This window comes from Dromaius novaehollandiae, chromosome 4, assembly GCF_036370855.1.
Source record: "Dromaius novaehollandiae isolate bDroNov1 chromosome 4, bDroNov1.hap1, whole genome shotgun sequence".
NCBI lineage: Eukaryota > Metazoa > Chordata > Aves > Casuariiformes > Dromaiidae > Dromaius > Dromaius novaehollandiae.
In genome coordinates, this window is record NC_088101.1 from 63544752 (window position 1) to 63654711 (window position 109960).

General features: G+C 39.7%; 2 protein-coding genes and 1 long non-coding RNA gene across 20 annotated transcripts; 2 read left to right on the forward strand and 1 right to left on the reverse strand.

The window, feature by feature from the left end:
• The first annotated feature begins 22306 nt into the window (after nt 1-22306).
• Nucleotides 22307-49544, forward strand: RELL1 (RELT like 1). 2 transcript variants are annotated; one of them, XM_064511322.1, is made up of 7 exons: nt 22307-22531; nt 34498-34737; nt 36541-36612; nt 37855-37912; nt 40849-41088; nt 44052-44228; nt 47029-49544. In XM_064511322.1, the coding sequence occupies exons 1-7, from the start codon at nt 22444-22446 to the stop codon at nt 47039-47041; spliced, it is 888 nt and encodes a 295-aa protein (XP_064367392.1). In that variant the 5' UTR covers nt 22307-22443; the 3' UTR covers nt 47042-49544. The 2 variants fall into 2 exon arrangements, with proteins under 2 accessions (XP_064367392.1, XP_064367393.1); XM_064511323.1 differs by having other exon boundaries at nt 22309-22531; nt 44052-44239.
• A 1428-nt stretch (nt 49545-50972) lies between these two features.
• Nucleotides 50973-66708, forward strand: LOC135328282 (uncharacterized). The gene is made up of 3 exons (XR_010389096.1): nt 50973-53409; nt 58877-58933; nt 62279-66708. It is a non-coding gene; the product is annotated as an uncharacterized LOC135328282 (long non-coding RNA).
• C4H4orf19 (chromosome 4 C4orf19 homolog) lies at nt 60406-105504 on the reverse strand. 17 transcript variants are annotated; one of them, XM_064511315.1, is made up of 8 exons: nt 105355-105497; nt 85778-85827; nt 84994-85036; nt 84387-84469; nt 83165-83255; nt 80253-80392; nt 63707-63754; nt 60406-62677 (listed from the first exon to the last, which is right to left on the reverse strand). In XM_064511315.1, exons 7-8 carry the CDS (start codon nt 63736-63738, stop codon nt 61723-61725), a joined length of 987 nt encoding a protein of 328 aa, XP_064367385.1. In that variant the 5' UTR covers nt 63739-63754; nt 80253-80392; nt 83165-83255; nt 84387-84469; nt 84994-85036; nt 85778-85827; nt 105355-105497; the 3' UTR covers nt 60406-61722. The 17 variants fall into 17 exon arrangements, 14 of the variants coding, with proteins under 14 accessions (XP_064367385.1, XP_025949540.2, XP_064367383.1 ...); XM_026093755.2 differs by lacking the exons at nt 84387-84469; nt 84994-85036 and adding an exon at nt 73487-73597 and having other exon boundaries at nt 80253-80307; XM_064511313.1 differs by lacking the exons at nt 84387-84469; nt 84994-85036 and adding an exon at nt 73487-73597.
• Between the last annotated feature and the right edge of the window lie 4456 nt (nt 105505-109960).

Here is a 109960-nt window from a genome sequence, read left to right on the forward strand (position 1 = left end):
AGACATCTGCATAATAATGGAATATGCATAATAATGCAATATCTGTAAATAATGTTTTAGGTTTTAGATATTAAAATGATAATTTAGAAAATATTGATTCAACTATCTGCTTCTTAATTTTCAGTTATTTTCACTTAAAGATAAGAATAAAATGCAGAGTGTGGAGAATGGGATGGGGAAAAAGGGAAAGCAAAGAAAGGGAAGTAAGTTAAAGTATTTTTCTCAAGCTTTATCCTTTTGAGTCATAAGAAAAATTGATTTATTATTACACGTTCTCTTCAGATCAATAAAGAATTAGGTAAAAATGAATAAGCATTGCCATTCCTCACTTTTTGGAGAAGTGCCTTTCATCCATACACTGGATAGTAAGTGGTGTAATACTGCATACATTTGCACATAGGTGTTTGATGCTGGTGGAGCGTTATTGCAGGAGGAGCAATTTATGTTGTGATAGCTTATCTTTGAGGTGCTGTATGGAAAGCAGGACAACAGTTTAGTGTGACTGGAGGAAAATCGGACAGTCAGTAGTGGCCTGTCAGGTGCGGTTTGGGGTACAAAGTTGAGATTGGCTGTACAGTCTAATCAAGCTGACATTCTCATGTGGGCATTTTGCCAGGCAAGACCAGCTGGCTGCTTCAGCCACTTGGCTGCTGCCTACGTGGGCTGGGGGGGGCACATGTAAGGGAAGTGTCCCCAGGCACCTCCGCATTGCTTTGCAACCCTTAGCTTGGACAAATTCAAGTGGAGGTGCAAGATTTGTATGAAAATCTGGTCTTGAGCTCTCACATGTGCTAACCAGACTGTGAACTCTCCTCTGGCTAGAGCAGCCTGGGACTGAAGCACCACTTTGTTAATCTCCCAGACTAATGACAAGGTTTCTTTCAATAGAAAGTGCTGAGAAGAAGCAGAGAAAATGACCGAGTTCCTATCGTGTTATCTTAAGGTGATTACAGTGGGGAAAGAGCCCGGAGCCTGTCTGAGCCACACAGAAGACGCGAACACACGTGTCCACTCCATAGTGAAAATGAAACAAATCCTGCCTTTTCATGCCCTGGGGGTGTATGTCCACGTACTTGTACTGTGTGGAATAAAGGCTTTAAGCTCAGAAAGTCTTCTCCCTGCCTTTGCCTGAGAAGAAATCAGAGGAGGCTCCCTTTGCACTGCAGAGAGGGACCTCGGGCCCTGGGCTGGGGGGTGGTGGGGCCGGGTGAGGTGGCCCAGGGGGAACGACTGAGCCGAGCTGTGGCAGGCAGCCCATGGGCCGCGCAGAGGGCGAAGGGCAAGGGCTGGGGTGGGCAAAGCTAAGGCGGCTGTGGACGAGCCAGAGTTTGGACCAGACTCTGTGGGCACCACAGAGGGGACAGCAGAAGGGCTGGTGGTGAACCCTGATGTGAGCTTGGGCAGGAGATGGGGCAAATGAGGGGACACTGGGGTTTGGTGGGAGAACGCTGAGGCAGGTCTGAGGGGCCAGCAGAAGTGGGGGGCTTGGAGGTAAATGCTGAGGTACATCCAAGGGGCAGCAGATGATTTCCTGGGGGAAAACACAGAGGTACCTCAGAGGAGCTAGTGCACAGGTTTGGACAGCAAGTGCTGAGGTACCTCTAAGGGGAAGAGCAGTGAAAACAAGAAGGTTTAGCAGGAAACACAGTAGCACCTCAGAGGGGCCAGCAGAGGATGTTTTGGGAAACACCACGGCACCTCAGAGGGTACTGAGAGGTGGGTCCTGCAAGTGCAGGTAGCTGATGGGTGAGCGGCCTGGGCAGGTGATGCCGAGGGACATCGATGGGGACAGTGGGAGAGGCAGGGGACTTGGGCAGGAAATGGTGAGGAACCTCAGAGGAAGTTTTGGTGGGAAACACAGAGATATTTGAGAAGGAACAGTGGGGGAAATTTTCATGGGAAATGCTGACCCACCTCAGAGGGGATAGCAGGAGAGTTTGGCTGGGAAACGCTGGGGTGCCTGAAAGGGGGCAGTGGGAAGGATTTGTCAGGAAGTGCTGAGGTACGCTCAGAGGGGACAGCAGGTGGGTTGGGACAGCAAGAAGTGAGCAAGAGCTGAAGTAACGCACAAGTGTCAGCAGAGGGATTTGGGCAGGAGGCAGTGAGATGCCACAGAGGAGACAGTGGCTGGGAGGGACATGGGTGGGAAACGCTGAGGTAACTGAAGCTCGGGGCGAGCAGGTGGTTTTGGCAGAACGTGCTGAGGCATCTCAGGGCCAACAGCAGGTGCTTCTGGCAGGTGGTGTTGAGGTACCTCAGAGGGGGCAGCTCCAGCATGTAGAAGAAATCACTGAGCTACCTCAGGACAGACCAGTGCCAGCATTTTGGTGGGTAACGCTGAGGTAACACAGAGAAGAGAGCGCTAGGATTTGGGGGGGAAACGCTGAGGTACCTAAAGAAAAATAGCACCAGCGCTTTGAGGGGAATTACTGAGGTTTCAATAAACAGAGATGGCATTTGGGGGCAAAAGGTGAGTTGCTTCAGCATGGACATGCAAGTGCTTTGGTGGTGAACACTGGGATATCTCAGAGCAGGCAGCTCAGATTGCTGAGGAACCTCGGAAAAGGCAAAGCCAGCATTTTGGGGAGAACTGCTGAGGTACCTCGGAGCAGAAACGTTTCGAGAAACCTCAAAACGACAGCATTACGCTGGGAATCACCGAGGTCCTCAGGAAAAGCCAGCATTTGGGGGAAGGGCTAATGCCAGCACTTTCTCACGAATCGCTGAGGTACTTTGGGAAAAACATTGCCAGAATTTTGCCAGGAATTGCAGAGGTACCTCAAGGAAAAGAGTGTCAGATTTTTTCAGGGGAATCTCTGAAGTACCTCAGAAGGATAATGCCAGGTGTGGTTTTCAGCTGAGCAGGAAAGCGCAGGCAAGGAAGTGCCAAAGACTTGTGTCCTGTGTGAGAGAATATGCAGTTGTGTGCGCATCAGAGAAGCACAAGGGTTTTGCAAGAGTTGGGCTGTGCGGTGAAGGACATGGGCAGGAGGAAAGCAAATCTATTTCTCATATCACACCTCTAATCCAGGACTAGTCTTACCCAATTTTCTAGGCTAGCCTCATACTATGTCATGATCTAGAGACATGGCACATCCAGCAAATACGCACAACATTTTACTGAAGACTTTGCTTCAAGATGTGAAATGTACCCGTGAACTCACTGGAAAATAAAATCACAGTTATGCACTGCTGAATTTGGGATTTTTTTTTCTATGCTTACTGGATAATAGATCCAAAACCTTGTAATTGCCAAAAAAAAGTGGCTTCTACATTTTCAAAGTTAAGGAGCTTAGTAATAGCATTCCAGGTTTTGGGGGGATTGGAACGTTGATTAGGCTAGGACAAGCACTGTCCTCACCAGTCTTCTCGTCAGTGTAGGTACACAATACAAGTGCTGCAAAAATGACTGAAGGAAATCCAAATCATCCACCTACTGTTATAAATTTCTCACCACCATTAAAGATATATTGCATCATGGAGGGAAAGAGATAGTGGTGTGCGTGTTCATTAAGAATATAGGTAAGAGTTTTGGTGGCCTTTTGAAACTAAGTGCACTGCGTGCCAAAAGTCAGATTGACTTCAGTGTGACTTGGAGCTTTACAGTATTAAACTAAAGTTAAAAACAAAAACAACCCCCCACTTCAGTCCCTGGAGATAATAAAACAATGCAAAAATGTTCCACTGCTAGAAACACGAAATGTTTCAGTGCTAGAAACAGGAACAACTAAGCAGACAAGAATGCTTCAGCTTAGAAAAGACAGGACTAAGGGAATTGCAGAATTGCCTGCTAAGGATGCTAAAAAGCTACTTGGTTTGTGGGACAATTAGAAGCTCAAGGAAAAGAAATTCAGCAAGGGCTTTTGAATATGGAGAAATCACTTTTAACTCAAAATGTGTATAAGGGTGCAAAGTTTTTGAGGCTGTGAGAGTAGTCAGCAGGAGTACGCTTTCACTTCTCTTATCTTCTACCCTAAGCATCTGCTTGTGGCCACCCATTTTATAGCATCCATTCATTCCAATGGTGCTTTCTTCCTATAACAGGCACAGGTGTCTTCATCTGCATTGTATTTTTTTTATGTGGAATGCTTTCATCTGTGGTTTTATAAAATCAGTTGCTTGATAGCATTTCTAGAAGTACTCAATTTAGTTGGTTTCCCTGAAATCACACCTTCTGCTTTCTTCAACATGTGCTTCAGCTCACAGCTCAAAAATAGTTGAGACAATTAATTGAGATCGGAAATTAAGAGGAAGAACAGGAGAACTCTTACAATCAATTTCTATTAGACCTAGTTTCCCAAATTCCTTTAACTAACTGATACGTAGGACACTGATGCCAGCGGAATAGGTTTCCCCCTGGTTGAATCACGCTTAGCCACTTCACACTGGAAACAAACAAAACAAGGGTATCTAATCCAGCATGTGTGTTGTATGGAAAAACTGCTCAACTTGCATGTTTTAAATCAAATGAGGATCCAAATGGTTATTTGATTTATTAATGCCACATAATTAACCAGCAATCAGTTCCCCTACTTGCACCCACCCTCTGTTGGAGATGTGGATGCTCCAGCTTAATGTGTGCCTGTGCTGCTCCCTACAATCTGCTAATCCACATGGCAGTGAGAAAGCTCCCTACGAGGTCATATATGCACTTCTGAGCTGTGAGCTCCTATGTGTTGTGCCCGTGCAGCCACTCCACCAGCTGGATACAGGCTACTCATGGCATTTCACAGCAGTGCTGCTGTGTCTGGACTGGATGGAGGTTGCGATGCCCCTGGGGTGACTTGGCAGTGTCAAGCCAGGTTTTGACTTCTGCGCTGTTCCTGCTTCTCTCTCCCCTGTTACAAATTTTAAAGCTACTTCTTTTCAAGCTGATTCTTCTGGTTTCAGAAGACTCTTGGTAAATCTCTAATTACTATTTAATCTGGCTGGTGGTCATGTTCCTCCTTAGAGTTAGCATTCCTTCCTTCTTAGTGTTACTCCTTAGTTGCTCCAAAGCTGTTTGGGGCAAACATCCACTCAGGCAGCTTTAGGTGTTTCATAAAATGAATAACTTTTGTAAAATCACATATTGCTATATACACAGAATGTGTTTTCAAGCCTGCTGTGTTCTCTTTATTCTTGTCCACACTATGCTATTCCTTTCACTTGTTCTGCTGTGTTTTAAACTAATTTCTAAGAGGCTTTTAGGCTCATCATGAAAGTGAATACAGGAAGAAGTTCTTTATTCTACCTGCATATACTCATTAGCATGCATAAGACACCACAAGCCAAAAATCTTTATTGTAGAGGAAAAAGTAAATCTATTTGGACCTCATGAGATAGGAACTCCCTTCTTGGAAAAGAGAGGGAGCTAAGGGAGGAGAAGCATCATGGTACAGCAACTTGAAGTAAAACCTGAAACCACCTGCTGTTCACTTGAGCTTGAGACCTGGATAACTATGTTTAGATGATTTGTGGTCTATTAATTTTCTCTTCTGCCATTAATTATCTAGTGTGTTAACCATCAACAATTTTCATTTGAAGTCTGATTTCTAAGCAATATGGCATAATAAAAATAGCACTTTCTACTTGAAAGTGATAAAAACATGATTCTACTGTTTGGGTCCAGGCTGGTTTGGTGGAAGCTGGATACTTCCCTTAACTGCTGAGGAATTTATGCTGCTAGTGCCACATTATTTTTACATATGCAGGTCTCAGTTAGTTAGTGCTTCTAGTTTCTTTTATCCAGTTAAGAGAATTATAGGGACTGCCTGAAACTAGCTTGTCTAAAGCTCTGAATTAAATTTTACTTTAATGAGGAGACAATAAATGACAAAAGATTTCTTATAGAAGGACAACGTTGAGTTGTCCACTGTCCTGAAGACAGAATCCTGTGTACGGGGTCTGTTAAAAGCAGTATTTTGCTTCTGTTGCCAACAGGTTACTCAGGAAAGTAAAACAAAACAAAAACAAACAAACAAAAAACAACTTAAAACTTTTCCTGGCGAAGGACATGATATTACTGTAGGAGATGTCCCATGCACTGCCCTACAGATTTTCACAGTCTTGTCTTTCGGTGTGGTAGAATAGAGAGAAAATGGGCTACAGTCACAGCTAGAGGGAAAAAAAAAAAAGATTAATTTCCTTCCTTGGAAGGAGGGAGAATGGCTTAGATGATTGTTTCTTTAGAAGCAGTACAGTTGGATTAACATGCTTCTTTAAAAAACAGAAAAAGTATTTGCCAGCCACTTAGACAGAAAAGGATGTCTATCTTTTGAGATATATGTGCCTTTCCAAAGAGATGGGAGAGTCCTTGTCCTATAGGCTATTCTGTCTGGTAAATACTTTTGGGCCTCAGTTCTGAATCATCAAGTAGCTAGAAATGTATTTATGGGCAAAAAGTTCCTCAAATTTCTTCAAAAAACCATATTAACAGATAATTACACACTGGATAGTAGAAGCTGTTCTAAATACAGCATGACAAAGCCACAATTTTTATTCTCGTCAGCCACGTCTTCCTTCCTTAGAGATCTGCTTCCTCCAATCTATTCTGCTGCCAGTTATCTCTTGAAGTCAATATATTTAAAAAATAGTTACTATATGAAAAACAGTATCTCAAAGCAGATCCTGATACTGAGGTGAAGCTTTCCCTCTGATTATTCATTTTCATCTAGGAGTCTAAGTATTAGTAGATCTGATGTAGATCTGATGCTGTAGACCTGATTTCTGTTTATTGTGTCTCAGGACGCTTTGCACTGAGGACTTCCTCTATTCTACCCAGCCAAGAGCATATGTTTACATCTGTGCATTCTTTAGGCACAGTTTTAGCATGTCACAAGTTCGGTCACAGGACAAAAGCTTGGGGGGAAATCTATAACCAAAAAGACAGTTTAGAGCCAAAATGCATACCAGACTAGAAGTGGGCTTGGCCTCAGAACTATTTACCTTCGCTGAGTAAAATCCTACTTAATTTCATATTTTAAATGAGTAAATGGAAGAATCTTAGCATCAAGTTTAAACCTTATCATTATGTTTAGAGTTAATTTTTAAAATTATCTCAGGAAAGCATAGATTTCAGTGGAAAAAGTGACTGTAGATAAGAACTATGCAATCTGTTATCCGGAAAACAAAGAAATCTCCTGTCATGACAGGTTCTGAAATTTGAAAAGCCCATGGAAGTTGGTATAATTGTTTTAAAATGTTCCCACAAAAGCATTTTGTAATTAATAGTATTCATATTTCTCCACTTTTTTCAATTTTTCATGTTACTTTATTTAAAAAGCAAATGTATGTATGTTTGCAGCACAGCTAACTTTTTTAATAATAATCTAGACATTACAGAGAGTCATCACTACTTAAGAGTTTAGTCACATCTACAATACTCCACATTATGACTACTTCTGAATTAGTGTGTTGAGTTTCAGGGCTTCTGAGCAATTTTAACTTTTAGTATAATATTGCAGGTTGTCATATCTCTCATTTCATAAAACTTATATCACCACAGGTGTCATAAAATCCTTCCATAACCAATTGTAAAAATAATATCAGTAGCATCACTGCAAAAATATAAATAGGGCAAACAGCATATTTCTGTTGGAAGAAATCTTTATGAAAAATTTGCACAAGTTACTAAAATTCTTAAGAAAGGTAAAGCTCCTCTCTCCTCCCCAAGTATTTCATAAAGAAAGTTCACCTAATTCTGAGCACTTGTTTATGAAAGTGCTACTCTATCACAGCATGACTTAGGAGAGTTTCTTAAATTATTGTCTATTTTATGAAAAATAGCATTTTTTAATGTTATAACTGTAGAGAATAAGGCCAGCAACCATTGAAAAAAAAAATCCATTAAAACTAACACAGTTACTCAGATTTATTTTCTATATCACTGGAAAAAATTGTCTCTCTCCACTCTCAAAAGTGAAAAACATCTTATATAAAAAAAATTAATGGAACACTATGAAGAATATCAGCTGTCCCACATCTCCCATTAACAATTTTGCATACTAAAAAAAGGACCAGTGTAACATTTTTGGATCACCTTTGATTTCTGCCATAAAGATGGAGCCTTTTTCTGGGTTGTTCCCATTTCTCAGTAAGGAAATAATTTATGTTGAAGTCAAAATTCTATCTTGTGTTAACCGACAGCCATCACACTTCTGAAGATACCTGAAATATCTTCATTTTATTGTCTATTCATTACAGTAAAATCGAGTTTATCAGACCCTAGACAAGCTAATTTCATGCAGCCCCTATAATTCTTTTAGTCCAGAAGCTTATGCTTACATGAATCTGATGCCCATGTTGAAGACAGTAAAAACAAGTACCAACATACATATGGCAAATAAGATTGGGCTTACGTACAAACACACATACAAGCATCGTACGTCATGTGTATGCAGAATGCGGTGGGAATCGTAATGGAAATTAACTAAGTTTGAAGGGTGGTGGTGGATAGAAGAGAGTCTTTCAAATACAAAATGTCTCTTTTCCTCTGTGGTTTGGAAGTGACTCAGTAGAGATTAAGTTTTGCCTATGTTGCCTATACTCTGAAGATCTAAAGTTAATCAGCTGAAGTCTAACACAATGACTTCTTTTCAGCTGACAGAAGCTCCCCAGAAAAACAGTAAGCCGTAATTTCCATTTCTCATTTCATGTAGGACTCACAAGCTATTTAGAATCCCCCTGGGCTGCTGACTGCTGGATGGCTCACAGGCTCCTGCCAGGTCAGCCAGCACTGCGGCACCACAATCAGAGGCGTAGACTGCTTGGCTAATGCAATGTCAACATCGCTGTTAAACATGTGGAAAAATTTTAATTGTCAAAGAAAGGAAGATACACTGACCATAGCAAAAACAAACAACCCCCCTCTGCCCCCCACCATCATTATTTGGGGTACTCACAGGCAAATCCATTTGCCCAGACAGACTAGTAGAAACATACCAACACCAGAAAATGGAAGAGGTAGTGGGAAGGAAGACAGAAGGACTGCATGAAACAAAATCCAAGTGTAAACATGGCAGTTGTCTACAGAATTGTCCATCACAGATAGGTTTTCTATTAATTATAGGCTTTTTATTAATTATCCACTGGAAGTGTTACAGCCCTTTGAACACAGAAACCGTCAGCAATATAAGATGTACTTTTCTGGACAATAGGGGGAAACCCAAGAATGCACAAAGGAACAAAAATAATCCACTTCCTGACCACATTCACCACCCTGAATAAAGCCAAAATACTACTATCCAAAGCTTGAAAAGACTTGTAAGCAGATATCTGCGTGGCACACAAGGATCATGTGCCAACATTTCCTCAGCTCATGAAACTGCAAGCTCTTGGCCTGGCTGTAGTGAAACTGGTAACCTTTTTGGCTGCTAAAATAAATCTGTGCTCCTATTTTAAGGTGCAGAGTTCCTTGGTCTGCAATGCTCCGCTCAGCTGATCTTGATACCTAACCTTATTTATGCACTGTTTGCTTTTTGGAAGGAAACAAGTGTGCACTTTTTATCCAGAAGGTGCATTGAAGTCAGATCTCCTCTGCAAGAGTCAGGGCTTTGCAGGGCTCTTTCAAAAGTCACGACCTAAACTTGTTAATGATTTTATGAAAAGACAATCCTGCACCCAGCATTTTTCTTCCAAACTGCTGAAGAAAACCAACCTGACTTCACTCAGCCACTCTCAAGTTTTTTTCTCCTGGTTCTCCTGGATTCCCTCAAACACTGTTGCATTTCCACGTCAGCCATAGCAATGATGACCACTGACACTGTGCAAATTAATCAGCTCTTACTTCCCTTCCTATTATTCTGATTGTGTCTCTAGGCTTTTCTTCCGCTCTGATGCTCAGTGGCACCCCAAGAATCAGCAAAATATATCTGTGTAATTTGTCTCCTACTAGCTAACTGTAATTTGGACTTTTCTATTGTTTATTCTTGGCTAGATTTCAGCTTGCATGATGCCTGCCTATAAATTCTATGGAAGACAGTGAAAAGCTGTGCTGCTTCTAACCACAAATCTGAATCTGTAGCAAATACAAGCTTCAGTAGCCTCTCGTAGACAGTAACTGATATTCCAGTTATTCTGAGCTGCTCAGGTGGCCAGTCTTCCTCCTGCTCCCAAGCCCTCTTACAGCACGTGAGAACCGCTCTCAGAGAAATGCAGGAGGAAGAACTGAGAGGGAAGCAGCATTAAGTAGTAACACTAAGTTTACCATCCTTATTACCACCTGACACTATTTTCTCTCAACAGAACTTATCCCTCTATTTGAGTTTGTTTTTTCTTTAAAAAAGGGATGCTTCATATTTTACAGGAAAAAAACCCCAAACCTCTCCTCAGAATTCCATGAAGTGGAGAATTAAGTGAACGATCTGACCTTACACAGCAATATTGTTTTGATTTGGCTTACACTCTGTTGTTAATGTGGTGTATGCACAAACACCATTGGAAAAAATGCCTTTGCTTTTTTCAGTCAAAATATTTTGAATTAAAAGAATGTGAAGATACTCAGCAGCAGCTTCTTACCTTTACCATATGACCTCAGTAGCTAAGACAAGATTACATTTTATAAACATCAGGTGGAAATGCTGATTATGGGTTCTATTTGTAATATCCTATCACCAGAAGCAAATATTTGGAGATAGAAGACCTTTTGTTGACTTAATATTCTTGAGGGATGCTGTGGAATAATTTAAGTGTTTTCTTTAAGAGGCTGAATAAAGGTCAAATGAATCCTTAGAAAACACTCTCTAGCACCATATACTATTTAGATGTTCCCTAAGAAGAGATTTAAGAATCAGGCAGTTTTACCTAATATAGTTCTAGGCGATGTCTTTCCTGAGGAAGGCTGGGTTAAATACTGTTCTTGGAAGAATGACAGTTAAGGATATGATTATTGCAGATTAGTGTTTTATGTACATGGTGACTCATATAAAAAATGCCTTTATAAGTCTGTCCTCATCTTAATGTTGTAGTATCATGTGCACTATTTCGAAAGAATGCTTTGCAAGCCTGCAAGGGTGGTTATAAAGCAATATTGTTTGTTTGCTTGTCTGTCTGTCTGTTTGTTTGTTTGTTTCCCCCTTTTCAAATGCTCTGACAGGAAGAAATTGGTTTGCTTGATACTAAAATTAGGGTTTCCTTGAAAACGAAAAGCAAAAATACTTCATAAGAAACAGTTTGCTGAACAAAAAGTTAAGTATTTCATTGAAGATACTAGTAAGGAAAAATCAGTATTAGCTATGAGTTCCTTTTTTCTTTCCCAGTAGTCCAGCATTTGGTATATTGTCACAAAATACTGAAACTGTATTATTCTGACAGTGTGCTAAATCATAACACTTTATGATGTTTTGAGGCATGGATACTGTTTTAAGTAAAAAAAATCTTCAAATAATCATTGAGGTAGCAGGAAAGCAAAATAATTACGCTCTAGCTTTGTGGTTAGGACATGAGATACTGGTTTCTAGTTCCTGCTGCTGTGAAGTTTTGGCTGGCTGCATGAAGCAGAAATTTGACTGCATGTACTAAACAGTTTGGAAACATCTGAAATCATATATTCCAGTGAGTTTACAGTTCACCAGAGAAAATTCACCCTAGCCAAAAGGAGATAACTTGCTGAATCTTGACATGTATGGGTATGCCCTGACCAAAATATTCAACTACAAGATGTTTTTCATATTATTTTAATTATCACACACCTTTTTAAACGTTGTAAAAAATATTTACCTCAAATCTTGTGGCAAGGGTAGGTTATATGGCAGAGTAACCAGGACAATTAACAAGACCATGTGCTCCACACAAAATATAGAAGGTGAGCAGTTCCTTTATCTGCTACTGTTTGAGAACACATCCTGCTTGTTTCTTTTAAAGAGAAGCACATTGACTTCTAATAACAGAATTATTGTTTAAGCAGAATTTGTATCAAAGTTAACCACTCTAATTTTTAAAAGTATGTAATTCAAGATAAGTAGTCTTAATTTATGGTCTTAATTTAACCAGGGCAGGCCCAGGTTTATGACATTCAGTCAAAGGCACCAGATTCTTTCTTAATGCCACATCTTCCTCAAAAAACTTGACATCTCAAGCCATTTTGCTTGCTGAGCCTCCTCCTTTGCCCCAGACTGACTCTCTGCACTCCTGCTGGCCTTTGTCACTAGTTGTTTTCTGATTACACTTCTTTCTATCCCTTCATGAAAAAATCCAACTCAAACAGACTAACTAGAAGATTAGTTTATAAATAAAACATTTTGGAAAGAAAGCGGACTTTTCAAAATAACATGTTTTACCTTTCTCAAGTTTTCACAAGCACTGATTGTTAAAGGGTTAAACCAAAGTGTTAAACAAAACAAAAAAAAATCTGACTTAATCATGCTTCAGATACATTTTTGTGCTGATACAAAAGAGAAGAATCTGTCAAAACCTTGAAAGTCCTCACAGTGAGGGGACATTATTTCCTGACCAGCTGTTTCTTCCATAAAGAAGTTCTCTCTCTGGACTCTGAGACACCTGCCTCTTCTTCTCCTATCCAGTTATCCCTTGATTCCCTCTGACTCCTCAAAACCAAATCAACTCCCTCAGTGTTCTCCAGATTCAGATTCCCCGTGCAGCTAGTCCAACAAGGTCCTATTACTACAGTGAAAACTGTATGGGCATGAGGAATCAGCCAGGATTTCACTAGCTGTTCTCATTTCAGTACTCGATGCTGAACTATTTTCTTCTGCCTCCTCCAGAGAAACAGTATTTCTTAGTTGGATAACCTGTGCAAGTGTGCTTGTTTTGGTGGAATAACCTAAAAATTGGAACTTGACATATGAAAAAAGGTTGAAGGAACTGGGTTTGTTCAGCCCAACAGGGGAGATCTAATCATAGTCTTCCACTGTCTAAAAAGCAGTTACAGGGAAGATGGAGGTACTTGCTTCACAAGGATGCAGAGTGGCAGGACGAGAGGCAACAGGCACAAGTTACTTTAGGGGTAAATCCACCTGAGTATAAGAAAAAGATTCTTCACCATTAAAACAATTAACCATTGCCCAGGTTGTCCAGAGAAGTGATGGAACTAACCACACTGGAAATATTCAAGACTCAGCTTGACAGGTCCCTGGACAGCCTCATCTCAGGCCCTGCTTTCAACACAAGGTTGGGCCAGATGATCTCCAGCTGTCCCTTCCAACCTAGACTTTTCTATGATTCTGCGATACTAACTTTCATTCACCCTCAGGCTAATCCTGGCTTTGTGTGTAGGCTGAGCATTACTCACACATCTCCTTGTAAAACAGCATCTGTCTCATTCCTATTTTCAAGAACTGTTTTTCCGTATTGTATTTCTGCACCTTCTCCACCCACCCCTCTCAGAGACTTCCCGTTTCAGCTCCAGTTGCCAGCTATTTAAGTAAATCAGTTAAAGACTTGGGCTTGCTTTTGACACTCCCAGTGAAGTGTCAACAAAGCAGTATAACAGTTACTGCAAGATGCTGACTTGGTCCGAAGGTTATTGTACAGCTGCACTTAGAGAAGGCAAGAGAAGGAGCTGCAGAAATTCCCAGCACTCATATTATTTTAAGAAGCACTAAACATTTTCTAACAGAAAAGAACCAAAATCATATCTATCCTATTATATGTAATAAGCATTCACACCACCATGTCCATTGTATATCTTATTCTAGTCCAGCTTTTATTGGTGTACAACCACTTTTAAGTGTTCCCTGGCTCTAAATGATTGGTCACTGACCAGAGATTATGTATCTAAATTAAAAAAAGAAAAGTAAATATAATGAACTTGAAATCAAATAAATATAATGGACTTCAAATCAATCTCTTCTCTCTGCAGCTTTCCAATTTGTGCGCGGCTTCTTATCTGAAAAGCTTCATATAAAAACCAGTGGAAATAAACAGGTCTAACAAGATTTGCTTTTATCTTGACGGATCTGTTCCTTATTGACTTTCACCCACATTACATAATTATGCATAAGAAGTTTAAGCGTGGTACCTAATAGTTTGGTCAACCATCATGAGAAGTCTAACCATATCAGGTTAACAGATGACTTTCCAGATTTTCATGCAATGAAAACATGTAAGGAATTGTTACTACAGTAGTATAACTTCTTTAATAGATCCAGCCTCAGTATTCTTTTGCAGGAATGTGCTATTCCAACTGTACAGCTAGTGTGCTCAAATGAAAGCTGTGCTTTTTTATGAGGAAGTGAGCCTCTAAGGTAAGAACTGGAGCACTTTTAAGTCCTTTGATGACCACTCTCTTGGAGGTCAAGATCCTATTTTCTTCCAGGAGATTAAATTAGATTCCTAATTAATTCCTCTTAATTCTTAGAATTAAATTCCTAATTTTTCTGAAAAAGATTTCCTCCCAAGTGACTAAATATTGAGGCAGCTGCTTCTAGAAATCCCCAGAAGTGACTAGGGAAGCCATAAAGCTGAGCTTAAATGTTGCTGGCAGGCCAGGACCATAAACCTTGAGTTCAGAATGCCAAATAGATATATTTATGCTCTACTTCCTTACTAGTTTATTGGTTTAATTTATGCTCATAGTCAGCCATATTCTGTGTTTTCCACAGTAAAGCTGCATACTGCATAATCTGTACAAATTACTGCTATTTGGCTACTTCTGTTACTCTTACTTCAGACCACTATTGAAAAAATAATCAAAATACAATTGGTTTCACATTAGCTTTTTATACACTTTACCAAAAAAAAAAAAAAACCAAAAAACCCCACACTTTTTTGAAATCATAAGGGAGCAAACGTAAAACAAAGCTGCTTTTTAAAGAGTCCATGGCAGCATATTTACCATCACTAATCCCTTCTTACTGTGATTTCACTGCCATCTCTCACTGAAATGGCTCTGGAGACATAGGACTGTTTTAGAAGGATTGCTTTATAAATAAGCCAGAAAATGCAGAGCGTGAACCAGTCTATTTCTATTGAAGAACAAATAAATCTCTTTGCTGTATTTAGGCAAGGTCACTCCTGAATTATTTATTACATGAAAACTTGACTAATATTTATACAGAATGCTTTGTTTCTCTCCTTTTCAAATAAGTTTACTACTATCATATTTCGGAAAGTGCAGGTTGCTGTTGATGATCAAATCTCAGAAGTTAAGGTGGCTTAGTTCAAATCTTTGTCTGTAGTTTTTAACATTGAAATGCACATAACTTAAAAGAAAGCCAGCTCTAAGTTATGCTATTTTCATAATAGGAACAGGGGTAGGGAAAATGAGGATAAGAAATATCCTTGAACTGGCTGGATGATGTAATTCAATAGAATTTTGTTAATTAAAATATCCAGGCTTTTCAATTTCTACTGATCTTCCTACTAGTTCTGGAAATTAGAAAACATTGCAATGTGAGAGGCACTATGAATCAGCTCAAGGCAGGGGCTGGCGACGTGCTCTGCTCAGAAGTACTTTCTGATCCTGTTCTGCAGCCAGCAAAAAGTCACCGCAGAACCACGACACAGTCCTAGGTTTCCATGTGAGCCCTCCCATGCAGCCTTCCTGCTCCCCTGCTCACTAGCATGCAAAAGTCACCTTCCTCAGTTACTTTGGGAGTTTCATTTACACATGCTGCCAAAATGATTACAGATGAACACAAATATTAATACATTTTTTTGGGATATTGCTATATGCATGTAGTGGTGTGAATGCAGTACTTGTAAAAAGGCCATTAACACAGCCAATTTTTTCATGCTTAGTGACTTCACATAATGCTACTATGTCTTCGTAGTTTTCCACCCAGCAGTACTATCATTGGGCTCCTCACTGAGGACTTGCCTACTTGACTTAAGACTTGAGTCTTCTTGTCAGACTCAGAAGTTGCTTCCGTGAGATCTCTTTTCTCCATATTCCAAGAGACTGATCTTACAATAACATGCAAGAGTTTATATTCCACTAAGTCCAAAGTTGTTGCTTAACTTAGGAGACACCTGAGCTTCATAAGCACCACAGTATAGCCTTAAAAGTTTCCCAGGCACTTGAAGGCACTTCTGGTTTGATGCTTCAGACATAGCTAATACCAAATCATGCCTAAACCCGATCACAATCCAGAACATCAACATTCCTCTCCTTAAATCCCACTGGGACACTCTATCAGGCATTCCTGGGGAACACCTACTGAATATCAACAGGATCTGGTGTCTCAGGAAATGTAATGGCAATCACAACAGGTTCAAGAATCATAGCTAAAGGTACCATCATAGCACCACTTCCCTTTTTCTTCCCTACTATGCTCTAACGTTAGGGGCTGCAATCTGGAAGGGATGTGCTAGGCTCCAGTTCTTGTTTTCAATGATTTTTTTTAAATCCACATGCAGATGATTGTAAAGTATATGCTCTGATCTTGGGACAGTGTCTACAACCTTACTCTCCTCTTCTCAGGTAAGTAGCTTAACTCTTGGCTATAGAATCAGGTCCAATTTCTTATTCTCTCTGGTCCGAAGAAATAGATTATATCCTCATTAAAAACAAAGGGGAGGCAGTCCTGATCAAAGCAGGTATCTAGTGGTTAAAGCATGTGCTTAAGAGGTGAAAGCCTCAATCCTGATCTTACATAGGCAGAAACAGAATTGAAGCCAAATTCCTACATTCAAAGAAAGCCCTTTAACCTAATTACTTATTGTGTTAAAGAGACACTATCCTTAATCTCTTCCATGTTTTAACAGAGGAGACACAGAAAAACCTTTCCAAAGCTTTCAGATGCCCCCTAGCAAACAAGATACAAACATTTACATTTATAAGGGAGCACTAGACCAGATTTTCTTATTGCCTGAGACCTCCTTTGTTCAGTCCCAACATCCAGAAAAGAAATGAAGGAAGTGCATAGATTTAAGCTCTCTCTAGGCCCTCAAGATTTCCTGTTGGTTAGCTATGGTTCTGATAGTTCACTCAGATCCTACCTTGCAAAACAAGATCTCATTATTATTTCTTAACTAGAATTTTTCTGTCTAGAGCTCCCTCAGCTGAGATTTATTCCGCGGTAGGGACCAACCACTGTCCAGTGAACCACACTTTCTGACTCAGAGCTTTGAAGAACTGTCTGTCTTCCAGAATGATTTCTCCTAAGTGAAAATCTGATTCTTAGGCACAAATTCCTATCACATGATCCATCCTTGATTGCATTCATCTAGAAACCATACCCTAACAGATTAGTTTGTTTACTGACACTTTCTCAACCTGACAGGCCGAAATATTGTAAAAATGGCAGTGGATCAGGTATCAAGTTTAGAATTTTAGAGCAGAACTCCGTTTCTTCATAGCCATGTTGGGCTTTGGCAAATTTCTTTTTCCATGTGACGTTGGTTTCATTTCTGCCTTTTAGAAATCTCTTTACCTTCATCAGTAGAAACAGCCGCATATTGGGCAAAGTGGGAAGTAATAATTAGGATACTAGAAATCCTAATTCTAGATTAGAAATAATCCAAGTAACTACTTCGAGCACCTATAAGAATCTGTTGTTTCTCATAAAACAAAAATGTAATGCATTTCAAAATGAATGCTCATGACTCAGAGTAATACTGGAAACTAGAAAAACATGAACATAACTATGCTATACGTTAAATGTAACCAGGAAGTCAATGTGTTAATAAATCATTTGGTTCTGATGTATTTTTACTTGATAGAGTCACAAGAAGTCTGCCAATATAGTTCAGACATTTTGAAAAGTTGTATTTGTAGAATGAACATTGGTTCCTTGATTGTAATACTACTAGATTTGGGGGGTTTTTTTTGGGGGGGGGGAGTTTAAAAAGTTTCGGCTTATAAACTTCTACGTCACTGCTGGACAAACGAGTGTGTACAAAACTTAAAGATTCAGTGTTGTTGTCTAGAATTTGATGTGCATAAACTTGGGATTGTTTGACAAAGGAAGCATTGCCATGTACTGTCAGAATGCTTATCCACATATCACCGTGTTCTTAACCCACAGAGCATGGCTTGCTCAACATTTTCTCTGCCACCTCCCAAAAAAACAAAATCAATAAACCTGGCAAGAATCACTGAAAATACTAATAGAAGTCATGCTAGACTTGACTGTAGTAAAATCTATACGTAGCACTGGTGATATTAACTGTTTTGTTATCAGGATCTGATTTGGACACTTTGGGGTCCAGGTATTTTAGTGAATATGCTCTTTCATCAAAGCAGAAAGATTTTGTGGAAATGATGTTATTTTGGTGCAGGCTTTCTATTTAGGTCTTCTAAGACCTGAGATGATTCTCCCCTTAGAAGTGAAAGTAACTCATTTGAAAAGCGATGCAGTATCAGGTCCTGAGATCTCTTGCCCCCAAAATGATGCCATGTATGATTCAGGTTCTTTTATTACCAGACACAAAATTACTTCCTGATATTTAAAGTGAGAAAGAATAAATCACAATTTCAGAACTGTCAGTTCTCATAAAATCAAGCTCTTGAGGTCTCCTGGGCAACCTGCTCCAGCTGACCCTGCTTGAGGAGGGGGGTCAAACCAGATGATTTCCAGAGGTTCCTTCCAATCCTAGTTCTTCTGTGACTCTGGTATGAAAAAGCAGCTTTTAGCAGGCCTCACTAACATTGTGTGAAATAAGGCCATAATGGATCACTGCAAAAAAACAAAACAAAAACAAACCTAAAATATAAATTGAACAGCTAAGCAGATGCATTTAGTGCACAGCTGTATAGCAGAAATGTTAGGTAGAATATTTTTGGAATGTATGGAACAGTGTAACAAGTTATTCAGTATGATGATTTGGGGGGATTTTTTTGGTTTTGGAGCATGGAACTACAGTCACACAGTTAGACAATAGCTGCAGAAGCAGTCCATTGATTTACTGCTCTAGGTATCTAAAGTTATAAAGAAAATGACTGGAACTCCAGCTGTACCTGAGCAATTTGATTTTCAGACCTAGCTGGGGAGAAGGATGACTCCCAAGGTTTTTTGGTTCCAGGCCTGCTTATCTTTATCCTACACTAAAGGTTAATGGTACCACTTACAGAAAAGAAATAAACCCTAAAACAAACCCTTAAATACTTGGTTTTGGAAAGTGTCCCAGATCGTGTTACAAGTAATATAAATCCAGAAATGAGTGTGATGTTCTCTCCCATGATAGCTACAACGCTTAAGCCATGGCCTCCAGTAAACTGAGGCTTTTATCAGTACAATGCACTGGCATCTCTTCTGTGCTTTGTTTAGTATGTGGAAACAGCAAGTTGCAGAAATTAAACAGTAGCCTAGCTATTTGAATTTGTTCTTTATTCAAGATAATTATTTAGAAAGCAGGAGAAACAATCAATTATAGTAGCGAGGATTTAAAAGGGAAATGAAGAACTGAGTAATAACACACATGCAAAGGGGCAAAACTTAAACTTTTCGAAATGCATACATAAAATAAGTGCAAAATAAGATAACTAAATTTTTGTTTTCTAGATGAAGCACCAAGAATTACTAGTGGGTAAAGTCAAAGCCTATTCAAATAAGAAAACTCCCTGACTGCTCTGTATTAGAGGAATTAAGTATATATTTCCTAACTCACTGCAATATCTAGTAACAGGAACAAACTGAAGACATGTGTTAGAAATCTTGAGGAAACAACTGGTGTAAATTGGGTTAATTAAACCTTGCTGAAGCTTAGCATTGCGTCTGTTCAGGAAACTTTATGGTTTGTAGTGTTTTGAATAAGGCTTATTATTCTCTGGGAAAGCCAGCAGGAGGTTTCACCTATCTTCTAGTGGCAAAGCTGCTTTAAGAGTTCCCCTGTGCCCAAGGGTGTTTGTTCCAGCGTGCAAAGAAGGGCAGGAAGTGACTGCCTCAGCAGTTGTGCCAATTCACTGCTTGTGGGCTGTGCTGTAAACCTAGATCAGTTCTCTAACCGAGTTAAACAAAAAAAATGCACAAATGATGTTTCTGAAGTCAGCAGGAGTCCCTGAGATAAAGCCCACCCCTGGATAATTTTCTTTGCAGAGGCAGATGTGGTCCACAAATCCTGCTGAATTTTGCCTATTATCCGTGAACTGTGAACCATAATTCTACTCTTCTTCAGCAGAGGAGGGAACTCGCTCCCGTCCTCCTGATCCGGCTGCCCTAGGACACTGAGCGCAGCTGACACCGAACCACACCCTAAAAAAAGAGAAATCACGAGTTCAGAGCCAGCGTGGGAGCCTCCACAAGCAGTAGGAGGAAACCTGAGAGGCACAAAGAGTTGGTTTTGTAAGTGCAAAGAACCCTGTTGCCTGCCCTTTGATTCCCCTTCTGGTGAAAAGGATAGTTTTGTTCATTCTTTGTTAGTTTTGTTTGTTAATAAATATATCTGTTGCCAGTTGTTCAAGTAAGAAGAAATCTGAGATTTGATTCTTTGCTATCTACTTGAATCAAAAGAGATAACAAACCATTTCCAATTATAAACATTACAGTCACTGGATTCTTGAATTCCTTCAGGCTGAACATGTAATTAAACATACAGGTCAAACTTGCTACAAAAATCAGCAATTCTTTATTATATCCTGCTTATGCATTGTATTCAGTAGCTTTTTTATTAGGTTTTAACATTTTATGATCTGTCATAACTGTTTCTGACTGCTTAGATAGAAAAGGCAATAAACTGTAGTCCTGATAACAGATTATGTAGATGCCAAAGATAAACAAGTAACAGTCAAACTCAGCTAAACTTAGAAGCAACTTCTGAAACACAGTATTCAATTTTGAGTTGTGAAAGGATTGTAGAATTAGTTGAATAGATGATAAAAATGGAAATCTAAACAATAAACTAAACAGTCTGTACTGCTCTGTCAGAAAACACTTATTCTCTGGAAAGGACTTTCTCCATTATTCTCTAAGGGGAAAATAGAAAGCTTATTTATTTTTGCTTGTCAGCATGTTTACCTCTGATAATAAATCATCTTGGTATTTTCATACCTGGACCTCTGAAGACTTTTACACACAAATGCTGCCTACAATTTGTACCATGAATAGAGTTGATAGTCAAACACAGAGCAGAACAGTTAAAACTTTGATCATTTCCAGAGCTGAATTTCCACATTGCTTTATCTTTTTCAAGTGCACAGATGCTATCGATCTACTGTTCTTAAGGACATTATGCTCTGCCTATATTCTTTACCAGAAAAGAAAATATGGAAAAGAGATGAGATTGGCTGATTGCCCAAAAAAGGGGGTGGCAGTGTCACGTACTGAATCTGGCTGAGGATAGTTCTAGTCAGTGGTAGACAAACAAATTATTCAAGAATGTATATAGCTTTATAATTATTGCAGTATTGTTTCTTAAATGGTGTTTTCTTCTTAGATATTCAAAATGAGTAAAACAGGTAAATAAAATATTCAGATTAGAATATTTCAGAGTAATGTATTTGGAACTGCTTGGAATCTGTAACGGCCTCTACTTTGATGCAAGAATATGACTTAATTTTATGCCATGTCGGTAGAAAAGTCCAGTCACAGGTGCTTAAATATAAAAAGGCCTATGCATGTGAAATAGTTTTCCAGGATGGAAACCTAAGCTGGAACTTAGTTGTGAAGAATTAAGTAATGAGAGTATGAATTTGAGGCCTTGTGGATGGCAAGAGGTAAAAGGGCAAGAGTGACGTTGCCACGAGATGAGAGCTAATGAAATGCCACATTGAGGCTCTGAACATGTGTAATCCTGCAGTAATTTTATAAGGCAACCTAGACAACACCCAAAGCGAACGCTTCAGAGTTGGTGACACCTTCCGCAAGGCCCAGCACCCCCGGGGGAGGCATACTGACCTACCGCTGCTGTAAGCAGCTTGAGCGCAGCTGTGGTAATAAACATGGTCCCCGGGGGAGTGTGAAAGGCCTGCAGAGCTCGGGAGGGCCGCTGAACCCAGGGCGCCCGGGGAGCCCACGGCCCTGGCACTGCACCCTGGCTGTTTCGAAACTGTGGGAAGCACGTGAAAAATTTGAAACAAGCAGGGTTAGGATCAGCTCTGCAGCTCTGGGGTAGCAACGCCATGCTCAGAAATGTGCCTGTTTCCATCTTGATTCTGCTCCCCAGTGCTACACTCCCAGCGCCGAGGTGGGCCGCTGCCGCCGGGGAGCAGCTCTAACAGCCCCCGGGGCTCAGAAAAACATCCTCTTCCAGGACTTGCAGCGTTTTACAGCTTTCCGTGCCGGGGAGGGGGAGACGGCACCCCCCAAAAACCGTCACTACAGCATGTGAGAAATCCCTTCTCCCCCTTAAAGCCGGGCCGGGGGCCACTGGGGCTGGGCCCCACCGCTGCGGCCTGGCTGCCTCGGTCGCCCCAGCAGCGCCCCGCGGGCCAGACAGGCCGCGCCGCGCCGCGCCGCCCCGCTCCACGCCCCGCCGCCCCGCTCCACGCCGCGCCAGCGGCGCCGCGCACGCGCCGTGCAGGCCAGGCCGGGCCGGGCCGCGCCCCGCGCCCCGCGCCGGGGGCGGGCCGGGCCGGGCCGGGCCGCGGCGCTGCCAGCGCGGAGGCAGCGCGGCGAGGCGCGGGGCATGGCTCCGCCGGGGTCGGGCGGGATCCCGCCGACTGCCCTGTCGCTGGGCTCCACGGCGGCCTGGCGGGAGAGCCGCGCCGCACTCGGTGGGTGGCGGCGGGCTCGGTGCTCGGCTGCGGGGGGGTCGCGGTCCGCGAGGGAGCTTCCCGCCGGGACCCCATACCCCCCGCCCGTCCGCCCACGGGCCCCGCCGGGCGCTGCGTGCGGGCGGCCCCGCGCTCCCGCCGGCCTCTCCCGGGCCGCGGTCCTCGGCCGGCTTGTCGGCCGCCTCCTCGGGGCCCGCAGCGGGGAGCGCGGGGGCTCGCGCTTTCCTCCCCGCGCCCCGGCCGCGGCGGGGTGGCCAGAGCGGGGCCGGTTCCCCTGAGCCCGCGGGCCGGGCGCGGTGCGGGCAGCCCCCCCTCGGCCGGCGGTTGCTGTCCCGCTGCCGCGGGGCGCGGCGCGGTGCGGAGGAAGCGCAGCGCCGCGGTGCTCGGGCGGGTAGCAAGAGACTCCCGGGCCTCGGCGCCCGCTCAGACCCCCCGGGAAACCGTGCTGCCCGTTGTCCTGGCGCGGGTGCCTCGGGGCGAAACCGATGCTAACGTGTGTGTCCTTCCCCCCCCCCTCCCCCCAGTACGTTCGTTTGGTGTGGTGTGGCTGCCGGTGTGTGTTGGGTTAAAACAAAGTAACGAACCGTGCAGCTTAGTGTTTGGTGACTTTTCCATACTTAGTTTTTACTTTCAGTTTAAATAAATTGGCCCACAAAGTAGAGATGAGTCAGATGATGGCTTCTGCTTCAGTGTCCGTTGTGGGCTTAAAGTTTAGCTTTTGAGAAGTGACTTTATTGTAATGTCTGAGATCTCCAAGAAGCACTCGCATATGGGTAAGCTGCAGAGAAGTTAGTTTTAGATGGTGTCTTCCTTGCTTATATTTAGTCAAAATGTTATGGTACTGATAATCTTCCAGGGAAACTGATTTTGTCGCCTGTGTTGTCTGAAGTGTGAAATGCAAGCACTAAACATATGGGAGTACAGTTCTTCGTGCAAATGTCTGCGCTTCTGAAATATTTGCGCTTAGGCTGAGGCTTGCTTTCTTATGGCACGACTTCCACGTTGATTGGCTTTATTGCACCTGAATAGCATGACATTGATAAGGGTGTGTCAGCTTGTCTAAGAGTAAACTTTTAAGTTTAATGGAAAGGCTTAACATAAAGATGCTTATTACTGTCGAATTAGGCACTAAATATTTCTAGTTTTTCTATCCTGTCTTTTGTAAATCTGTAATTATTGGTGCAGGTTGAGTGGATTCGGAAAGGACTGAGATACCTATCACCTGCTATTTGTTTCCTGAAAGCAGGAGGTTTTTGTCCAGTCTACCCCTCTCTTCAGGAGAGTGGAAAGAAATAAATACTACCAGGCACACCTGGTACCACTGAAGTGGTGCTGGAAACATAAGCATTATCAGCTTTTCTTAAAAAAAAAAACTAATCAGTTTCCTTAAAAGAGGCTAATCATCTTGAATATCAAACTTGTGCTAACTGGTGGTAGTTCTGCCCAAGGCACTAATACTTATTTCATGAGGTTTTGTGTGCAGAGGTGAGAGGAGGAAAGAAGTCTTGGATATTTTTTCTCCCTCTGTATCCCTTTCTTGATCATGAACCCCCCCCCCCCCCCCCCCCCGCCTTTGCTTCTCCCTAACTTTAGCATAAAATATTTGTAACAGATAAAAATTACAGTTGCTCTTTGTTAGGTTGCTACTTTTGGCAAACTACTGCACATGCTTCTACCTGGTGAGGTTGCTATGCGGTTTACTACTGGCATCTTAAGAGAGGATGTAAACAAAAGTTTTAGTAAACTGAAGGATGAGTATTCATAGGCCCATACTGACTTGTTACAACTGTCTATACTTAGCTTTGTTTTACTAAGCTTGAAGACAGTTATGCTGAAGAAATGGTAGTGTGGCACGTGCATTGGTAGAATTTGGTAACTATGGCAGTGATTTAGCCTGATGTATGTAGGTGGATAGGATTTACTTATGAAAGCTAAAAGCTGGCAGGCACAGCAGGAAATGCAAAGATATGAAAGCATGGGACTCATCTTTTCCCCTTCCAGTGGGATTGTCAAATGCTTTCTGCTAGTTTATTTGCTGCATCTTCACACAGACGATGTACTGATTTTGGATAAAAATGATTTTTGACTAGTTTAAAGTGGTGGAGATGTTTGTTGCAAAAATTCATCACTTAGTGTACTTGGTAGCATTGATTTAATGCTGTTTCCTAGGTGAACTTGCACCTGTAAATTTACCTATAATATGGAATGGCTGTAAATCTCAGGCGTGTCCAGGAGTGATTCTTTTTAGATGTAGCCAAATCAATTTGGTGTACTTTGTTAAATTTGTGAGGTAGCTGCATGTAGTGCATACCCTATTTGAAAGCTGAAATTTGAGAATAATTTTGCAACTGAAATGCAGATGCAAAGTTTTTATTGTAACTATTTTTTGCAATAGAAACTGTCTGCTGCTCAAGTAGTGATTAAAGCAATGACACCACAAGCCCTGCAGTGTTAACAGTGGTAAATAGTGTACCGTGAGCTTTTTCTCTCTTGTATATGCATTTTCTGAGTATTATCAATTGCTTTTTGTGTCATGTACCTGGTAGCATGGATTGGGTCTTTGTTCCTGTTGCGCATGTTGCGTTTTTTACTTTCTCAACAGAGAAACTGCTCTAGATATTTTACTCTTAGTTGCTTTCACTTTGAATTCTCAGTAACATCATATTCTTTCGTGGTGTTGTTATGAAGTTCGCTGTTTCTTCTTGGTTCATAGCAAGCTTCATCTGGGCATGTAGAAACTGGGATGGTTTAAACTTGTTGAGGGTTATGTGGGTTATACAATAATGCTTTTACCATAATTCATGCTTGCTGTTAATAGAATCTATCCTTGTTTAGGAGTGTCTCCTCCTTTTTTCCCCACTCCAAATACCTTTCACTGAAGCCTGTTCTAAAACTTTTTGCTTGCAACTTGGTGAAACAACGTTGATAGGGAATGTAATTCAGAAATAAGTAGGGATTCAGAAGGAATTCATCAAGGCAGAGACAGTCTCTTGAAATTCAGACAAGGAAACTTTTTCCATACCTACTATGAAGTCTGCCCATGTCGAGGTTAGCACAAATTCTGTGATGACTTCAGTCTCTAACTGGGATCCAGTAGAGTCTGATTTCAGTACTGTGCGAGACTCATGGTTTTATGCTTCTGAATATGATGTTGGATAGTAGGGATGATGCTAGGTATTGTGGGAAGATAGGTCATTCCTGAGACTTACTCCATCCATCTTACTACTAATGTTCTGCAAGTAAAACTAGTTCTGTAGTTAGAACTAGCTTTAGAGAAACCTGGTTGATTTTTTGCTTGCTTGCTTTGCTTGCTTTTTTGAGATACTACTTTCTGATTAACTACTTCCTAAACCTTCTGATGAAAGTTTTCTGGTCTGTTCTTGAGTTCCTGTTAGAGAACCTTAAACAACCTTGCTTGACCTTTAAGTTGGAAGTACTATTACTCCTTGTCATTATGTTCTTTCATCATGTTGCTTCCTTTCTCTCATCAGACTTCCTGCTTATTTCACTTCTGTTAGTAGCTTCTGGTTACTACAAGAAAGCCAGAAGCTAAGCGGAATTCACAAGCTGTCTGTTAGGTCATAGTTTTTTCTTTGCAATTCAGTTTCTAAATATCTCTTCAAGTGATGCTTTTGAAATAGATGGAGCAACTGGTAGGCAATGGGTTTTCTTTGCGTAGAGTTTTTCTCTCTTTCTTGCTGCCATTTCTAGTTTGTCTGGTCTCTTCTATAACCCTTGCTGGTAAGGCAAGGAAGCCTTATAGTTCCTGAATGTCTTAATGTGCGTTTGTTTTAGGCAGTGATATGTTCTGATTTGTGATTGGAATTGCCTGTTATTTAATCTGCATAGTTATGTGAAGGGAATTTGATTGCTGCTACCAAAGTGGATAAATACTATTTAAATCAGGTAACTTTTAAAAAGGATATTTAATTTGAAGTCGTGGCAAACTGTTCTGGCTAAACTTACTGTGATTAAAATAACAAAAACCCGTATTCAATCAATACATGATAACCATCACAGTTCTAAAGAACTTAAGAATTTGAAAAATGAAATTAGACTTTAATAAGAGAAACCTCTACAGTAGCTCTAGTAGAACACTTTATTTTACATTTAAATAAGCTGAATACACCAAGTGAAGGTAAATAGCTAATTAGGCTTGTTTCTTTCCCAGTCTGTGCTTGCTTAAAATAAGAACATATCCACCAGTTGTAAAATGCAAAGGGACATAAGTTGGCCATTTCTGGCATCTAATCAAATATGATATGAAACTCTACTTTAGTAAAATTTCTAAATAAAGTTTTCTTAAATTTATAGCATGAGGTATTTAGTATGTATTTAGGAAATTGAGCTAATATACAGCTTTTTGTTTGTTTGTTTTGCACTTTTTGATTCAGATGTAAGATTAATGTTTTACTTGTTTAAATCGTGCTTAAAATGGATGCTTGAAATCAAAGCTTACATCTGTCTACCCTATAGATGTCCAGCCTCGAGGTAGGAAGTGTCATTGAAGTTTAATCCAGTTCAAAGCATACTTGCAGTAGAGCCAGGAGAGAATCAAACACCAGGTATGATCACCAGGCACCTTCTTCCTTTGCAGAATTAGCTGAGGCTGCAGTTGCCTGGCTGTTTCCCTGGGCAATATTGCCATCTTAAGTAGCCCTTTGATTACCCTAGGGCAATAGTTGGTAGTACCACATGGGGAGCTGAACTAAGAGTGATCCAGGCATTGCCTGCCTTCCCCCCCCAAACCAAAACCCATCCAACCAAACCTTTTTTGCACAGATTATTTTGATCCTTAAGAGACAGGTGGACTGGCACAATGGTGAGGAAAGCGAGAGCTGCATAAGCTGATGACATGTTTTCCAGCTACACTTAGCTAAGATGTTTGAGCAGAGGATATGCTGTATCTGAATGTTTCATATATCTTGTACTGCACATAAATAGGTTGTAAATTTATCATATTAAATATCTCTAATAATTTAGTTAACATAAAAGCCAAAACAGTTTGTGCATCTTGTGAGATGGTTGCATTTTACTTCCATGCTTGAAAGCAGGAAGTATAACTCCTTGAACTTTACAGAGAAGCAAATAGTAACTATAGATATACCTATTTTAATTGTGTAGATTGCTGTAACAGTCAAATTTATAAAATATAAACAAAGTTCTCCAAAAGGCATGCCATAAGAAATAAATGGCATGGACTTAATGGAACAAAATATAAAGTAAAAATATAGGATTTGTTATCGATAGAGGAGATTACATCATTGTTTATGGAATGCTTTCTGTAAATAAAACAGTTCAAAACAGCTGTAATGTGCCTAAAGTAATCAGCTAGCTGTGGATTATGCCTAAGTTTAGTATGAGAGATTTAGAAAAAAATACAGATAATGCATTGTTTTAATGGTGAATCTTATGTAGTTTGTATAAAAAAAACTAAACAGATTTGATCTTGATTACAAAAAAGATTTACTTTCCCAGAAGGAGTCATTCTTTGAGTGGTATTTAAGTAAATATTTCTAGAAGTTTTTTCCTGTTTTATGAAAAGTTTGAGTTGTCTATTCAGATCAATACTAAAGGCAGAGCTTTCCTGAGATAATTGGCTTATGTAGGGGAGATCCTAATGATGATGCTAAATTTCAAGTACATGGTACTAAAACCAAGGAAAAACTAATTCTGTAACTTAATGCAAGAAAAATCTGATCTTGTGGTAGTAGATACTAAAAAAGGAATTGTTCTGACCCTCCATTTGCAGTGAAAAAGAAAGTAATACATGTGAGCTGTTGCCTTTGCGGGAACTTAAGCCGTGTGTGGCAGATCGTTGTCTCGGTACAGTTAATCCTGCTTTGGGACAGTGTGATGAAGTGGGATGACATCTCTAAGGTGCTTTCAGCTCTCTTTTCTTTGAATGTGTACTATATATATATCTATCTATATGTATGTGTATATATATATATCTCAAAATCAAACTTGAGAAAAAAATTTTATTACAGAGCAATACCTTTGCTTGCGTGGTCCACTCTAGCCTCATTCTTATTACAGTCCTTCAAGATATTCTAGTTTTGTAATAGTTTCTGTGGTCAAACAATAATTTAGCTAACATACAGGAAATATAGTGCTTAATTAGCATGTTAATAAGTATGTATAGATCATGTAAAAATTGTGGTTTAGTGAAGGAGGAAATATTTTGTTTCATTAATGTGCTAATTTTTTCCTCCTATACTCTGTTTTCTAAAGGTGCTCTAAAATTCTCTTGAGCCCTTGCTGAGATAGAGAGAAGAGCACTGACTTTGTGTCTGACCGGTAATGGTTAGAAACAATGTAAAAGGCTATTTCTTGGCTGAGGCTGGCTGGCTTTATATTTTGCTTTTTGGTGAGGGTTAAGGGCAGAGAATATTCAAGGTTAATACTTTTATTTATTTATTTTAAAGCAAGTAAGGCTGCATAGTATGAATGCAATCTGTGCTCTGTAGCTTAAACACCACTTTAAATGCTCCGAGTATTGCTCCTAAAGGTTTTCATTTGGAGCACATCTTTGTCAAAACTTTAGGTAATTGTAATATGTCGACTGATGCATAATGACAGGTATATAAAATGTTAGGTGAGAAAAACACAGAAGCAAGTGAATTCCTGCATGAATTGAGTTGAATTAAGGAAGGCTGCTGTGGCCTGAACTTCCAGTAAAAACCTTTGTGAGGCAACGTCCTACATCATGAGAATGAGGCAGACTGTCAACAGTGTGTTAATAAGCATAATATGCCTCTGGGAAAGAGGACGAGGGATTGTAAAATGAATGATGTAGCTATGATTTAGGACATAAAATATATTGCTCATAACTAGTCGAGCCTTATTTTTTTTGTATTATATCATGCCTATTGAAGTTTGGGTGTCTGATAAATGAATGCCAAGTGCTTTGCTCTCCTTATGGGCATATACAGCACTGAGTATTTGATCTAGCTAATTCATTTCTTCTTGCATATTTTTCCTTTTGGGTGGATTTTTACATCCATCTTGAACATAAACTGAATGACATCAAGTACAGTTTATGGTCTTTGTGTAAATTGTATATTTATATAGAAATACTGATTTAATTTTTACTGTTAATAAGCAAAATACCTTGCAAACAGATTTGCAACTAGTTGAATTTTTATAGAAGAGTTAGATTTTACGTATCTGAAGTCAACTGAAGAAAAATAATGTAGCCTAGTTTACATAGGCTGATATGTTGGAGTATGTATGTTTGTTAATACATTTTTTTAGTGGAAAAATATTTAAGTGTGTTTTTTTGCCTAGTTCTAAAACTATTTAAATGTCAATCCAATTTGTGTGGGCAAATCTATACTACAGAGTATTCCCTTAATAAGGTATGTGAGCTTTTCAACATCCTTGTGCCAGGAAAAGTTCCACTATAGGCATGGTTGTTCTGGCAAAATATATATATTTATTTATTTTAATTATTTACTTATGTAAGCTGTATATATCCTTTGAGAATTTGCCTAAATTGACAGAACTTTTCTACTACAGATCAGATTTTAGTGGATTGGATTTTATCAGTGGTACTTTAGGTATCGATCTATGGGCAGAAGTACTGAAATAAATCACAACACATCTGATTGAAATGTCTGTGGTTAAGAAAGAAACAGAAAATGGAAAAAAACCCAAAACTATGGTCCTTACTGTGCAAGCACTTACACTTGTTTTACATCAGGCATTTGAAAAGTGGCATCATTAGCCGCGTGCATAAATGCTTGTGAGTATACAATATTGTTTGCAAGATCCAGTTGTGAGATTGTTGTAGTTCAGCAGGCAAATGGTTCTTTACAAAACAAAATCAAATTTATTCATGAACTGTGTACCAAAACGTTACTAAGTAAAAACAATTCCGTCAGGGAGAATATAAAAGCAGAAGGAACTCATAACAATTGTGGGTTTTTTTGTGTTTTGTTTTTAAAAATACACCAAGGAGAGCGCTTGGGTGTTATGGTAATGCCGACTGGAATAGCCGACCTTTCAGATCCGGAAGGAGCCAAGAACCATTGTGTGGGCAGGAGAGGCAGAGCTGCAGGGGCAGCAAGGGAAGGGGTCCTGGTGGAGTTCCCATTCATGGGATTTTTGTGCCTTTTTGAAGAAACAGGCTAGGAAATGTCAGCCTGAGTAATCCCTGAGGCTTCCTTTTTCTTTTTTCTTTTTTTTTTTTTTTTCCCTTTTTCCTCCGGGGGTGGGACTTAGTGGTTTCTCAAAAGTGATCTGTCCTTCCAAATGTGATGTAGCTCTGTCGTTGGAGTTGCTTGTGAACTTGAGATTGGCTATGCTGGATATATAGAATTTCTTTATTTGGTGTGAACATTTCATAGTATTTGTGATGTATTTTTATATTTCCTTTGTATAAGCACTCCTTCTGTTGATTATATGCAGCCTTATGAATCAGCTTTGTGTGTACATTTTCTGTGGTTATCAAATTGGTGAGGTTTCAAGTTGATCTGGATTAAAAATAATTATGTAGGATGTTATGCTTGTTGCATGTTATTTTTTTCCCTGTATTTTCCCTTATTATACAGTGAAACTGTGGCTGCATGTTACTACAATTACTTTAGGAAAGTTTGATTTAGATGTATTTGTCCTTCCTTGCCCAGAGTTGCTTGTTCCCCAGCCTCAGCTTACTCAGTCCCTTGATCACCTTGATGCAGCTGTTTGAACCCCAGGCTATACTGAGTCAGTGAAGTGAGTGCTTTTGAGAAAATAATTTTTTTTTTTAACCTGGATCATCTCAGTGATCCAGTTTAGAATGGTTTTCAGGGTTACAGTCTGTCAGCAGCACAGCCAGTGGGGTAGAGGACTGAGGAGGAAAGGGATCTCTTAAAGCATCTTTCTATCTGGAGAAATTATGATGGTGAACCACCATTCACCAGTGATGAATTTGGTGTTTTTTGAAGCATGAGCCTTTGACTGTGCTTTCAGTCCTACTTGCTGTCTAGGCTTTTAAAGTGGGAATTACATGCCAGGGTTATAGAGGAATGGCAAGAGGCCTTCCTTTGTTAGGACAACACATGTGGCTCTTGCCACAAAGAGCTGGAAAAGGTAAAAAGTTGGGTCAGAGATCCATGGCCCTACTTGATTTTTTTTTCTTCTCAGCTGTTAGCTTGATTGGTAAATAGCTGTTGAGGCCTTTGAAATAGTGTGGTCTTCCCCATTCATTCTTAAATGGATACTAAAGCATCTGCCTAATTGTTTAAAGTTGTCTTGTATTTAAACACGGTAGATGGTGATTTCTTAATACCTATCTGTGCTTGTGATGTGTACTGTTTCAATGGGATTCTTTAGGTTCTGAGGTACTGTAGCCACAAAAATGATACTTCTCCAATGCGATGGTTTTTTTTCTCCTGCTTGGACAATGAATTATCTATCCTGTGTAATTTAACAGGGTTTTTGTAGCTCTTACCATCTGACCAAATAAATATATATTTATTTTGGTATATCTGTATCAAATTATAAATTCCTAGAAGGCAGATAAACTGTATGTATGATCAAGTTTTCAGTTACCTGGTCATGTCCATTTACCATTGCTGTCTTCTACGTCCTTTGTAGCGTAAAACAATTGCAGTCTTAAAGTATTAAGTTGTATATATTGATCAATAGTCCTACCCAGGCAAAAGTTAAAGCTTCTAAAAGTCACTTATTTGCAGACAGAATTTGCAAGGCATTTGTAGAATTACTGGCTTCTCTTAAAAGTAAATAGCTTTCTCTTGGTTTTTGGAAACAAGTTAGACCACCCTGCTTTGTCCAAAGTAAACATACTGACATTTATTTTAATATTTAAAATATATTCAGCCTCCAGTCTCCTCAGTTGTTTGTTTGCTTTTCCTTCTAATTTTTTGCGTTTCTACTATTCTCTAGAAAATTAGAGAAATACTTCGCACACTTTTTTTTCTAATGGAATTTTTTTCAATTGTTATTTCAAAGAAGTGCCACTATTTTTCACTTTGAGCAGGTCTTCACTGTTACTTATTACCGAACTTACAATTCAAGACTGCTGAAAAATTCAGAAATCCTATAAATAAATGGTGTAGTATTGTGAATAAAAAAAAGTTAAGGGAAATGCATCTCAACTGGAGCTTTACAAATCTTTTCTTAGCTGTCTGTCACCCTGCTGACATTTTTCAGATAGTTACAGTTATATAACTAATTAATTTAGTTAATCTTTTTTTTCTGCTGGATTGGTTGTATAACTATTGTGGAATAATGATCTCTCTACGGTTTTGGAGACTCTTTTATTTAACTTAAAGAGGGTTTTTGTGGTTCTAGACATTATTGTTGTGAAAATGTCACTGTCATGTAAATGACTTTCTGATGGGAGCCTTTGTTCCTTCAGTTGGTTTGTCTGATTAATAGGAAAAAAGTAGGAACTGCCTTGTTCATTTTTAATGGGAATCAGGTGGAAAATATGTTGAAATACAGTGTTTAGATTTTTGGTTGGTCTTTTCTGTCATTCTTTCCTATTTCAAGCATCATCTTTTCAGGTAAAGCGAAGGAGAAAAAATATACTAAAAATACGTGAATATTCTTATGAGTTCTACAAGAGCAGTCTTAATTTTCTTCATATGGTGCGTGTAACTGCTGGAGGTTCAGAAAGAGTTTTCAGGACAAACATAATCTTGGATTTAGCTTAACAGTTGAACTTAGCTGGAATCAGTTGTATGCTTCAATACTTGATATGTGAGAAAGTACTGAGATTTTAGTATATGCATGTATATTTGCCATAAAGGTGGTCAAATACTGGAACAGCTGGCCAAAGATGTTGTGGACTCTCCATCCTTGGAGAGATTCAGAACTTGACTAGGTGGGTACCTGAGCAACCTGAGCTCATCAGCCCTGCTTTTAGCAGGGTTTGGACCAATGACCTGTAGAGGTCCCTTCCAACCTAAACTGTTCTATGATTTTTGTATTTCAAAAGGCCTATCTACAACATGAGATATACACCTGTTAACTTCATAGTGTACCAAGAGGACAGTGCTTGCCTACGTGTACAGAATTAGTGTTTGCCTACTCTATAACTTTTTTGGCAACAAAAGCCTCTCACCCTCCCATTTCAAGTTTAAATACAAAAATACAGATCTTAAAGGAGTGAAGAGTGAGCTCCTTTTATGCTGGTGATTAGTTTATATATTTTTAAGCCTAGTATGTAAATAGTGTGATTCTCTTTTCCTTTGTAACTTACAAATTTTATATTTTGCTTCATTTGCTTGTCAAACATTGTAAACCTGTGCATAGAAACTGTGGATAGCATCCTTTTAATGGAAGAAGGGTTATTTTTGTCCAAACTGTGTAATTCAGGGGGATACTTAAATTATTGAGGTGTGGTTTCACAGAGTAGTTGTGATTTTGCTAATTTGGCACAAGATGAAAACTGAGGAGGAAGAATGAGAGGGGATAAACTTTCATAAATTTTTGTGCTGTGAAATCCCACTGTTGAGAGAAATAACCATTTTTTTCTCTTAAATCTGATACCTTTTCTTTGCAAGGGTCACTGTTAAATCTTGTATGTACTTTTTCTTTTAAAGTTAGTTTGCATAAAGTTAGGACTTGAGGAGTGGTATGGGCTTTTCCTCACTGATGGTAAAAGGAGCAATAGTAGTGTTCAGCTGGATTTTTGAAGTGTAGTGAATATGCTATTGTGAAATATGCCAGCCTTCTTGTTGAGAGCTGATGCCTATCAGGCCACAGTATCATTTGTTATTCCCTGTTATGTTGAAGAAACATAATGTAATTATGTGCGTGTTCTCTGTTCTGTAGTTATTTCACTAACAGCACATCTACCGTTACGGGGGCGAGTTCCGAGTCAGTGGAATCCATGCTGACCATTCCAGTTGTCACAGAAGTTCTTGTGGACATGAATGGAATTTGGTCAGGCTCGTAATTTTCTAAATGGTGCTGTATGGTGTATCACAATAACTCTTTGTTAATTTACATAGGTGATGAAGAGTTTCTCCAAGCTTTGTCAAGCTATGGTTTACAAACAACTACTTTGGCAACTAAGACTGGCCATGGTAATGGGTCTGACCACCCAGAATATATTGCCTTTGCATTGGTTCCTGTTTTCTTCATCATGGGTCTCTTGGGGATCCTCATCTGTCATGTCCTTAAGAAAAAAGGATATCGTTGTACAACAGAGGCTGAACAAGTAGAAGAAGAAAAACTTGGCGAAAAAATAGGTAATCAGTGTGTCTAGTAAATGCTTCATATATTTCTGTACATTGCTACTGATACAGAATAACTTATTTTGAGACTTCTGTCCTTTTTCTCTCTCTATCAAACATGACCACAATGTTTTTAAGATGTGTATTTTTATTACCATTATATGGTCTATTGGTTTTGGTCTCTGCCAGTCAAAACTGGGAGACTTCCAATTTCCCATGCAAGTCCTCTAAAACGGATTAAGAGCTTAGGGAGGGATCAAAACATCCAGTTTATTTTATTTATAATGTTTGTGGCTATAAACTGGCATCTGAGTCACCAGATTGCTTTTCTACATTCCATGTGCTGTCAGTAACAACAAAGTACTATACGTAACTGTTTAATGAAGAGTGATATAAAGCCGCTCTTTAAACCATAACATGTCTTAGGTGTGTGTTTAACAATCTTAAGCAAACTTGTGCTGCCATTCTCATCTCCCTTCTCATAAAACTGAACGTTTAGACTGACTATTTTCTATTTTATATGACATGTCCTACATACTTTTTTTTTTCCTTGAAGATGGCTTTGCTTTTGTTCTAATGCTTGCTCTTTTGTACTCTTTTCATGGTTCCTTGTTCCTGTCCTCTCTTAATTAGAGGGGAGGGAAAAAAGTGTATCACTTGGGAAGAGCTATAGGAACCCTGTGTTGCATGTAGGTAGGTAAATACAAGGGCCAAGTCCATGTAAACGCTTTGGGCCTTTTCCTGTCTCCCAGCTGACTGATAGCATGTCGGTAGGTTTATAACACACACAGATTACAGGGGCTCTGTGGTAACTGAGGAGTCAGGTGATGCAGTAATGACAAGTCAGTGTGTTAAGCAATTACTGCCTGGGGCCTGTATTTAGCAGTTGGTACTATTTGATCTGCTATTTCAAGTGAGTAGTAGTAGAAAGCAAGGTAGTAAAAGGTGGACAACTTTTAGGTCTTAGTTTTGAAAAAGTAGCTGTGTCTGGTTGGACTGTAAAGTTACAGGCATGAGGCTGAAGATGAAGCGTTGGCTAAGAGGCAGGGAAGCACCTGACTTACTGCTTAGAGACAAATGTAGGGCCTCACCTGTCAAACTTGACTCTATCCTGCAGTTTTTAAAGTAGTCCTAGTGATTATTAGGGAAGGTCAGACCTGGTGCCTCTCAATTTTTCTCTGCTTCCTCTCTCTCCACTTTCTCTGGGCTCTGAGATGGTTCTGAGGAATCTTCCAGCACTGTCTCAACAGGTACAATTGACTCCAGGTGGGTTAAGTGCAGTCAGGATGTTTCTCTCCTAAATTCCTGGCTCCTGTAGTCATATGAGAACCTTGGTGTGCACACACACGATAGAAATATATATTTAAATTAAAAAGTCAAATTTTGAGTCCTTGTAGTTATGAAAAGTTTAGATTGAATGCCTCATATAGCAGAAGCACAATAATGCCTATTTTAAAATAATGCCTTCAGACAGTTTGGTGGTTTGCTTTTCCCTCCATAGTAGGGATTGGAAATACTACTCTCATGTTTGTGTCTCCTTCCTAACTGGAGAAGAAATTTTGATGTATGTTTATGAAAATACTGAGCTTTCTAAAGTTTTGCATGAAAATATCTCTGACGTGTGTGTGCAGAGTCCACAAATCTGTGTTTTTCCTGAATAAGGACTAAAAAGTGTGATGTAAGGTTTCTCTCCAAAGTGATAATAGATCTTTTTGGTTTTTGTGTAATATTCTTCTGATTTTTCTCATTGTATTTTTGAATAACTCAATTTTCCTTTCGGAAGGCCAAGATATTGATGATATTTATTTTCTTGCACAGAAATGAATGAGACTATGCATGAGAATAGTGACACTGTGGGACAAATTATTAACTACATAATGAAAAATGAAGGTATGGTATGGTGATACTGAAGTTATAAGTCTTTGTGGTGGTGCCTGATAGCACATACATTGTTTCAGATACATTGAAGTATGGTATACCCGTGTATTTTCATTTAATAACCTTTTTGCACATACATAATTTTTTTGAGATTGCCTTCAGAAGGCAATAGCTTCTGACAAAATGGGAAAGTTTTTGTTTACTGGAAAGCTATTTTGTATAAGTTTGGTTTGTGCCTTTCTTGATCTTTTAGTAAGGATTTTGGTGTTGGTTGAATTTTTTGTTTTGTTTTTGAAGTAAAAGCTCAAGCTTTTTTTTTTAATGGCAACATTTATAGTAGGTAAAATTTTACATTTTGACTACATAAAACTGATTGTCTTGAAATTATTCCTGCAGCTGTTGTCCAAATAAAGCTTTGTGTGTAATTGAGAAAACGGAATAGACTGTCTCTCATGTTGTATTTCAGACATGACATCTTCATGTGGTATACACACAAAATAAAGGGGAAAGAAGATATGGTTGAAAAAATAAAACCAAACTTAAGCAGTCCAAGAAATGCTTGGTTGTTCAGAATGCATTTGCCTGATCTAATGAACATTTAGAAGACTGCATATTTTACAGTATAAGAACCTTTAGTCTTTTTTATTTTACATTGCATAAATCAAAGTTCTCTTAAGCTTTGGACTTGCCTCTGAGTTACTCCTGTATGAAGACTAGCCCCCTGGAAAAGCTTTTTTTCTCAATAAGCCTTAAGACTTTTTATCCTGTGTAGTGTTCCTCCAGGTTGAGATTAGGTACCCCATGTGTTTTTTTTTTTTTGCAATATGTGATCAATTTGTAGTTCTTGGCTGACAGTTGATTTGCAGTTTTGTAGGGCTCATTTATAAAAAGGTGTTCTTTATCTTTGAAATTGCTTTTTACATGTGAGGCGATGATGCTCCTATGCTCAAAAGGATATTTAAAAATTTCTAGTAATTTTGTTTGGGAGGGTTGTAGAGTTGGCTAGGTTATATGGTTTGTATTGGGGCAGAGCTTCAAGTGCCATGTGAACTGTAACTTTAGTATCTCAGGTTAAGAAAATCCTATAGAATTACATTAAGATTTTGCATAATTTTGTCTCATGCATTTTTGGATATTTGCATAATCCAGCCATCTCCATTGTAGATGAAATTTCATTGAGCACCTTTGTTCTTGCTGTTTGCTTTTCTAAAGTGAGAGCTGTGCACTTAAGAATTCCATTTATTCTCATTGCAGCAAATGCTGATGTGTTAAAGGCCATGGTAGCAGACAGCAATGTTTTTGAACCTGAAAGGTAATTATTCTCCTTAACACGTGTTTCCTGAGCCAACTAAGAACACACCGTTTCAGTGATCCCGTGTGAATGGAAGCATGGTGAATTGACATCCTTTAATGTAACTGTTTATTAACTGCCTAAATCTACCGAAGTTTAGTATCAGTAATCTGGAAACTTAGTCAAAGTGGCATCATGTTAAATATCTAATAATTATTTAAAAAATTAAACTTTTTGCCATATTAATACCATGTATGTAGTATATCGTTTTTAACTTTCTATAACTTGGAAGTATAAATTTGGTCATATGAAACCTAAAGCATGTTAGCAGGGGAAAAAAAAATCTCTTTAAGTGACTTTAAGTTGAGATTTTTCTTTTTTTTGGTTATGGTAGGGTTTTGTTTCATGCATACTTCTAAGACTGTCACTTCCTGAGTCATCAGCTGAGAGGATAATATTTTGATTTCCTTATGGTGTTCTTTCTGAGTCACTACATTTTAGTGTATGCCATGATATACTTCTCTTTAGTATCTTGTTCTTCTGGTTGTATGCTTTAGGTGTGTAATGCATGTTTATTGCTTTTTGCACTAAAGATTTACAGAGGCTGCAAATATTTGTTTACTTTATGGTAAAGTTGCTTAGTAGTTTTGGACTAAACCAACTTGTCTGATTTGAAAGGACAGAAACAGCACTTGTTTCATTTGTACAGATGTTAACTTAAAATAGACATCTCTTTCTATGCCTCTTTCTGTTTTGCTTTTTCTCTTTACAAATGTGGTGATAAGAATATGTATTGGCTGGCTTCTCTCTTCTCTCTCTCTCTCTCTCTCTCTCTCTCCCTCTCTCTCCCTCCCTCCCTCCCCCCCTCCCCTTCATGTATCATTTGTTTAAAAGTGCTTGTACTTGTACACAAGTACCTATAGCTATCCTACTCTAAATACTCTTAATATATAATCCTGTATTCATATTCAAAGCAGAGGAGATGAGGGTTCAAATAGTATTATGCTGTTAATTAAAAAAAAGGAGGGGGAGGGAAAAGTGTTTAGATTTAGCATTATGGACAGGACTACGTAACAGTTCATCTCCTATTTTAACTGTAAAAGAGGCTTGGTTATTGAATAAAATAACTTTTTCTTCTCACATATGGGGATTATTTTGAAATTTGAAATATTTTGTACGGTACAGCAGGAATATCTCATTGAATTTTAACTCCCAGACTTTCTGTGTAGGAGTGTGTGATGTTATTTGAGAATTTCAGACTATTGTTTCAGTGGTGAATTAAAGTATCATTAAAAGTGGGGTCAAGGAAATAGGGCCTTAAGAGGCTAGTATGAGATATGATTGACTGCTTTTATGTCACTTCTGACAGATATTCCTTAGTAATACAAGAGGAAATCCATTGTATTTCTTCATATATTCAGTGCTTTAGGAACTGCTTTCTAATGATAGAAATAGTTAGGGCTAACCTAAGTCTGCACTTTTGCCACTTAGTCATTACTTGTTGTATTTGCTGCATGTTGAACAGATTTTATTTCCCTTATTGCATGCTTTTATTTATTCTGAGACCGTTAAATGTCTTCTGTCAATATTTTTGTTTTGAAAATAAACATCCAAGTAACTCCATTCTGTCATGGCAGGTTTTATTTCTTTGAGTTGTTCTTTCTGTTCTCCTTTGGATTCTCTTCACTTTGACAGTATTTTTCTTGAAATACTGTGCCCAGACCTGGATGGAACACTCTGGCTAAGGCATGGTTAATGCTGAGCCATGAAACAGAATTATTTCGGTAACTTCACAGATTATACTGCTGTTACTTCTACTGTGCAGCTTGTCCTTTTTTGACAACAACCTTCCTTTTCTGAAGAATCTGGCTAGTAGCTCTCTAATCACCTCTGCTGAACTATTGGAATTTTTGTCCTTACTGCAATGCATCCAGTATTTTTTCGTAAGATTTCTGTGTGTGTGTGTGTGTGGTTCTCCTCCCCTCTCCTCTGATCATCCTAATTTCTGGTCTCATCTTTGGTTACTAGGGGTGACTCAAAGTTCATGGGTTCTTTAGCTGTTGTTTGAGAAGCTTTCTAAAGCACTGAATGTCCTCAGGACCAGAGTAACTCTGTTTAGTATGTCTTTCCAATTTTGTAGTAATCTGCTGATACATAACATTCTCCTTTTTTTTCCTTAAACATAATTTGTTAACTTAAGGTGTAGTAATTTCACCTGAAATGCACTGTGCTCTAGCTTGTTTTATGGGAATATGTTGCAAGGCCATATCAAAATCAATACTGAAGTGCAAAAACACATTTACTGCTTTCTACCTATGCTATCTGTGTTTTTGTTTTAGATTGACTTGCTCTATTCTTGATATATGCAATTTGGTTGTACTGTGCTTTTTTTTTTTTTTTTTTTTTTTTTTTTTTTTTTAAGAAACCTAGGTCTCTTAACGTTAACTGTTCCAGCATTTTTCTGGAGCTTAAGCTGGATGGTCTGTTAATTCTTTTTTCTTCATGGTAGACATTAGTTTTGCCTCTGCCCAATATTGTGCGACTGCGTTCTTTTGTGAGTTCTTAAAGATACTGTAACATTTCTGAAACGCTTTTGTTAGTTCTCCAAGTGTGCACTTCATCAGCTGATTATGTCTTCATCTGTATTAGTCCTCTTAACCTCTTCTTTTCTCTATTTTAGCTTGATTTTTCCCCCCATTTCCTTGCCCTTTGTGTTAGTTAAATCAACCACTTGACTGCAGTTGAATTCATTTGTAGAAGAAATTTTAACTGCAAGAATACACTTATGTTATGATATATGAGGGAGAACCTTAAAACAAACACCCTCACAGATAAGCTGTCCCCCATAAATGAATTGCTCATTAGACACAGCTAAAAGTTGCATGTTATCCTTTTCCCTTTTAAGAAATGAGACTTTATAGTAAACATTTACATTTCTTTTTATACTTTTCCAACAGCCCTGGATCTCCTACCACTCCTGGGAGTCCAACAACTCCAGGGTCTCCTTTGTCACCTGGTGCTATTCCATTTAAACACAACTGCAAAGGCCATCACTTCCATACTGTTGGAGGAGTAGCAGAAAAGGATGTTTGTACTCGTTGTAGTCACAAACGATGGCATCTTATAAAGCCAGCCCACAAACCAAAAGAGCACAGAAGAAGCCGTCTTGGAGAGGTTACAGTACTTTCTGTGGGAAGGTAAGACTTGCGTCATTTTATTGTTTAGTTTTTTTATGGACTCTACAATGGCCCATGCTGGATCAGCTATCCATTGCTCCTATACATGTTTCTATACCTGTAAGCAGATCAGAGTGGATGGGTCATCACACTCAAGACTTTTCTGTGTTACATATGTATAAAAGGCTGTCAGACCCTCACAATCATATTTCAAAGGTTATTGTCAAGAAACACTGATAGCATATTTGCAATACTTAAGTGGTGCTTAGTAGGATTAAGTTTCATTTCTGTCTAAAGGCCTGGCTTAAAACTTGGAACAGTCTTTGAAAAATGAGATGTTTGCATTCTTTTAGTTACAGTTGCTTCTTTATACAGGTTTGAAGAGAATGTTGTTATTTAAGGACAAAGTAGGTTTTTTATTTGTTTTTGCACACATCTATAATATTTTCATATACTTTCTACTTGAGTCCAAATTTTGGATTGACATCTAGAGTTAGTAAGTACATTCATGCCAGTTGGATGAGAAACAATAAAACACTTGGGTAATTGAGGAGGTTAGACAAGGCTGCTAAAAACCTTGAAGTAACATTACTGTAAAAGCCGAGAGCTCACAAGATGTTTGAGGATTTTTGTTCAGCTTCTTGTGGGATTTCAGAAAAGCGTATAGCTGATTTAGAGGATAAGATGTAGCTACTGGGGTAGTATCTAGGAGAAAAGGAAAGTTAGGGATATTTGAGGAAGACTTAATTTGAAAAGGTAATTATGTCAAATAAAAGGAGCTTTACACTGACTTTAGATTGAGAAACCTGCCCTAAAATAGCTGTTGACTAGAGGTTGAGGCACTCAACCAATGTATAGAAAGCTGAAGTCCCAAGGGTTGATGTTGAATGAGGCAGGGGTTTGAAAGGGGTGTGATTCTGAAGTAGATAAAGCTTCATCTGATTCTTCTCTTGTCCACCTTCCAAAAAAACCCCTGTAACCAAACAAAAAACCTCAAGAAATGCAGGTCTTTTATAGCATAAAAAGGGGATCTTTGGAATGGAAAGTTCCTTTTCAAGATGTGAAAACTGATTGTCATCTTTGCTTTCTCAAACTGCCCCAATTCCAGTCTAATCACTATGAAAACAACAAACATCTGGTTTATTTCTGCTGCCAAAGACTTTGTGACGAGAGATGACAAATACTCTTGTTTCCTTCTGTCAGCTCAGTATGCAGTAGTCTGGGCTTACCGGTAAACTAGTAAATGTCAAATCTTTTGCAGGTTTCATGAAGAGCTTGAAGGAGGCTACGAGGCTGGATGAGTTAGACGTGCCTCACTGGTAGCTTTTTCTGAATGTGAAAAATAGCATCAGAGAGAGCACAAAAGGCTTCCTGTTTTTGTTTCTTTTTTTTTTTTTAATTAGTGTGTAGTGGAAGCCAGTGTTTTAAGCTGATCACAGAAATGATCTCATATGTTAGGGGGTGAATGAGGGATAAGTAGGATAGCCATGGGCTTTGAAGAGCATTCAAAGTGAATAGTTACAGTTTCGCATCCCTCTGTACTCTCTGTTTCTTCCTTTCTCTGGTGAGTCGCTCAAAAAGAGATGACATAGACAAAATTGCAGAGAATGAGATTATTTTTTCAATCATGCTAAGACTGTAGTAATTGAGGGCAGAGAAGAATATTTCAATAACTGAGAAAATGAGGAACACCTACACAGGGGTGTGCTGTGGGAATGGACAAAGGTGTATTGTTATGTTAATTAACACACTAAGAGTTTTGAGGTATTTTTTGTTTGTTTTTACTGTGAGGATACCTGACGGATATTAATTTAGTGTTTGGTTGCATGTCCGGAGCAGTGTAACTTTGCATGTCATGAACTAAACTGCTGTTTTTGATGTCTGGAAAGGAAGAGGCAGAACACTGACTGTCAAAGCTAAACTTACTTACATTAACAGGTGTATTCATACAGTTAGTGATTTTTTTTTTAATGATTTGTCACTGGAGATGTATAGGAGTCTTCAGTGGATATGGATCCAAAGCTATTGCTCTATTGATGCTATCTTAAAAAGAAACAAGGATTACAGGTGAATAAGTTCCCGTGTTGCTGAATTTGGTATTTTCTCAATTAAGCATGAGCTGTAGAGGCCACTTCATTCTCTTTTCATTTATTTTTAATTGCCTAGCTTACATTGCAGTTCTATCTTAGAAAATTACTATTCTAAGAAATATTTTCAAGTGTACACTCTGTGGATTCCATTAAAAAAAAAAAAAGCTCGCTGAGAAAGTATGGTTCAGCAGCAGTGTGTATTAAAAGTATGCGTAGGTAGTATGAAGGAAGGTTGTTGTGAAGAGTACTCTCTGTATCACAGGATTCAGCTCCCTCTGGCCTAATAGCCTTCCTGCTGCTTGCACAGGTTACTGGAGGTGTTTTCCCAAGTTCTGGTACTGCTGAAGGAGGAAGAGGATGGTGGGTCACACATTGTGAAAACCTGGAAATGAAATGCTTTTCTTTTTGTTCTCCCTTTTCTCCTTCTGAAGTGTGTGTTTGTACCTCATGTTTTTGAGTCAATCTTACTTAAGTTTCTTTTGCTGGTTGAAGAGACTTAAAAGCAGAATTTTATTTACAAATAATTCGTGCGTAGAATACCTTATTTATTGCTAATATGGTGACAAGTTGGGACAGGCGTGTAGTCAGGGCCACGAAGTAGCCTTAAAGATGTATGTGATATTAACTTAGAACTTACTGTTTTTTCTTTTTCTTTTTTCTGTCATGGTTTAGCAGCTTACATGCCCTCCTGCTTGCCAGCTCAGGCAGGAATGATAGCTGTGGCTTTTGATCAATTTCTTTCAGTGAAACTGGGCCCCAATAGATGTGTGTTCTGATGTCTGTTCTTGGGATGCTCCTCTCTAAAAGTCTGTTCCTGTCCATGCACTGGATACTGAGAATGATTTAGCTAATCTCTAGGAAAATATAACGGAATCTTTCTTTTGCTCTCCTCAGATTTAGAGTCACAAAAGTGGAGCACAAATCTAATTCCAAAGAGCGGAAAAGCTTGATGTCTGTTACTGGTGTGGAGAGTGTCAATGGTGATATGCCTGTTACGCCTACAAAACGGGAATCGAGAGAAGCACCTGCTACACCTGTGAAACAGGGAATACAAGAGAGAAGAAGCTCAGAGTAAGCTGCAGGTATCAAATATTAAAAACTAATATTGAAAGTGGAATGTGATGAAATAATTAAGGTGATCTACAAAGAGAAATGAGGTTCTGTGTGAAAATTCGTTGTTACAGAAGTTGCTACAGAAGTCTGCAAAATATGTATTTGATCATTCAGTTAATGATAAATTGGTAAAGACTAAAAATATCCTGCAAATTATCTAAATGTTCATTTAGACTTTATAATTAAGGAGACATTGAAGTAGAAACTGCTTCTTGGAGGTGGCTTCAGCAGTCCAAGAAACAGAACATCTGCAAACTGATTTTTTCCACAGTAAATGGTAATTCAGATTTTAGTAGCAATATGTGCTTTCTATCCAAAAGGAACAAATACTGCTGACAGCTCCATTACTGGAATAACTACAGTGCTTCTTTCTTATGCTCGCTGCACAGTACTTTGTGCTTGTATCAGGTGACTGCTTACTAGATATTTCTCTGATAGATCAGTGGAACTTTTACTAATAAGTAGGGAGAAAGATGAGAATGCTCATAAGACAATGATCTATTCTAGTTACTAAGTCAGGAAGGTCAGGAGAATGGGATTTTGTTTCATTAAACTTTAGTGAATTGCTTGAAATACTCTATTAAATATGCTGAAAAAGACTGCAGCAGGGCATACTGTCCAGCATGCTTTTGGAATGTGCTCCTGACCTTTTTTTTCTTGTTTGTTTCGTTAAGCATGTTAGGGAATAACTCTATAACATAATATGAATTGTTTCTAACTGATGACAAGAAACTGATTGATAATCTGAAGGGGAAAGGCAATTTTATGTGAATGTGATACAAAATAGAGAGCCTGATCCTTGGGGAAGGAAGGAGTTCTGTGGGTAACAAAATAAAGGCTTTAAGAAGACTTTAAGAAAGTGCACAGTAACCAGTCTTCCTATGAAGGAGGTTCAAGTGTTGTGTCAACTCAGCCCAGTTTCAAACTCTCAGCTCTCAGTAACCTCAAATATAAGGAAGCACACAAGTGGAAATTAAATATTATATTAAAAAAAACCAACAAACCAAAAAACCAAAAACCCTTGAGTGTTGGAGGTTAAATTCTGAAAGGCCAAGGTGCAGGGTGAGGCCTATATTTTATATGCTTCTGTGCTTTTTTTTTTTTAAACATGTCCCATGGTAGGCATCATCAGACTTAATAACATGTTCTCTGACTTAAAGACAATCTGATTTTCTCCTCTTTAATAAAAATAGCAAGAAAAGGGCATATATGAAAAGTTAATTCTAGTGTACTTTGATAAAAATCTGTTTTTCAAATCACTCTAAAAACAATGTTTTGTACTTTTTTCTAATTTATTCTTTCATTTTCTATATAAAAGAAAGCTGTTCCCTGTAATTATCTAAAATTTGGTCTCTAAACTTGAACTATTACTATTTTAATCTAGAAATAAACTGTTCTATAGAGATTTATAATAGTATAGCTATACAAAAAAAGTCCATTTATGGCAGCTTTTTATTGTAGAGTCTCCCTTAGGATTTTAAATCCTGCCCTTTCTGAAAACAAGTTTTCTAATAGCAGGGAATGAACTCAGTAGAATCTCTTGTAAAGGTCTCTCCCGTTCAGCACAACTATTCTGTAAATCATCTGGAAAACTTGGCAGGGCTGCTTGCTGTGCATGACAAAAACCAAACAGATCTTGCTCAAGAGGCTAAAATAGCGTTCCCTGATGTGGTTCAAGATCAGTTTTTTGTCCATGCTGGCCATGAAAAAGCTGTTCATATAGAAACAGATAAAGATGTTAGACCCTTGCTTCAATTGCTTATTTCAGATGTCTAATCTGTTAAATTACTGTAGCTTAATTTGCTGAAATTGAACAGATAAGCAACATTTAGGACTTTTGTGCCTGAGCCAATAGCAGATGAAAAGCACATAATTTTAGAGAATTAGACTCAGATTGTCAGATGTAATGGAAGAAGGGACACACAAGCGTGTTTTTTAACTCCTGCCACAAGAAGGTTGTTCTGGCATTTGGAGGCAGTAGATTTGTACCAGGTAAAGCTTTGTGTCCTGTCTTAAAGCATGGTTGATGGGAATTCTTGTGTGGAATTCTGGAGTTGGGTGGTTCTTGTATGAGATAATATTTCTAGTTTCTTGTATTTGCTGCTACTCCCAAGTTCAGGGTTTCTTTCTTCCCCAAACTGACATGTTCTTAATATTTTCGTGAAATGAGCTCTGCAGTGTTTCAACTTACCCTAGTGTCACACTGACTACATCTTTTTAAGTTGGAGCATGTCTTCACCCTGTTTGAGGTCCATGTTCTCAGTAGACTCTATTTCATCAGTTTATTTAAATATGTTCAGTGGCATGTAAAAAAGCAGCAGTAGATGTGCAGGTAATACTGGAAGTCAAAATTTTAATTTGAACTCTTGCACTTCCATTGTAAGCTAAAGAATAAACGTTATTTACTTGTGCACTGAGTTTTTATAATATTTTCAGTTCTTAGCATCTCTTTCAAAGTTTTGTGGTTTGTGTTGTGATGTGATTTGTCAGTTTGTGTCCCTATCCTTTTCATGATTGCCAGTTGAAATTTTAGTTGGTCCTTTATGGCTTTACATCCTAAAATTTGTAATGCCTGACCATCATATTAGGCAATTGAATTGGAATTCTAGAGAAGCTTGTATAATGTCTTGCCAGTTTGAATACCAGAAGCCTTTTTTTCCATTTTGGAGTGTCTTCTGACTTGTTGATTGGCCTGTTCGTCCTAAAACTAATTTTGCTACTTACACTTCTTTTTTAGAATTGTTTTCTTCTCTTGCAGGTGGAACTTTTAGAAGAAGCTTGTCTGTTAACACTTTGGAGAAAACTGAGAACTCCGAGATGCTTATTATTTAAAGAAATGTATTTATGACACTGTAGCGTTTTACAGGTTCTGTGATGGCACCTATGCAAAGTTAAATGCTTAATGGCTTTTAACCAATAAAATCAGTAAGATTTAGATGCTTACATAGTGTTGAGCTCTGTGGACCTCATACCAAATATTGGGCTTTGTCCTGCAAAAAAAAAAACCAAAAAAAACCCAAAACCTGTAACTCTTTTTGGCAGGAAAAGTAAAAGCGTTATTAAATAACCTTTATTTTTGTTTTCAGATAAGTATTTTTAAAGAGCTCAATATTATGAATAATTACTCTATGGATAAACTGTGTTTACCCCTCTGGTCTGTCTGTTTTTTCTCTCCTCTGTTCTTCCCTTCCAGAGTTCACGGTTATTCACTAAAGATAAGCCAGGTTTTGGAAGATGAAAATATTGTGTTAATCTAACTGTTAAGAAACAAGCAAAATGTGCAAGGAAGCAAATGCTATGTCAGCCAAAATCTGCACACGTGCCTTTAGTATGTAAGCCCTCTTTACAGTACAGACTAGTTCAGCCATATGCAGATGTTAAATGATATCAATGTCTTTCTCCCCCTTATCTCAGTAACTGCTTGATATTAGGCTAAAGAGCATCTCTTCTGTGCATATGGATGAGCTCTTGGGAAGGTCACTTTCTTCAAGGCCTTTTCTCCTTCCATACTTGTATGTATGTCAGGAATGCCTAATAGTCTTGCCTTTCTTTTTTGTCTCCTCCACTCCCTCCAGGTTCCTTATTAAACTAAGGCAACCTATTTCAACAATTAGATAAGCATATGGAATATATGGCATTAAAAATTTTAGTGTACTTAAGTGCTTCAGAGTGGCTTTATTGGACTGAGGATAGTAGTTTCCAGTGACACGAAAATGTTAAGCCATGGCATCACTATCTTCATATTTCGAGTATGACTTACTGGTAAAAATACTAGTGACTGTTCTGTAGTGCTAATTCTTTGTGTCTACTTATGATCTCTGCTTTATTTTGTTACTTGGGAACCTATGCAATACTTCAGCAAACTTTGCTGTATAGTAGAAGCTGAAAAATAACATTTGCTCTGAGTGCCTAAGAATACATAAGCTGTAGTATACTGCATTTTAGTAGAGATTGCACTATATTCTGAGAACTATAAAGTAATTTAATCTGCTTTATGAACTCACTGAAAATCAGTGCCTGTTTTGAAATTGATGTTTTAAATTAATGCTGTCAATCTTTTTAGTCCAAATGCTCTAAACTGTGTTTCTCCTTCAGATCTGAGAGTCAAGTTTCTTCATCAGCCTACGCAATGCTAACCATCAATATGTAGAAAGATAAATCTTCCCACTTACAATTTTAGATATCCTCACAGCTTGTCATGAAAGGTCAGGTTTATTGGGCTGGGAAGTATGTGCTGCTCATGGTCGTCTTTTGGCTTGTATCCACAAGACACAAACTGGACCTATCAATGTATACTTCTTACAGACAGTAACTTTCTGTTTGCAAAACAAACCTTCTAAAAAGAATCATTGGTTTATTATTCCTTTAAAAATTGATATTTTTAGAGAAGATTGTCCATATCTGAGTCCCCAGAATAAGCTTGGTCATGACTGCTACTTGAGTGTTTAGCATCCTTGCTCTTAGAAATTTAAGAGATGGTTTATAAGATCTTTTCAATTTTTAGATTTAACTTAATCATCAAACTCACCTTACAACTGCTAAGAGGCATACATTTAATAAATTCTTACATTCTTTTCCTCTCCAGACTTTGCTTCATTGTTTCTGTAAAGAGCTTAACATTTGCAGAGGAGTTTAATTCGTGTTAGTACAGCAGTTACCTTACACTCATATTTCTCTTAGTATCTTGGAAACTGAATTAAAAAAAAAAAAAAACTGGAGAAAGTGAGTATTTTGCAAAACCAAGCAGTTTTGAATAGTTAGCAGAAAGGAGATACACAGTTGTAGACCGTCTCAAAAGTTTAAAAAAAAAACAAACAAAAAAGATTTTATTCTGATAGTGTTGTGTTTTAGTATGCAGTGGGTTGGGACTGCAAGTAAATATGCCAAAAGGATTGAAGAGAGTTTAAATAGAAATATGCTATTTTTTTACTTAATTTAAAAGTAGTTTCTATTTCAATTCTATTGGAGGCATGTAGAATAAAAAAGTACAAGTGTATTGGATATGTAAAACATTGTTTGGCTATTTAACATACTTACATAAGCTCCTGTACAGACCAGGTCTTACAACATCTTAACTTGTGCGTTGCTACTTCAGCAAAAGTATTTAGAAATTGTGCCTGTTTTATTGCATTTAACACTACTCTGCAGTTTTGTGGTGGTATGGATGTTGCCATGTCAGTCTTTCTTAAATTTGCATATCAAATGTATTTTTAACAAAATAGTTTATATACAATTTTTGTACTACCAAGCAGTAAATAAAACATTGATTCTTAAGCTTGCTTGTGATTTCCTTAAACCTGCATCAGTTGTGTGAAACTTAACCTTTGCACAGTCTTAGCTCTTAAAAATGTGTAGTGCAATCTCTTTGCACTCTAAGATTTTATTTGAGGAGAGAGTGAGAAAGTTATGTTGTAGAATGTACTTAAATTGGAGGAGTTTTATTTTCTTGAGAAAGGTCTATTGCAAATATTACTTTAGTTCCATATTTCATCTAGAAAAGAAGAAAATCTAACATGGTATCTGCTCAGGTTAAAGACCTTTTACCTTTAACGCATCAAGACTTTTAACTTCTTTATTAAACTTTGAGCTTTTAAAAATACACAGCACGCTTTATCCTCAATTGTTCTTACATGTTATGGAAAGAAATTACGAATGACAGGAAGCTCTTTGCAGTTGCTTCCTCAGCCTGTCCCTCAGTGATACTACAATGCTTAATTTGTCACATTATGTTCTCACAGATGACTGCAATCTGTAAATGGCATTAAAAGAGATTTGCTGTATGAATAGTCTAAAGGAGGCTCAAAGCAAGTTGTTGTGGCTAGCGCATATGTGATTATCAGGGTACTGCCCTGTTTTCAGATTTTTGTTCTTTATTTTGATGTTTTTAGCTGCATGACACAAATGAGGCCTGAGTTCTGTTGAGTAGTTACAGCTGTGGTTTATATTCAGAATTAAAAAAAGAATTATTCAGGCCTCAATTTTCTAAAAATTCAGACATTACTGCTGATAGTGAAATTTATAGAAGCTTATGACACTTTTTAGTTCCCATTCTCATGGTTTCTTCTGTTCTTCTGTATACAATAGAAAATGTAAGGACAGATCATTGTCATTTTATGTAATGCATGTTCTTTTATTAGGCGATATAAGCATATGCTGAAATAGGTTTACTGTATTAAAGTTTCTGTGGAATGCTGTTACAACTTGACCAACATAGATGAATCCTCAAAAGAAATGGGAAGAATGTTTTGCAGAAGGAAATTTTTCTTATGTCGGCGATTGTTCTGTTTTCCCCCCAACACACGCACTTTATTTTTTGCTAGAGGATTATGCAAAAATTAAGGATCCTATTGCAGGTTGATTTAGCAGAACTGATGATGGAGCTAAATATATCTTTATAGGCAAAATAGTATTTTATTAAAGAGTACAGAGTAGATGTACAACGTATTCTTAAAACATGGTAAGAATTAAACATTTTCTTTTCTCATATTTCTAAGCATGCTTGTAACCAACACTCAGTTGACAAGCAGGCTATAGTGTACTTGGTAGTTCATTACTTTCTGATTTCTTTCCCTTTTTTCCCCACAGGTACAAAGACTTGACAAAATGATACCTCATATGATTCCTCTACTCACAAGTGTTTTGTATATGTCATTTGTGGAAAGACTGTTTTAGCCAGCTGGTCTCATGTAGAGTGCCCCCCCCCCCCCCCCCACCTTTTCAATTTATTCCAGGTCTAGGGCTGGGTGCTGCATCTACGCACTTTAAGTAGAAATTAACGGAAGCTGTTCAAGTATTCCTGAACTATATGGATATAACTTTTGAATGTTAATTAACTGTTTTTTTTGTTGTTGTTGTTGTTCAATTACTAAAATAGTTATATAGGAAAGGTAAGAGATGTGCCTTAGATCTGTCTCTTTGCCTTTGATATTCGTGTTTTCTGGCTTGAATACAAAAGTACAAAACTTAAGATTATCTTTTGGGATCAAAGGCATTATGGAGGCATGGCATTAAATGGAGCTGGAGAGGAAGGAGGGAACCTAATACACCAATAAACTTACAGGGAAGGTAGATTTTTGCAGCTGTAGGGAGATGCAGTACTTGAGAGGAAATGAGTAAGATCTAAATTATAGTTTGAGCTCTGGAGCTAGGAACGTAACATAAGATTTCAGCAATGTTGTGTAGTTCAGAATTGCAAGATTTCAAGGGCAAGGAAGGGGGGAAATGGCTCAAAAGAAAGGAGGGAGTTCAGTTTACTTTCTCTTATGAATTGACAGCTACAGCATATCTACAGCAGAATCCAGTGTCTCTAGAAAGCCCTCAAGGAAATGGTAGAGATCTTGTTCAAAGAAATTTTGTACTGCAGGAAGTGAAGTGACCTCTGTAAAGAAAACTAAACCAATGTTGGTATACTGAGTCTGAAAAGATGAGGATGAGGTAAACTTGCATTTTGATTTTTATATGAAACAAGCAGAATTGAGGTTCCTCAGCACAAGAGTAAATCTTGTTAAGTTCTGTGGTGGTGGTGGGGGGAAAGGCCTAAGTAAGTTTTAGCTTGGCCGCTGTACCTATCCAGAACTGCTGTTGTCTTGACTGAGTTAGTTAGGTTTTATCCTCTAGTTTAAGGCTTCCTCGGTGGAGCCAAGCATTCCCAATGTGGTTTGAATGTGCCAAATGCACACACACAGGATGGAGATCATTAGTAAGAGCCACTTTTATTCAAAAACAGGGCAGGAGGAGGAAGAGGCATCATGCTTCCTTTTGCATGATGCTCCCTCAGAGACCTGATGTGGAATGCACTACACCAGTTTTAAGCACCAAACCTGTGCCTGTAGCTTAGATGCCCAGCAAACTAGGCTGCCTAAAGTGCCCGAATTCCCTGTGTGGTTGATGGGAGAAGTGATTTGGAAGGCCTCCGAGGAAGAGCTGCTTGTTCCCTGAGGCAGCCAGCAGGGCACCCCAGCCTTTGGGGGAGCCAGGGCTCCCTTAAAAGCTGCTGGAGAGAAGTGGGGGAAGGTGGGCTCTGGTGCTGGGTGCTCAAGTCAAACCTAAATGCACGGAAGGGGGAAGACAGTTGCAGATAGCGTGGTAAGAAAAGACAGAATAGGGTGTCAGGTAAATTTCCTGCAGATTAATTGAGCTCGTGCTTGCTGCATACTGATACAAAGGGATGTGGATTAAAAAGTCTCTTTTCTGAGGCTATTCATCTCTTGGGGTGGGAAGAGGAGAGCTGGTTTACTCTGGATTGGTGATGCTGAGAACACCTCCTGGGTTGAAACATGAGCCTCCCTCCCTCCTCAGGAGGTAAATTTCCTGGATGTTTAATGACTGCTGAATACTCCCACCTGTGTCCCCAGCTGGATGGCACGAATGGCAGTGCAAATCAACTTGCATCCATTTGAACCATGGTTTCTGTGCCATTTACTCATGTTCTTTCCTTTTGCTTGCTGAGCATATAATACTATCAATCATGTAGAAACAAGAAAACATGGTGCGGAATGATTAAGCCTTGGCTATCTAATGTGAACAAACAACATGCAAGACTTAACTAGATAAAGATGGACTTCAGGGTTTTTTTTTTTACCTCAGTGTTTTATAAAGTCCTGTATTTGTTTCAGTGGGAATTTTGAGGAAATTGTGAAGTTAGGCTCAAAGTACTGGGTATCTTATACTAATGCTGCTAATACATTTCCATTTCTCTTTCTTGTTTTCTGTCCCTTTGTTAATTTTTCAGTTATAGGGGCCTGCAATAAGGTGCCATTGGTCTTCTCTTGCAGACAGAAGCTGTTGCCCTGGATGCACCATTTCTTCTCCCCTCTGCCTGAGGAGAAGCACCGGTGGTAGGGCTGGCTGATTTTTTTTTGAACTACCACTCCACAGGGTGAGAAGGCACGTAGCCAGCTTGTGTACCTGGCAGACTTAAATCATCCAATGAAGCAAAGTTATAAAAAGATGTGTAAGGCTGGAGGAAGATGGGAAAAAGAAAGCTGAGCTGTTGCTAATGGGAGGGTAGGAGACTCTTCTAACTCTTGGAGAAGAGAAGACAGGAGAAATCCCAAGCTGCTAGCACTGATCTACAGCTGGAAGTTGAAGATAGTGGAAGATACACAGGCAATGTTCGAAAATTGTCTGTGCCGTAAAGGTGAGTGAACTTGTAGTTATTTGGTGGAGAGGGGGGTATGAGTGGGTTGGTGGTATGTTTTGCTGGTGAGTTTGGAAAAGATCTCTTACACCAAGCTGTCTGTGAGACGGATCTTGCTCCAGACCACATGTCATGTGGGTTGTGCTTGGCCATCTCGTTCTGGAAATGCAGTCTGGCTTTCTTAGTCTTCATCTGTGTATAGTCTTTGCAGAGAACTGCATGTTAAGTGAAGTAGCTTTTCTTTAAATTGTATCCATGCAACCCCTAGGGCCATAGAAATGTAATGGCATCAAGCTTTGCTATTGCTATAGCTTAGCTGGCTTCCACAAAAGGGGTTATGTTGGCAAATACGTTTTCTGTCAGTGTAACTGCTTACTTTACAGGTGTAAACCTTTCCAATTTTTTTCCCCCTCACTTCCCTTGTTAGCTATCTCTTCCTTGCTTATTTTCAGTCAGTCTTTTTAGTCCCGTTCCTTCTGGGCAGGTGATTTGCCAAGCATGTAGCAGTGGTGGGCAGGAGGCACTTGTGCTTGTACAGGTTGTGTTGAAGTTACTGAAACAGTGGCCAGGGCACAGGCAATAGAGAGCGTTTGTTTTGGTAAACTTTCTATATCTGATATGACAGAGATTTGGTAAGAAATGAAGCACAGTTTCCCTAGTGGTAGCTACTGTAGGTAGGCACAGCAGCGAAAACAGAGTTCAAGGTGCTGCTTTGTCATCTAGACCTGCTCCAAAATTCTGGTACAAGGGCTGCCTTACTTGCGAGTAATATGAAGATACATACTTCACTTTTTTTTAAGGCGCTTTTGTAAGATTGAAATGACTTCTTGGTAAAATGGTGAAAAGTATCTGGATTTTTTTAATTAGTGATGCTATTTCCTTAGAGATATAGTAGGACAGTGACCCTAGAGCACCATTTTGTGGCTGAGGTACATTGCAGAGTCCAAGCTAATAAACTTAGATGATCCTTGCTAGTCCTGATGGCAGAAGAGCAAGCAGAGAGAGGAGGCAGCAGTGGGAGCATGAAAGTCTTGCAGAAACTTGAGAGGAAGAGAACCATGCTGCAAGAAATGCTAACGACAGTAAGGGCAGCAGTCTGAGAGAGAGACTGTGTCATACTGTCCTAAAAATTAGCTATCTGAATGCCCTTGCTTGAAGTACCTTCAGGTCTGTGGTTCACTCTAAATGCATATGGGAATGCATATATATATATTTTAGGTGTAATACTTTCATTTCCTGTTTTTTCTCCAACTATCTGCAGTATGCATCACTATATATCCAGCTAGGTACCCATGTAATATAGTGTGGTTTTTGCATTGAATAAGATAATCTTTTGCCATACTAGATGATATGAAATGAGATATGGCTCATATGAAGATAGTTAATACTTTAATTAGTGACCTTCAGTATTTTGATATATAGTTAAAATAGTTACCCTTTGAAGGCAGCAGATTTAGGAGAGTAAGTATTTTTCAGTGCTTGTTTCCCAAAGATTCTATATGTGTGTATGTACATATGTAACGTATGTAGATACATGTTCACATACACATGGATGGACCTGACAAAATTTCTCAACTCAGCTGAAATCTGCGTTTACTGGCAGCAGAGGGAGCCATTGAAGCTTTTATTGATTATTCAATCAAGTGTTTTTTTTCTTTTCTTGGGTGGGGACTGGGTGGGGAGTAGCTATAGCATTAACCTAATCAGAGGTAGCACAAGGTTTCTCTACAACTGGCTTTTGCTCACCTACAGGTGAGTGTCCTGTGTCCCAGAAAAGGAAATGTAGGGGCAAGGAAGCGGCCAGGCCTGCCAGCAGCAGCCCTTGCTCCCTGGCTGTCTCCTCCCAAGCCGGTGGCAGAGCGGAGGCCTGGGCCGAGCCCGGCAGCTCCCCGTCTGCCATCGCCATGCTCTGCTCTCCTGGGCAGCTTTCTGCTTCGCCGGTGCTCTGGTGTTGGCCTTGGAAGTCCTGCTGTAATTATTAAAAGGAACAAACGTAAACTTCTCCCTAAGCCAAATTTTTAATCGAAGAGACGAGCATGAACAGGATCTGTGTGGCTCGTGTCGAAACAATAGCTGCCTGCATCAGTTGCTAATTAACACGAATGCGTGACTCTGGAAAAGTAATTCATAATTAGGGTGGGATATGTGTATTATTTTGCACAGCTTTTGATGACTTGTTTCGGATATGATTACTGTTGGGCCTTTAGTATGATTCTTTTTCATAGGTGCTAACTAGATGTATTTCATATGCAAGTCTGCATAAATAGATTAATCACTAGAAATTAACAGTAACCTAGATCAGAGAGCAGTGTTGTTCTGGCAAAGTGTGCAGTATACTTTTAGATTAACCTCTGTCACATTTTGTCTACCAAACTGAAATTTATTGGGTTGAAAATCTGTAGTGTTTCCTCAGTTCTGGAGATAGCTTTTTCAGGAGAGACATGGGCCTACCGGGGGCAACTCATACTGGCTTTGGTCACAGCAAAGTCTCTTCACATAACTTCCAATATCTTGTATTGGAAATACTGAAATTTGCATGAGTCTTATTTTTTTCTGAGAATTGCATGGAGAAACTAATCTGATAAATGTCCCTGTGATAATTTGGTATCATCTTATTACTGAAAGAAGTCCTCAAATAAGAATTAGAGGAAAGCAAAGCTTTATTTGGAAAGTAACCATTAGACACAAGAGGTGGAAGCAACCTATGTTATTCATTCCAGATTCTTAGCCAAATCTCCCTACCATGTGTCTTCAAATCCTTAAGCGTTTCTTAAATCTTATTCGTACATTCATTTTGCTCCATGTACTCAGTTGTATTGCCGTTGTCACTTTAACTTGCTCTCCTTTTGGGTAAGTCCAGGTGATTTACATGCTGTCTCTTGGTACAGCTCCAAGTGTTAAGAGCAGAGGAGAGCATATGTGGTTACATGTTCTTGAAAATCTGTGGCCCTCCTTGAGATGAAGGTGAGTAGCTGAGGGCATTGCCTTGCTCCTGCTCCGCTTCTGTTCCCTCCGAAGAACCAAGCCAATCTCCTGCGCAGTGTAAACAGCCACGAGCTCAGTGAGCAAACAAAACCACAGCCTGCATGTGACGCAATTTTATTGTAGGGTTGATTCAGTAGTTTTTCTTAAAGTCACCTACAGCCTGGCTTAGTATCAGGAAGCTGTATTTCCTGAAGGACTTGTTTTGTTTGTTTTGCTATAGAATAAAAGGTTTTTCATTTGGCAACATATAGATTTGAATTGCGAAGTACAGCAGAAACCTATTAAATGCAGTTTAATCTATAGTCATTGCAATCAAGATTCAGAGCAGGGAGTGGTGTAACCAGTGTAGATTGTTAATGATGATGGTTGTGAACTGGCTGCTTGTGAGTTGTCCTTCAGCAAACTGATTAAAAACAAAATCAAGATAGCCGTCATCTTTAGAGATTCACTGACAGAATCATGTTTGAATTAAATGGTGCAGGGGAAAGTTGCTCTCCTCATGTTGAAGGAGGAAGAGGTGGTGGGGCAAGGAAAGGGGTTCAGACAGTCGGGCACCACCCAAGAGAAGTGGAGCACAAGCTATATAATAGAGATCTGTTGTTAAGTTGGATTAAACCATGTTAACAAAATTAAAATTGTATTTAACAATAAAAAATAAAAAGAATTAAACTGTTAAATCATGACTGCTTACATTAAGGCATATCATTTCTGTCATCTATTGTACAAACTGGGAAGCACATTCAGCTTTTTTTAGAATTTCAGCGGCTCATAGGTTGAAATGGAAAAAGTCGCTAAGCTCCTGGGACAGATTGCTGAAGGGCTGAATGAGGAGTACTCTTACCTGTGGCTGCAGAATGAACATTACTTTTTTCAGTTTATCCAACCAGTTCAATTTCAAGGATTGCCTGATTTGAAGTTTAGGAAATGAATGTGAAGGCTCAAAATGAGGAAGAGTTTTAAAACAAACCTCCCTAAACTCCCAAGGGAAATTTCTAATGGGGAAAGAGTCCCCAGATTCATGTATGCAGACAAACAACTTGGAGTGTGAAATTTGGAAATCCTGGCCAGGGATGGAGCTGAAGTGTTTTCATTTTGTGATGGTAGAAAAAAAAATTCCTTGCCAAGGGCAATTCTTGTTGGAAAATTCAATAAAAAGCTCTTAGTCTACTTCAACAAAAACTCAAACTTTGAGATGAAGGCATTCTGAAATGTAGAAGCAAACAGTGTCTGAAACAGTTGTGTTGGTAATACTTCCTTTAAAAATGGATTAGTTTATGTAGACTATGACTTTGATAAATTTGCTTTCTTATGTATTGAACATGTTAAAGAAGTTTTAATTTTGAAGTGTCGTTCTTCTGCAGTTTAGATGGATTCCAATATCATCTACATGCAAACGGAGACATCACAATTCAAGATAAATAATCTATTCAGATTGATCATTTCAACATAATTAAAATATACAACTTAAGCATTTGAATAAATATATAAAATACCATATACCCATGCTTTAAGAAATGTTGATATATTCTGTTCTGATTTAACAAAATGTGGTACATCAGCAGGGATTAATCTCTTGGAAAATTACATCGCATTTAGGAAATCAAAACTACAAATACGACACAAGGTCAAAATTAATTTTGTTCATCTTAAAATCAGCATTTCTTGTTTCATGATTTAAATGATGATAATTGGTATTTTTAAGTTACTTTAAAGCAATCAGCTCTGAAGGATCTTTTAGAAAGTAATAGACTTTACTGAATTTTTATTTTTAATGAGAAGTCTCCATAGCAACATTTGCCTGGCTGATTGCCTTTGTTTCTTTAAAAGAAAAAAAAAAGATCTGTGTGGAATTTATCTATTTCCAAGTTCCAGCTTCTTGTTACGCTTTTGTTTGCTAGACTAAACAATTCCGCAATATTGGATTTCAGTTTCTACTATTGTTCTGTAAGCAATGTTGCCCCATAACAGTCTCTCTGAGAGTGAAGTCAGTTAACCTGAGTCTTGTGGGCTGGGCTGCTTGCTTGTTTGCCATTACTGTTGACGTATTTGTAATCTCTGCAGTGGTATGAAAATTTTTTCATAGTAATCCAGTGGTGATCCACTGTCAAATGAGGAAGTAATGTTTTTACTCCTACTCAATATTTCATTTTTTATGTACTGAAATACTACAATATTCTTTTAAGTTGTATCATTAGCTTCAGAGGATAATCAGTAAAACCTGAGCTTCCAAGATACAGAGTCTTTCTTAGAACTGCTGCTATTTATAATAGTTTTCCATCCTGTTATCTGTTATTTACTACTACATGTATGTCTTTACACTTAGCTGGATAGAAATACATCAAATACAGAAACATTAAAAACAGATGTTTTGGGGAGCCAGCTCACTCATGTTAATTCCTTTTGTATCAAAGGAAAACCAAAATATTTAGGCTTCACTTCATGTGAAGAAATGGCTAAGAATTCTTGATACTGTCTCTTTCAGCTGCGAAATGGTGGAGCAGAAGGGGAAGGAAGCCAGGTGGGAAGCTGCACAAGGCAGGTGAGAAAAGTCTGAATGTTGGAGATGCCTCATCCGATTTATGGAAGCTCTCTCTATCCTGCAGATTTGAGGTGTAAGGTGACTTATCTTTTTGCTGCTAAGAGAAGCACTGACCACTTGTTTTCTGCACAACGAGTATACTTATTTTATTGTCTTTTTTGCAATAGGAACTTGGTTTGCAATAAATGTGATGCTAATGGCCCAGCTGATCCCTTGCATGAGATTTAAGTCCAGGGCCCCAGGATTATGGGCCATAGCATGCAACACATTTGTTACAACCGTACAAGAGCTGCCTGCTTTGAGGTGCTGAGGGAACATGTTTGTTTTTAACATCCCATGCAAAGAGGTGCAGGCCTACAGTGTGTTTTAATTCTCAGCAAGCAAGCCCAAAATTTGCTCTGATCTGCAACAAAAGCTTAGGTAGAAGGTTACAAAAAAAATCTAATCAAGAGGATATTGAAAAGTTGGACAGATTTCCTAGGGTGTTCGTGGCATTTTTTTCTTCAGCATTTTTGACTTAGATCTCTTCTCATAATCTGTTGTGCTGGCCGCACTCGCAGCCAGGGCCTGTCTCAGCGCCCTGCCAGGGCGCTGGGTGGCTGGAGGCGGCTGCACTCCTGGGCATCGGGCCCTGCTGCAGGGCCGGGTCAGGCCAGGCACCCACGGGGCTGGGGTCGACTGTGCCCGAGACAGCGGGGGACAGCGGGGCTGTATTTGCATAGAGCGTTAGCTTCACAATATAAAAGCAGACACACGCTATTTCCCATCATAGCCATAACTGGTAATATGTAATGTGCAAATAGTTTCCCACTGTGGCTCAATATTATAGTAATGTTTGATATACACATATGCGTGTATAAAATTTATAGGCACCTATGAAAAGCTTAGAAGTGCTGTACTGAATGTTACTACTTAATGCTGCTTCTCAGCTTTGCAGGTCTCTCTGGAATTTGCATAGTGATTTACTGCTAATGCATCTTTACAAGTCACAAAGCAGTTGCACATATAACTTGGACTGAAAAGGGAAGGGGGTGCTAGAGAAAGAATGAATACTACTATAATATTTTTAAAACACAAAACTTTTATTTTACAGATACAATATGGTGACTTTGATCTTTAGCTGTGTTTAGTTGTCTTGAAGCTGAAACTTTAGTTTTTAAATCACTTCAGGAATATCATTAACACTTTGAAAAATGGAAATCTTGATTGGCTTTGTAGTATTTGGAAGAAAAAAGGGAATCTGCATTTAAACAAATACTTTAAATATCTACACATTGCTTAAAAACCCTACCTCTTAATATTCTTATCTTTAGATAAGATTGTGTTACTGATTAGGCTAGGATTCTGCATTTACTGTTGGCAAATATATAGTTGGTGCTTTTTGTGTATCTAACAAAGGGTAAATTTTACAATATTTCTTTTATGTAACTGTTACATGATCAGAAAATGCATAAAGTACAAAAGCCACCAGATGATCTTTCATATGTTTAAAATAGTTTTATTAAGAGTTTACAATTGACTCGGAAACCACAAAATGTCAAAATAAAATTTCAAGCACTTTCTATTTCAGCCATTAAGATCCAACTTTTGATGGCATGACAGCACCAAGTCAGTCTCTCTAACAAGAGCAAGTTTAACATGCTAGTGTGAAGATCAGAGAAAGAGTAAACACTCCAAAATACAGGCTTGACATTTTCAAGTCTTTTGCTTAACTGGGAAGCGCGATACCTTTCCTGCTTTAAGTTTAGGGACTGCAGTGGAGTCAGAGAGGGGACCACACAGGCTCTCGCTGTGTATGAACAGAATGTATCTCGCTGTGGACCTTATGAGACACAGCCTGTCTGCAAACTGTAGTGTTGAGACACAGCCTGTCTGCAAACTGTAGTGTTGAGACACAGCCTGTCTGCAAACTGTAGTGTTGAGACACAGCCTGTCTGCAAACTGTAGTGTTAAGGCAAGTGAACTGTGCTGCAAAACTTAGGAGAGTTGAGAGGCTCTCAGGCTGCAGTTTCACAACAATCTTAGTCTCCTTATCCAGCAGGACTGAGTTTGGACCAACTCCTCAGCACCTCTGACACCGCATGTGCGATTTTTCTGTGAGCTACTTCAGCTCATTAAACGAGCAGAAAACTATTCACTCTTGAATTGGGTTAAGCTTCTGCTGTTTTAATCAACTGAAGCAGGTCGCTGCGGATTCAGAAAAGGTCCAGGGCAGGTGTAAGGGAAGAGATGAGGTTGTCCTGCCCCCAGCTACACATGCATGGATTCAGGCTTAAACTGGGATGGAACTGTAACCACAGTGAAATGTAAGCCAAGCTGCCTGCCTTGTTTTATACTCTATTAGACCATAGAACTTTGCATCAGTTTTGTGCTAACATCATGAAAATCTGTGGTTTCTAACTCTGTGGTTTCTGTAGTTCTATTTTAAATAATGGAAGCTTTGCAAACCTGAAACGTACAGTGTTCACAGATCCTCCCGAGGCTCAGACCTGAAGGGAATATTTGCATGAGCCCAGGTGAGGTGGGCATACAGCAGAATATCCTGTGCAAACAAAGGATACTTTGCCCTCCTGGTTGGCCTCTCAGAGAAGGTCTTATTATTACCATTAGCCAAGGGAGTCTTCTGTACCTTAGGCAGTAGAAATTAAAGGTTCATATTTTAACAGCTGAAGGGACAGAGTCCCAATTTCTTTTATTTGTGCTGTTCATAACAGTGGTCCATGTGTACAGCACATGTATTCATTTAGATCCAGAATAAGATCATCAGTATATTAGAAAGAAACCTTCATCTAGTACTCATCATCATCTTCCAGATCTTCCCCTGCAGTTGCAGCTTCCAGTGCAGCCAGAGCTGCTGCCACTTCTGCGTCTTCCTCCTCAATTTCTCCATTAATATCTTTGTGGTCAGGGTCTGTGGGTGCCTGTGCTGCTTTTCTGAGGGTTTTGGCAATGATACCATCGGGAATGTCCTCACTCAGGCTTACAGAGTAAGTTTTAAAAGGTTCAGTACTGCTTTCCTTCATGTGCAGAGGCAGAGTTAAATAAAGGTCTGGGTCTTGTTTTGCCGAAGGCCTGGTGTTTTGATCTGAATGTGCATGATTGACTGAAAAGCTATCTTTTTCAACATAGTTCCTGGTTTGGCTGCCATTTTGGGGATAATCTACATCTGGCAATTGTATGGCATTATTTTGTGTCTCTAGTATGGCACTTCCTATGAGAGAGGTGTTTTCCCCTGCCGGGTGGCAGTTCCTACCTTGAATACTATCTGGCTCTTTACAGGCTGACTTACTGTGATTGCCTGTTTCTAGGTCAAATTTTTGACCAGACTGATTTGGTTTGATGTAGAAGTCTCTGATGCTGGCTGAAGAAGACTCTGCTGACAAGCTGGAGGTTCCCTGTTCACTGGCTTCCTTCATGGGGCTTCTGTTGGAGTTGAGACTGGGGTGTGTGCCTGCGCAGGAGTTGCCACCGTTGACTGCAACAGCAAGCTTTGCAACACACTTCACGAGGCCGTCCTCTTGAAAAGCATTTCCTCTGTGGTTCCAGAGAGTTTCTTTTGTACAATTTACCTGATTTTTACTTTCTGTTCTCTTTAACTTATCCTTCCGGAGTTCATTTCTGTGTTCTTGAATTTCACTATTCTGTTTGAATTTGAATTTATTGCTGTCTTGCTCATCTTGTTTGTAGCTGTTCACTTCGTGAGTGTATCCAGGTGATTGTACTTCTTCTGGATCAAAAATATAGCTGGTGTAGGGAAAATTTATAAAGGAAATGTTAATTATGCTGTTAATTAGAATATGAAAAAGGATTATGCTTAACTTAAGCCGACGGTCTTGAGGAACTCATGCCACTAAGCTTTACCTGTGATGTGAATGCCATGATGAACTGTGCTGTAGCCTGCAGTCTCCTGCGGGAGACAGTAACTAACTCCTGGAGTGAGATTCACCAGGAGCACAGAAAGATGTCAGCTGGTTGTTCCATGTTTCCAGCTTTATTTTTTATTTCCTCTTGAGGGTAGATTAGCCAACGAGTAGTCATCATACAGACCGTTTATTTAATATGTCCTCATGTAACTGCCAAAATCTATCCCCCCCCCCATTCTTCCTCTCAAGTCTTGTCTCTTTGTCCTTTTCTCTTTGTATTTTTGTCTTCTCCTCTTTCCTTTCTCTTTACTGTTTTTCTCACCCTCCTAATTTTTCCTCAAGTTATTTCTTTCAAAGCCTCTCTTTCTTCTTTCTTTCTTCTCTTTCATATCATCAGCTTTCTTTCCTGCTTCCTTACCCGTTTTAGAGATGTGGTCAGGAGCGATCATCAAGTGGGGCTGAAGTGTTGTCTTTCTAGAACTGGCAAACTTCTACTGAGAGAGACTTTTGATATGGGAGTTGTTCTCACAATTAACTACGTTTAAAAGCTATGGAAGCAAGGATCTGTAGCTCATTTTCAGTGTTTAGGGGAGAGGAAGGATCTGACAAAGTCTGTTCTTCTCACTCTACTAACTGAGAAAAAACTTTGGTGAAGATGAATTTTGAATGCCACACAACTTTTCTGTGGGTTAGGAAATACAGAAATGAACCTTGATTACAATAAATCAAAAGGATGTTCATAGGAAGTCAGAATACCTGTGCTCTGACATGACTTTATAAAAACTGTAAATTTTGTGTTAATTCCAAGCTGGTAAATAGTCTTAATTTAAGCAACAAATATAGAGGAGCACAGACATATGTTTTAGTGCTTTTCTTTTTTTCAGTCTAAGCATTTTTTGTTCTGTTGTACCTTTGTATCATTTTGCAGCACCTGCACCCCATCTGGATTTTCTTTAATCTGAAAAGAGAGAGAGGGAAAGCAAGGGAGAGGGGAAATGAGTGAAGTATTATGAAATTAATGCATGGGCAATTGCATTGAAAATGATGCTTATGTTTAGAAGGGTTTTATTGGTTAAAAAGAAATGCCTACACAAGAGTGATCTAGTGCAGTACAGTTCAAGGCCTTTCTAGGTTCCTATATTGCATTAACAATAGCCTTTAGGTGACATCTGGGGAAGAAGTTAACATCTTAAGCATGTAGTGGTGTTCTCCCACAGTATTTTCCTAGCCTCCAGCAGCTTCGTGGCTTGGAGCATCGTAATTCAGGGAGTAGTGTTTCTGTATTTGGTATCCATTGACTTCTCTTCCATGAATTTGTCCACGTGTTTTCTGAACTCAGTTAAACTGTTAGTATCCACAACATCCTGTAGTGAGGAGTTTCATAGCTCAGCTTTGCACTACTTGAAGAACCACCTGCTTTTGTTTGATATGATCCTGTTTCCTACTAGCAGTATTTGATGTCTTCTAGTTTTTGTATTAAAAGGAGACAAGTGAGCATTTCTTCCTATTGTCACTCTGTTACAGGTCCTGTACTCCCCCTTTAGTTATGTTTTTCAGCCTGAAGAATCCTAGCTTTCTTAAATGTTACCCATCTGTCATGGCTTTAGATGGTCCTTGTCATCCTCGTCTGGATCTTACCGACTTCTATGCCCTTCTTAAATGAGGGGTGGGAACTGCAAATGCAGTATTTTCAAGATTTGGGGAACCATAGACTTATTCTTTCCTAATAACTCCTGCCCCAGTTCTGTTGGCTCTGCGACAGCTAACTGTGGTGACATTGCTCGTAGGGCTATCCCTTATTCCTCTGGTTAGATGCAGACATATTGCTGGGATTGGTACTTTATTATGCTCAGTGCAAGTGTTGCACCTGTATTTTACTAGAGTAAATTCTTCTAAGTTTGACCAGAGCTGTCAAAACGCTGCGTTTTACTACATGTCTGTATACTGCAAGGTTTCTGTGTACGTGCATCATTGCCTGATTTAGTGAGATGCTAAGCACCACCTGTTATGTGGTTCATAACAATGAAGTCTTTTAGTATGAGCAGAAATAGTTTGTTAATATGGGCCCTTGAGAACCTTTATTTTCTGAACCTAAAGTGAAGAGACAGATCTGAACCTCCCAAATCCTTGAACAAAACATTCTTAATTCTGTGGGTTGGGGCTATCTTGGCTTGTGTTAATGGAGCCAGGATGCATTGTAAATCTCTTTTTACCTGTTGTTATTCAGGCCTCTCTATTTCTCAATATGCTCTACCACTTCACATACTTTTGCTGCTGCCTAGGGACAGCAGCTCCCTTCACAGTAAGGCGGAAATTGATGGTGCAAGGTCAGGGTATTTACTAGAGTGATTTATTCATGAAACACCAAAGGAAAATAGTATTGATTTATTCTTACCAGGTGTGGCCTGCACTGTGTGCCACTTGTGCTAGCAGAAATTGCAATCAAAGCTCTGTGTGGTACAGGCTTATTATCTCACTTTTTTTCTCTAAATCTGACTTCCTCTGGTGTCAGCACTGAACATAATGCCTGATGTCAGGTCCCTTCAGTTGCAGAGCCTCTAAGGGGCTTGGAGCCATTCAGCAGCTGGCTTTAGCTAGGATATAGCTGCTTATAGCTGTACTCTTTGTCCTTGTCTTCACCTGAAGTGCTCTGGAGCAGAAACTTCTCTAAAGAGTGGCCAGCTGCTGTAGCTTGACGCCTGTCAGGAAGGCCTGTAAGCCGACTGCTTTGCTTCCTCTCTGTCTGGTGATTCTTCTCTCCCTCCTTGAAATGCATTCTCCCTTCTACACCTCCGCTTTTTTTTCCTTTTAACCTAGAAAATGTGATAGCACAAATTGCCATACAGAATTTTTCTTCTGAAGACTATGCGGTAATAACTGGTTGAAGTGGCCACATGTGCTGGCTTTTCTTCTGTGCAGTTGCTCTGCCATATAAAGAAATTTGGATAGGTTTGGCTAGACATGAGGCTTATTTGAGCTCCTCATGTAGTCATCATTGCCAGACAAAGAGGAACTTGTAATATAACTTTGTTTTGATCTTTTTGAAGGCTGAATTAGCTATAGCCCTTCTTTAGATTAAGACTGATTTGAAGCAAATTCAGTTGAGCTAAGTCCTATGTGGACACTGTTTTGGTTTAACTGGCATCTTTAGTTTTATCATAAACTTGCTTCTAAACTGGAAAAAAACAAGCTGCTTTAAATTGACCAGTGGGTTAATTGATTCAAGTTACCATATGTCAGGCAAGCCACAATAACTGTTTGTGGTCTCAGTTCATGGGAAAGGCAACAGAATTTGATTTAGGTTCAGTCTCCTTCAAGGGCCTAGCTAAGCTCCAATAATTCTTGCTTGCCATAGGCTAGGAGTATGCAAATATTTTTTCCAGCTCTACTATATAATGATAACTTCAATTGCCATCAGTTGCCTTGTGAGCCCACTGAAATGTCCACAAAGCCTCTGTCTTGGCTTTAAAAGTTATAGTTTTGGTGAAACCACTCTAGGTTTGTACGTAGACCAGTTTTGAGAACAGATGCTGTTTCTAGCTGGGTGTAGTTACTTCAGGTCAGACGGTTTCTGTTTAATCTTTTCTTTGACAAATTTCATACTGAGTGCTGATATCCATGCTTCATAACATTTTTTAATTAAAAAAAATCTTGCTCATAGGTTTTAACCATTGGGAAGTGCTGATTGCTTGCTCTCTTCTATTTGGTTGTAAAGAGGTTTGTGATCTTTGTAGAAAGTAGTTATAAATGGGAATTACTGTTGTTATTTTCATAAGGAGCACTTTCCTGTATGTTTCTTTTTTCTTTTTGTATTTACTCTCTGAATTGTCTCTGTGGCTACTGTATTAAGCTTTTTAGCTGATTAGTTACAATTGAATTTGTCCTCTGGCATGAATAAACTTATGGAAAATATTTTATGCTGTATTATCTTACAAATTATTTCACATCCCTCAAGTAGGAATAGAGTTTAATGATGTCACCATTAGAGGACCGTTGTTCCTTGCCCTTCTCCCCCATATTTGTAACACATTCTCAAGCCAGGGTTGGAAAATAACTCTGGGGAGCAAGTTGCTTTTACAGCATGAAAAAGCATGCTTTAATCCTACTTATTTTGTTTAGGTAACTTACTCTAAAGACTTGTGAACTGTGTGATCTTCATGGTTCCATAAAAAAGTAGTAGTGTTAGTAAGCGCCTGTCTGGAGTTTGAAGCAAGCATATGCTATGCAGATTCATTTTTAAAAAGGGAGGTGGAGGCTTAGATGGTTGAAAAAATGGATAATGATGTTATCTGAGACTGAAGTTAGGAAGAGTAAGATGTTGCATTCTTTGTTGTTCAAAAAATTTTTTTTCTTTGTTATAAACTTTTTATTCTGTTAAATATACTATGCTGCTAAATTGTCTAGATATTCTCAGGTTAATAACACGTGACTTAGAATGCTGCTTTGCAGAACACTTTAGGGGCTATCTCCAAAATAGTCTGCCTGTCTAAAGTAGCAGTAAAATGCTTGACCTTAACATTTAGGTGCTCTGAATTCAGGTCAACTGCCATTAAACCTAGGCATCATTCTTTCTCAATCATGAAATTCCTGTAGGCCTGTAAATTTCTGTCATTGGTTATTATGTAGTCATTTAATTCTGGACATCAGTGCAGCACCTGGCATTAAAGCTCTACTAAAATTCAAAGTACAGATTTTTGTTTTTCTGGACTTGTACTGGAATACTTGGAGCATTTGCAGGAAATGGTGCTGTCAAGAAAGAGGAATGTGGGAGGCCTAGGTTTAAAATGCTTAATTTTGAACTCTGGCTTTTCAACTTTGAGTAGCCACCTAATCTGTTAAGGTGTGTCTGTGATGTTGAGTCTGTACCAGTTTCTATTAAAATAATCAGATTCTTAGAGCATGAGAGAGAAGCAGGACAGCCTTGTGGTTTGCACATCCAGCGTCAGTGCTTGTATCAGTTAAAATATTTTGCTTTGAAAGAGATGGAAGGGGCTCAACTCTGTGTATGGTTCCCTCAGCCACTCCAGTAAACCTTTAGCTGATAGTGTGAAGGATGGTCTAGTTGTAATTTCCTCATAATACATTAGAATAAGTGTTTGCAGAGATCAGTAAGGTCTGATATTACAGAAGAGTGACTCCTTTTCTTCGTTTGAAAGAAAAAGATATAGAAGAGCAAGAGCATCTGTTCTAGAATCAGTTGGAAAAAATGCCCCTATGTTTTTTAAGGAGGTGGTAAGTGGATTTAATTTGAGGAGAGCAGAACAACAGTCTCCTCAGTAAAATAAATCCTGAAAATGGGGAGGCTGAGAAGTGAAGTCCCTTGTTACATGTTTTAATGTTGTCATCCAATAAGAGAATGGAATGGGATTTTTCTTGAAGTGTGTTGCTGAGAACAACAAGAATAAATGGTGGCTGGCTCCAAAATGTAAATTTGCATTAAAAGCCACAATGTGCTTTAGGAGAAGTCTATTTTACTTTATGAGATTTGAGAAACACAATGTATCTGACTCTAAATTATGTAATAAAGCAGCTTGTGCTGTCTATTTAAACTGTAGCTGTATTATGGATAAACAGGAGACTAATGAAAGGCAACGTTATGAATAGGGAAGGGCAAACTTATTTCAGTGAAACAAAAATGGTTTAACAACCTTTCTCGACACTCTTGGAAGCTTGTGAGGAGAAAGAAAAAGGCCAATGTATTTCTTGTTCTTGGTGTGTTGGTTTCTCTTCGGACTTGATATCTGCCCCCCTCCCATCCCCATGGTGTAGAAGCAGAAAGGTGAGCGGACAACATATTTAAATGGTATTTCTAGTAAGTCCCAAATTGATTAATCCTGGCTGGGGATTTTTGATCTCAGTCATTTTTTTAAGCTGGTTGATTTCTGTTCCTCCCCACCCCCCGCCCCACTCTCATCCAAAACTGATGCTTTCTGAGCTTTTGCTGTTTCTTTGGTTTCTCTCTCTCCTCCATCCTTTCCTGCTGTAGATTACAAAGGAAACAGTCTTTTCTTATGTATGTGCTATCTGGGCTGCTAAGCCTGAATGCTGCATCTCCTCATGGCCTGTGGCACCTCTTTCTGCTCGTTTTTTCAAGTAGAGGCACCTTTCAGACCAGACCCTGCCAGCCTGTGCCCCGTCAGTCCGCTGCGTTGTGCCCTTCTCAGTGAAGCCCGCCTGTCTGCAGGGTCCCGGGCTGAGTTCCCCATCTCCTCCACGTGGACACAAACCCCTCTCTCCGGAGTGGATTCTGCCTTCCTCACTGTTAACATGCACACAATCTACTTAGGTTTTCTTGCTACCCAGGTCTCATACAGGTGCCAAATGCTAAACAGCTAGGAGACATTCACAGAAGCAAATGTAGGAAGAGAAAAATGTCTGCAGAGAAGTGCATAAGGACAGAACATAAAGAATTTGGGGTGGGAATAACCTTGGACAGCTCTTGCACTTGGCAAGCTTCTCCTGCTGGGAGGTGCGGCTTGCCTCCTGTGCTGAGTAGGCACTCACACCTCTAATAAAGATTTAGAAAGCTGTCCTCAGCATCTGCCGAGGTCTGCGAGAGAATCAGGCGTGCCTAAGCGGGGGGGAGGGAAGCGCAGTGTATTATTGAGGGGGTGGAGGCAGAGCAACAATTGATCTAGATGACAGGTAATGTAAAAGAAACACGGAAAGATTGTGGGACAGATGGTAGAGCTGAGGAGAACCAAAATTAGAAATTTAGGGAACTATTAAACATGCAGTAGAAAAACACCAACCTATGGCAGAGGGAGGAGAGGAAGAATAGGGAAAAGGTTTTGAAGGAAACAAGAAAAGGGATATAGCTTAATTAGCCATACAGTATGCAGACTAATCCTTACTGTTGGGTGAATATCATCCGTAAAAAGTGTTTCACTTTGCCTCAAATACAAAGAACTATTCAGAACCTGCTATTCCTGCATCCAAAGCAAGTACCCTACTAACTATGCTGAGGCTGGAGGTAATGAGTCAATTCCCCCCTGGCAAAGGGGGAGAGGAAAAAAAACAAAATCCTGAACCCAGTATCCATCCTGTTAATCTATTGTGGAGACTGATACCCACTGATGAAAGGCTGTGGAGCTGATGGATCAGTGTCTTCTGAAAACAAATTACTTCTTCACAAAATTCCAGATCATCTGTACTGCTATGTCTGAAAGTTATAGTCCTGTTTTGCAGGAACAGTCAAATTTAGCATATAGGTGACAGCCACACAACTGTGAAAAATTCTACCATGTAGAATGTTGCATGTTTTTCAGCAAGTCTCTGGATTCTTTGGCAACTCTTGTCTTAGCGTAATTGTTATGGAGGCAACAATTTGATAGCAAGTCTGTGCTTAACTCTGCATTAAGACTGATAGATTTCAGCTCAGCTTTAAAAGTATCTGCTTCCTTTTTTTCTAATGGATTCTTAGTCTGGAAATCTGTCAAAATAGGGCTTTAGGTAGCAAGTGAATTGTCGTATATAATCTAAAATAAATCAACTAACTTGAGGAAATATGATATACTGCCGTATAGAAACAATAAAAACCCGCCTCAGGGTTTTTTGTCTGTTTTTCTGTAGCTTAATTGACATCAGATTCTTTGTTCACACTTTCTTAAGGTGTAATGCTTATATGTCATTTTCATGCTTTAAACATCTTGCTATCCAGCCCTGGTGAGACTATCTAGCTGCGCAATCCCCGTGCGAGAATGTGAGCTGCAGTTTGGCTCTGAGTCACAGTTCAGTCCATGCTGTCTACAGTGCTCTGCAAGAGAAGGAAGATGTGCAAGTGTTTTTCCTAGTGCAGCTTGCTTTATCCTCCTGCTCTGAGGAAGGCATGTGCTATATTTGGGAACAAGGAGTGTCGGAGCGTCTGCCAGAAAGAGCCTTATGCTATCCTCCTGCCTAGTGCAAGGTTATTGCCAAGGTTATAGTTGCCTGTCCTTCCTTTCATTACTCCTCTCTCTCAAATGTACTCTTTTCATTTACTTTACAAGCAAAGCTGAGGAGCTGCTCAGATCCACCAGTTGGTTTTATTCTCCACTGAGGCCTTATTTACCAGCTGATCTGTTTGCACGCATCTCCAGTACAGCTAACCACAAACACGAGGAAAGTTGACACTGAAGGGGGACCTATCAAAGACCATATAAACCTTCTTCAGCCACAGCGTAACTACAGAGGTGACTTATGGGAGTTTAACCTCAGCTGTTTGACCCCTATGGCTACTCTGCTTATTTGTTTTCAGATCAGATCTCCTGTTTTTCACAGATAAATGTCATCATTGCATGAATACAAATACTCCTCCTTACTCTCTCTTCACCTGTTGATAAGAATCTGTAAGTATTTTTTGAAGATGATTCTGTGTTAGAATTAAAAGGGAATTGTACGACATGCGACTGCACAGTTATGTTTATGATGAGAACTTTCTGAAGAAGTATGATTGAAAATGCAGTTTTTTCTTTTGCAAGAAGACATTCATAATTCCATTGCTCTGATATTTTTCTACTTTTCCTAATAATACAAAGTATCCTTTATGACTTATGTCTGCCAAAATCTCAGCTTTTTCTGAAAATTATTTGATTGCATTTCTTAAAACCATTTTCTATTAATAAAAATATTTTACTCAGAAGAATTAAAATCTGAGTACTGTTGAATGACATGGCATATAGTCACTGAATATATGACCTGCTGTCATCCAAATTATTCCATTCCTCTATGCTTAGAGGACCTTTTCAAATCTCTGACAAGCCCCCCATCTGATTCATTCAGATTTCGCTTGAATACTCACATCCTCGTTATCACCCTTTAAGCTCTATCACAGGAAAAAGGAAATGCAACATTGTGGTTATCCCCAAATATAACCTCCACAAGCCAACCATGTATTTTTCCCTGCCTCTCCCCTTTTTTCTCCCTGGCCGTGCTAAATCAAGCCAATAGCTTGTATGTTGTTTGAGGCAGTGGCCCGATTCTTTATGTGTTTCTGTGACTGACATGGCAAGCTTGTGGCTGATATTACACAACTAGTACTAATTATACCCTGGGTACAGACAATGGCTGTTTGTTTCAATGAGGAGAGAATTTGATGTATTTTGCCTGCTATTCAAGGCATGAAGTTTGGGGTTGTTTTCGTGTGTAGGAGCTTAGGGATATTATTTATGATTATTCCAAATGAAGTCATGAAATAGATTTAGACTCATGGTAGTTTATTCAAGGAAGAAAAGGAGCTTTAACCAGGGCAGGTATTAGAAAATGAAGATTCTTATGCCTGAGAATTGTGCCTTGCTTGTTATTTGAAAATTTATAGAACTACCTCAGATATGGCTTCATAAATTTGGTTGCTTAGTATTCTGACATATAGTAGTTCTTTTATTACCAAGGAAGTAGCTCTGATGTCACAAAATATTTTTACTTCAGCAAGGCGATAAATGACGGGAATCCTTAAATGACGAAGCTATACAAGCAGTCATAACGAGGGAAAAACAAAGCAAGTGATGTTTACACAGAATTGTTTCTAACTAGCTTACCCCACACTTCCAAGAAATTACAGACCAAAGTGATTTAATAATAAGAAACAGTCAATAACAAACACTGCACTTCCCTGATAAGCCATCAGTAAAACGTCAGCTAATCATCAAATATGGCTACTCACCAAAGAGCCGATGGGCATTGTGCTATTGTGGTTTTAACATCTGTTTGCGTGGTGACATCTGAAAACATCTACATGTATTGTTTATCCGGAAATTTGCAATAATAATAATTGACAAAAATGTGCACTTGCTGTGCTCTTCATTCTAGGATCTCAACATCAGCAGTAGACATTAATTACTGTATACATGAAATAGTACAAATTGAAGGTTATATCCTTGGATTATTTGTGACAGCATCCAAGCGAGAGTGTGGTCTCCTGGCTGACAGGTGTGTCTACTGTGCAGGAGTCAATCAGTACAATTGTGCTCTAATTGTAGATGTGTGCTGTGGCATTTCTCAACAGTATGGAAAAGCATTCTGCCAGCGCGATGCCCAGCTCCAATCTGATGAGAAACTGTTCTGAGTGCCAGGATGCTCAGAGCAATGGATATATCTGCTTACATTCCTATTCCCGTTCTAAGAGCTGAAAAAGGTCAGATTTGGTGTGACTGTGTTGATATTACAAAAATATGTGCTAATTAGCTTACATATCTGTAGTTCAGGAAACTCTATCAAATACTACTTTGTTACATGCCAGTGCAAATAACCTTAGCTGGAATAGGTAGCGTTTGCTTTGGTGCAAACATCAGAAACTGCTCCCCTTCTTTACAGCTGCTCCCCCCAAGGCATCTAGCTATGCTTTTTACCAGGTCCCAATGGTATTTCTGCCCCCACGTTGTCCCTTTTTCCTCTATTTCATGTGGCTGTTTTGCCCCAAACTAAGATGCAGTGGCAGGCAGATCTCAGTGCAAGGAAGTCTGAGGCTTGCCAGCACAGCTTAAGCACACCTGCACCTGTGATTTGCAGGTGTGTTGGCAGAAGGAGAAGGTAATGAAAAGTAGATGCTATCAGTTCTGCAAAAGGCATTTTGTTTTAGGTTGTAACCATTGGTTATTGCCTGTTGATCTTCCACAAAACATAATAATATTCATAGTTATGTTAAGTCCTATTAGCTCCTCCTCAAAACATCCTGCTTTCCAAACCAGTAAGGTCAGCCAGATCTTCCACTTACCCTTAGTGGCTTCCTGACAGTATTTCTCTGTATATGAAGTCCCCTGTTGACTTTTGATCATAGCTGTTGCCCCTTCTCTTCCCAGCAGGCAGCTTTCCTCTCTCCTGCACACTGTTAAAGGAAGAGATGTGTTTCCCAGACTGGGATCTTCTGCATCCTGTTGCCTTTATGAGCAGAATAAGCTGTTCTCCATCCCTGATAGTGCTGGGCTCTCAGACACCAGCCCATCTCTAGTGCTTCCCCTCTTTCCAGCCTTTTATCCTGGTCTGCACTCACTCCCTTAATAAACAGTCTCTAACGTCCAAGGCTGTTTGTGTGAGTTGTTTAGGGCCTAGTTTTGCTGGGTACCAAATGTGAGATGCTGGATACTCTTGAGCGTGGGAGGAATGGCCAGGAGCAGCGGTGCTTTGCCCTGGGAAGTGCCCTCAGCACCTTGCAGCGTGTGTCCTGCATGACTAGCAAGTTTGCAGGCAGCCTCTGCACATATAGTGCCCATCGGTGTTTTGACGTACCTGAACTTTGAAAGGCACTGAATACTTCTAAAATACAGCTGGACCATTCCCATACCCTGTCACCATTTTTCACTTCGAAGTCATTACTGTGCTGTTTCATTCACTGACTAATCTCCATGGTAGCTGTAGGCTTTTTTTAAAACATCTCTGAGAAAGTAAGGATAGTTCATAGTGAAAATGGGGCTATTTATAAGGCCCTTAACACTGTGGTAGAGTGCTGCTTAGAGGTGATCTGAACATGTCCTTTGTTAAACCCTTTGCAACTGACTTTAAATTTTTGTTAGAAATTTAAGAGGAAACAATGCGTTCCCTCTGCCTTGGTCCTCACCACTCACAGGGGTAGGTCAGAGAGCATTTCCCCACCCCCACTATTTACCATATGAAACGTTCGTTTTATTTTAGATGATTAAAAGGAAGAGTGGAGCAAAGGGTAAAACTCTCACAATCAGTAGCCAGTTTGCACAAGAGAAAAACAAATATAGTTTGTAGCATAAAAACGCTCATTTCCTCTTCAGCCAAGCTTATTCTCTATGTCTGTTCTTTCCCAACTTACATCGCTGTCTGGTGTTTCAGTTACTGAAGTTTGTATTTCCTGTCTTTTAAAATTGTTAATCCTATTTATTATAATGATTTGTACTCTAGGGGCTCCTAAAACCTGGAGTGATATTTAGGGCCATATTGTGCAGAAACAAACGTAGAAATGCATTCACTTTCCCAAAGGATGTACAGTCTAAATGTGTGACAAGGCAAAAAATGGATACGGTAAGCAGATGGTCATGTACGTGTGAAAGAAGCAATCAGCACATAAACTATATTTAATTTGGTAATTGTGTTAGGCTAGGCCCATGTGGGGATCTGTGTTTGGAGACACAGTTGGAGCCTCAAAATAGCTATAGCCAATTTTTCTGTAATGAAGAGGGATTGCCTCTGAAATTTCATCTCTTTCAGGAGGTTAAGGTGTATCTCTGTGGGCTTGTGTGACTTGCCCTCTGGGGAATGGATTCGTGGGTTTCAACCCCTGGTTTGAAAAAAACTATTCTTGATTGTATCCAATGTCTTTTTAACATATTTAACATAGAAACAGCCCACAAATCAGGGACTGAGAGGCATCCTGCTTGCTTTCCAGCTGAATGGCCCTGCCACTGGGCTAAAATTCACTTTCTCTTTTACTCTGCTTGTGCTCTCTGGGATTATTCCCTTTGCAGGGGCACAACTTCAGCAGCCCACTTCACAACATGTTGTTGAGGATGTCACTTTGATAGCTAAGAGACATGAGTTTGAGGCTGAGGGACAAACTGAACCTGGGCTTTCTGAGAGGATTTTTTAACCTTTTGAATGCTGTCTAAAATAATCACCACCTCCACTGCAGTTTTGGCGGGAGTTGCTGTGGCTCCTGTGTTTTAGGTCGAAATTCGTGCTCTCAGTCTGCATGGCCTTAATGCACCTACCAGGGTTTGTATCCTCAACAGCCCCATGCAGTTTCAGTCCCTAGGAACTCTGGTATAGCTGTATCCTACTGCAAGGGGTTCGTAAGCTCTCAGCAGACTCAGCTGATGGAAACTGAGTATCTAGCTGAGATCCGAATCACCTTGTCCCTCTTGCCTTACATGCATATGGATATCTGATTATAACTCCTATTCTTAACTTCAGCTCCCTGTCCTATCATGTATTTGGCTGGACAGTCCTTCTCAGTTCCTAATATAATTAAGACTATTTGTTCTTAGGCTTATTCTGTGATTCCTAGAAGAGCTTTTGCTGAGACCTGTCAAGATGGTAACAGCTCTGGCTATGTCCATCGAAGTAACTTTACTCAGCTAGACACCTGGGTGGAAATGAAGTGCCGGTGGACATCCAGAGTGTGGCGTGGACCTCAGTTTTGGACTAGAGAACTTAAAGTTCACTGAAGTGTCACCAGGAATCTCAAAGTATTAGAGTGGAAACAACTAATACTGGAGGTAGAATAGGAAGTGTTTTAAAACTCACTTTTTTCCCCTGACTCTACTTCAAAAGGCTCTGCTCTGACCAGAGGAACACTGTGTGATGTGCAGTAAACCAGATTGTGTTCAGTGAAATGGAAGTTTGAATAAGGACTGACAAGTTGTCCATATGGATAACTTGTTTATCTGATAGCTAGATGGGACATCACAGAGGATCTGGGGCCTGCCGACCTAGCAGTAGAACGGTGTGGGCTGCTGTATTAGAGACTGAGCGCTGGCAGCTGATTTGTGACTTTCCTCCCTGAGGAGAGTGGAGATTTTGTGTGCTTCATATGTATCATACAGTGAATCTTTTTGAGAGAGAAATATTACTCATTTGCACAGTCTTGCAGGCCAGCTCAGATGCAGATTTCCTCATTTTCAGATTTCCTCATTTTTGTGCCATTGCAATAAAAGAAATGACATGGCAGGTGCTTAGGTTGTAAGGAAAGATACGGATATAAAAATGTAAACAAAGCCTAAACAGTGAATAGGTCCACAGAATTGTACATTTTTGTATTCTAGATCTGTGAAGCAGTTTTTTCTTCCTGTTGGTAAAGTGGTGCCTTGGAAGCACAGTTACTGAGGACCTGGTTTTGGAATTCAAAGGGTCTTTGCTCTTTTGCCTCAGGGACTTCTTAGGGGAATAGTCGAAAAGCATCATGCAAAGAATCTGTTTGACTTGGTTGCATATGTTTGCTGAGAGGGAAGCACATGGCAATTGCTGTATGTCATAGATGTTGGAGTTCCAGTTTTTTAATGTTCCTTTTAGAATATGAAGTAGCTTATGAAGATGTTGCAGTAAAAATAAAAAACATAATTTGGAAATTCTGTGCCATGTTCACATCATTTCAGTGTATCTTTTAAAAACTGTTATTTGCTCCTAATCTTTTGCAGAATATTTGAATACTGCAAAATACTACTCTGTTCCCTACCTTCTTATCTAGTTCCCATTCTATACCATCACAAAAGACTGCTTCCCGGTTTTTGCAAGAAATATATGTACTTTGTGTTACCTAATGCCTGTCCTTGTCCCTTCCTAATCTGCTCTAGCTTTTTTCCCCCTGTCATACCAGCCAGAGAAACAAACAGCCTGAACTGTTGCATGTTGCTTCAGTGACATTCCGTAATGGCATTTACTCCTCTTCAGTGACCATAACTGAGCATCCTGAAGCCCATAAATCTTTTGCACAGGGTGCGTGCATGTTCTGCGTGATATCTCTCTACCTGAGAAACAATCATCCATTCTACATTTGACCTTTTCCAGTTCTCACCGAAATCAGTGGACACATTTCAGTTTACTTCAAAAGAAACTTGATGAGTCCCTCCATTGACTAAATTATGACTAGCTGTCTATTTCACTGCAGACACTGAGGTTTTTATGCATATATTATTGTTCTATACTTTTTTCCTCCACCTAACAGCTGAACTGTTTCTTCTGGCATGAAGACTACATACGGTTCAAAATCTGGTGCGTTTTCTCCAGTTGGTCCATAGGACCTATCTTTAAAGTATTAAGGAAATGGCATAAACAAAAGGTCTTATAGTAGCTTTCTTACAGATGTTTCTAGTTCTGTGTGCAGAGTTAGCTGGAGAAGTGAGATTTCAATCTCTGTGTCTGGATGAGAGATGAAGTAAAGAAGAAGGACTTAAAAACTTCACAAGACTCAGTAAATTTATGTCAGAAAGAGTAGAGAGATAGGAACAATCATGCTGCTTGCTCCATCAATATATTAAAGGCTTTGGTAAAGTATATGAGTGCTGAGAAAATTCAACAGGTACTGAGAGGTCAAAGACATCTGTTAAAGATAGCAACAGGTCAAAGATGCTACTGTCTCTGGTAAAAGATAGGTTAGAAATTATAGCTGAATTTGAGAAAGGCAGGTGCCGAGATCAGAAAGAGTAGGAAGTTCTGTGTCCAGCCCATGACAGAGTTACTTTTGGCTATGTCCAGCTCTGCCTGCGTGAGATGGTGCTGAGCAAACTGATAAATTGGAGTGAATAATGAGGCATAGCCAGAGGACCTCAGTCTCTACGTGTGACCGAAACATGAAGTAGCACTAAACCCAGGTGCTCAGAAGAAAATGAGGATATCCCTGGTCACTCAGGTCATTGGTTTGAATGGATACAGCAGTCCCTAAGACCCTTTAGCAATGCAGGATCAATATGGCAATGTGAATACAAAGTAGATCCTCACCTGGTTCTTTTCTAACCACCATGGTCTGCCTCAGTTTCCTCACCCTCACCAGAGAGCATCAGTAGAACGCAAATAAAGACAGAATCTGGCTTTCAGAATATTTATTCCTTCTGGGGCTGAACGAACCAGAAACTGCACAGTTTGATTTTCTTTGCAGCACTGACAGGAAAACCAACAATTTTTTTACTTGAATTGCATATGTCAGCACAACTGCCTGTTAAGCTGCTTTTTGCTCTCTGCTGGTTCAAAAGTCACTTTTCCTTAGACTTCCATTTTCAGAGTTCAGAGTAGCTGAAGACAGTGAGCCTGTTTAAATATTGAAATATTTTCTTGACTTGGATTATTTCTCAACTAGATATATATATATATATTTTCTCTTTTGTGGCCTTCTGGAATACTTTCATTTTTATTGTGTCAATTTTATGAATGCTGTTGTCAGTCAGAAATTCTGCTTGGGGCATTAGGAAAACTGAAAAGATCCCACAGTCTGTGCAAAGGCTGTGTTCTACTGCCATAGGATGAAGTCTGTAAGAAAAATGCACACGCCAGATGGGTTCCCAGCAGTATTTTGTGATTACGCTATGTAACTGCCACTAGCTCGCAGCATAGCAGCACACGGTATGCTGCTATGAAATCAAGCTCTTCTTGGATCTTAGAGATGATCTTTCATGTACTGAATGCTGTTCCCTCTTGTAAAAACTTGGCTTGTAAGCTCTGTGCAGCAACAGAAACCCAGTAACCTTCTGCAGCAATTTGGGGAGTGTAGATAGCAGAACCTTTGAAAAATATTTTTGTAAGACTTTGAATTTTTAGGTGATCTGGGATGCGCTTTGTGAATAGAGGAAGGGAGGAAAGGAGCGGAGGTGGGGACCTGACACACTTCAGAATTTATAGAATACTTGTAGATTAAAATAAAATAATAAAAACTTTTAATATTAAAGCAACAATTAAATGTAAGTGAACTAAATGTATATGTACAAGTTAACTCATAAGTAGTTTTGGCATCCTGAGTTATTGAGAACTCGTCTTTTGTTTGCCTACCAGTTTTGTGAATGGGCTCACTGTTTCTTTCTTTTTTTTCCTCCTCACTGGGTTTTTGGATGTGGGTATGAAGAAACACTGCTGGTATTTAGCAGGCCTTTATCCTTTAAGTATATCATAACTTTTTACTTAAGGGAGTAATATTCTGAAAGTAGGCTTGGATGTCTATGGAGATTGCTTCAAACAGATATTGGAGTTTTTGCATATATGCCTTTAGGCAGGATTGAGGCCAGGTAGGATATACGATCCCAGCCATGGTATTCAACTGGAGCTTTGTGTCTCCCAAATCATCTTGCCTTGAATATTTCAAATGCTTCTGATTTGTTTATACGATCCAAAAGATTGCTAGTGGCAGATAGTGTGGTGTTGTTCTAACATTCAGAACATTAGCCTCTTTTAATACAAAGAAAATTGGATAAAGCTGGAAACAGTATGACTCACTCATTCTCTTCTGAAGAAAAAAAAAAAAGGACCCAGGAGCTTTCTTAAAATTGTCAGGATATTGGATTTGTCCATCTAATGGAATAACCTGCAGCTCTTTGAAAGGGAACTGTTAGAGGTCAGCACGCTCTCCCTCTTGAACTCGAATCAATTCTCATATTTTTGAACATCATCTCCTTCACCAAATTTCCCTCTTTCTTTTCCCCGTTCTCTTAGCTTGTCCTTCTCATGAACTTTTGCCAGCCTTTCAGCATTTTCTCCTTCCATTTTTGTCCTCTGTTACTTGACTTAGAATGAGTCAACTTTGTGTTCTTGTATTTCTTCTTTATGGTATTTAACTTTTTCTAAACTTCAAAGTGGAAACAGGCAAGCTTTTATTTGTTACCACGGAAATATTAGGCGAAAGAGACACAGTTCAGAACCAGTTTTGTCACCCAGTGCTTGTAACCACAAAGCATCATCATTAGAAAATGCAGTGAAGTACTTCAGAGAGAAAAGTAATCCAGTCACATTCGCTATTCTGGTATGCTGAAGGTATAATAGTGAATGGCTAGTAAATCTTAAACCCACACAAGGAGAATTAAAAAAAAAAGTCTTACCAATCAGTTTGTACTCCATTGACTGCTTGAAAAGTTTGTTTTAAATGTCTTGATCCTGCAGTAACAAAACAACACTTTGCAAGTGGTCTCTTCGTGTGTCCACAAAGCGAAGCAGGGTACTGTGAGGTGGAGGCTGACTACTGCAAACGATGTGGAAATGTAAAAACCTCCTCTTCATGCCCTTGTAAATTCTTAATTTAGACAATGATCAAATAAATCACTTGAGTAGTATGCTCATCCCTTTGAGCTGAATTGGAATGCTAACCTGCTTAAAGTGAGCATGAGCTTGCCTGCTACTGTGAGCTAGGGCTCACGTGAAATGTTTATACTCTAAACAACAACAATAAAATTAGAAAATCTTCAAATACACAGTATTATGGGATTCTCTTTCTTTGCTAGGGGCCAGGATATTTATAGTATCAGCTAAAACTTTACTTTATGCTTGTTAGAACTTTCTCCTTCAGATTTTCGTGAACTTGGAAACTTAAGAAATGCCTCTGGCATGTCAATAATATTCTAGGTATCTGATAAAGCTATTGTTCTTTCAGATAAGTGTGCTCTAGGCTAAATGGAAAATTCACTAAAATGTTTTCTGTTGAGAATTTACAGAGAGAAATTTGTAAGATAATGGTAGAGTTGGAATAAAACAAAGCAGATGCTTTTGCACCTTTAAAAATGTTAATATTTTCTGTATTTCTCATAGCAAATGGAATGTGGGCATATGCCTGTGTGGATCTGTGTGTATGTGCAAAGCTGGAGTAAATATTAATCACGAAGTCAAGCTCATTTTTGTGAAACAGACAATGTATTTTGCTGTGGATTTTAGAATTTGTGCCATGTGCTTTCTCTGATCCCCAGCATCTCTCTGCTTCAGCAACAATAACTTGAGAAATTTCAGTGCAGCTTGTATTACCAACCTGTATTCCAGATAGAGTTGAATGTGCTGGTGTGATTTTTGAAATTGCATGATGTTTCTTGTGAGATGGTGAGGTTCTTATGGCCTTGCAATCCCTATCAGCAGAACTCATTTAGGATGTAAGCCATAGTAATTTATTAATGAATTCAGCATCAGTAGGTAATAGGGCTGGGGGTAACAGTACAAGGCAATTTCATGGTCATTGCATTTGCTGCTGTTTTTGCTACACCATGTTTGCGTACATACTCTGGATTTGCATAGTTGCGATTATATGAACCAGATTTGCAGTTAAAATCTGAAAAGTTCTCATAAAATGTCACTGCTAGCTTTCAGGTTTGAAAATACCCTTAGCTGTACATGTAGTTTCACAGCTGCTGTAAGCCTACATCGTCAAGAAGACGACAATGCATAGCGTTTGACCCAAAGGCAATATTTAGAAGCTTTTCTATTAAGAGCCTGAAAGATGACTTAAAAATAAGTGCATACTGCTGAATTTGTAATTCAGCAGCTTGCGATCTGGGATCAAATTCAAGTGGCCCAGATACACGATGTGACTCATTGTTAAGGAGAGCCTGGGAACCCTTGATTCACGCATTTGCTCTGTTGCCCTACAGCAAGTCACTTAACTCGTCTTGTACATTACAATTTCATATCCTTCCCAGAGCTTAATGTTTGTGCAGCACTTTGGAGATTTATAGCCCTATTCAATCTTACTCTGATGCAAAGAGTTGAGAAAGTTTCTATGCATCTGTTAAAGGTGCCTTTTGTACTTCAGATGGAGTAAATAATAATGCTTATGAAGAATATGTTATTGTTTGTTACTATCTATTTTTTAAGTAACTTTTTCCTGGAGTCTTCTTGTATCTCTTTTTACCTTAATGCTATTCTTATTTGATATAGCTGTCATTATTAATTATAAAGTAGATTCTTCCATTTAATTTCTGTCCTAATCTCTAATTAATCTTACTTAACAGTGTAATTTTGTCTTCATGTCCTCATTTGTTTTGTGTAAACCATGGCCTAAACATTTATGCATACCATGGAACTTTTAAATGAAAATAAAATCCATGGCCTCTTGCCACATGTTGAAAAGATGCAGATTTTATTTAACAAATGTGAAAGATGCCTCCTGTTTAACTAAGCTCTATGGTGCATTCTTATCTATGGTGAGTTGCTTTTGTCTGCTTTTGGAACAGCAGATTAGCTAAAGGGTTTTCTTTCAATTTATAATTGGGTTTTGTTTGTTTATTTTAAGTCTGCTAGGAAATATGTTTCTATATTTCTCTGGAAATGGAAAAGAAAAATGCCAAAAAGGACAGCTGATAGGAGTCATAGCTGCTGGTAAGTTGTAGGCATACCCATTATATCATGTCAAGGGATAAAGTGATTTCACTGTGAACTTCTGCTTGAAAATAACAAGGTGTTTGACTGGCTTTTGACCCCAGAATAGGGTCTTTTTTAAAGGAAAAGCAGTGAGTTAGTGAAACTAACTGCATATAATGTTAAAATGAGTGCTAAAATGAGTGCTCAGTGTCAAATGCTCGATGCACATGCAGAAGCTGACTTTCAAGTGAACCAGTAGTTCGTTTTCTCTGTCAGCCAGGATCAGGCATAAACCATTTCTATGTTTGTACTTAAACTTGAGTTAAAAATATCTCTTTTTCATTGCATTTGGAGCTTTCTCGTCTTTTACTTGGTGATAGTGTGGAATGTGGCTGTTATTCCTGCAAACTTCACTCATAACTAATTCATAACTAAATATTCTTTTACTAACATCCTTGCTTAGCAACATCCTTTTTGAGGTGTTCTTGGAAACTTTGTCTGATGCATAAAACAATGTTTGTAAATCAAGGAATGTTGCCACATGCTGCTTACTTATGTTGTTTAATACTTTTTATATTACTCTTTTTGAGAAAGCCTAACACACTAAGTGCTCCAGTTTACTGCAAGACGTAACTACAAATGAACTCAGACCTCATCTTTGGAATACACTTACCATGTCAGTGTAGGTTGTTTATCCAAGTCAATAGTATCTGCATGGTTGTCATGGATCCAAGCAACAAGTAGTTTTCACATTCCAAAATAACCTGGAATTAAAAAAAAAAATTAGGCTCTTAGTTCTTATTCTGTAGAAGCTCCAATTTGCATTTTCCATTTCATTTAGTTGCTGGAAAATATGCTATCTCAAAGCCATACGTTCAAAATCTAAATGTGGTGTGATAAGCCTGTTTTGCCATAAACCTTGGGTGCTCTTTGTGCTGTACAAAATTAACCTTTCAGACACCATGAACACTTATTTCTATATTTACCTTCTTGTTCTGCTGTTGGATCCCTTTGTAGGCTTTTGTTTTTAAAGCCGTATCTGTCCTGTGACTGAAGCGTGCATGTGGGGTGGTTCTGTCGCTGTGCAGGCTAGGAGGTTGCTGCTCCGTTCCACCTATCTTGGTGCTCCACGGGGAGCTCCCTCCATACAGTTTTCAGGAACCATACAGAGGTTCTGTGTTGTAGAGTGTTGTAAGAAGCCCACCAAGTACTTTTCCTAAGAAAATAGCCTTCCTCACCCTAAGAATCAAAGAGGACTAGTGTATATTTTGCTGGAAAAAAACCCCCCACAAAACAAAAAAACAGCATTTAACTCTTTCTTCCAAAAATTCATAACTTGGGCCTTCAAGCTTATCTGGAGATAAGCTGATCATAGACATTACTTATTTTCTGGTTTTGGCCAAGAGTATTAGACCTCACTGCTCTCCCTGACGATTTCAGAAAATGTTTGGCTATCCCTATTATTTTTAATCTATGCCCTGTGGCATGTATTTCCTCTCCTTTCCCTTCTCTAATAACCTTGGCCTTGCTGTGCTTTTGTGGTATTGTTCAAATACTTTCTCTGCTGCAGACTCTGTTGTCCAATAGCTTTTTTTGGTCTTTTTGGTCAGTTCAGCTCTTCATCTCAATTCAAATTTCAGCAGAACAAACCTCTGATTTACATACATTCTTGGCATTTCTGCCCATGTATTTCACTATAAATGTTTACATATAGTTGTGTTAGTATGCTCTTTGTGCAAGGCAGGTTGAGCTGGACTTTATATGAGGGTTACTATAAAACATAGGCCCATTGCATGTTGATGATAGAACTGTGATTAACCCTCCTAGGAGTGGAATCAAAGCCTTTAAGATTCTGTTGCAAGGTCATGAAATTGAGAAGTTTTATGAAATCAAACCTGAATTTGAAAATCCTAAATTGCTTCTATTAATGCTTGGAGTCCACTTCTCCCTTGCTTGGAGTATACTTCTCCCTTCTGTTCTATAGCAATAAGGAAAAATAAAAATGTAGGTAACTAAAGCTATCTTACCTTGTTGAAGAGGATGATAAATGAATAGTAAGTTTTTTTTGTAAAATAATATTGAGGTTATTTATTAGTCTTTCTTGAATTTTAAGAGGCTTTTCAAGACCTTTTTTAATATTTATCAGTACACTAGTTCTTGAATTATGCCATTATGCTCCCTGTAAATATAAACCTTGTCACTAACAACATGAAACACATAAGTGGGTAACTGAGGTACCATTCATTAATTAACATTTCAATCAGCACTGTTTAACAGCTCTTCTAGATCTGACTGATCTCCCTGATTTGTGGTGAGCCTGAGCAGCAACCAAAAAGGTACAAGTTATTTCCTGAGTGGTAAAGACAGACTGACAAGAGGAGATAGCTTTATGCTGCAGGTGAAAAATAGGTAGCCTTCTGGAAGAGCCCTGTGATCTTGCTAGTTTCTGGGTTGCATGGACTGAACTTCCACCTCCCACCTATGTGAGTGAGTTTTGCTTACCTTGCCATAAACTGAAAATGCCATAAACTGCTGGTGTATTTGTCTGTAACGAGATATATTCAAATAGGGACAAGGGATTTCTGAAGAATTATTAGCACCTTTCAGTTAGCTAAGGCAGCTTATGATAACGCTCTCCATTTAGTTGATCTTGCAGTATATTATCATGTGCCCATTTGTGTCTAGATACAGGTTATTAGCTATAACTATCTGTTAGGCCATTTCTGAAGCTGGGTCGTTGGCAGTAAGAGACATTTTTATGTTCTGTTTGTTCCACCAGTTTCACAGACCGTGCTGGCTACTTTCTATTTCTTTCTGGCAAGTAGTGATCATGAGCTACATTAGATAGTGCTATCCTTGTTCCTAGCCAGCTTTTTGCTGCCTTGAGCATGAATCACAACAAACTAAATCTATCTCATATTTATGAAGTGTTATGTAGTATCACAAAATACTGCACTGGAGGGGACACCTGGAGTTCATCTGGCCCAGCCTTCTACTTAGTAGAAGTCAATATAGGTCTAGAGCATGTTAAAAACATGTAACAGCCAGGTCTCAGCTCATAAATGCACAGGAAACTTTGAGCTTTATTGGCAGTGTCTGTGACAACAGCATATGGCTCTGCAAGGCACGTAATGCAGCGTCAATTTACTCTGTCTGTGTTTGCGTACTCCTTTACAGATAAAGATCTCCCAGAAATCTGGGATGAAAGTTCTGCATCCTAAGTTTTCCACTTCTGTAACAATTTCCTGTTCTTAGACTGGGTGTTAGAATTTTTCTGATTGCTTACCTTCAGATTTCAGGCCAAAATACTAGCAATCTGTCTCTTGTTTAAAGAACCTGGAAGAGGAAAGGAACATGAAATCCATGCTGTATTGCTATATATTGCTATTGCATATGTTGCCATTTGCTCTGGCAATACAGAGACATTTATCTTCCATTTAGAAGAAATTTGAGGCAATTTCTCTGGGGGTATGTAGTTAACAAGAGAATTGTTAGTTGCAGTAGACTACATTGCTTCTCAAGTACCATTTGTTTCTCATCTTAAAGCTTTTGTTGTCAGCACGAGCAAAATAATGACTAGATAAGAAATGTCTTGTGAGTGGGACCTTTTCATCTTCATCCTGCAAGTTACTTGGGCACAAAGGTGTTCAGGTACCCAATTTCTGTAAAAGTTATTCAGCCAGCATTGAGAAATCATGGCAGTTTGCCAGACAGTACTCTGTGTATGGAGCACCTTCCTTTTCTTTCTTTGTGCAAGTTGAGGACATGCAGCCTTTCATATGATCCAAATCTGAGAAATCAGCCTGCCCAGATGCTTAAAAATTAATTAGAGACAGAGAGAGACCAAAAACAACTCCTGGTTCCTGCAGCTGTCAATGCCCATAAATCAGCTCTGTTTTTCCTTTTGAAGCAGGACAAGAGAATGGATTTAATTAATGGGTTTGACTTGCTTTGGAAACATGCTGTAAAGAAATTGTCCTCCCCACACCTTTCACAGATGCTGTAAACATACAAATGTTATTGTGTATTTACTCATGAGTGCTTGCCAGCCTGATTGTGCTGGATATAGTTGAATGCCTCAAGCAGGTGGCAAGCCAATGATTGCAACAAATCCTTGTTCTTTCAACACCCAGATCATAGCCACGAAGCAGCAGTGGGTTTGATGGCATTGGATGGCTAGTGTCACTTCCCTGGTTCCACCTGAGTTCTGCTCAACAAGAGCATTAATAACGGCTGCTATAGGATATGGTAGGGGAAAACAAAAAGGGTGTTTTTCATCTGACTGGGAATTTAATTACATGTTGAATTCCCTTATATATGTTAAAAAAAAAAAAGGTAGGTTTATCCTGCCACTCCATTAAAAAGAAAAGAAAAGAAAGAAAAGGTTATTCTTTTTAAAAATGTCCCTACATTGGATAATCAGGAATATTTCTGACTTTATTGTCTGATTTTTCTTGTATTTTTAATTCTATCTTCTTGTATGTAGAGAGACACTGAAACTGCCCAGCTGGATCAGACCCAATTTCAGTCTTGTGGTCAGCATCAGATACCTTAGAACAAGATGTGCAGTCTCCCCTCAAGGAGCTGATATTATGCAACTGCTACTTGTCATCAAACATGGCTTAAGTCTCTGTAGTATGAAGGCTTCTATCTCCTAGAACTTTTAGCTTTTTTAAACTTATGTTTAATTTTGTCAAATTCACTGTTGTTACACTGGATAATGCTCGTTTTGCAAGGAAACCTCATTATACTCTTTCCCTTGGTGACAAATTTATAGGTGCCAGTCGCCCAAGCTAGTTGTACTGGAGGAAGAATTTCATTTGCTGCACTCTGAATTTTTCCCTATTTTGATCTGTCTAAATATTCCCTGGCATATATATTACATAGCAAGACGGTTATACCTTCCCTATAGTCTCTATTGCAGTGTATGTTTCATTGTGTCCCTCTAGGCACCTAGATAACTTTGAAAAATGTATACTAAGAAAGACTGGTTATGCTAGAATAAACAGTAATTCAGAGCATTGTATTAACTTTTCTATGTGGATGGGTTTTTTTTGGTTTTTTTTTTTTTTTTTTGGTTAGTGTGGATGTTTCTGAGATGTGGGCTTAGTCTCCAAGGAAAGAATCATGGAAAACAGTGGCACGTTATTCAAATACTGAAAAATAGCTATAATGGCTGACTTCTACCTTATATCAAAATCTGAGGTTTGTTTTCTCAGAGAGTGTTGTGGGCAGGACTCTAGCTGGGGCTTCAGGAGAATGGGGCTTCTGCCTTCCAGAACAATATTACTGGACTTGTGGTGAGTGTGTTTATGAATATATATGTGGCACTTAAGATTTAAAGTGAGTGTTAAAAGTGCAAGTCACTGCACATTTTGATCTGGCAAAATTCTTAGTCCTCTCTTCCTTTCCATGAAACACTTATAGCTTCAAAAGATCCATAATCCTTGTTTTTTAAACCCTCATGCCAAAACAAAAGCATGTATAACAAGAAATGTTTGGAAAGAACGCCGGGCGACTGGTATGCTAGATCTCTGTGCGTGTTATGAGAGAACTGTAGAATAAATATTTTAGCTTTCTCATCTGAATGTAACAGCTTTAAATCAAAAGATTTTAATCATTCTTTAAATTATTATTAAATGATTAAATTATTATTAAAGCTATACCAGGAGACACTTTATCACGTGAAAAGTCCTCATCAGCCCAATTTCAGCAGTGCAATTTTCTGTAAAGGCTCTGTGTTGCGTGCGCTGGTATCTCACATACAAACAATTGCAAAAGTCATCGTGCCCAGCTGCTGGTCCCATCTCGTTACTGGACAAGGCCATTTTCAGAGTAGGGAAGGTGAAAGAGGCTGCATTTCTTCCACTCTTTTGTCACCAGAGTTCACAGCGTGCATTCACATGAGAACTGAGCTTAAACTTAATGCTGTCTGTTCTGTGGTTTCTTCTCTGTGGCAAGAGCCAGTTGCTCTCCAAGGGGCAGAAACTTATGTGGCTTTTAAGTTTGGTAAAAGTTGGACTGTGAATCATTTGGACTTGAGTCGTAGACTTAGCTGTGTGTTGGTTTACCACTTTATTACTGAAGAATCTGACAAATTAAAGGCAGGTTGTTTGCTGTCTTATCTGCAGTCATGCCTTGCTTTTAGCTGTCTCGCCCATCTCTGCATTGCGTCAGAAGCTTAATGGGGATGTGTTTGGGGAAGGGCTTGTTTTCAGCCCTTTTGTGTTCTAGTCTAAAACACCAGGGCTGAGTTCCTGGTTGTCATTTCTTCATGTTATGTAACAGTAAGAGGTGAATTATATGTGGGCCAAGGACATGCTGCAAGCCTGAACACGTTGTTTCCCTCGCGTTTGGCTGGAGAGATGGCTCGCTGCAGTGCCTCTCTGCTCCGCCGCGGCGGGGCATGGCGTTTTGGATTGTCACCTTGTTCGCATTTACCTAGGAGCTTGTGGTCTCTATATTCTTACAACAAAACATGGATTTACTGGGCGGGGGCGAGAGGGTGCAGAAGGAGAAGATGTGTGCACTTTGGATGTTTTCTTTCACTTTCCTCTGCCACCTTCATTAAAATTACATGATATAAATGTGTCCAGGGCTTTCCACTTTGCGGGTTTTGACCTGGACTTGTAGCTACCTTGCTTAGGACCTGGCTCTTCATAAGTAGTATTCTCAGATACCCAGTTACCTCCCAGCCTCCAACAATTTTCAATCAGTGGTGGCAAAGCAACATCTAGTTTAGCTGCGGGAATTACGCAGGTTTCTGAAGAGTGTAATCCACTGTCATAAGCTATTCCATGGGCAAAGAACCATGGGGAGCCTCTTGCAGAATGAGATTTCCCTCCATTCACATTTCTGAGGGTATGGAAATGGATGATAATAAATCCTGTGTCTTAATTTAGAGTGAGAAGATTGCAGACTGATTCCATAAGTAGAAAAATCCCTTAAGAAAATACATTAGGTCTATAATCCTTTCAGTCAGAAGATTAGAGATTCAGTCAAAAACTAACTTATAGGAATGGCTTAAAAGTAAAGCTTTTGCTATTAGAAGTAAGAAATATATGATGCTGAAGGCTATGAAAATTGGAGAACTTTGGGAAATGGTATTTTCTGTGGTTGTGGTCGCAAAATGTTCTGAGTTATAATGAGTTGAACATGACTTTTCTAGTGCAATATTTGAAATAGATTTGTGGTTGAAAGTATCCTGGTGTGCTCAGCGTTCATTCATATGTTTGGATAACACATGCAGCCATTAAGGCCCCAACTTCAGTCTGGGACTTGTTCATTATAGTTCCTAATTGTGTAGCTATTACACTGACCCAGCTGAAGAATGAACCGATGTGGAACAGAAGTGCTTCAGCTGACATTTTGCATATTCAATGCTGTCCAACACAGGGCTGGAAGCAGGATTCTCTGATCGCTTTTGCCATGTGTATATCTGTCCCTTGTTGCTGTGGTTAGTTTGTGGATTTTTTTTATATACATATATATATATTTTTTTAAGTGCTTATTTCTCCATTAAGATAGAAAAGCCAGTCACAATGGCTGCTGCCTCTTATTCCTCCTGCATTATCCTTTTGAAAATCAGGTTTCATTCAGAGGTGGAGCCAGGTTTTTCCTCTTGCTTAAAAAGTATGATGTCGAGTGGAACAAATAGAATAGAAATAGAATAGAAACCCTTTTTTTATAGTTAGCGTACATTTATGTATATCATCGTAGATCAGTAATCAATACAACCAACATACGCTCAAAAGGATACGTATACTTGCTGTGCAGTTTGCTCTGAGCTACTTGCCTGTGCTGCCTGACCACTGTGGTCACCTCTAGGAGGTGGTGGCTGCGCCCCAGGGAGGTCTGCTGTGAGCTGAGGGATGTTCCTGCGTCCCTCACGCGCGAGGCATGGAGGCTGGGCTGGCCAGCGGGCGTGAAGGGTTACTACGGGGTGTATTGCTTTTCCTTAGGTTGCTCAGGTTGCTGAGCGAGAGGTAGCGCTGCTCCCACAGGCCAGAAAGCCCCATTGCCAAGGTGTCGGCTCCTCTACCCTTTCTTCCCACTGCTCCCTGAGGGCAGTATTCTGAATAAAACAAGAGCAGCTTGGATTAGGGTAGCTTTTCTGGGTGAAAAAACAAGGCATTTGTGATGGAACTTAATGTGCATATAAGGGCCTAACGGGCACATAAAATCTCACTGAAGCTAACTTCTCCTGGTCCATTTGCAATGTGTAGCCTTAATGCAAGCAATATTTGTATTCTCCAGCCAAATAAAAGGCCAAGAGGATGCATCAGCAGTGAGTCCTCTGAGCAAGGCAGGCAGTAACAGAGACGAAGATTTTGAAAATGAAAACATTTCCCTAATGTAGTCTCTAAAGCCCTTTCAAAGTGGGCAGTAAAGATATTTTTCAGACAAACTACTGCAATTCAATTAGACTGACCTAATTTTCATTCCTTCTCTCCCTGCTGCAGTTTTCCACACTGATACAACTTAACTTTGTTAAGATCTGGTTGTACTTGGGTAGGACCTGGGTTACAGCACCACTGACTAACACAGCTTAAAAATAGAAGATGTCACCTGAATGGGTGTCTTGTGTGTATGTTCATCTGAGGTAAGAAAACTGAGAAAGGACTTTTTCGGTTTGGGCAAATGAAACTTTTTTTAAAGAAAAGGAAATGCTGCTGTAGCCCTAAATAAGTGCTACTGGGTACGATTTATATAACTTGTATACTTTTTTTAATAAGAGGAAGTAGATGCCATAGACCTATTTTTATATAATTATCTCTAAGCTGATTGCTCACAGTGACATATTAAATGGCGCAGAAGTCTCACTGAACACCTATCAACTCAGTCGTGTGTATCACATCCCACAGCAAAACTGGTTATGCATTTAACACAGTTTTATTTAGAAATAGAAATTCTTACTGGGCATTTCTTCAGCAGCATCTGTTTTCTTTATTTAACTTAATTAAAAGCTGCTTGAAAATGCATTGACGACATCAACATTTGGATAAAATTATGGAGTGATGGTTCTAGGTTCCAAGCCCTTGCAATAAATGAAGGTTCTTTTTGGAGCACTAAATTAGTTTTCCCTAATTTAAAATTGTTAATCCTATGGGGCTGAGGCATTCCAAGCATCTATGGCCTTGTTTGCCCACAGAAATAGCACTGTTACGAAGCAAGAGTAAACTAATCAACATAAACCAAGTTTAAATCAGTGCCTCATTCTTATGTATAAAATTGCTTCAATTTAACTATGCCAGTGCAACACCATACTTTCATTAAAGTTGTGTATGTAGTATGAATTGGTCTTTCCATGAACAGCTCTGAGCAATGGTTTTACACCTAAAGCAGTGCCATTGCAGCATTTAATAAAGGCTGGATTCTCACATCTTCTCTGCCAAGACCCACTCAGTGTCTTGGCATAAGACTGGCTTCCTTGGGTTTTGCTGGATGTTGGTATTTACCTGCAATTTTCATATGCAAGATTGAGAACAATGGGATAGTTTTAAGTGGTGAGAGACTTCCTCCCTGTTTGCTGTCTTTGATTACATGATCTGTAAAGAAAGCCTCAAATTTAGATATTCATTTTTCTGTTGTAGGTTTAACTTAACTAAACTGGTGTGATTTATTTGTATTGCCATGATTTTAAGAGGACAATGCAATGCTTGTTGTAAATCAATATTCCTTTTGATTTTACACTAACATGTGCTATGTATCACACCTTGTATGAGTTTTACTTAAATCTGGGGCTTGCAGAGGAGAGTTAAATCTCTGGCACAGACCTCCTTTTCCTGCAAAGTATAGTAATTACTGAAATAAAGGTATCTCAAATTGTCTTCTTTTGTTATTCTGTCATGTGATTTGGTTCTTACAATGAATGGAGAGCTGATAAATAGTTCTCCAGCTTTGACGAGACCCAAATTTTTAATGTTAAAATCAAACAGTAAAAGTTAAAATCTTAGGCCTCTGTTACACATCACAAAGCCAATATTGATGACATGTTTTTCTTTCACAGATCACCTTTAATTTAGGCTCTAAATGTTCTGTGTGAACCAAAATGAATAAAATAAAAAGGAATAAAATAAAAAGGACTTTTTTCCCCTTGACTGCTTAAGTTGTTTCAGCTGGTCCTACTGGTACGGACATCTGTGACCACATGGGCTGGGGACACTGGAGCACATAAGGATCTGTGCTGTCTCTCACCCTGCAATGTTCTAGGTCTCTTGAATGATGATAATTGAATACCAACCTTGAATAAGTGGTAACGTACCAGATACATTTCCCAGCATTCTGCCATCTAAAGACATTCACATTTATTGTATATATTTTTTAAAAAGATATGTGATAATAAAGATAAGCGGAGAATTGTGCTTTACGGAAGATACAAAAAAGTAGTTTTTTTCAGTTAAGACAACACATACTTCTCTTTTGCATGGTTTCCCTTTTAAATTCTCCATGAAATGATCATTTCCCCCTTAACTTTATAGGACAATTTTTGTGGTGGTCTTTCCCCATTCTAGAGAGTGTTGGGATCCCTGTACTCTAGGAAAACCATCACAGCTTAGTTTTTCTGCTGCTTGTCAGGCTGCTGGGTTCATTGCCAGAGCTTCTTCCCAGGTTTGGATCACAGGGCTAGTGAGATGAGATGGTGAAGTGACAGGGAAGTGGTTGAGTTTCTGATGGAGACCCAGATGGCAGTCCAGATTTTATCAAATCCTGCCTTGTTCATGTCAAAAAGACACCAGAATTCGTTTCAGTTATGAAGAACTAGCCAATCTGCATAAAAATATAGGCAGCACTTTCCTAACAGTTTTGTTAGCTGGTCAAGTTTCAGCCCATCCTGCTTATTGTGGTGAGGAAGGGGTCTGAGGAAATAAGATATTTTTGTCCTTTACAAAAGAGAGTGCTTTTTTACACTTTGTTATCTGGCATATTATCTCTTAATTTGCTTTAAATGCATCAAACTTATATTTTCTCTGTAGCAGAACTCTCTTCCACCAAAAGTGACATACGACTGACTTGAGGTGTAGTTTGCTGTCACAACTAAATTTCTACAATGCTGAACTGCTGCCAAGAAACAGGCCTACTCTGACCAATTTCCTTGTGCTGTGCTGGATGTATTAAAAATAAAAAAGTAAATATTTATTTGAAGGTTTGTAATGGAGGAAAGTACCACCTAAAAAACCCAGTCTGTTCCAGACGGAGTTTATTCTGAACTCATAAGGTGGTGAGACCCTGTGAACTAGAGACCTCGACAGTGGTGAAAGTTGTGCCATCCTAAGACGGCTGGAGGGAGCGCAGCCCAGCGGTGCCTCTGTGGGTGCTGGCTCAGAGCCCCATGCCCGGAGCCAGGTGAGGGGTGGACGTTTTGCCTGAGAGGTGTGGGAATACAGAGGCAGCACTGTACTCATTTCCTCCTTCCTTCATTTAACAAAAAAGTCTACTTATTTAGATAATAATAGTCAGAAAACAACAAGGCGTTTGCAAAACAAATGTATTGTTTAATTCGTAATGCCTGCACTGTTGTGACATTGTCTCAAAACAAGAGCCTTGCTACAGACTGTAGTAAATAACAGTAAACTGTTACTGCCTCTGGAAAGGAATACGATTGTGTAATGTTTTCCAACTAAAACAAAGCTTGGGTAGTTCAAACTATTCTGAAAGATCCTTGATACTGTATTTTTTCTATTCGTTATGTTTTCAGGTAGCAGAAAGTTTTATAGCTTAGAAAGAAAGTCTTATAGACATAAAAGAAGTGTGGAAACTTGGGAATTCACGCTTAGGGAAAAGATGTCTCCATAGGCAAAGTCTAAGAAGGAGGAAACAGATGAAAACATTAATATTGGGGTAGTTACTTGTGCAGACTGGGAAGAATAATGAGTGGGAGATGATGGCTTTGCGATTAAGAGGATCAGCTAATCTGCTTGTGGCCTTCCTTATGACCTTGTGGACCTGCATTCTCCACTCCTGTAGCAAGTGGCTTCCAGCAGTAGTCCAGGCGCACAGAGGAGCAATGCACGTCTCAGTCCCAGTGCCAACCGAAGTCAAGTGCCATACTTCTGGGGAACAATTCACAAAAACCCTACCTAGCTGCTTGGGTACCTTAGTGCTTATTACATGTAAGCTGTTGCCATGAAACACATGCAGCTGTCTAAAGTCCTGTTAATGCAATGTGCCCATGGCATATACACTTTTGGTAGAGCTAAGCAGCTTGACAGCTGCATTGCCAAGGTAATTTAGGGTTCACAAACTTGGTGTTCCCTTGACCTTGAAGAGTCCTTTCTGTTGGGTGAGCTCTGAGCCTGCTTAATGTACATTGTAGACATCTGAATCCAGTGCTGTCAAAGCAGCATGTGACAGTGGCAGCTCGCCTTGCAATATGGCCACCTGCTGTCACCCATTGCTTGGGATTTGAGATATCTGTGATTAAGTCCTTCCTAAATCCAAAGGGACCCACAGCTTCTACTTCTTGGGATGGTGGTTTTATTATTGATAGCACAAATGGAACTGGGTTATTATTGCTTTTTCTCCCTGAAGTAAGTGGGTGCTAAGCATCTGGATCCACTCTGAATTCTGGAACTACTCTGTCTATTTAATCTGTAAGTGTTTAAATAGGTAATGCCTTACTGGGTGGCTCTGTGGCAGCTAGAAGAACAATGAGGCCTTTACCTCATCTGGTGCCTGTAGGTGCTGCCATAACACAAACAAGGAGATACTGTAAAAAAACCTGAAGCCAACTGTCTTATTCCTGATAAGCTCAGCTGCAAAGGACCTAAAACCTCTTCATAAGGGGAAATCCTGTATGCCAGTTTGGTGGTGAACTTTCTCCGTTCCTACTGAAGGGGAGGAGGCAAAAGCCCAAAAGTATAATGGGAACAGCATAATTGCACTGCGAATGGCAAACGTGTCAGAATTGTTCCAGGCATTTCACCTGAATACTTCAAAAAAGGTAATTCAGGAAAGATTTATTGCAGTCAGCCACAATCCTTGCTTCCATGAAGAGATTTCAGTCCTCCTGGAAAGTAAAAGAAGCATGGAGAAAGAAGAAGGGAGAAGCCCAGACTGTTTCAGGCGTTCCTAAAAAAGAAAAAATCTAGGGAGAAAAATCTATTGTCTTACTGACAATTTTTTTCTGAAATTGGGTTTTTTCAGGCTTTATGATGTTTTACCCATTATTTTCTATACAGGGGTGTTATTTTTTCCATGGCAAGAAGGTAGGAAAAGATCTCTCTGTCTGGGAAGGTGTCAGGGGAGGAGGGTGAAGCTAGTTCTGCAAACAGGCTTATTTCAAATACCACCCTAGGGAGACACTGCAGATTTTTGGGGACTAGGCTCCATGTGGTAGGTGGGAGGGGATTTCTGTACTATTGATTAATTTCAAATTGTGTGGGATTTTCTTGGCATAAATGAATATGATCTTTGCCAACTTAAGCTTAATTTTCCTTCAGTGAAATGAGCTGCAAGAGCTCTGTAATGAGGAAGTTTTGAGGACGTTTGAGGATGAAGAACTCCTGAATCTGCAGGGCTTGGTGGAGTTTCTTTCCATCTGCCTGGGAGAAGGAGCCCTACCTTTTCTGAGCAGTAGTATGTTTAGTCATACATATTCTTTTGCAAAGTTTTCAGCATCCTCGTTCAAGAAACCTTGTATATCTCCTGTACCACAAAAGGCTTTTTTTGGATACTGTACTCTTTACCGGAGATCAAAACAAAAACAACATAACTAAAGTACAAATCCTGCAGAATAACAATACAGTCTTGCACAGACCGAGGAACAGAAGGCCAAGCCTAGAAAACAGGTGGCTCTTGGTGGACTCAGTCCTTGAGATAGGGATTTTATGCCAGTATCTAGGTGAGCTGTTCAACTGTGTTAACATTGTACTGCGCAGTGAGCTCTGTAGACAGAGGAATATTGCAGGCTGTAAGAATGCCAGATAAAGTGGAATTGAACAGGCCGGGAAAAATCTGTTTTACTGAACAAAGAAATCTCAGTCTATGATTAACTTTATTTCATATCAAGGGTAGGACATGTAAGTCTAGGCTATTTCATGGCATGATACTGAACAATACAAGCCCTGTAGCAAAGCATACCACTACTGGATTATCTGTGCTAAATGTATTTTAGAGCAGTTCAGTCAAGTTTACTTTATCCCAACAAATATTTAATGCAGTTGTTAGGAAAAGTGCAAACCACAGACTTTCAAATGAGCCATGCTTCTGGGGCTCATCTCAGGTACTGGTCTTATGAAACACATTTTTTTGCAAATTTGTCTTTTCTGAATTTTCAAGCTGGAATGATGCAGAGAACAGAAGAGAATTTCATAAGATTTGAAGAATTAATGATTTACAGCCTCCAAAACTGTAAGACAAAGGCAGCTGAACAGGCTTGGTAACTTAACAGATTTGGGGAAAAACATGAAATTTTAGCTTCTTGAAAGGCAAGTAGTCCCTACAGGAAAAAGACTTTATGTAGGTTTCTTTGTTTCAAAGGAAATTTAGGTAGCAAAAAAATCACATTTTGCACGGCCAATAGACTGGAAAATCTTTTGAGAAGATTTCAAGTTACAACTGACTATATTCAAGTTGGAATGTAAACAGCAAGAAAAGATACTGAAACCTGTTTGTAAATAACCTTGAGTTTGTAAGAGTTACCTCCTTGGTTTGTTACTGCTAACCTAAAGTGAATCCTACACAGAGGAGTAGATATGACCCACAAAGCATGTGCTGTAAATTCACTGCTTAGCCAAAAGATAAATCTTTCTTGGCAAGACTGAAAGAGAGGGCACCATGAGTTAACAACTCAGCCTTCTGCCCAAATTCGTGGCCACTAGCAGGTCTGAGAAACAGAAGGCTGCACACAGGACTCGGGGTTCAGGCTCAGGCGTACACAGAAGAATGGAGTGGAAAAAATAAATGTGAAGGCTGAAGAGCAATCTGCTTGGTGCAAAAAAGACATTTGGTATTTCAGTGAATGGTAAGGCTACGGCGCTCGTGGCTCGAGGAGTTATTTCTGAGATTGTTTTGCAGCCTGCTTAGACCCGTTCAGCTCTGGGGTTGTTTGAGAATGAAATGATCACATATAAGAATAAAAGTGTGAATAAAAAGTAGAATAAAAGTATGACTCCTTCTAAAACAGTATAAGATATATAAATCAGTTTCTTTAATGGGATATACCCATATCAGACAGCGCTCAGACCAGACATAGTCTGAAATACGTTATTTGTGCCTGGTTCTTCCCTTTTCCCTTCCTCCTTTTCCTTTTCCCCCTTTTCCCTTTTCCTTTACCCCTTTCCCTCCTCCTTTTTTCCCTTTCTTGCCTTTTCCCCTAGTTTCATCGCTCAGGTTGCTCCCCCTACGTGGTGCTGCTTCTACGTAGGTGTGGGGAACATAGCAGGAAACATTTTTTCGCTCATTGTTCCTGAACATTTCACACAAAGAATGGTCAGCACAGTAGAAAAGCAGATGATTATTTAGACCATAGTTTCAAAGTACTGTGAAAATATATAGAAAACCTTTTAAACACACAAATAAAGAAAACATTAAAGCTACCTAAGGTCACACTCAGAAATCTTCAAGAAAAGACTGATACAGTATCTCAATAAAGATCCTTTCATGTGATGTACTTTTTTCTCCCGCTGGAGTGCTTTTGTACTGAAAGGATTTCTCTTTTCTTTTAAATACAGCACAGAGATAATTTAATCTAGAGCTGTTTAGAGTGCCTGTGAACTTTCCCATTTGCTTATTTTAAACCAGTTTCCCGAACAGACATTGAGTGATGCTGGGTGGCTAAGAGAATAATTAGACACAATGATTTAGTGAATAGGAGTAAAGGGTTTTTGTTTATAATTACAATAATTATTTCTCAGCACAAGACAGATCCCAAGTATTGACCACTGCATTAAAAAGGTTCAAATGTGTCTAAAATATGGTAATGGTGAGACAGCAGCTGCATCTCCATTCCATTATTGAATCGTAACATGCTTATCTTGATTGTATTTGCAACCTTTTTCAGTCTTGCACTGGAACAATACTTGAAAGCTACAAAAAAGTATTCGTTCCCTTAAAAGACTTAGTGTTGTCTGGAATCAAGCCAGCTTAGTAATTTTTTTTTTTTTTTAAATACTATGTGAAAGAATGGGCTGTATTCACCAAAGTTATCACCCAAAACTCACAATTAAGTCTGGCTCGTGGAAATCTGTTTTGGTAGTGGAGTAGTTTATGATGCTGTACACTAGGATCAAAGTGACATTTCAAACCGAGCTCCGTGTTTCAAAGAGTTATGCCGGGGCTATAAAGGATGGTCCCAGGTAGCTCTGCAGTAAAGCAAATATGTGCTGTCTGTAAGAACTTTATTTATTGGCCAACCTGACATACTTCCTCATGGCAAGGTAGTTATCATCACTGATAACTGGTAACATTGGTTGAATTTTAAAAGTGTGTTAGTACCTAGAGGCAGTTTGCTCTATTGCGCAGAGCATTCAGGAGACTTGGATTCAAACGCTGCCTCCCGCACGGGGCACTGTGGCAGTGTAGCTCCTTGCTCCCCAAACCTGGTCTGCCCCGCGTGCAAAAGAGCAGGTTATGTTCTGAGTTCGACAGTCGCCCTCTCTCCCGGAGGGAAGTCCAACCATGCCGATCTCAATGGTGCCAGTATAAAGCTCTATTACGGAAGCGTTGTCGAGAAACGAAGCAAAGCTCAGGCTGCAGCACGGTGAAACAGCAAGCTTGCTGTCTCGGGAGGGGGACGGAGCTGCCGGAGGGAGGGAGCCCGTTCTGCTTCACTCGCCTCACGTGGCAGCCTGGGCAGGTCGGGGTGTTTATCCTGTGAAGGAGTCCGTCCTCCCCTCCATTGGGTACTGTAGCCTTATGAACTCTGAGCCAAATTAAGTTCTTGCTACTGCTTTCATGTAGCAGAAGCAGATGAATGGCTTTTCCTTCAAATCTCCATTTATGCCTAGATGAGAGGGTGTCTGGGGCATGGTAACATAAAGTGGAAACATTTCTGTCCAGATTCAGAGACATGAGTGCGAGCTTTGCCTGTTACTGCTGCTGCAAGCTCAGCCTGCCTGGTAATGGGTATTTGGTTAAGCAGGCTGGGCAGCCCATGGGCCTGCCAGACCGTTCTGTCAAAGGCCTCTGGGGCAGCAGTGTCAGTCTCAGGCTTAAAAGCATTTTATTCAGCGGTTGATTTTTCTTTGTGTTTTTTTTGATCAGTTATGCATTAGCAAATTTGTATGTTTGTACTCTGTACAAACATATACACGGACAGAAACATTTTTATAGAAGGTAATTTATTAATTGGATAATTGCACCGAGCATTAGTTTTTAATGCATGCTGGTCAACATGGACTAGCCTTTTCGCAATCTGAGTGCATTCATCCAATGCAATGGAGAATATTCCCAAGCAATTTTAATTTAAAATGAGATTTTAAGGACGGAAGTCAGACCTCGTACGTGGCGGTAGCTTCTTGGGCCCCAGGAGACCTTCAGTTTGGGGCTGATGACTGTAGTTTCTGCCTCATTTACATTTCAAATGAAATCTTATGGTATTTTTGTCCTTTATGCATCTTTGCCTGTGAAACAGTGCCTGGCAGTTGAATGTGTATCTTTGCCACACAGGCACAGCCTGTTCACTGCTGATGTTTAGTAGAGACATACACATATCCTGACAACAAAAATGCAGTGCGGATATCAAGCCATGCAACATCTGCCAAATTCACAGGGGAAAGAGAACACAAAAACAAACACACAAAGGGCACAGCTACTGAGATGGTAAATATTGTTTTTTCCATGCCACACCCAAACCAAAAATAGAGGCAGAAAGGACCTTAACAAAGCTTTATTCAGCTTACTGAAAAATGCCGGTAACCACTTTTTCCACTGAGCTGTAAGTGAACAAGGCCATCAGTTTGCCTCCAAAGCCCGGCGTTGCCGGGGCCTTGCTCTGCGCGCTCTCCCTGGGGCAGGTCAGGACAGGAGCCCCGCGGAAATCAGCAGCGTTGAAATCCCACAAGTGAGATCACTGCCAGGCGTGCATGCCTCAAAAGGAGCAGGGGCCGATAATGCTTTTTTTCAGAAAGAAGGTGCCCGTCACCCTGGCGGCTGCTGGCCCGGTGCCGCTGGGAGCGCGCGGCCGGCCGGGAGGAGGTGGCCGGGCAGCCGTGTCGGGGCCGGGGCTGAGGCCGAGGCGGCATGCTCTGTGCCGAGGCTGTTGCACAGAGCTGGGGCGTTGGAGGCAGGAGATAAAGCCGGGCGCTCCCAAACGTCCTGCTGATAAAACTGGGTTGCAAAGCAGTTGCAGGAGGAAGAGGGGAGCGAGTGCAATGACCGCAGCCCAGCGGAGGGGGAGGACCGGCCGGGGGAGGAAGGAGGCGCCTGCAGCCCACGCGTCCTGGGCGCTGCGGGAACATGGCGCCGCGGCTGATCTGAGGGGGTCAGCATTCAGAGACCCCACATCAGCGTGTGGCTCAAGGGGACGTTAATGCCAACCTGCCTGGGCAAAGTGCCTTAACATCCACCTACACCTGTCCTGAGCATCGCAGGAGCGAAATCACCTGCTCTCAGGTGGCTGCAGCTTGAAAGGGTTTGCCGTCTTTCTGTGTGGACATGGGATGCTCCTATCCTCGTGCTTAGCTCTTGCAGAAAAGCAGGCTGCCTGCTGCTGCAACAAGGAATTGGGTCTGTTTGAATAAAATGAGACAGTTCAGCAGCTCTTTGATAGAAATGCACATCTGTAATAATCACATCTAATAACTGGGAAATGATAGAAATGCACATCTGTAATAATCACATCTAATAACTGGGAAATGATTCACGGTGGAGCCAAGCCTATACAACAACACCAAAAAAAGGAAGCCCCAAGGAGGTGGCTTACTCCTCACTCTCCCCAGGGAAAAAGTAACTTATGTGGATTAATGATAAAATATTCAACTGGAAATACATTTCTAACCAGAAAACATCTGTGGCTTTGCAGAAGGCATTTGTGGCTAGAGTGAAAAATTGCGAATTAAATAAACTCTTATATAAAAACTGCAGACACAAAAGGTCACACCAAAAAAGACACTTACGCCTTTTGTTTTTCTGCTTCCTGTTGTTACCGATTAAATGTTTAATTTCCAGTATTCAATTCTTAATAAAATTTTAAAGTTTCTCTGTATGTCCAAGCGAAAGTGACTCAGAGGAGAGCTCACAGGAAAATTGTTACTGTTTCTTCTCTTTCCAGTAATCCCTTTTGACCTTTCCACCAAAACTCATTTATTTTGTCCATTTTGATATTAAACTTTCAATAAGCTAAAAACTACATTGTCTCATACCTATTCTCATTAGCAATATATCCTGCGTGCCAGCACTTCTCTTCTATAGCAAAAATCAGCTATTTACTTGCATTGTTGCCTGCAGCCATACATGGGCTTTTTGACACTATTTCTGCAGCACCATGAGGTGAGGGAGCCATTGCTGGACGCGGTGGTCCTGAGCCGGGAACTGGGATTTGGTTTCCTGCGCTGTGTTCAGCCAGTGCCCTGCCCACAACATTTCACAGCACTGCACATCCGCTGAGAAACAGGAATTCTCACTGTTCTCTTTCAAATAGAAATCCCATGGGATTTCTGGAACAACCAGCCAGTGCTAAAAATGCCAGCAGTTTCTCCCCATGAAAGGAAGGAGACCCAGAGATAATGCTAAAGATTTTACTACTGCAGCTTTTTTGTAGAAGTTTCAGGCATACTCTACTGACAGGTGACCATGCCTAATTCTCAGATGAACAAATTTAGGAGGAGAAATGTTAATTCAGGTACAGAAGTGAGTATTTATTATCTATCATTGTGTTTTAGTGGGCTGTGTGTGTCATTGAATTTTTCTTCATTTTTTCCCCTCCCAAGTCATTTGTGAAACAATAGCAGTGGAAGATGTAGACAATTTTGAGGCCATATTTAATTAAGTACTGTACAAACAGAAAAAGACTATGCCTTCCTGAAAAAACTTACTGTCCAAACAGATGTAAAGAAAGACTTTCCTAAGGCCATATAGCAGGACTGTGGCAGCGCCCAAGGTGGCCCCTGGCCGTCAGGCCCCTGCAGGCGTTAGAGCCTGGAGCCTCCTGAACCACGAATGGGAGTGGAGGTACGGAGTGCTCCTTCCCAAAAGTGGTCGCTCTCCTCCTCCATCCCTGTTTTGCTCCTTGTGAAGATGCCACACAGAGCACTGTGCAGGCATTTTACATGCCTCAGACCCTTGCATCTGCCAGCTCTTTGCTGCTTCGTTTTGGAAAGGAGATGGTTGTGCTCTGGAGTGAACGCAGCACCTCGGCTTTCATTCAGTAAAGCCTTGGAGCAAACCCTTACTCGTAAGTAAGTTTGTTTCTTTGAGATCAGATGTGCACAGCTGTGTGGTTAGAGAAGGGCCTCAGCGCTCAGACATGTTCCAGGAGTCGTTCCTAAATGTCTCACACAGTGACCACTTTCTCCTGGGCTTTCCAAGGAAGCTGCTGTTCACTCCATCTGATGGCTTTGCTCTCTGCTCACCTGCCTGGAGCTGCACAGAAATCATCAGGTTGGCGATTTTCAGTGCAAGCCTTAAATCTGGTACAAGTTTCCTGATACTTACAAGTCTTTTGGAAAATCTGGGTTGGCTTTTGACAAATGCTTTGCTTAGCTCTGGTTTTGGGGTAAAGCATAAACTGTTCCAAACTTCTGCAAGTGTTTTGATTTGTGTGTTTGCTTGATTTCCCCCAAGATCCAAATGCAAAATTATCTCTTGGGTTTCCAATAATAAGCCTGCAAGAATCTCTCTCTCTCCTCATACAAGGATTGAAAGTATTTGAATTGTGCGTCTTCCCCATGAAACGTTGCTACAGTTGACTCTTGTGTTGATGTGCCAAAGCAAGATAATAGCTTGGATAATATCTTCAGCAAAAAGTAATAATTAAAGTAGTGCAAATTACTGTAACGATTGTAAAATTGTTGGCATAAAGAATATCTGAACTACTAGACTGCTAGAAAGCAAATGCCTCATTTGTATTTCTTTCTTTGGGAAATGAGTTACTTTTCACTCTCATTCAATGCCTGGTCTTTCTAGTTGCGGAGTAACTATATCGTTCATTGTGTGCTCGATTTCAATGTACCTCCCAACTTACAAAGGCATTTTACATACTTAACATTCAACAGATTTAACTACTGAACTACTAAGTGCGGGGTTTTCCCTGTGACCTGCCCAATTTGTACAAACATTTCTTAAAAAAGAACGGTCACGATAGGCCGCTCTTAGCACTTAAGACGCAATGTTCCTTTTCAGTGAAAAGCTGTGTAACAGCATGGCTGTTTATTTGGGAGCTGGTGCATTCCTCTCTCTTCCCCAACATTTAAGTGTAGCTATGCAAATAAGCCCCTTATCTACAAGAGTTTCTGAATAAGTTCAGAGGTCAGTTATATAAGAGTAAATAAAGAATAGTTCTTTGAAAGTGTAGTGGCTTCTCCGCATTCCCAGCAGTGTAGTTGTGAGCTCCTCTGCTGGGAGGCTAGAAAAAGAATTAGTTTGCTAATAAGATTTTTGATGTCTCAGGCTGGACATACTAGGCCTAATTTCATCTTCACCCTTCTGAAAATTAGACCTAATACGTTTCAAGTTGAGTGCCCTGGAAATGAATGGTGATACTCATTTTTTTTAAGCACTATTGGTAAACTTTTGAGGCTCAAATTTTTTTCAATTTCTATTAAGTACTGGTAATAACAGAATACTTTTTTGCACTTTGAGAGCTTATCTGAACTGAAGTGATATATATATTATTGTTCTCCGCTTCTTTTCAGCATGTGCTGGTGTTATGTAGGAAGAGGAAAAACTGATGGGTTTTATAGAATAAGCTGAGGAAAATACTTTGCTTGCAATCACCACTCAATCATAGTGTGAGTAAATTATTAACCCTGCTTGCTTCTTTTATGTGGTGGGAATCCCCAGCGGGTGGAAATCTTATGATGCAATAGATATCTTCTAGTATAATGTAAAATCTGCAGCTCTGCAGAGTTGTCTATAACTACATTCTTGCAAAGGGATTAAAATAGTGAGTGGTTAGAATACTGTCTAAAAACAACAGAAAAACTGTGATGAGAGAAAGAACTGTGATGAAGATTGTACCCTGGAGAAGTCCTTTAGCACAGGTGAAAAAAAATGAACTCCTGCAATACTGTCAGCAATGGCACTGAACGTTATCACTCCATGTGAAAATGAATGTGCTTTTAGGTAATTTCAGTTCTTGATTTATTGTGTTTTAACCAAAGTGTCAAGGTCACTTTCCTCCCCTATTTTGTTAAATTTTTTTTCCCTTTTATGTAGTGCTGAAATACACTCCCCATCTGCCTTGTTTTGCCTTTGTAAGATTTTTTTTAAGTGCACCAAATTATAGGAGGGGGAATCAGAACTCCTGTAAGTTTAGTGAGGAAACCACATCCATTAAAATACATTTTCACGGAAGTGATTAGAACAATACTGATTCAGACTATAAGTAAAGTCAGAAGACCTCTAAACTGCTTCATTTCAGACATCAAAGACGTATTAACTCCCCTTTCACCCCACAAACTCTGACGCATCCGGTTCAATAACTAAACAATCTTAAAGAATATTGCTTTTAGCTTTCTAATAGTCAGATTTTGTTTAAAAAAATTGGTTTGTTCAGATTTCCACTGAGCTGACTGTGTTTCTGAGTATAAAAACAATACTGATTCTACAACAGGTGAAACAAATCAGATCAGGTATTTTCAGGATAAAACTATTAGATTGTTCTGCAAGCTGAAAAATAAAGAGAGTACAAAATATGCCCAGTAAACAGCTTCTCTTGAAAGCACAATGTTACAAGTTTAAAGGAACAAGAACTTTTCCTACCTGTAGCTTTTTTGCTGATCAGGAAGTGCAGCTCTTTTCTGATTACAATCTTCCATGGCTTAGCTTGGCTTCTGCATTTGAATGTTAAATATGTAAGAATGCCTTGTTTAGCTTGGGAGTTTGCATGACCTCTTAATGAGATACTGTAGTTAGTGTCATTGGGTATTAAGGTGTCATGTGACTGTAGATGAAAATAAAATCCTTTAAAGTTTGCATTTAATACTTCCTAGAATCTGTAACCCTTTACCTGCAAGCTGGATACAAACGTTTACCACTGGAGTGGTAAACCTCTCCTTTTTCTGGTCAGGGTTAAAAAAGAAAAAAGAAAGAACACATGCTAAATCATTCCTTTCCTCTGGGACAGTCACTTAGGATAACAACAAAGTCCAAGTCTGTCAGTGTATTAATACTGTCATTTGCATATTCTTGAAATTAAATCTCCCCATGTCACAAATTCTGCTAAAGGGTTTGGCAGAAAGTTACTCTGTTATATCAGATGCTTTTGCCTAGCAGTGAAATTTAGTCCTCATGGTATTGGGTGATGCTCTACAGAGGAGCTCTGATCTGAGGTAGGTATTTGCAGGCATCATGTCGCTTACCTGCAAAAGTTGCTGACTTTTCTGGAATCATATTGTTTTGGGTGTGGTGTTTCCAAAAGTGATATGAAAGAAGATGTTCTGCTGTCCCAGTACATTTAGGAGGGTGTTCCCTGTGCAGGGATTTAATTTAGGCAATATCTGCAAGCAGCTGGGTCAGGTGTTTTCCATTTGCAATCTTTAACATATATCGATGTACCTGGAAACTGTAAAATAAGTCCTGGAAAGAACTTGCCAACTCACACTAACGTTGCATCATCCAACTGCGTGTGTCACAGTCTGTGGGTCCAAAGCAGTAGAAATAGAGTTAGCTAACTCGATAATACTTCGGAAATGTTCTGCTAAATCCTTTGTGTTGTTAAGCCTTATGGGAGTGATTATTTGAGGTTTGGCCGCTGTACAAGAAGGTGTGCTGTTCTCACCCTACATAATCATAGCCATCTGTGAGGGGCATCTGCACGTTGTCGCCCTGCCTGGCAGGTGCTGCTGTCCTTGCCTTCCCCGGGAAGCAGCGTGTCCAGTCCCGCTTGCCTTTCTCATGCAGAGCATCTTCCAGATGTCCCAGTTGGGGAGTGAGCATGGCTGGTCCCCTTGTGCCTCCCTTCATACGCGCCGCAGCGAGCTAAGTCTGAGTCTGCCAGACTGATTTCCCTTAGGAGCGCAGCAGAGCGGAAGGGGGTCCCCATGCTGGGACAGTCGGAGGAACAACTGCGCCACCTAGCCTCAGTGTCCCCTTGTGTAGCTACGGATTTGAGCTCGAAACATCAGATGCCAGTAAACAGTAAGAGCTGCTTTGGATATGCTTTTTTTAAACAGAGAAGTGTGTCATTTAACAAGGCCAAATGTCATGAACAGTCTGAACTAAATTCAGCAAAACTGCTAACTCCAACCACTCTGCTCTTCAACTGACTGGAAGTGTTAGTTCTGCTAACTCTCTTCTGCTACCTCCTCTAACTTAGCTAACTCCAACAAAACTCTGCAACTGCCTTTTGACAGAGGTTTTTTTTTTTTTTCCTACTACTAAGTTTTTAGCATTAGCTGAAAATGGACTCCAAGAGCTAGGGAATGTCTTACTACAAAAGCCTACGTTAAACTCTCCGAAAGGCTCTGGTTGGTGAGGAAGGAACTCTCAGGCCAGTGTGGCCCCAGGCTGCTGGAGGCTGTGGAGGCGGTGGGAGACGCAGCCAGCCAGCAGGGCTCCCCCGCGACTTCTGGAGCGATGCTGTGCTCAGATCTCAGGTAAGCTGCATACCCAGTGTACAGTCCTAGAGTCAGAGTCAGGCCCAGGGGGCCGGGTCTGCATCCAGTGTTATTTTACCATTACCTTTGGTGGCAGTTAGGCTCATGAGCTGGACTAATGAGCTGAGAAACTCCCCAGCTGAAAAGCCGTGCTCTGCGCCGTCAGGCTGCCGGTCGGACGTTGGGAAGGCTGCCTGTGCAGTGCAGGGGCGCTCAGCGCGAGGAGGGTGGCAGGCTCTGCCTCCCCACTTCTCATACCTGGCCTCCTTGCCAGACTGGTCTCCCCTTTCCAGGGCGACCATGTTTTTGCCTTTTGAGAGATTTTTGGACCAAGACACGTGTCCCTTGGGACTTTGTTGCTCATGTACAGGAGCCAGGATGCAGTCGCCACACTGCCCTTTTGCATGTGCTTACTGCGAGTGGATCGTGTGTGTGATAGGTGCACCTTTTGGACTGTACCTGGCCTATTGCATATGCTTGTGGGCATGTCTGGTGTTTCTGGCAGAACATCAGGCTTTTCTTGCTGTAAGCATTGGGCAGGCATTCCTCAGCTTCCATCTACATGGACAGAAAGTCCAATGTTTTCCATATGAGTGGGGTCTCACAATTTGTGGACCTACAGAAATATAGTAAATCCTCTGCATCTCTCCAGAGTAATTTTTGACAGCTTAAAAGGTTGATGTGCTTAGTATTTGCCCCCCTCCACCTCCCCCCAGTCCAGGTCAATCTGACCAGGCTCTCTTAGCTTTTCCCTGTTCTGGTTCCCAGCATTGCTCCTTATTTCACCCTGATTTGTGGTACTGCTCTGCTCCTTGATCTTCAGTCTCAGTCTCCTCCCAAGAGGAGAAACCAAGTCCCCACATCCCTCACTGGTAGCTGCTGCCTACCTCCATTGCACCCGTTCCTGCAGTAGTGGAGAAGTTCTGCATCAGCCCCCGCAGTCCCAAGTGTGCTGTGCCCATTAGGGCCAAGCTAGCTATACGATGCTGTTCCTGAAGTCTAACATTTTCTATGAACATGTGCAAACTGATGGGATCTTTTCAGACTTACAGTTTGGTTAGGTTTTCACAGATGTGTCCTGGGTGAAATGACCACTTGTTTCACCCATTCGAGGTCCTTGTTCTAAAACACAGGTGTGACAGCATTTTTTCAAAGGAAGAGTCATTGAGATGTTCAGCCTGCAGAAATCCTCTTTTTCCTCTAGCCTCATTCTTATACCTTACTATACTATTTTGGCTGAGTTTTTTTGGAGAACGTTCCTGCTGAGGTTGAAGCCTGCCTTCAAAAATTACAGCCCAAAAGGTTAAGTTCGTAAGTTCAGATGCTAGTGTCAACATGATCTTAGAGTGGGAAGTGCTGGGCAGTTTACTCACAGGCAGTGAAACAGTAGAGACCAATGACAGTCTACAAACTATCCTATTGCTTTTGGGATCTTCTGTTTTCATCTGTGCTGCAGTGTGCCTGGAATTTGTTTCATCCTTAGCCTTGCAAATATATATATATATATATATATTTCTCTTTAAGCATATTGACTAGATCTGTTTTAGTCTATACACTTTCTTACATGTTTAAAGCAAAGGACATGCTGAAGTGCATGTAGAATCATAACCATGGCATGAAAGCAGGGAAATGATTTTTTTCTTATCTCCATTATATGCTGCTGTAAAAGTAAGACCGGTGCCAGTGTGGCAGTATTGTGTGGTGAAAGCTGTGATGGTAAGAACATGTGAAAGTGCCTTAAATCTGCCTCTGTGTATTCCCTGCAGTGGGTGGAGGTGGGCCCGGTGTGCTGCTGATGGACCTGTGAGCTGGGATAAAGGGCAGGGGCAAGCACGGCAGGCGGAGGTGGCACGAGTACCCCACAGCTTTGCTGAATGCTTGGCCTATGTTTTCAGGTGAATTTAGTGCTGCGTAGATGGTCTGAGGTTCCAAAGTCTCTTTTCACAGAATGGCAATGGTGCAAACTGCTCCTCTGTGAGAGGCATGTGGCAAAATGCCTCATCCTGCCCCTGGAAGGATCACGATGAAGATGCTTCCAGCCTTTGAATCGAGACTATTATTTAACCCCCACTGCGACTGTCAGTTCTTTTCGTATACATTATTAGACTACCTCCAAAATGCAAGGAATGATGTCCAGTGACCAGACTGGAAAGGTAAACCAGGGGAAAAAAATGTAACCCTTGCTCTCCGTGCAGCTACTTGTGTTCCAAAAAGAGATAGGGAGTAACTTCCTTGACAGGGTATAACAACTTTAAAGTGGGTCACATTTAGCCTCGCATTTGTAGTCTAAAGGCTTGATAATGACTCTTAATAACAAATCCTTCATAATCACAACTATCCAAAGGCCCTAGTCCACATTTTGATATGATTACATAAAAAATAACGTGTGAAAAACAAACTGTCTTTAGTCTTAAAACTGAAAGAAATAAAATTATATTTCAAATTCTGTCCTTCTGTAGGCTTAATATTTATGTTAAAACATATACTTTTTAAACTTCTAATTCAGAAAATAAAACACTGCAGATTGTTGCCATTGGTGTAAGTGCCCAAATGACTGGAGTCCCATTTTGTGCCATCTCATGTAGACACGCAAGATGCATCAACCTGCCCTAAAGAGCTTTCAATGTAGTTTTTGACAAAGCCAAAGCAAAACTGCAGGAGTCTATGCTGATATGTGGCTGAAATAGTCCACCTTGTGTATGAAAGCCGTTTTAGTAGTGTTTTTTTGTTTCAAACTACCTGGCTAAAATTTCTGTTACCACAGGTTCCTG

Excerpts from the sequence above, each read along its gene's own strand:
- RELL1 (XM_064511322.1), top strand. The coding sequence starts at position 22,444 with ATGGCTCCGCCGGGGTCGGGCGGGATCCCGCCGACTGCCCTGTCGCTG. Across the intron at positions 22,532-34,497 it reads GGAGAGCCGCGCCGCACTCG|GTGATGAAGAGTTTCTCCAA; the intron begins GTGGGTGGCGGC and ends TAATTTACATAG. Across the intron at positions 37,913-40,848 it reads AATGTTTTTGAACCTGAAAG|CCCTGGATCTCCTACCACTC; the intron begins GTAATTATTCTC and ends CTTTTCCAACAG.
- C4H4orf19 (XM_026093757.2), bottom strand. The coding sequence starts at position 63,738 with ATGGGGTGCAGGTGCTGCAAAATGATACAAAG. Across the intron at positions 62,678-63,706 it reads TGCTGCAAAATGATACAAAG|CTATATTTTTGATCCAGAAG; the intron begins GTACAACAGAAC and ends TCCCTACACCAG.